Source organism: Cnephaeus nilssonii (genome assembly GCF_951640355.1).
Source record: "Cnephaeus nilssonii genome assembly, chromosome: 5".
NCBI lineage: Eukaryota > Metazoa > Chordata > Mammalia > Chiroptera > Vespertilionidae > Cnephaeus > Cnephaeus nilssonii.
In genome coordinates this window covers 25,232,775-25,349,281 of record NC_137076.1, presented here as the reverse complement: position 1 = coordinate 25,349,281, position 116,507 = coordinate 25,232,775, and the positions used below count along the sequence as shown (strand labels likewise).

Below are 116,507 nucleotides of genomic sequence, written 5' to 3'. Positions count from 1 at the left end.
CAACATAAACTGATGAACAAAAACAGATCCAGAGACAGAATGTCAAACCTAAGGGAAGGTTAAGGGGGAGAGATCAACCAAAGGACTTGTATGCATGCATATAAGCCTAACCAATGGACACAGACAACAGGGGGGTAAGGGCATGAATGGGAGGGTTGAGGGGGGGTAATGGGGGAATAAGGACACATGTAATACCTTAATAAAGAAATTTTAAATTATTTTTTATTGATTTCAGAGAGGGAGGGAGAGAGAGATAGAAACATCAATGATGAGAGCGAATCATTGATTAGCTGCCTCCTGCACACCCCCTACTGGGTATTGAGCCCCAAACTCAGGCATGTGCCCTGACCGGGAATTGGTTCATAGGTCGATGTTTAACCACTAAGCCATGCTGGCCAGGCCAACCCTATTTAAATTCACCTTCCAACTCCTTCTCTCCCTGCTCTCTATTCTTCAGCATTCTTCACCACCTAAGACATGATATGCATTAATAATTTTTTTGTTTGTCACTCTTGGCCATGGATAATATATATATACTAGGGGCCCAGTGCATGAATTCATGCACCTTGAAAGGAACTGTGGGCCACAAGACTGTGGTAAGGCCGAAACCGGTTTGGCTCAATGGATAGAGCGTTGGTCTGCGGACTGGAGGGTCCCGGGTTCGGTTCCGGTCAAGGGCATGTACATTGGCTGTGGGCACATCCCTGGTGGGGGGTGTGCAGGAGGCAGCTGGTCGATGATTCTCTCTCATCGATGTTTCTAGCTCTCTATCCCTCTCCCTTCCTCTCTGTAAAAAAAATCAATAAAATATATTTAAAAAAAAAAAAAGACTGTGGTAAGCACAGGGGCGGGTCTCAGCCCATCCTCTGCACCCCTGCCCAGCCCCTCCTGCCACGGCCCCCAGTCCCCTGTCTGTCAGCAGCCCTGCTCCTGCTGCTGCCACTCCCAGGCGCTGATGGCGCTGGCCCCACTTGCACTCGCTGATGGCGCGGAGCGATTGGGGCCGGCACCAGCAGTGGGCACAAGCGGGCTGGCGCCATCAGCAGGTGCAAGTGGCAGCTGCTGCCCTGATTGCCCCTCAGGAGCAGGGGGAGGGGGAGAAACCCTCTGGGGTGACCGGGCCAGCAGCTGCCTCTTGCACCCACTGATGGCACTGAGTGATCAAAACCGACAGTGGCGCAAGCTGCAGCTCCGGCACCGGCTGCGGGTGCAAATGCTGGGCGGGACTGTGGCACAGGAGCAAAGAATTTTTAGTAACTACCAAAGGCTCTCCCTGATGACAGCAACCGGCACCCTGCCTTGGTCTGGAGCCCGACTCACCTGCTCCACCATCCTGCCATGGCCTACACCCACCATGTTCTGCACACGCCCCCTGGTGGTCAGCGCATATAGCGACCGGTTGTTCAGTTGTTCCTGTTGTTCCTTCGTTCGGTCTATTTGCATATTAGCCTTTTATTATATAGGATAATTTTTATTTCTGAACCATGACTTCCTGGTTCATAGGTTGATGCTCAACCATTGAGCAATACCAGCTGGGTCAGAGCATGAATTTCTGCTTGTTCACGGCTACGCTGCCAGCAGTGAGGACAGTGTCTGACACAGAGTGAGTGCTCCATAATATTTATTGCATATATATTCATGCATATATTTTGGGCATTTACTGTGTGCCAAGCCGTACTTACTTCATAATGACCCCTCTGCCCCTCCTTTCTTTCTTAAACCTCATCCAAGGATATTTTTCCATTGATTTTTAGAGGGAGTGGAAGGGAGGGGGAAAGACAGAGAGAATCAGCCGAAACTGGTTTGGCTCAGTGGATAGAGCGTCGGCCTGCGGACTCAAGGGTCCTGGGTTCGATTCCGGTCAAGGGCATGTACCTTGGTTGCGGGCACATCCCCAGTGGGGGGTGTGCAGGAGGCAGCTGATCGATGTTTCTCTCTCATCGATGTTTCTGGCTCTCTATCCCTCTCTCTTCCTCTCTGTAAAAAATCAATAAAATATATTTTAAAAAAAACAAAAAACAAGACAGAATCATCAATGAGAGAGACACATCAATTGGTCGCTTCCCACATGTTCCCCAACCAGGGCTAAGGATGGAGCCTGCAATCAAGGTACATGACCTTGACTGGAATTGAAACCGAGACCCTTCAGTCTGCAGAGCAACACTCTATCCACTGAGCAAAACTGGCCAGGCCTCTGTCCCCATTTAAAGATTAAGAAACAAACTCAAGTGGCAATCACCAGACTAAAGTGCCCTGACTTCTGAGTGTCAGACCCTGAATCCTCCCTCTCAGGTTGTCCTGGCTGTATCCTTTGCACCCCTTCTCTGTTCTACAATCCCTAATACTGCCTTCTCCTACAGAAAAAAGAAGTTGTATAAGAGGGTGACTTCACAGGGCTCACACAGGACTGGATTTCAATTCCTGTTCCTTGATTATTGGCCATGTGACCATGAGCAAGCCAGTAAATGACTCTGCCTCATTTTCTTTATTCATAAAATGGGGATGAAAATAATACCCACCTCATCGTACTGAGGTCAAATGATGCAATGATAGGGTAGAGCTTACCAGACACCTGCACATACTGGCACCTGCTCCATTAGTGTTGGTTGTTAATCATCATCGTATTATTATTATTATTTGTATGAACTAAAACTAACTTTTGAAAATTAGGAGAATGAGACCAAAAAAGCATTAGGAAGACAGGCTTTCAAGAAGATAGGAGTGGCCCTGGCTAGTGTGGCTCAGTTGGTTGGGCTTTGTCCCATGCACAAAAGATTGTCCGTTTGATGGGTCTCGGGCTCCATCCCTGGTAGGGGATGTGCAGGAGGGAGCTATCTCACATCAATGTTTCTCTCATTCCCTCTACCTCTCTCTCTAAAAATCAAGTTTAAAATATATTTTTTAAAAAGGTGGGAATGAAGAATAGATGTAAAACTTCACTGGGAACCCAAACCTCACTGGGAATAAGAGAAATGCACATTAAGAATTACATGGAGCCCTGGCTGGTTTGGCTCAGTGGATAGAGTGTCGGCCTACGGGCTGAAGGGTCCCGGGTTTGATTCCAGCCAAGGGCACATGCCCAGGTTATGGGCTCGATCCCCAGTGGAGAGCATGCAGGGGGCAGCCAATCAATGATTCTCTCTCATCATTGATGTTTCTATCTCTTCCTCTTCTTTCCTCTCTGAAATTAATAAAAAATATATTAAAAGAAAAAAAGAACAAGGAGACTATGTTCTGACAGGATGGTCTCCAAATTATAGACCAACAGCAAGGTGCAACCTAACAGTGTAATCAGCAAGCCTTTTGTGTAAAAAAGAGATAAGTATTTAGCTTCCTATTTGCTTCAATTTGCATGAAGAAATTCTGAAAAGACAGGAATGTAATAAAACATGTTACTAGGAAAGGCTGAGATGGAAAGTGGGTAGGTGTGGGATGAGGTGGGAGGGAGTTTGTTTGCCTTTTACACTTTCTGAATTTTTAATACATTTGAAACTTTGAAATATTACACATGAAGAAAAGTGCCTAAAACATAAAAGTGAAGTTCAATGAATACTCTAGTAGTTACAACCTCCAAAGACTCTTTTGTATTTTTGTGGAAGAGATATGTGTGTGTGTATATATACAGAAAACACTGAATTAATAATGTGCTCACCTCTTGCTCAGTTGGGTGGGCATTGTCCCGTCAGAGAACATGCCCTGGTTGAGGGATCATCCCTGGTAGGGGGTGTGCAAGAGGCAACCCATGGGTATTTCACTCTTATATTGATGTTTCTCTTCCTGTCTCCTTCTCCCTTCCTCTCTCCCTAAAAATTAATTATTTATATGCTCAGCAGCTTGGCCAGGTTGAATTCTGCTGCCAAATCACCTAAGCTGAGTAATGAAAGATTTTGGAAAATGGCACCAACATCTGAAAAGATGTTCAAGCCCTAGCTGGTTTGTCTCAGTGGTTAGAGCATCTGTCTGCAGACTAAAAGGTCCCAGGTTCGATTCCAGTCAAGGGCACATGCCCAGGTTGTGGGCTCGGTAACCCAGTAGAAGGCAGCCGATCAATGATTCTTTCTCATCATTGATGTTTCTATCTCTCGCCCTCTCCCTTCCTCTCTGAAATGAATAAAAATATATTTAAAAATAAATAAATAAAAATGAAAATGAAAAGATGTTCAGTCTCAGTAGGAATCATGGAAATGCAAATTAAAACCCCAATGAGCCCTAGCTGGTTTGGCTCAATGGATAGAACATTGGCCTGCGGACTGAAGGGTCTCAGGTTAGGTTCCGTCCAAGGGCACATGCCTAGGTTGCAGGCTTGATTCCCAGGAAGGGGTGTGCAGGAGGCAGCCAATCAATGATTCTCATCATTGATGTTTATTTCTCTCTCCCTCTCCCTCTCTAAAATCAATAAAATATATTTAAAAAAAATAAAACCCCAATGAGATCCCATTTCACACAAACCTGATTGTCAAAATTTGAGTTTCTGGCTCTGGCCTGGTAGCTAAGTTGGTTAGAGCATCATCCCCTTTACGCCAAGGTTGCTGGTTTAACCCCCAGTCTGGGCACATAAGAATCAACCATCTATATCATAAAAGGCCTGTGGTCCTGATGCCCTAATGGCGGAACGATCAAAAACTGGTCAACTGGAGGCTATGTGCGTGGGGAGGCGTGCGCGGGCGGTTGGGGACTTGACTCTGGGTCCCGCGTCCCCGCCAGGCTCAGCGAGAGTCAGTCTGGGTCCAGCCACCATGGCGGGTCTGGGTCTTGTGTGATATCGCACGCTGGGTCTCTGGTGAATGGATAAAGAAGAGGAACAGCAAATTCATGTTTCTCTCTCAAGGAAATCAATAATTTTTTTAAGTTCTGAAAATACAAGAGTCTGAAAGGACCAACGTGACACGAGGGAGCTCCTACACTGCTTGTGTGGGTGTCAGTTGGTGTAATTGCTTGAAAATAATTGGTCCTGCCTGTAAAGTTGACTCTCCAAGCATTCTAGGGTCCTGAAATTCCGTTCCTAGAATTTTTGCAGCAGTATACAAGGAGATGTGTACACAAATGCTCACAGCAACACTGTTAATAATGATAAAAACAAACTAACTAAAAACAAACAAACAAACAAAAAAACTGAAAAGTCCACAAGTCTATTGACTGGAGAATGAATAAATACACTTTAGTATATTTATACCAATACATATGGTACATTGATTCACAGAAGAAATTAATGAATCACAACTACATAAAACATGAATGTATCTTTAAAAACACAAATGTACAGAACATAAAGCTATGTGTGGTATAATACAATTTTATTAGTGTAATAAGTGTTGGGGACAACCAGAAGTTTCTCCGATACCTCCTTTTTGCTACTGAATTTTTAAAAAAACTATTATAGCCCTGGCCGGTTTGGTTCAATGGATAGAGTGTCAGCCTGTGGATTGAAGGGTCCTGGGTTCGATTCCAGTCAAGGGCATGTACCTTGGTTGCGGGCACATCCCCAGTGGGGGGGGGGGGGTGCAGGAGGCAGCTGATCGATGTTTCTCTCTCATTAATGTTTCTGATTATCTCTCTCCCTTCCTCTCTATAAAAAAAATCAATAAAATATATTTTTAAAAAACTATTATGAAACTTATATTGGAGTAAGTCATAAGGTTTTGAAATGTTTGAACAAATCCACAAATTCGTGCACTGGGTCTCTGGTATATACATATTTAACCATGTGGTAATATATTACCTATCTTAAAACTTTAAATAGGGCGCTGTGCGCGGGCTGCTAGCTGCTTGCTCTGTGGCAGAGGCTGCTCATCTCAGGCACCATGGATGGCTACAACAGCGGGGAGCATGCCGTTCCCTTCACCCTCGAATACCGAGTCGTCTTCAAAAATGAAGACAGACAATATAGCTCTCCATTTCATGATATTCTAATTTATGAAATTAGAATAAGGATGTGTTCCACAGGGTAGTTGAAGTACCTCGCTGGTCTAACACAAAAATGGAGATTGCTACAAAAGACCCTTTAAGCCCTAACCGGTTTGGCTCGGTAGATGGAGCGTCGGCCTGCGGACTGAAGGGTCCCAGGTTCGATTCCAGTCAAGGGCATGTACCTTGGTTGTGGGCACATCCCCAGTAGGGAGTGTGCGGGAGACAGCTGATCGATGTTTCTCTCTCATCGATGTTTCTAACTCTCTCTCCCTCTCCCTTCCTCTCTGTAAAAAATCAATAAACTATATTTTAAAAAATGCAAAGCACTCTTCATTAAAAAAAAAAGACCCTTTAAACCCAATTAAACAAAGGAAAACTGTTATTTTGCAACTCTGTTCCCTTGTAAAGGATATACCTGGAACTATGGTGCCATCCTGCAGACTCAGGAAGACCCAGGACACAAGGACAAACACACTGGCTGTAATGGTAACCATGACCCAATTGACGCCTGTGAAACTGGAAGCAAGGTATGTGCAAGAGGTGAAGTGATGGGGGTGAAAGATCTGAGCATATTGGCTGTGATTGATGAAAGGGAAACTGACTGGAGAGTGATTGCCATTAATGTGGATGATCCTGATGCAGCAAATTATAATGATGTTAATGATATCAAGGGGCTGAAACCTGGCTACCCGGAAGCTACCGTGGACTGGTTCAGAAGGTACAAGATTCCGGATGGAAAACCAGAGGACCAGTTTTCTTTCAATGCAGAATCTAAAGATAAGAACTTCGCAACTGATATTGTTAAAAGCACTCATGGCCATTGGAGAGAATAAGTGACAAAGAAAATGAAATGAAAAAGGAATTCGCTGCATGAATACCAGTGTCTGAGAGCCATGGTGAATGCTTTAAGCTTTACCTCCTCCATGTGGCCGTGTGACTGCCTGCAGAACACCAAACAGATGTGGATAAGTGGTTCCATAACCAGAAAACTAAGGAAATTTCTTTGGAATACAAGCTGATATTGCTGATACACAAAAGTAGTGGTTTTCAAAACTTTAACTTTTATAGAACTAATCTAATTAACAAAGCAAATTTTGCTGTGACCAATCCAATATATTTACTGTGATATCCATATAAAAGCATCTTCAGCCCTGGCCATTTGAGCATTGGCCGGAGCACCGAAGGGTCTCGGGTTTATTCCCAGTCAAGGGCACACACCTGGGCTGCAGGTTTGATCCCAGGCCCTGGTCCAGCCTGTGCAGGAGGCAACCAATCGATGTGTCTCTCTTACATCGATGTTTCTCTCTCTCTCTCACCCCTTATTCCCTCCCTCCAACTCTCTCTAAAAAATCAATGGAAAAAATATCCTTGGGTGAGGATTAACAACAACAAAGCATTTTCTTTCTTTCTTTTTTTAAAAAAATATATTATTGATTTTTTACGGAGAGGAAGGGAGAGGAATAGAGAGTTAGAAACATCGATCAGCTACCTCCCGCACACCCCCTACTGGGGACGTGCCCACAACCAAGGTACATGCCCTTCACCAGAATCGAACCCGGATCCTTCAGTCCACAGGCCGATGCTCTATCCACTGAGCCAAACCAGTTAGGGCCAAAGCATTTTTCTTATCTCAACTAAGATAACTTTTAACACATGCTTAAATATCAAGGCAGTTATTGGAATTGGGAAGTCATTTGTGAAGAAATGTGTAAGATATTGGATGTATATGTTTACTATGTGTTAGTAAATAAAATTATTTTGCTGCCCAGCGGTGTGGCTCAGTGGTAAGTGTCGACCTATGAACCCAGAGGTCAGGGCACATGCCTGGGTTGCAGGCTTGATCCCCAGTGTGGAGTGTGCAGGAGGCAGCCAATCAATGATTCTCTCTCATCATTGATGTTTCTCTCTCTCTCTCTCTCTCTCTCTCTCTCTCCCTCTCCCTACCTCTCTGAAATCAATAAAAATCTATTTTAAAAAATATTTTGCTGAAAAAAACTTTAAATAAATCTATTTATTTAAAGTTGAATAATAAGTAAAGCTTATTAAACTCCTGTGTGTGTGTTTTTGTTTTTTTTTAATTTTGACTTTTAGGGAGAGAAGGAGAGGGATAGCAAGAAACATCAATGAGAAAGAGGAAAATCATCAATCTGCTGCCTTCTGCAGTTCCTTACTGGGGATTGAGCCCAGAACACGGGCCTGTGCCCTGACCAGGAATTGAACCAGAGATCTCTTGCTTCCTGGGTCAACACCCAACCACTGATCTACACTGGCTAGGCTAAACTCCTGTTTTCAAATTTTTCTTTGTTTTTGTTAGTGTAGATGTTTTTATTTATATATATATATATATATATATATATATATATATATATATACACACACACACACACACACACACACACACACACATATATATGTATGTTTTACTGTAGTAAGATATATAAAATGTAAATGTCATCTTCTAATCTTTTTTCATATTACTGAGAGATTTCTCTCCCCTCCATTTTTATTGAAATACTAGTGGCCTGGGGCATGGATTTGTGCACATTGAAAGGAAATTAACTAAAAGGTGGCTGGTGGGGCGGGACTGGGTGAGATGGGCCGGACAAGCCCTGGAGCCAACCTCTCAGCGGTCCATCCCTGGCTAGCCGCACCTGGAGCAGCACTGTGGCTCAAAGGTCATCTGCAGAGTGAGTGGGGCCCTTCTGGCAGGTGGGGTCCCTCAGCTTTGCCTATGGTGATTGGGCCGAAACAGGCTCTCTGACATTCCCCGAGGGGTCCTGGATTGTGAGAGGGTAGTTCTCAGGTGATGACTCCCAGAATCGGGCTTCCTCCTCTCTTGTTCTGGGTACGTCACCCGAGAACCACAGCTGCGAAGTCACTGCAGCTCGGCAGTTCCTGCATTGAGTGTCTGCCCCCTGGTGGTCATTGCACATCATAGCTACCGGTTGTATGGTTGGTTGGACAGTCGCTTAGGCTTTTATATATATAGACTAGAGGCCTGGTGCACAAAATTCGTGCACTCGGGGGGGTGTTCCCTTAGCCCGGCCTGTGCCCTCTCGCAGTCTGGGAGCCCTCAGGGGATGTCCGAATGATGGCTTAGGCCCGCTCAATCAGATATTCTTAGCACTTCTGTGAAGGTGGAAGAGGCTCCCACCACCACTGTGCTCATCAGCCGTAAAGTCGTAAGCCCGGCTTCTGACTGAGTGGCGCTCCCCCTGTGGGAGTGCACTGATCACCAGGGGGCAGCTCCTGCATTGAGTGTTTGACTCCTGGTGGTCAGTGCACATCACAGCAACCAGTTGTTCTGCCCTTTCGGTCGATTTGCATATTAGCCTTTTATCATATAGGATAATTGACAGGTAACATTGTATTAGTTTTAGGTATACAACATAATGATTTGATATGTGCATACACTGCAAATGTATTTTGCATTTTCAATGGGAAATAACATAAAAAAGTATTAATAGGCACCCTGGCTGGGTGGCTCAGTTGTCCCATGCACCAGAGGTTTTCGGATTGGATTCCTGGTCATGGTATATACCTAAGTTGTGGGTTCAATTCCAGATGGAGGCAAGCACGGGAAGCAACTGATAGATATTTCTCTTCTCTCTCATCTCTCTCCCCCTCTTCTTCTCTCTAAAATTCAATATACATATCCTCAGGTGACAATTAAAATAAATAAAGTCTCTGGAAATAGTCCTAAGGCCATATAGCCAATAAGGAAACATCTATTCAAGAAAATTTGGTCAGAACAGTGAGTATCGGTGGTATTTGATATCGTCTACCTCCCTTCTACCAGTTCAGTGAGATGGAAAATCCACTCCAGACTGGTGCAATAGGGTTTGCTCTCCCCAGCAATCGGAGGGCTGTCTTCTCAGGAGGGGCAGCAAGCCAGCATTTCTCATCATGCGCTCAGCTATGTATCAGGCTAAATTGCAGGTAAGTGCAGCACTTCAAAGAGAGAAGAACAGAATTTTCCAAAATTATGGAAAGACTCCAGTAATCAGATACAAGAATTTTAGGGAATCCAAGACAGGATAAATTAAAAGAAATCCACAATTAGACATAGCCTGTGAAATTGCAAACTGGCAAAAAATAAAAAAATAAATGACTTTTTAAAGACACTAGAAAAACAAAACAGATAACAAGAAATAGCACTCAGATTGAGATTTTACTTTTTAAAAATATATTTTTATTGATTTCAGAGAAGAAGGGAGAGATAGAAACATCAATGATGAGAGAAAATAATTGATTGGCTGTCTCCTGCACGCTCCCTACTGGAGATCGAACCCAGGACCCTTCAGGCCACAGGCTGAAGTTCTATCCACTGAGCCAAACCAGCTCGGGTGAGATTTTACTTCATATATTGATTTCAGAGAGGAAGGGAGAGGGAGAGAGGGATAGAAACATGAATGATGAGAGAGAATCACTAATCGGCTGCCTCCTGCACGCCCCACACTGGGGATCGAGCCTGCAACCTGTGCATGTGCCCTGACTGGGAATCGAACCATGACCTCCAGGTTCATAGGTCAACGCTCAACCACTGAGCCACGCCAGCCGAGCAGATTTTACTTATTACTAGTGACCATGGAAGCCACAAATGTTATATGTTCAGTGTGCCAAGAGAAAATAATTATCAACCTAGCATTGTATACCCAAAGAAACTATCTGTCAAGAGCTAGGGCAGCTCTGGCTGGGTAGCTCAGTCGGTTAGAGCATTGTCCAATATGCCTGGGTTGCTGGTGGATCCCCAGTTGGTGCACATACATAAAGCAACCAATGAATGCATAAATAAGTGGAACAACAAATAGATGTCTCTCTCTTCCTCTAAAACCAATAAAGGAGGGAAAAAAAGAACTTAAGTCAATAGTTGAGAATATCCCTACAAGGAAAATAGCATAAGCAAATGGATTTACAAGTAAGGTCAATAAAACATTCAAGAAATAGATACTTCCAATGTTGCACAATTTCTTCCTCAATATATTAAGAGTGGGAAAACTCCTTAATTTATTTGATGAAGTTAGCATAATTTGAACACCAGACTTGGGCAAGACAGTACATAAGCAAGGAAAATCATAGACCAATATAATTTATAACTGAGATGCAAAAATTATAAATAAAACATTAATTAAAATATTAATAAAATGCCACAATCTAAAAAGTACCATGAACAAGCTGGGTTTATATCAGGAACAGAAATAAAATTTATTAATAAATTAGAAAAGAACCCTAGCTGGTTGGGCTCAGTGGATAGAGTGTCAGCCTGCAGACTGAAGGGTCCCAGGTTCGATTCTGGTTAAGGGCACATGCCCGGGTTGTGGGCTCAGTCCCCAGTGGTGGTTGTGCAGGAGGCAGCCAATCAATGATTCTCTCTCATCATTGATGTTTCTATCTCTCTCCCTCTCCCTGCCTCTCTGAAATCAATACAAATATATTTTAAAAAAAGAAAAGAAAACTTATGTCATTGGGCATTTTAAATTAAATGAGACAAATTATATCGTTATCTCCATAGATACAGAAAAGTGTATGATAAACATTTATTTATAATAAAAAAATCTGTGAGTGAATTAGGAATTGAAAGGGGCTTTCTTTACTTAATATGCTACATTTTCAAAAACCATACAGCAGACAACTTACATAATGGTGAATTGTTAAATCATTTGTTTGAAAATGCCTTCAGGTATACAGCATAAGGAGTCAAGGACAGAGCTGAAACAGTGAGGAGATGACTGCAATTATCCTGGTGGTGTTTGGACCAGGGTGAGAGCTATCTATGGAGGAGGGGAATGTGAAGCAGTTGATGCTAGCTAGATTTTGAAAACAAGGCAGCCAGGATTTGCTGATAAATCAGATGTAGGGAGTGAGAGACAGTGAGAGCTCAAGGATCATCCTGAAGTTTATATCGGAACTCCTGGAAGGTTTGATCTGCTATTACTTGAGAAGGGGAAGGTGGAAGGGGATAGGCAAGCTTGGATTGGGTGACAATCAAGAGCCCTGCTTTGCTGAAACCGGTTTGGCTCAGTGGATAGAGCGTCAGCCTGCGGACTGAAAGGTCCCGGGTTCGATTCCTGTCAAGGGCATGTACCTTGGTTTTGGGCACATCCCCAGTGGGGGGTGTACAGGAGGTAGCTAGCTGATCGATGTTTCTAGCTCTCTATCCCTCTCCCTTCCTCTCTGTAAAAATCAATAAAATATATATTTTTAAAAAGAGCCCTGCTTTGTTTATTTGTTTATCTATTTATTAATTACTAGGGCCCGATGCATGAAATTCGTGCAAGAGTAGGCCTTCCTTCCCCTGGCTTCCCTCCGGCACCTGGGACCCGGGCTTCCCTCAGGCTGCCAGCACTCAGGACCGGGACCCTCCACCCTCCTCCCGCAGCCAGCTGGTTGGTGGCCTGGGCCTCCTTCTGTGGGGCGATCACGGGTCAATGGCCGGGGCCTCCAACCAATTGCCTGGCTGGCCTGGCATTAGTGGGTGTCATAGTGTGGTCCTGGATGGTCGTTCCGCTGTTCGGTCATTGGGTCGATTTGCATATTGCACTTTTATTATATAGGATTATTTTTAGGAGCCCTGCTTTGGACAGGTAGAGTTTGGATGCCTATAGACACCCAATGGAGATGTCAAGGAGGCATCTGTTAGGAGATGCGAATTCAGGTGATAGGAATAAAAATTGGGGCATTGTCAGTCAATGAGTAGAGATTTTAAAAAGCATATGAGTTACAGGACATGTAACATAGAGTGCTGGCGGTGAAGGGTTCTTAAATTTGGGGAGTTAGGAACAACAGACTGAAAATATGGAAAATCAGAAGAGTGTTGCAGACAATGGCAAAAGCAAAGTGGGCCTCCTGGGTGGGTGTTACCCAGATGTGGCCTCAGGGAGGACTCTTCACCACCTGAGGAACTAGCATCATTAGCCCAAGGCTGCTAGAGGATTGCATTCTTGCTCAGATCAGACTAGTTAGGCCAGTGATCTTGTAAGAGGGATTCTGGTGTAATTGCGCCCTCTGCTGGCCAGGACAGATATCAGCCCCATTTCCAACAACAATAATGGTCATTATTATATACAGTATTTTATTTTTTAAAATATATTTTTATTGTGTTTTTTTTTTCAGAGAGAGAGGAAGGGAAAGGAAGATAGAAATAGAAACATCGATATGTTGTCTCCTGTACGTTCCCCCGCCCTCCACTGGGGATCGAGGTCCAAACCTGGGCATGTGCCCTGATGGGGAGTCGAACCACTGACTTCTTGGTGCATGGGTTGACGCTCAACCACTGAGCACACCAGCTAGGCTACAGTATTTTATATTGCTACTAGAGGCCGGTGCACAAAATCATGCACAGGTGGGGTCCCTCAGGGTGGCCTGTGGAGATTGGGCCCCAGCTCATGCCTCCAGCCTCGCAGCCCCACCTGGCACCTGCCAGTGGCCTGGTGCCGCCCACTCACCTGCTCCACCATCCTGCTGTGGTCCAGCTCTCATCGGGGCCCATGGGGCAGCAGCGCCTCCACTGCCACCTGCTGCCAGCGAGCCCGGATGCCCGCCATGTTCTGCCCAGCCCCCTGGTGGTCAGCGCACGTCATAGTGAGTGGTCGAACTCCTGGTGGAACAATTTGTATATTAGCCTTTTATTATATAGAATTATTATTAGAACACAGCCAGTGCTTAATAAATCCGTGACCCAGCCTCTTTTATCCCTGTGCAGCATGGAGGCTGGCACTAATGGGGATGTATATGCAGGTGTACATCGAATGAATGAATGAATGAATGAATGATGCGGCCAGATTCTGTATCTCAGGCTCCCCTTCTGTAAATCTGGGATTCCTTCTTTCATTGAAGGAAATAAGGTTGATTTTATTGATTGAGAGAGAGAAACGTGGATGCTCTATTGCCTCCCCCGGGGATTGAACCCGCAACCTGGGTATGTGCCCTGACCGAGAATGGAACCCGCAACCTTTTGGTGGAAGGGAGGACGCTCCGACCAACTGACCAACCGGCCAGGGCACAGGACAGCAAAGCGCTGCTGTGGGAGCGAACCCCAGGCCCGGAGAGGCCCAGTGGGCAGGGTGTCCGTTGCCATGGTCCCCGTGACGCTCTCCCAGGGCTTCCGCGAACCGTACGCCTCACGTGACGCTACCCAATATGGCGCGGCCCAGGGTGTTTCACTGTCCACGTGGTTCTGGCAGGCAAGATGGCGGCGGCGTCCAACCCGACTTCCTTGGAGGCAGCTCCGCGGATCTTGCGACTGGTGGCCGAGTGCAGCCGCTCCAGGGCCCGGGCAGGCGAGCTGCGGCTGCCGCACGGGCCGGTGGCCACTCCGGTGTTCATGCCAGTGGGCACGCAGGCCACCATGAAGGGCATCACTGCGGAGCAGCTGGACGCGCTGGGCTGCCGCATCTGCCTGGGCAACACCTACCACCTGGGTCTGAGGCCGGTGGGTGGGCTGTGCCAGTACGGGGTGGCGGCGGAGCTTGGGGAGCCCTGGGGTACCCCCTAGGTACGGGTATGCCTCTAAAAGTGAACCGACAAACGCCTATTAAGCGCCCCCGGAGGCCCAGGCCTGGTGCTGTGATTGAGGGAGCGGCGGGGACCCAGTTTGGCCATCCCTGTCCGCCCTCCAATGAGCTCCCAGCGTGGCGCGCACCCCTCACAGGACTCTTCGCCCCCTCACCCCTCAACCCAGGGCCCGGAGCTGATCCAGAAAGCCCAAGGTCTGCACGGCTTCATGAACTGGCCCCACAATCTGCTGACGGTGAGGTGGGATCGGGGAGGGGCTGCGAGGACGCTCCTTGGAGGTGGATCGCGCCTAACACCTCTCGGGACTGCCCCGCGTTGGCTTTCCCCCAGGACAGCGGCGGCTTCCAGATGGTGTCCCTGGTGTCCCTGTCCGAGGTGACGGAGGAGGGCGTCCGCTTCCGCTCCCCCTACGACGGCGACGAGACCCTTCTGAGCCCGGAGAGGTCCGTGGAGATCCAGAACGCGCTGGGTGAGCAGATCGCGGGGAGCGGCCCCTTCCCTGCCTTTCCAGGGTAGAGGCGAGGCGGGCCGGTCCCTATAGGTTGTGTGCCTTTAGGCAAGTCACTCCCCTTCCTTGAGCTGCAGTTGGGCCAACGCAAATGCAGATAGTTCACAAGATTCGTGATGGAATGTCGGTAAATCTCTGCACGGTGCCTGGCCTGTTGTTTCTTTTATTGCTCTTATTGCTGTTATTACTCTTAAACTGTAAATTAATTGGGCAAAGATATGTTGAAATTATGGGGGCAACAACAGAGGGTTGGGGAGGCTTTAGGCCCCTACCATCTACATCCCCCATTCCTTGATGAGGACAATGAGCATTTTCTCCATCGTGTAAAGTGCTATGGAAACACGGGTTCAAACCTTCCCATCTTCCAACCAAATGGCACTTTCAAGTCCCTCCACGTATATACAGGTCCTTTAGCTCCTACACATAGTCATAGGGCTGGGTGTCACCTCATCCGTGGAACTTAGTCTACAGGGAGACAGGTATTAGTGAGAATGTCATAATTAGGGGGAAAAAACTGCAGGTAGAATGTGTTGTATGAAAAAACAAAACCACAGAAAACACATCTTTCCCCTCAAATCCTTCCCTGAGGAAATGTTTTTTATTGATTTTTAGAGAGGAAGGTAGAGAGAGAGAAACATCTATTAGAAAGAAACATCGAGGGGTTACCCCTCTGAAGTGCCCCCACTGGGGATCAAACCCCCAACCTTTTGGTGTATAGGAGGACACTCCAACCAACTGAGCCACCTGGCCAGGGCTCTGTTTTACTTTTTAAAATTTTGGGGTACTTTGAACATTTGGAACCATGTGTATTATTTTTTTCAAATGAGTTATTTAAAATTTTCTTAAAGGCACATATCTATCTATCTATCTATATATATATATAAAAGCCCAAGCGACTGTCGCAACAGAAACAACCGAATGGATGACCTAACAGGCTGCGTGGGGTGACCAGGCTGGCAGGGGGGTTAGTGAGGGCTGACCAAATGACTGAGCAGCAGGGTGCGTGGAGCGACCAGGCCGGCAGGGGGGGCAGTTGGGGGCGACCAGGCCGGTAGGGGGGGCAGTTGGGGGCGACCAGGCCGGCGGGGGGGGGGGGGTACAGTTGGGGGCAACCAGGCCGGCGGGGGGGGGGCAGTTAGGGGTGACCAGGCCAGCGGGGGGGACAGTTGGGGGTGACCAGGCCAGCAGAGGGGGCAGCTAGGGGTGATCAGACAGGCAGGCAGGTGAGCAGTTAGGAGCCAGTGGTCCTGGACATCCCCCGAGGGGTCCCGGATTGGAGAGGGTGCAGACTGGGCTGAGGGGACCACTTCCCCATGCACAAATTTCATGCCCTGGGCCTCTAGTCTCTGTATATAAAAGCCTAAGCTCGACTGTCGGACCGGTAGCTATGACACACCCTGACCATCATGGGGCAGATGCTCAATGCAGGAGCTGCCGAGTGACAGTAACTTTGCAGAGTGCCCTCTCGCACTTCGGGACTTCTCGGGGGATGTAGGACTGCTGGTTCTGGCCTGATCCCTGCAGGCCAGGCCGAGGGACCCCACTCTGCAGACATCCTCGAGCCCAGGTGCAGCCGGCAGGGAGGCACCGGGGGAGGTTGGCTCCAGGGTGTGTCCTGCCTGTCTTGTCCAGTCCCGCCCCACCAGTCACCTTCTAATTAATTTCCTTTCAGTGTGCACGAATCTGTGCACCAGGCCTCTATTGTAAATATAAATTTGGGACTGTGACCATGGAGGCCAAGTTCATGGCCTCAGTCTCAAGGAGGGCTGCCCTAGGCCTAAAACCTATGGATGAGAAGCAATAAACTAGATGTCCAAAGGATGCAACCAGTGCAAAGGACCCGAGGCAGGACTAAGATTGGCATGTTGGAAGAGTGTAAGGAGATGTGTCTCACTGGAGCATGGAAGGGGAGAGTGGGAGGTGAGGACAGAGAGGTGACTTGAGCAGGTCCTGCAGGGCCTCCTGAGTTTTGATTTGTTCTTTAAAGAAAAAAAAAATTGAACAAGAATACATTTTATATAAATTTCCATATAAAAATATGTAGAGAAAACAGTGCTCTTCCCACGCCTGTCCTCTATCCATCTCCTTTACTCCCACAGGCGACCACTGTTTCTAGTTTCTTGAATATTCTTCCCGAGTTTATGTAGATACAAGCAAGTTCAAATCTGTTCTAATTTTTTCTCATTATGAGAGCATGCTATTTACGGTACATTCTTTCTGTACCTTCCAATAAAACTTTTTTAGCCTGGCCAGTGTAGCTCAGTGGTTGAGCATCGACCCATGAACCAGGAGATTATGGTTTGATTATCAGTGAGGGCACATGCCTGGGTTTTGTGCTTGATCCCCAGTAGTGGGTGTGCTGGAGGCAGCCAGTCAATGATTCTCTCTCATCATTTTTTTTTTAAAAATATATTTTATTGATTTTTCACAGAGAGAAAGGGGAAGGGATAGAGAGCTAGAAACATCGATGAGAGAGATACATCGACCAGCTGCCTCCTGCACACCCCCCACCGGGGATGTGCCTGCAACCAATGCACATGCCCTTGACCGGAATCGAACCTGGGACCCCTCAGTCTGCAGACCGACGCTCTATCCACTGAGCCAAACCGGTTTCAGCTCTCTCTCATCATTGATGTTTCCGTCTCTTTCTCTCTCCCTCTCCCTTTCTCTCTTTGAAATCCAAAAAAAAAACCAAACAAAAATATACAGCCCTAGCTGGTTTGGCTCAATGGATAGAGCATCAGCCTGTGGACTGAAGGGTCCCAGGTTTGATTCTGGTCAAGGGTATGTATCTTGGTTGCAGGCTCCTCCCAGCCCAGGCCCTGATCCCGGCTCGTGCAGGAGGCAACCAATCTATGTGGTTCTATCACATCAGTGTTTCTCTCTGTCTTTCCCTCTTTCTTCCACTCTTCCTAAAAATCAATGGAAAAATATCCTTGGGCAAGGATTAACAAAAGAGCAAAAAGAAAACATTAACATTTAAAAAAAATGTATTTTATTTTAAAATTTTAATATTGATTTGAGAGAGAGAGAGAAACATTAATTTGTTGTTCCACTTATTTATGCATTCATTGGTTGAATTGGTTGATTCTTGTGTGTGCCCTAACCAGGATGAAACCTGCAACCCAGGTGTATCTGGGCAATGCTCTATCCAACTCAGCTGCCCGGCTAGGGCTCTTGCATTTAAAAAGAAATTATGCAAACTTTTAAGTATATGCCAAATCAGATACAACACCATCTACCTGTCACCCAGTTTCAACAATCATCACATCATGGCCATTATGTTAAATATTTCATAAAATTCTGCTGTAAAGCCTCCTGAGCTTGGAGGTTTTTTTGTTTGTTTGTTTGTTTTTGTGGGTTTTGACAATGAATTAAATTTAACATGTTGATAGGGCTATTCAGATTTTGTGTTTTGTCTTGGATTAGATTTGGTAAGTTGGATTTTTCAAGGAATTTGGCCATTTCTTGAACTTTATTTCAACTTTCCTGGCATAAAGTTAATCATAATCTTTTATCCTCTTTTAAAAAAAATATTTTTATTGATTTCAAGAGAGGAAGGGAGAGGGAGAGAGAGATAGAAACATCAATGATGAGAGAGAATCGTTGATCGGCTGCCTCCTGCAGGCCCCCTACTGGGGATCGAGCCCAAAACCTGGGCATGTGCCCTTGACCAGAATCGAACCCAGGACCCTTCAGTCCGCTATTCACTGAGCCAAACCGGCTAGGGCAAGAAACTGGTTTCTTTGCCTGTTAGTGTTACCCTGACCACTTCCCTGTGGTATTGAGTAACAGTTTTTTTCTGTCACCTACATTTTCTGTAGGTTGGTTCTTGGATCTAGAGGTTTGAACCAGATTCAAATTGTTCCTTTTAGCAAGACAGCTTCACCATGTGTATTTCTGTTAGGGGGTGCCTGATGTCTTCCCTGCTCTCCCATGAACCATCCATGCTTCTTGCTTGGGTCTATTACATCATTAGGAGTTGCAAAATGGTGATGTTCTAATTCTGTCATTCATTCTAATTTACTATCCAGATTACTTGTGTAAAGAGAACTATCTCTAATCTACTCCTGGGAGACCAAATAGTTTAGTTCATGTAGGAAACTTGGGATTCATTCTTTTTCCTTATTTACCAGTTTTCATCGGTTGATTTCTTTTTTTTTAAAATATATTTTATTGATTTTATTACAGAGAGGAAGAGAGAGGGATAGAGAGTTAGAAACATCGATGATAGAGAAACATCGATCAGCTGCCTCTTGCACACCCCCTACTGGGGATGTGTCCGCAACCAAGGTACATGCCCTTGACTGGAATCGAACCTGGGACCGTTCAGTCCGTAGGCCGACGCTCTATCCACTGAGCCAAACCGGTTTCGGCTGATTTCTTAACATTCTCTAGTAGGGGCAAACCAATGTTTAGATTTTTAGAATCACCATGAACTCATGGGTTTAAATGTATTTGATGTGTCTTAATCCATTGCAATTAGATCAATCCTTATTGATTGTCAAGTTGCCCATCTTTGCTAGTGTAGTATACTGTGCTTTTTACTATAATAATACCTGAGACTTGAGCATTTCTAACATATAATATAGAAATTGAGAGTCCCTAATCTGAAATTCTTGGGGCCAAGAAATTTTCACACTTTAGAAAGATAAGAAGCCCCATGTATTTTATTTACTGATTGATTTTTTAGAGAGAGGAAGGGAGAGAGAGAGAAAAATATCGATTTGTTGTTCTACTCATTGATGCATTCATTGGTTGATTCTTGTATGTGCCCTGACTGGGGATGGAACCTGAAACCTTGGCGTAAGGGGATGATACTCTAACCAACGGAGCTACCAGGCCGGGGCCAGCAAGCCCCATTTATTGCACACACAGCATCTCAGTGGTGTGTGGGGCAGTACCCTGTGGAGTTACACTTCAATTATTTTTTTAATTAAAACAAATGACTACTATTTCTTTTCATACAAGGAATTTTATCTATTGTGCAAAGGCAGGGTTATCTGGCTCCCCAGATGGTTCTATGCTCCATTAAAACTCTATTTCTAACTCTAGTTCTTAGAGATCACGGGATTCAAAGGCCTGTGATCATGGGCACTGGTAAGGACTACAAAATATTTGGCTGCAGTTAAATCCCTGGTGTTTGAGGTATGTGGGAGCTGTGGATGCTTGCTTCTCAGTCCTGTCACAGCCCTTGAAGTAGCTGGTTTAGGAGAATAAGGCTGCTGTCCCTGCAAGGCAGGGGCAGGGGTGGGAGACAATTCCCTTTCTACCCGATCACTGCCGTCTTGGCCTGATCCTGCTTATTCCCATTTGGGATCTGCAGCATTCTCGGTAGTCTCTGTTCTGACCTTGGTACTGAGGGGCCAGTACTTGAAACAACTTTTGGATCAAGCCTTTCTCTGTGAGCGAGAGAAAGGCATGACTTGTTCGTTGGTGTTTCCCAGCATCCCGCCGTCGATGAGCTGCTCAGTGTAGCCCCTCATCTCATCCACATGCGCCCATGATGCCTGATGCGTTAGTGTCACATTAGTCCTGTAAGCAAGTTCCACAATAGGTGGATGCAGCCTGGGGCCAACGCCCAGGCGGTGCAGTATGCGGCCATGGGAGATGGTTGCAGTGAACATACAGCTGCCTGTTCCTTGCTTCGCCCAGTCTCCATGAGGCTGGAACTCCCATCTTAACCATTTTTAAGTGTCCGGTTCTATGGCATTAAGTACCTTCACATTGTTGTGCAAACATCCATACCATCCAACTCCAGAATTCTTTTCATCTTGCAAAACCGAGACTCTGTCCCTCTTAAACAGTAACTCCACATTCTTCTCTCTCCCTGCCTCTGGCACTACTCTGAGAATTTGACTACTCTAGGGATCGCACATAAGTGAGCACATAGAGTATTTGTCTTTTTGTGACCGGCTTATTTCATTAGCATAATATCCTCAAGGTTCATCCATGCTGTAGGATGTGTTGGAATCTCCTTTCCAAGGCTTTATAATATTCCATTGTATGCCTGTATCACCTTTTGTTTATCTGTTCATCTATTGATGGACACTTGGGTTGCTTTCACCTTTTAGCTCTTGTGAATAATACTGTGAATATGGCTGCCCAAATATCTCTTCAAGACCCTGCTTTTAATTCTTGGGAGCATATATCCAGAAGTGGAATTATTAGACCATAGGGTATACACTTCACTTTTATTGATTAACACTTTATATGAATCCTTATGCTACACTGGATTTTTGAAAGGATTATAACCATCTTGGGTTTTGCTGCCAAATGAGTGCATCATAAACGTAAGAAAAAGCCTTTGATTTTGAGAGTGTCTGGATTTGTGAATGGTGGGGAAGGTATGTGGGAGCTGTGGATACTTGCCCTTTGTTAAGGACTGGGACCATGGTTTATTAACCAGCTCCCTGCTGATGGACACTTGGGTTCCCATCTTGCTGTTGTTGCCACACATCACTTTGTAGGCACAATGTTTTGTTCTTGAAGGGTAAATTTGCAGAAGTGGGATTTTATTCTGTATTCCAGGGAAGGGGTTAACTGAGGAGGGCTGGGATTAGCTGGGGGAGGCAAGAACAGATAAGGCATTTTGGAAGCTCCCTCTAGCTGCTGTATAAACAGGTTGGGGTATTAAGTGGGAGTCAGCAACACCCAAGGAAGGACTTTTGGTGTCCAGTTTACCTCCAACAGGTTGGGGCTTTCCTAGTGACAGTATTCCATTTTCCAACCCGCCCCCCAGGCTCAGACATCATCATGCAGCTAGATGACGTGGTCAGCAGCACTGTGACGGGGCCACGTGTGGAGGAGGCCATGTACAGGTGTGTGTGTGAGCACGGATACATTAGGGGAGGGGTTCTGATCCTCCAGCCGTGGTCTCCCTGTCCTTCACCAGGCCCAAATGGCTGATTGATCCTGTTGCAGATCAATCCGCTGGCTAGACCGGTGCATTGCAGCCCATCGGAGGCAAGACAAGCAGAATCTCTTTGCTATCATCCAGGGTGGGCTGGACGCGGATCTCCGGGCTGCCTGCCTCGAAGGTAGAGCCATGTTCAGTGGGACCGGGTTTGACACATCGCCGGGGGCCCCACACGGGCCTGGCATGCTCAGGCAGTGGTTGTTAATGGGTGAGAGGGTTCTCCAGGCGGAAGGAACTGCTTAAGCAAAGGCTCAGAAGCAGAATGGAGTAGAGTATTTGTAGAATAATAGCAATTCCAATAGCCATCAATTTTTGGGTGTTCACCTTCCACTATGCCAAGTGCTGGTCATGGATTGACCCACTGAGGTTTTTTTGTTGTTAATCACCTGAGGATGTTTTTTCCATTAAGTGAGGGAATGGGGGAGAGAGAGCGATTGATGTGAGACACATCGATTGGTTTGTCTCCTGCATGCCCTGGACCAGGGCTGGGATCAAACCTACAACCTTGGTACGTGCCCTTGACCGGGAATGGTACCTGCGACCCTTTGGTGTGGGGGCCGGTGCTCTAACCACTTAGCAACACTGACTGGCCAGGGTGACCCATTGAGTTTTTTTTTTTTCCATTGAGTTTTTTTTTTTAATTATATTTTTATTGATTTCAGAGAGCAAGGAAGAGGAAGAGAGAGATAGAAACATAAATTATGATGAGAGAATCATTGATCAGTTGCCTCCAGCACACCCCCTACCGGTGATCAAGCCTGCAACCTGGGCATGTGCCCTGATAGGGAATCGCACTGTGACCTCCTGGTTTATAGGTCGAGGCTGGGCAACCCATTGAGTTTTCATAACCATCCTATAAGTTGGGAACTATCAGTTCCTGAGGTTGCAGAAGGGAAAACTAAGGCAGAGAGCTCTTAAGTCACTTACTCAAAGCTAGACAGTTTGGATATTACGGAGCTGGGATTTGGACCAGGCCTTGATCTCTAGGACCTACAGTATTCATTAATTGATATACTGAGATGCTAGGAAGTCATGGAGGGATGTTGAGTGGGAGAGTGACAGGAACCAATGGGGAACCAAGGAAAACGGGTAGGCAGGAAGCAGAGGCCCATGAGGAAGCTGGAGTAGTTGCCTAGGGAAAGGGTGACTGCGGCCTAAAGCCGAGGCTGTGGCCAAAGAGATGAAGGGGAAGAAGAAATGGGGGCAGAGAGGATGAGGGGGAGGAGAAAGAAGAGGAGGAGCAGCATTCCCTTTTGCCTGGTTGCCCCTCACCTTACCCTGTACCCCCAGAGATGACCAAGAGGGACGTGCCTGGCTTTGCCATCGGGGGACTGAGCGGGGGTGAGAGCAAGGACCAGTTCTGGAAGATGGTGGCACTGAGCACTTCAAGGCTGCCTAAGGACAAGCCCCGATACCTGATGGGGGTTGGGTATGTCCAAAAGCAGGGAAACAGCTGTACCTGTGGGATAGCGGATTTCTGGCGACCCTGAAACCCCTCGTCCCCCGGTGTGTGTTAGGGGAAAGGACACAGCCCTGCCTGGGAGGGGACTAAGGACACGGCCCCCTTAGTGGGGACTGCTGTGAAGGTCCCAGGCTAGGAGGCGTCTGAGGGTCCGGAAGCGGGTCTGGTTGTATGACCAGGGCTTGAGAGATTCTCTGCTCCCCTCCACCCCCCATGGCCCCACCCCCAGCTATGCCACTGATCTGGTGGTCTGCGTGGCTCTTGGATGCGACATGTTCGACTGCGTTTTCCCCACGAGGACAGCGGTGAGGCCTTGGGCAGTGGGTAGTCGGGGTGGGCCTGTTGATGGGCCAGGGTTGGGGTGGGGCCGGAAAAGGTGAAGACCTGGTGGTTGACCTGCCTTCCCCACCCCTTTCCTCCCTCAGCGCTTTGGCTCTGCCCTGGTGCCTACGGGGAACCTGCAGCTGAAGAAGAAGCAGTTCCAGAAGGACTTCCGCCCCATAGACCCTAAGTGTGCCTGTCCCACTTGCCAGAAGTAGGGAAGGATGGGGCTGGAGGCTGGGGGAAGGAGTGGAGGGGTGCAGGACCCTACACTGCTCAGCCTTGACTTCCTGTCCCCAGGCACAGCCGTGCCTTCCTGCATGCACTGCTTCACAGCGACAACACTGCAGCCCTGCACCACCTCACTGTTCACAACATCGCCTACCAGGTGGGCCCATGGTCTGGGTGGACAAGCCGGGGTGGGAGTGGGGTCTCCTGGGTGCAGGTGGCTGACACTGACACTTCCACCCCACAGCTGCAGCTGATGGGCGCCCTGCGTGCCAGCATCATGGAGAAACGCTTTCCTGAGTTTGTGCGGGACTTCATGGACACCATGTATGGGGACCCCACCCTCTATCCCACCTGGGCCACTGAAGCCCTGGCCTCTGTGGGAATCTCATTGAGTTGACCCATCTTAGGGGAGGGTGGGAAGGGGATGGGAGATATTGAAGGGTTGGATTTTTTATTATAATTTAGAGTGTGTCTGTTCTTTCTTGGGGCAGTGGCCTGTCTTGGTCCCCTTCTTTGTCTGAGTGTCCCTGCGGTCAATGTCCCTCATCACACGTTGATTGTAATAACTAGTAACCATAGCAGCAGCTGGTATCTGGAAACCACCTCTCAGCCCAGCATGTAGGAAGTACCCCAGAGGGGGAGCTGCATTCCTTTTCCTGTGGCCCAGGCCTCCTAACCCCTTGGGGGTCAGCAGTCCTGTCCTCCCCCTTTTTATAGGTCAGTAAACAGGCCCACAGAGAGGATGTAGCTTACCCAAGGTCACTACCGAGGAAGTAGTAGCCTGGCTCCAGAGCTCATGCCCTTAGCCTTGACTCTTCAAACATGTGGCATAATCTTGCTGTCAGTAAACACAATGATAATGATAATAGGTGTGATCTAACAGGTGCTTACACTGTGCCTGGACCTGTTCTAAATGGTTGTAATGTGCATTTAATTCTTACTGCTTTATGATGCATGAATAGCGACTCCCCATTTTACAGATGAGGAAACTGAGTTTCAGGGAAATGAAGTCCCTTGGTCACCCAGCAAATAAACAGGCCCAGGATTTAACCCTGATATGGCCAATTACAGAGCTGGTGTTCTTAGAAGATAAGGGATTTTAAATTGACAAAGTAATACATGTGTAGGACCACCATTCAAATAGCATAAAAATTCAACTTGTATCAGTTTGTATATTTTTTCAGAAACTTTCCATGTGTACATATTTTTCATGAATGTCGGTGTCCTTTACATGCAGTTTTGTACCTTGCTTTTTTTCTCAGTATATTTCAAATTGTTTACATGTCAATACATGATACTTCCTTATCTCTTTTACAGCTGCCACATAGTATTTATTTAGCTCCAGGGAAACACCCTAACTGGGTTAACTGGGTGTTTCCAGGTTTCTGCTACTCTGGTCAAGGCAGAAACCTGTTCCTGACTCCTTACTGGGTGGCTTCAGCATTCTTTGGACTCCTGCAGTTTCTCTCTGGCCCATCTATGCCCAGAGGAATCAAATTACTTCTTTTCTTAAGGTGTCTTTTTATGGGCAAGGATCAGTTGAGTTTCATTAGGTACTCAAAAAGATCATGATATGCTAAATTTGAAGAGTCTTGTAGTTAGCCTCATCAAGACAGGACGTGAAGGGAAGGTATTCTTAGGAGAGGGCACAGCATTTGCAAAGGCATGGTGGTGTGACTTTATATAGGAATATGGGTGGGAAACAATGCCGCTTCCTAGGAATCCTTAACATCACCGGACTCTCACCTTCAAAGCAAATTGGAACCCCGCGCAGAGAGCTGGTTTGCAAGCCCGGTACCGAGATGCATTCTGGGACCTGTAGTTTTCGTTAGAGTCCAGAAACTCGTGATGATCACCACTGGAAGACTCAATAGACAAAAAATAATTACGAGCAAGAACGGGAGATTGATTGACAGATACAGTTCTCAATCAGAGTCAAGATTCGGAGATTATGGTATTTATATGAACCAATGGGAAATTTTTAGGGAGCTAGGTAGCGTCAAATGACAAACCAGTGTCTTAAAAAATCGATCTCTAACATCATTGGCTAGCGTTGTTGATTGGAGGGTCTCTCTGCCAATAAAACTGGCGATTTTCCTGCTATCCGGGAACTCCCCTTAGTAGGCGGAGCCAACAAGTCTTTTCCGAAACACCACCTACCGGTTTTGACGTGTCGCTACCCGCTGGTATTGGCCCAAGCCTAACAGCGACAGTTCTTAACGTCCAATGAGCCCGCGAGGAGGTCCCCAGGGGGAAGGGTCCCTCCGCCTTAAGTCCGTGCCTCATTTTCATTGACTGGTTTACATGAGTGGCAGCGCAGTTGGCCAATCAGGGGTGGCGCGAGGGCTTTGGGACCGGGCGGGAGGTCGCTCGGGTCGGGTGTCGCCTGAGAACCGGATGAAGTGGCGACCGTGAGGCCGAGCCGGGAGCGGGCGTCGCGCCGAGGCCCGGGCGGGCGGGGAGCAACGGCCGCGGACGCCGCGGGACCGCATCGTTGAGGGACGGGGGCAGCCGGGGAGCGCTGGGCGCTCGGGCCGGGGCCGCCGGCGCCATGGGCAATCGCGGGATGGAAGAGCTGATCCCGCTGGTCAACAAGCTGCAGGACGCCTTCAGCTCCATCGGTCAGAGTTGCCACCTGGACTTGCCTCAGATCGCTGTGGTGGGCGGCCAGAGCGCGGGCAAGAGCTCGGTGCTCGAGAACTTCGTGGGCCGGTGAGCGAACGCGGTGGCGACGGCCGGCGGGCGGTGGCCCAGGGCGCGGAGGGCGGACGGGGAATGGCGCGCCCTGCGCCTCCAGCGTAACTGCGGCGCTTGCGTGCCCGTGACGGGGTCAGGGGCAGGGAGGCGGGCCCTGTGGGGCACTGTGAGCTTAGGGCTCCTTGAAGGGGCTGGGGAGCCGGCACCGGCCCAAGGGGAGTCTTACAGGCTGGGAGGCGTGGGCCGGGATGTGCGGTGGATCCCTGTTGACTCTCTGGTCCCCAGGTTTAGTGGGTGAATTCTGCCATCTGGTTGCTAGTGGGGCTGGAGGAGGTCTCCCATCTCTGTCCGAAACGTGCCACCGAGATTATCTGCTGGGCCGACCCCTGTCGTCTGCCTGGCTGTTCATTTATCTGGAGCAGTCACTGCCGTCTGGTTGGCTGATTCTAACCTGGATAGGCCTCCCTGCTACCACCATTTGGCTGTCCATCTGTCCACTTCTGCAGGGCAGCTCCCTGCTGTCTAGCTAGCTGTCCAGGGTCACCTGTGCGATCTGGCCGCACATCCGTGCTCCTCACAGACTAACAGCCATCCCGCAGTTGGGTTACCCCAGCTGACCTCTGTGTCTGACTGGTTGTTTGGACCCTAGGGAACCCTGTTGTCTGGCTCTCGGACTGACTCTTCAGCTTGGTCCCTGGAAAACACTAGCTCCTCTCTTCCAAGTTCATCTTTTTGTCTGTCCTCCTAGTCTGCCTAAGTGCCCTAACAGCCCCCGAGTGTCTGGTTCAACCTCTGTGGCAGGGGGTGATGGGAGCATAGGAAGAGAAGGGTGTTGAAGTATGAGACTTGAACTACTCTCTTCTCAGTTGGAAGTAGGACCCCAGGGGGAACTTTCTACAGGATTCTTTCCTGGACCATGTCAGGATTTCCAGGGCCCTGGAAGACAGGGACCAGCCCCCAAGCTAACGCCTGCCAATTGTAGGCTCTCTTGGAGCCTGGGAAGGGACTTTTTTTTTCTTTTTCTTTTCCTTTTTGTCACTAATCCTCATCAGAGGATATTTTTTCCATTGATTTTTAGAGAGAGTGGAAGGGAAGGAAGGAGGGAGAGGGAGAGAGAAAGAGAGAGACATCGATGTGAGAGAAACACATTGATTGGTTGCCTCCTGAACCCTCCCCTACTGGGCCGAGGATTGAACCCACTAGGCAGGTACATGCATACCCTTGACCGGGAATCGAACCTGTGACCCTTTGGTGCACTGGCCGATGCTCCCACCATTGAGCCATACTGGCCAGGACAAAAGGTACTTCTCTGATCAGGCCCTCATGGCAAGAGCTGAGATAAGGTCTTCCTTGGGTAGCCCTGAGAAGCATCAGTTTGCCCATCTGTCTAGTGGGCAAATTCTACTTTCTGGGCTGTTTCAGGGATTCAGGAAGCTAATGAATGAGAATCGGTCCTGAGGTCATTAAGGCGGTTGAATCTCCCCTCTCTTTCTTCTGTAGCCTCTTGCTTTTCTGCCTCCCAGATGGGTGGCCACATTTCCATTCCAGGAAGGACTCCATTTGTGACTGTGGTTGCCAAATGATATCATAGTTGTTATTGCTGTTATTACTGTTATCAGTGTTAGGAAGTAATGTTCATTCATTCAGCAGGTGCCAGGTTGACTTCTTTCTTGATTCAGCATCTTGATTCCCATGATGAGCAAGTAGAGTGGAGGTTCTCTTATCCCCACTTAAGAGATGAGCAGGGAGGCTCAGAAAGGACTTTCTGTTTGCTCAAGGCCACCAAGCTGGCGGGAACCCAGGTGGGTGCCCGACTGCCCCTGCCTTCCCAGAAGCTTGGGGTTTTGCTCCCAGAATTTCCTCCTCCTCCTTCTTTTTTCTAATGTTTTTATTGATTGTTTTTTTTCTTTAGAGAGAGAGGAATGGGGAGGGATAGAGAGATAGAAACATCAATGATGAGAGAGAATCATTGATTGGCTGCTTCCTGCACGCCCCACACTGGAGATCGAGCCTGCAACCCAGGCATGTGCCCTGACTGGAATCAAACCATGACCTCTTGGTTCATAGGTCCATGCTCAACCACTGAGCCAGGCAGTTGGGTGAGGATATTTTTTTCCATTGATTTTTTTTTTTTTTTTTTTTTTTTTTTTTTTAGAGAGAGTGGAAAGGAGGGAGGGGGGAGAGAGAAATATGAACGTGAGAGAGACACATTGATTGGTCGTTTCCCCCACACGCCCTGACTAGGGCTGGTGATTGAACCCGTAACCCCGGCAAGGGGCCCATGGCTGGGAATCAAACCCTCGACCCTTTGATGAATGAGCCAGTGCTCCAACCACTGAGCATACTGGCCATGGCCAGGATTTCCTTTTTGCCTCTGGCGCTTTGCTCTCTGTCCACTGTGGCGGAAAGGTGTTGGTTTTGGGTCAGCTAGGCTTGGGCTATGGGCCCCTCTGCATGGCCATCTCCCTGATTGCCCAGGCTTCCGGTGGGTATCTACAGAGCTCGATCCATTTCATTTACCTTTGCCTTTGAACAGGTTTTTGACCTCTTCAAGCCTCGGTTTCCCCTACTAGACATGGGGTGATTGTCCCTCAAGACTATTGCAAGGATATAGTGACTTAGTGTGTTGAAAGTGCTTACTTAGGGCAGTGCCTGGCACACAATAAGTCTATATGGCCATTATTTATTGATCTAGCTCCTCTCATATAGGCAGCAAACATTAAACAGAATTAAAGTGCTCTCTCAGATTTCACACTGGACTTCATTTAAGCCTTACGAGGGTGGAACTGCTGTGATCTCATTTTACAGAGTGGGAAACAGGCTCTTGTTTGAGGTTGTTCAGTGAGGAATCAGGGGCTCTGGGTTGGTGGAGTCTCTTTTTCCTCTCCACCTTTCTTCTGTCCCTCTGCCCCTTGCCTTTCTCTGCCGCCCACCCTGGCATATGGTGATTGCCAACTACTACTGAGCTGGCTCCTGTGGCAACCTCCTCCCGAAGCCTGCAATGTGATATCCCATGTTAAGAGCATTAATTCAGGGCCTGAGAACCAAAGTTGTAAAAAGCCTTTCTTTGGTTAAGGGGTGCTCTAACAGAACTAATTTGTTTTTATTTCTGGAATGTGGAGAAGGCCCCTCAGCTACAAAGCCCTGTTCTAAAAGGATAGCAGTCGGGCCTTATTTTGAATTCTATTCCCTACTTCTTTTTGTGAATTTGGTCAAAGTATTTTTTCCCTTGTACCGAGGACTTGTACAGTGAATATCCCTGTTGGTTTCACGGAACAAACAAGAGAGTGTCGAGGGCATGTGCCTGGGGGTCAGCACAAGCTGCTCTGTTTCATTGTCTCCTCCTTGTGGGTTTTCTAAGAATGTGGTCCAAGTGGGAATGACCCAGTTAACTTAGCCCTGTACCAGGGGTTGCTCATTGGTGGCCTTGAGGCCCAAGATCTGCTTGCTGGAACTTTTGTTTCATTTGCCTAGTGTTTAAAATGTTTTGTTTTTAATTAGCTGTCAATATCTAAGATATTTAGAGATTAAGGCTCCACCATGCTTGGCTATACCCATGTACCCATGGCTGCTGCTGTTGTAATCATCATTTTCTGATCTCCCAGTTCCATCTCACTTGGTGCCAACTGCCTGGATCTCAGAATCAGCAGCCACTAGAGCTGCCACCATCCCCACCACTCCCTAATGTTGCCCAGGCCCATTTCACATTTGCCTTCTGTCTCTGTAAACCTTTGAGTTTAAGACCCCTGGCTTGCCCTGGCTGATTTGGCTCTGTCGATAGAGCATCAGCCTGTGAACTGAAGGGTCCCGGGTTTGATTCTGGTCAAGGACACCTTGGTTGCAAGCTCAATCCCAGGCCCTGGTCAGGGCTTGTGTGGGAGGCAGCCAATTGATGTGTCCATCTCACATCTCTCCTTTTCTCCCTCTCCCTTCCACTCTCTCTAAAAATCAGTGGAAAAATATCCTCGGGTGAGGATTAAAAACAACAACAAAAAGACCTCTGGCTCTGCACCAGTAGATAGACCTGTGGCCCTAAGGAGAGGGAGGGTATTGGGAAATTTTTCCTTCGGAAAAGAGCAGGAGGAGGCCACCGTTGAAGCCTCCAACCCCTGAGGCATGGGCTTGATTCTGTGAGCCTTTCCTCACTGAGCCTCTGTTTACTCCACAGGCGTCCAGGTTGGGTGTGTTTCACTTCTTAGGGCAGATAAGGTCACCTTGTGCCCCTCAATGAGAGTGGAGTGATGATTAAATGAGATTGTTTAGATGCAGCTGTCACCAACCTTTCAGACTTCACGGACCACTGGTTGGCGACCTCTGCTCCAAAGGTTTCCTTAAACCTGCAGTCGCCAGCCTTTCGGACCTCACGGACCACCAGTTGGCGACTGGTGGTTTAGAGTGCTTGGGAGCATCTAGCAGAGAAAAAGTGCTTAAAATGCTTTGCATTTTTCATTCCTTCATTGAAACATGTTTGGTCCCTGTTCTAGGCCCTGGGCAAGATACCAAAACCATTGTCTTGCGGGTGTGTGTGTGGGTTGGCTTTCCAGCAGGGGGCAGATAAAGAAGAAACTCGGTAGAAGGTGGTAATTTATGGGAAAAAGAGCAGGAATAAGGAGAGTGAATGGGGGAGGGGGAAGTTTATGGTTTTAAATGGGGGGGGGGGTCAAGGAAGGGGGCATTTGATCAAAGACTTAAGGAGCTGAAGGAGGAGCCTCCAGTGGAGGTCTGCTGGAAGAGCATCCCAGGCTGTGGGAACGGCTAGTGCAAAGGCACTGAGGTAGGACTGTGCTCTTATAAGGGAGGAGATGGAGTTAGGGAGGTATCTCAGTCTTGGAGGGTGTAGGCCTTGCAGAGGGGCTAAGGAGGGCTCTGAGTGGAGGAAAGCTGCTGCTGGTGCCCTTACTGTCTTCTTGGACCTGGTCTTGGGCAAGCTGAGGCTTTCACCTTTGATTTGTTAACGTAAAAAACCATTGAAACCTGTAAAGAATTTTTGTGAGTTTATTTGAGCCAAACTGTCGACATATGTTGGGAAGCAGAACCTCAATGAATTGAGATAATGCTCCGGAGAATGGCGGGTTACATTTATACATTGCAATCAAAGGAAAGGGACGTAGGTGGGTTACATGAAATCCATTGGTGATAGACTAGAGAGGCGGGAGAAAGCAAAGTGGGGAAACCCGTGGGATTGGAACACATACTTAGGTGGGTGCCGGAACTATTAACATGATAATGAAGGAATTTGTGGTATCTGTCCTGGTGCCCAGCACATTTGGTTGTGCCTCAAGGGGTCCAGGAAAAGGGAAGTTACAAGTTACCCAGACATTTCAACGGTATGTTATCATAGATGCAAAAAGACAGATAGGCTCAGTGAAGGTAAAGGTCAACCTTGTCAGGGAAGATACCTGCCTAGGATATAACTACCCACCATAACTGCTTTTAATTTCAGACCATCCTTTGTGGTTACTTTAGGTCTCTGAGTTTGCAAGACCGCCATTGAGGCCTTCCCTGAGCTTGTCAGGTCAGCATGTGGCCCCTTTTGTTCACAGATTTTTAGCTTTACTTTGATTTTCTCAGTGAGCAGATCCCTCGAATGCATGTAAGGGCCTGGTGCCATTTTTCTTTTAACGAGAAACAGCTGCCCATGGGACTCTACCATCTCCAACTGCATTTCCATTTGGTCTTTGGTGCTGGGTTCCTTCAGGGACACATGGCTGCTGCCTGGCACACAGTGGGTGTCTGACAAATGCAGGATGACTGTTGGCTCATGTCCCTGCCAGACATGGGCATGGGGTCTGCCCCTTGGGCTGGTTTGTTCCTTAATGGATCTTAAGTGGGTGAAGCCACTTGGCAATGATGGCTGCTCTTCTATTTCCCTTCCTTCCTTCCTTCCTTCCTTCCTTCCTTCCTTCCTTCCTTCCTTCCTTCCTTCCTTCCTCCCTCCCTCCCTCCCTCCCACCCTTCCTTCCTTCCTTCCTTCCTTCCTTCCTTCCTTCCTTCCTTCCTTCCTTCCTTCCTTCCTTCTTCCCTCCCTCCCTTCCTTCCTTCCTTCCTTTCTTTTTTAAGTAAATTTAAATTTATTATTATTTTTAAAATTTATTTTTATTGATTTCAGAGAGGAAGGGAGAGGGAGAATAGAAACATCAATGATAAAGAGAATGATTGATTGGCTGCCTCCTGCATGCCCCCTACTGGGGATCGAGCCCACAACCTGGGCTTGTGCCCTTGATGGAAATCCAACCCAGGACCCTTCAGTCCACAGGCTGATGCTCTATCCACTGAGCCAAACTGGCTGGGGCTTCTTTACTAATTTTAGAGAGGAAGAGGGGAAGGGAGAGAAATACCAATTTGAAAAACATTGATCAGTTGCCTCCTGCACGTGTCTTGACCAGGAATGGAACCTGTCAACTTTTGGTGTACGGGACATTGCTCCAACCAACTGAGCTCCACTGCCAGGTCTTCATTATCCTTTCTTTTGGGCAAAACTGATGCCTTTGCCTGTGTGGCCTATAGTACACGGGCCACTCATAATGGAAGAGGTTACAGGTGCCTATGGGAATGTGGCCATCCCCTTCTCTGGGCCTCAGTTTTCTCCTCTGGATAATGGGGATTGCAATGGTCTTTTTCTCCTGGGAGTGTGTTAAGGATCAAATGAAGTAATCCTTGTGAAACATTAGACCTATGCATTTTCCATAGCCCTGGGGTAGGAGTCTGATGATCGGTTGTTAATTTCTTTTTCCTTAAAGAAAAGGAATTCATAATTATTTTATTAATATAAGTAACACTGCATTTTAGCACAAACACTAATTGAGTGCCTGGCAGTGCAAGCCAGAACCAGCTGGGGAACCACATGCCTGCCTGTTCCCCAGGTTGTGAAATGCTAGCAGGATCCTGTTCCTGGTTTGTTTCAATGTGGGAACGGTGGCTGCGAACAAATATTTGGTCGTGAAAACAATTTCTGCTCATTTCATTTATGGTGGTGGGAAATTGGGAGCAAAAATGCCTAACAAGCCCTAAGTGGTTTGGCTCAGTGGATGGAGCATCGGCCTGTGTACTCAAGGGTCTTGGGTACGATTCTGATCAGGGCCACATGCCCTGGTTGCGGGCTCAGTCCCCAGTGCGGTGCGTGCAGGAGGCAGCCAATCAATGATTCTCTCATCACCCTTCCTTTCTGATGTTTCTCTCTCTCCTCTCCCTTTCTGAAATAAATAAAAATATATTAAAAAATAAAATAAAAGCTTAACAGCCCTGGTCGGTTTTTCTAAATGGTTAGAGCACTGGCCAGAGGACCGAAGGATCTCGGGTTCGATTCCTGGTCAAGGGCACGTACCTGGGTTGCAGGTTCAATCCCCTGCCCCAGTCAGGGCTCCTGTGGGAGGCAACCAATTAATGTTTCTCTTTCTCTCTCCTCCCTCCCGCCTTCCCTCCTTCTTCTTTTCCTTCCTTCTACTCTCTCTAAAAATCAATGGAAAAGATATCCTCTGGTGAGGATTACCAAAATAAATAAATAAATGCCTCACAGTAGGGAATTTGCTAGACGATGTGTCCAGACATCCTACTGAAATAGCTACTCCAGTGATCTAGAAGAGGATTTAATGACCCAGAAAGTCATGTAAGACCTGCTAAGTCCCAAACCGAATGGATGATATGAATCTTATCTTGTTCAAAATAGTTTTATTTGTATAGCCTGGAAAAATGTGTGTTCCCCCAAACCTCACATGTGGGTTGTCTCTCCACATGATTGGTTTTTGCTCCTTTTGTGATTTATAACCAGAAACATAAATTTCCCCAAAGCTCAGAATTATTTGTCTAGGGATAATGGCCCTCGTTAGGTTCACAGATTGAAATTCCCTGCTAATAAGCCAGGTCAATTCTGGGTGAGGGAAGAGGACTGACTTATGGAAAGTTCTAGAGTGGAGTTTTCTTTTTTTCCTTTTAGAGATTTCAAAGACAGAGCGGGAAGTAGGGGCTGGTCTTGTAATGGAATCCGGTGCCTCTCCTGGTGTTTGCATTTGGCTCAGAATCACATCTGCCAAGTTTTGGCCCTATTTGAATGAAAATGCCAAAATTATAGGCCCCTGTACTGCAGAAAAAAGTGGGAACATCAGCTAACCCTTAATTTACTGGGGTTGCTAAGCACATGCTGTAATTAAGCCCTTATTGTGTTAAAGCTTTGGAAAAATGCAAACCAATAATGAGATATTTATAGGTTCCTAGCTACAATCTGAGTAAAAGAAAATAGTTGCTCTACCTGTGAAGCAGAATGGCACTGAAGAGGAAAGACTCCTGCCTCTGGGTGCATTTGGGTTTCTGTTAGTGTTGGCAATGAGGCCCCTGCTGGGTACTGAGATGTTTCCTCCTTGGAGTCTCTTCTGGCTTGAACAGGATGCTGGGTGCCCTTTTGGTTTCACCTGCTGTTGGGTGTTTATGACATTAACAGTAAGAGCTGATGTTTGTGTAGAATCACCCTGTGCCATGTCTAAAATCTGACCACAAGGTCCCAGAGTCCTGGGAAACAGGTGCTGCTCTTAGCATCCCTGCTTTAGAGGTGGGGAAACCGAGACCAGACCAGACCGGGGGAACTGGTTTGAAGTTACACAGGAGGAGCACAGGAGCCAAGGCCTGAGCTGGGCCTTACTCACCCAGAGACAGACACCCAGGCACGGTGGGGATGGGAAGATGTGGCCATGGCTTTCGTGAGTGGGGTAAACAGTGGACCATGGCACTTGTGTCCAAGGATGGGGTTGAGGTCGCAGATTGGGCGACTTCTGGCTTTTAGAATAATTTGATTAACTGTGCATACCTTAAATAGCACCTACCTTGAGCCAGGTGCTGGGGATCCAGCAGGGACTGAGATGGACAGAGATCAGGTGAATGGTTACATGAGCAAGAACATTCTGAAGTTCAAGAAATGCTGTGAAAATAGAGGAGCAGGTGAGAGAGTGGCTGGGCAGGGGGCTGCTTCAGAAGAGGAGGTCCTGCAATGGTATCAGTCCCTCAGAAACCCCAGAGAAGAGCATCCCAGGCAGAGGGAACAGTAGGAACAGAGGGCCCTGTGCACCTGGCCTGCCGGGTGCCTGCTGCACATGTGGAAAAGGCCTGAGATGGAAGCAAGAATCAGCAGTCACGTGAGGGTCAGGAAACTGCTCATCAGAGGCTGATTTTTCATAAATTTTAATTACGCAAGTAGAACACTGGTAACAGTGTTATAAAAAGGGAAACCATGATACATGAGGAAGAACACATGGCCCACCCTGTCCCTTCCTCCCAGCTCTACGTGCCAGTTTAGGGTATACCCTGCCAGGCACCTCTTATGTATTTATGTACATATGTATGTGCTGGTATCTGTAGAAAGGGCTGTTTTTCAGTATGTCTTCTTTCCAGAACTGGGACCAACCCAAGTTTGGCAACTTGTTTTCCATCCACTCAACACATCCTAGAGGTCTTTATGTGTTGTTTGTAACTACTACTTGGAGCTTCATGATTGTCCCAGAGGGGTGAGGAATGGAGGCAGGGGGCTAGCAAAGTCACTGTGGCTGTCCGGATGAGTGATGACAGCACCCTCTGTGTGCCACGATTCACACTTGAGGTCAGTGCTTGATCCCCATTTACTGACCAGGAAACTGAGTAACAGAGGTTTGCCCAACGATGCTGGGGTTTCAGGTGGTCACATTTGAACCCAGAGCCTTGGCCAGCCTGGTAGGCCTACGCCACAGTTCTGCTGCCTACATGTGGAATAGCACCCTCACCGATAGCACCCCTGGCTTCGTCAAATCTTCCAATTTCCTTTTCCCCTTGGTCTGGCTTCATGGGCGCTAGTTTTCACTCTTCCAGCACTCTGTCTTCGTGTCTCGGCATGGCCTCAGAAGTTTCTGGAACAAGGCAAGGTGTCAAGGAGTAATACAAACCCCGTGGAATCCTTGTGGTGCCCACTGAAGTGCCCAATGCTATGCTTCACTTGCTCGATTTGCCTCCTTCATTGGTGACCAGGGTGTGGCTCTGATCTTCCACACTAAATGGGCTTTCCATGTCTTTGAGGCACTTGCTAATGGCCAGGCACTGAGTACTGTCTGTACGTCATCTTGGGTCAGCCCCATTTTCCTGATGAGACAGTTGAGGGGCAGAAAGGGGCAGGCAGGTAGGGGCCTCTGAGCCCTCATACTTACCCACTTGTCCACTCACCAGTATGTCCCTGGTGGAGGAAGGCACCTCCATACCAAGTGACAGAGGATATGTTCGCATGGAGATGTCATGGTGAGTGAGGCTCAAGAGGGCCTTACCCTCTCGGTGGCACATTCCAGTGCGAAGTGAGAGGAGGCATGTGGAAGATGGAGGCTCTGCTATGGATCCTTGGGGTGGGAATGGTCAGGGAGTGCTTCTTGAAAGAGGCATTAGGTCTTTCTGCTGAGGCGAGGAGGACAGGCAAGAGCTAGCTAGAAGCAGACAGATGACTGCTGAACTCGTTGTACCTTTGTACCCATCTTACCTGGCTGTGGGCCCCAGCTCATGGCTCATGCCGTTATCCACAGGGCACTTTCTTTTCTTTTTCACAGCTGTGTAGTACTTCACAATACAAAGACACCTTTATTTATGAGCTCTTGGTAATGGATATCAAAGCTATTTCCAGTCATTCAGTCCCAGGATTTGCACCGGACAGGGTATACCTGTGTAGAATGTGGAGGAGGAGGGCATTGGGAGGTTGATGGCCAGCACTGGGTATGTGGCCATCACTACCTGGGTGTGATGTCTAGGACACCAAGTAACTGCTTCACTGGGGTTCAATGAGCAGATTTGGAACTGGTCAGCATGTCCTCACCACGCTTCATCCCTTCTCACCTCTTTACACTCTGGACCAGTGCAGTCACCTCTGCCCTGGTCCCCCAGCTCCTATCCTCACTCCCCACAGCATCCACCCGTCTCCTGTGAACACCTGAGTCAGAACACATTCCTCCCCAGCTGTAAGATGATGCCCCCTCCCCACGCCCTGCACAGCTACCAGTCAGATGCCCCTCCACTCTTATTTCTGTCTGGGTGCCAGGTAGTCCAGGCAGGAGAGGACACCACCCTTCCCGGGCACTCCAGCACTCTCAAAACAGGACAGGAAGTTTGAAGTCAGCCCCTACTTCCCCCCTGCGGGCTCAAGTGCCCACGTGGACCAAGATCCAAGGCAAAGAAGCCTCGGGAGTTGTCACTCTCAGCCCTGGTAGCCTGTTGGTATCCACCATGGGGAGATGCCATAAAATACCAGATCCCAGTTCTAGACCCCTCCCCAGACCAACTTTAACCCCTGGGGAAGTGCTTACAGCTCTTTTTGAATTTGTCCAGGAGGTCTTCCGGCTTTTACTGGAAGGCCCTAGAACAAAATAAAACAAAACAAAGAACCCTGGGGATATCCCAGGCATATGCTACAGCTTGGAGAACCGCTGCTCTCTTTGTCACGGGAGACCCATGGGGCTGTGGACAAGCAGCCAGCAGAGCTGTCCAGGTCCCCGGTGACACTCTTATGCCCAGACGTAGGAGGAGGCGCCCTGGAGACTCTGCCACATGACATTTTCGCAGAGATAAGAGTGTTTTGGGGCTGGCAGGCTGGCAGGCAAGTGGAGCAGGCAGGAACAGTCCCAGCTGGGGTTACACCCGCCTGCTGGGTGATACACCCTGGCACAGCCAGGCCAGCCCCCTTTTGTGGGTCAGGGACACAGCCCTGTCTGTCCCAGGCCATGGGGCCTTTGTCTTCGGTGCTGATGGGCAGGGTCCTTCTTGAGGGTCATAGCTTCTTCGCCCAGGAGGCCCCCAGCTGGCCCTGCAGCTGTAGAGCTAGGGCTTTGAGAAATTTTTACCTGGCAATGGAATGCCCGGGATCTAGAAATCAAGACAGGGGCCTGTAACCGGAGGCCAGGAGCCACCCACTCGGCTGGAGGGAGCCTTCCTGTGGTTTGGGTTGGCATGGCTTATCTTGCCACACGGAGTTCCCCTCGTCTGGGCGGAAGCCCTTTTGACGGAAGCTTGGCTTCTTCAGCGTCTGCCCTGGTGGCATCTCCTGTTGCACTATCTGGCACAGGTTGCTGGGGAGCTCAGGGTGGCTGCTTTCTGAGGTGGGGAGGCCCTACCTGGAATATACTTCCAGCACTAAGTGAGAAACAACTCCTAGCTTGATTTTTCAACTCTCTTTTTTAATTAAAAGAATTATTCGACTGTTTATTCATTGTGAAATAAAATTCACTCCTTTAGGATGTGTACAGAGTAAGGCAGAGTTTCCCATCACCATTTGCATGGGAACCACCTCCATCAGTGTATGGCTCTTGTCAGGTCCTTTTTCTAGATTCCTGTGTGTAACTGTCCCCTGTCCCCCTCCCCCCAGTGCCACCATGAGTTCATCTCTGACAGTCCCAAGTCTTGCCAGAATGTGACCACCTCATGCCATGTCCCTGCTATTTAGTGCCTTGAGGAGTTCTTACCCTTGTTTTAATAAATTTTTTATTTGGGAATAAGTCTAGATTTATGAAAAATAAGTAAGCTTTACATTTATAAAAAGTTCCAAAGATACATAGAGCTCCCATATACCCTACATCCATCTATCCCTAATGTTAACATTTTACCTTAATATGGTACATTTCTCACAACTAAGAAGTTAACTTTAGTATATTATCATCATTGACGAATGCCAGGCGTTATTCAGATTTTCCCAGTTTCCCTCACTATGTCCCTTTTCTGTCCCAGGGACCCATCTAGGATCTCAGTTTGCATTTCATTGTCACATCTCCTGAGTCTCGGCTGGTCTGTGACAGCACCAGTCTTTTCGTGTTTTTCACAACCTTGGTATTTTATAGAATATCCTTCAATTTGGGTTTCTCTTATGTTTTCTCATGATTATACTAGGGCTTTGGTTTTGGGGGAGGAAGACCACAGAGGTAAGGTGCCCTGCTCTCTGCATCCTGTCATGGGTCCTTGATAACAATGAAGCTTAACACAAGCGATGTTGACCTTGATCTCTTGGTTAAGGTAGTGTCTGCCAGCTTTCTTCACTGTAGAGTAGTACTCTTTTTTATACACTATTCTGAAGCATTGAGGGTTCGAATAGGTAATATGTCCAACACAGCCTCAAGTTCAAAACTGTCATAAGGATGGAGAGAGGCCTTCCTGTCCTCCTCCTCCTAGCATAGCTAACCACCCTTTCCAGTCTCCTGTGTGTCCTCCCAGTTTCTCAGTGCAAATAGAAGCAAATATGAATGTGTTTTTATTCTCCCCCATACACGGCTTTACACCCTGTTCTGAACAGTGAGATTGTTACTTAACAGTGTTTCTTGGTGATTTTAGTGTATTAGCACATGGAGTGCATGCTCATTTGTTTTATTTTTTCTTCTCCCTCGAGGTATAATTTGACCCTAGTAAACCTCCACCCATTTTTAGTGTAGAGCTCTAAGAGTTTTGACAAATGCAAAGAGTTGTGTAACCACCGCAATAAACACATAGAACACTTCGGTCACCCCCCAAAACTCCCCTGGGCCCTTTTGTAGTCACCCCTCCCTACCCCTCATATCTGACTCCTACTGATGGGTTCTCTACTCTGGTTTTGCCTTTTCTGGAATGTCATATAAAAGGGCTTGTGCAGCCCTTTGAATCTGGCTTGTTTCCCTTTGCATGATACATTTGAGAGCCATCTAGGTTGTGTGCATCAGTAGTTGGATCCTTTTTTTAAAAAAATATATTTTTATTGATTTCAGAGAGGAAGGGAGAGGGATAGAGAGTTAGAAACATCGATGAGAAACATCGATCAGCTGCCTCCTGCACACCTACTGGGGATGTGCCCGCAACCAAAGTACATGCCCTTGACCGGAATCAAACCCAGGTCCTTTCAGTCCGCAGGCCGACGCTCTATCCCTTGAGCCAAACCAGTTAGGGCTTGAGTTAATTTTTGTATAACTTATGAGGTATAGATTGAGGTTTATAATTTGTTTGGCATATGAATGTCCAATTGTTTCCGTACTATTTATTGAAAAAAACCATCCTTTCTCCCTTGAGTTGCCTTTGTCAGAAATCAGTTGGTCATGTTCATGGGGGTCCATTCCGTGCATCTGCCCTTTGGGTAAAACCACATTTCTTTATTACTGTAGCTTTATAGTAAGTCTTGAATCAGGCTGGGAGATTCTTCTTTGTTTATCTTTTCCAAAATTGTTTTGGCCAGTCAAGTTCCTTTGCCTTTACATATACATTTTATAATCAGCTTGTTGATTTCTTAAAAAATGACCTTTGTATATCTGTACATGGAAAGCTTCGCTATTTTTATAATTGTATTATTCCATCCAACATCACCACTCTCTTGTATCTTCTAGCCTAACCTCCCCAAATAGTCATTTAAAAAATATTTTTATTGATTTTAGAAAGGAAGGGAGAGGGAGAGAGAGAGAGAAACATCAATAATGAAAGAGAATCATTGATCAGCTGCCTCCTGCACGCCCCACACTGGGATCGAGCCTGCAACCCGGGTATATGCCCTGACTGGGAATTGAACCGTGACTTCCTGGTTCATAGGTCGATGGCCAACCACCAAGACACGCTGGCTGGGCTAGAGATGTTTTTAAAAAAAATATATATATATATATTATTAATTTTAGAGAAGAAGGAAGAGGGAGAGAGATATAGAAGCACCAATGATGAGAGAGAATCATTGATTAGCTGCCTCTTGCACGCCCCCTACTGGGGACTGAGCCCGAAACCCAGGCATGTGCCCTTGGCCGGAATCGAACCTGGGACCCTTCAGTCCGCAGGTTGATGCTCTATCCATTGAGCCAAACCAGCTAGGGCTAGAGATGGGTTTTATTGTAGAGATGGATTGATAGACCTGTTCCCTTGTTGGTCTATGGATTGCTCTTTTGCTTTTGGATTATTTGTCTTTATATTGTTGATTTGTAAAAGTTATTTAAATCTGGTATCAAGACTAGTCCTTTATGAGATGAATGATGTGCAAATACAATCATGTGTTGCATAATGACATTGTGGTCATCCTATGTATAGGACGGTGTCCCATAAGATTATAATGGACCTGAAAAATTCCTGTCCTCTAGTGACATCATAGCTGTTGTAACATTATAGTGCAACACATTGTTCACGTGTTTGTGGTGATGCTGGTGTAAACAATCCGATTGCGTTGCCAGTCCTTTAAAAATATAACACAAAATACTATGTAGAATACATTATACTTGATAATAATAATAAACAACTATGTTACAGGTTATGTATTTACTATACTATACTTTTTATCATTATTTTAAAATGTACTCTTTCTACTTATTAAAATAATTTTTGCTATAAAACAGTATGCCATTGTACACCCACAGCAGCCTCATACATCTCATTTTTACTGCTTCTCTTGATTGCATCATTTCTTTGCACTTGATTTAATCATGTATTGTTTTGTACAGTAGGCTATTTAGGTTCGTGGCCTTTGAGAAATAGGCTATATCACATAGCCTAGTTGTGTAGTAAGCTCTACCATCTACGTTTGTGTCTGTATACTCATGATGTTCGCACAACAATGACATTGTTTAATGATGCATTTCTCAGTTATTAAGCAGTGCATGACAGTATTTTCTCCCATTATGTGTGAACATATGGCATCCTTTGAAGCAGAAAAGTTTGACATTTTGATGAAGTCCCATTTACTTTTTTTTTTGTCATTTATGCTTTTGGTGTCATATCCAAGAAACCATTGCCCAATCCGTAAAGGTCATGACGATTTACTCTTATATATTTTTTACATGTTTTATAGTTTTAGCTATTACATTTAGGTCTCTGATCCATTTGAATTCATTTTTATATATAGTGTAAGGTAGGATTCCAGCTTCCTTCTTTTGCATGTGGCTTATCCAGTTGTCCCAGCACTATTTATTGAAAAGACTATTTTTTCCCTCATTGAATGGTCATGGCACTCTTGGTTGAAAATCAGTTGGCAATAGGCCGAAACCGGTTTGGCTCAGTGGATAGAGCATTGGCCTGCGGACTCAAGGGTCCCAGGTTCGATTCCGGTCAAGGGCATGTACCTTGGTTGCGGGCACATCCCCAGTAGGGGGTGTGCAGGAGGCAGCTGATCGATGTTTCTCTCTCATCAATGTTTCTAACTCTCTATCCCTCTCTCTTCCTCTCTGTAAAAAAATCAATAAAATATATGAAAATCAATTGGCAATAAATGCAAGAGTATGTTTCTGGATTCTCAAATCTATTCCCTTGATCTTTATGTCTACCCTAATGCCAGTACCACAGAGTCTTCATTACTGTACCTTTGTAATAAGTTGTGAAATTGGGAAATGTGATTTCTTCAACTTTGTTATTTTTCCCCCCCAAGCTTGTTTTGGCCATTCTTCGTCCCTTGCATTTCCATCTGAATTTTAGGATCAACTTATGAATTACTGCAAAAAAAATGCTTTTTGGGATTTTGATAGGGGCTGCATTGAATCTGTAGAACTATGAATGCAAGCTGTCTTTTCATTTATTTAGGTTTTTTTTTATTTCTTTAGTTTTTAGTATAAACATTTGTACTTTTTTTTTTTTTATTTAAGAAAAATTGTATTTGTTTAAGGGAAGGGATATACAAAGGGAAGGACTGAGCCAAGTGGATATTGAGTTGATGATGGCAGAACCCAGGAGCTGGAGTTTCATCTTTATATGTAGTCACTGGTGGGAAGCTCTTGTCAGTGGGTCTTGGGGCTTAGAATGTGAATGGAAAGCGAATGCCCAATCAGGTGTTTTTAGGACAGTTTTAATTCCTTATGTGGTCTGATTCCTGGTGCCCAGTAAGTTTTCCTGGTCTTTGTTCTCCTGTGGTGGGAAGCTTATAAATAGCCGTTAAGGATTATATTGCCCTATAATCCTAACAGACAGGCAAGCAGATTTAAGGGTACACACCTGAGGTCCAATGCAGATGGCCCAGACTCGGGGCACTATTCTCCCTTCAGGCTTCCATATTCTGGGCTATTCAGATGGTTGGTGCAGCTGCTACTATTGTCAGAGGAAGATGCCAGTGTGGACAGAAAGGGGCCACGTGCTAATGTGACTAGCTCAGGGAAGGTCTGCATGGTGGCCTTGCAAACTCAAGAGACCTCTCCTCTTTTGATTATCTATACTAATAAAAGGATAATATGCTAATTAGACCGGATAGACCTACGTCTTCTGGACATCCTTCTGGACAAAGCCACAGTGGCGGGGGCCGAGGCAGAGTGGTTAGGGGCGATCAGGCCGGCAGGGGAGAGCGCTTAGGGGCGATCAGGTTGGCAGGGGAGGGCGGTTAGGGGTCATCAGGCCAGCAGGCAGAGGGGTTAGGGGCAATCAGGCAGGTAGACAGAGGCAGTTAGGGGTGATCAGGCAGGCAGGCAGGTGAGCGATTAGGAGCCAGCGGTCCCGGATTGAGAGAGGGATGTCTGACTGACAGTTTAGGCCCAATCCCTGCAGTCGGACATCCTCCAAGCGGTTCCAGATTGGAGAGGGTGCAGGCCAGCTGAGGGACCCCCCTAACACCCATGCCCAAATTTCATGCACTGGGCCTCTAGTCTATATATATAAAAACCTAAGCACTGACCACCAGGGGACAGATGCTCAATGCACAGAATTGGGCTCCCTCCTGCCTGGATTGGGCCTGCGGGGATCGGGCTTCCTCCTGTCTGGATTGGGCCTGCGGGCATCGGGCTGAAACCAGCTATCCGACATCCCCTGAGGGGTCTAGGATTGCGAGAGGGTGCAGGCCAGGCCGAGAGACCCCACTGGTGCACGAATTCGTGCACCGGGCCTCTAGTAATGTATGAAAAACAAGGTGCAAAACTGTCATTCTCTGGAGCATTATCTCAGTCCATTGGGATTCTGCTTCCCTGTGTGGTTCGTGTACTAGGCAGTGAGTTGAGCTCTGGATGATGACTCTGATCGAGGGTGTGGGGCTCTGTGTTGTGTTGGAGGGTGGGGAGAGGTCAGCAGGGGACTGCTATGGTTAGAGAAGCTCACTCTTGGTGCTGGCTCTCTCAGCAACTAAGTTTGTACTTTTGTTGAATTTATTCCCAAATATTCTTTTTTATTTATTTTTTAATCCTCACCTGAGGATATTTTTCCATTGATTTTTAGAGAGAGTGGAAGAGAGGGAAAGACAGAGAGAAATATCGATGTGACAGAGACACATATATTGGTTGCCTCCTGCACATGCCCTGACCAGGGCCCAGGCCTGGAAGGAACCTGCCCTTGACTGGAATGGAACCCGGGACCCTTCAGTCCGCAGGCAGGCCGAGGCTCTATCCACTGAGCCTAAGGGCCCAAGTATTTTATTCTTTTTGATGCTGTTGTAAATAGAATTGTTTCCTTATAAATTGTTTCCTTTTTTTCCTAATCTAAAAAGTTTCATTTTTAGATTAACTGCTACTGTACAATAATATAACTGATTTTTGTATATTGATCTTATATTCTGCAACCTTTCTGAACTTACTATCTCTGATAGTTTATTTTTTTAATTTTTTTGGGGGGGTAGGTAGATTCCTAAACATTGTCTATAGACATGATCATGTTATCTGTGAATAGTTTTCCTCTTTCCTTTGTCTTTACCTCTTTTTCTTACCCAATTGCCCGGCTAGAAACCTCCAGTACAGTGTTGAATAGCACTGTGAGTGGACATCCTTATTTTATTCCTGATCCTAGAGGGCAAGCTTTCAGTGTTTCACCTTGAAGTATTGTTAGCTGTGGGTTTGTGTAGATGTTTATTATCAGGTTGAGGATTTCCCTTCTATTCCTAGTTTGTTGAGTGTTTTTTATCATGGAATGGTGTTGGATTTTGTCTAATGCTTTTTCTTCATCTATTGATAATTTTGTGATTTACTCTCTTCATATGATGTATTGTGTTGATTGATTTTTACATTTTTGGACCACTGTTGCATTTCTGGGATAAATCCCACTTGGCTATGGTACATAATTCTTTTTATATGTTACTATATTTGTACTAGTATTTTGTTGAGGATTTTTTGTGTGTGTCTATATTCATAAGAAATATCAGTCTGTAGTTTTCTGGATGATGTCCGTTTTGTCTTTTAGTTGTAGTTTTGAAGTGGTTGTGCGAGGCAGCAAGTTAAGGTGTTTCCTTATGCCACATCTTGGTTTCTCTCTGTAGTTTTCTTAAATATTTGTTAGAATTCACCAAACTTTTTTTTTTAAAGCTTTATTGAGTTATAATTGATATACAGAAAATTACAATCTTTCATTTTCTTTGAGATACATGTTTACATTTAAACATTTCCCTGTGCATGTTGCTTTAGCTGTATCCTATAGGTTTCCCTATGTTGTGTTTTCATTTTCATTCATCTCAAAGTATTTTCTAATTTCCTTGTGATTTTTTTTTTCTCTATCTCATTGGTTATTTAGGAACCTGTTATTTAATTTGCATATAGTAGTGTATTGCCCAAGATTTCCTTCTTTTGTTTTCTTTTTTAATATGTTTTATTGAATTTTTACAGAGAGGAAGGGAGAGAGATAGAGAGTTAGAAACATCGATCAGCTGCCTCTTGCACACCCCCCACTGGGGATGTGCCCGCAACCAAGGTACATGCCCTTGACCGGAATCGAACCTGGGACCTTTCAGTCCGCAGGCTGACGCTCTATCCACCGAGCCAAACCGGTTTCGGCCCTTCTTTTGTTTTCTAACTTCATTCCATTATGGCCAGATAGCATACTTTGTAAGATTTCAGCCCTTTTATATGCCTTCCTAGAGAATGCTCCATGTGCCATTGATAAGAATGTGTAGACAGTCCTTGGGTTATGTCGGACTCGACGTACTTGATGTACGTCCTTTCGTGGTTACGTCACCATCTCCCATTTATAAAAAAAAAAAGTTCTGTCATTTCGACGTATGTACATATGTGCTTTATGTTTTTTATTATTTACTGTATTTACCACAAGTAAAGGTCAGAAATTGTTATCTTTCTTTAAAATTTTTTTTACTGTTTCACTTCATTACTGCTGTGCATGTGCTCCATGTGAGTGACGTAGGTTGCTTATGTAGGTGGGTTCCAACTTACAGCGAAAATCGCGTTATGTCGGTAACCCGAGGATCTACTGTATGCTGTTGCTGTTTAGTGGATTGTTCTATACATGTCTGTTAGCTCTTGTTGATTTATTGTGGTGTTGACATTTTCTGTTTCCTTGTTGATCTTTTGTTCAGTGTTCTATCCATTGTTGAAGATAGGTATTGATGTCTCCCAACTATTATTATTGCTATATTTCCCTTGCCCCATGCTATTTTTACAGCTGTGTAGTGTTCCTCAGTCTGGACCAATCCCACTAAGTCCACTTACTCTTCTATATGAGCTTTTAATTTTCTGGTTTTCTAGTATCCCCCTCCTGATAGAGCCTTTGGGGTCTTCAGGCATGTGTGTCTGCTGTGCCTAGGGCTGGTTCCTGTAAGGGAGATGCTGTGTTGGAGAGGAAGCGGATTTAGAATCATCTTGCCAGGTCTGCCTGGAAAGGCTGTGCCAATGTCCTTCTGGGGTGCTAAGGAGGAGAGTCCCCTGTCACCTTTGTGAACTGTCCTATGGAATAGAATCTTAAATTTGCCAGGCACTGGGTTACTGTGACTCATCCTAATTCGGCTGACAACTTGACGGGGTTGGCACTGTTATTATCCCCATTTTACAGATTGAACAACAAGTTTAGGAAAGTGACAACCCTTGTCCAGGTCACATGGTGAGGCTGTGGCTGAGCTGTTCAGCTTTGGGGCTTCTCAGTACAACGGAAAAGTTACAAATTAATATTTGCTTGGTATAAAAGTTATAAAATAGTCTTAAAAGACAGAAACCCAGATCACATTGGAGGCTATAAAACAAAGTTTTCCATTCTCATTCCACAGACAACCTCCATCCAGGTTTGGTTATCTCCTCCAAGCTTTGTTGTCCCTACTTAGGCCAGAAACATACACAAACATTAAAAAAAAAAAAAAAAGGGCAAAATTGGAGGACACTATCAATTCGGTCCATCTCATTTGGTTTTCAGCACTGTAGCCTGAATTGCTTCCTGGGCCAGTTCCAAGGCCAATTTAGCCAATTTCCTGCTGATAGACATCAAAGTGGTTAATGGGTTTCACTCTGGAAAGCACTGCCACAGGGAGTGGCCATCCTTGCAAACCCTCTTAGGAGAGCAGAGTGGTCCCTAGGGGCAGTCAGAGGAGGTGACATCTGTGTGGAGGGGAAGCCAGGATGTGGAAAGGCTTGAGGAGACATTCCAGGCAGGGAATCAGCATTTTTAAAGGCCCTGAAGCAAGAATAGGTTTGACTTTCTCTTGACCTCTAGGTTTGACTGGAATTAATGAGTAGGTGGAGGTGGGGGCTAAGAGCAGGAAGGTTACAGGGCAATTGCTTAGGGCCTTGGAGGCCATAGGAACGCTTTGGAGCAGAGGAGAGGTGTGATCCTGACTCTTTGTAAGTTTTCCTTTGATTTTATAGGGCAAACATTCTTTTGGGCACCACAATAAGAACTTTTCAAACCCTTCTAATTACCCTCTGAGACATGGCATTATTCCCACTTACCAAATGAGGAAACTAAGGCACAAAGAGGTGACCTGCCCTGCCCATATTGTCCAGAAAGGAGAGGGCAGTGCCTGGATCCCAGCTGGGCTCTGAGAAGCCCAGAACCAGGGCAGCTAGTTGCCATGGGCCACTTCCTGCTTTTGCTCCTGGCCTGGCCGTCAGTTGAGACCATGGAGCAGGTGACAGTAGGGCTGAGTGCCAAGGGCGGGCCTGGCTCTGGAAGCTGCAGAATTCCTGAGCAGGGTGCAACCTGCTGGGAATTTTGTGAAGGGGTGGTGTCTGGAGTGGGATGGTAAAAGCCAATAAGATGTCTTCCCACCCCACTGCCTTCTGAGCCGCATTCTTTTTTTTTTTTTTTTTAATATATTTTATTGATTTTTCACAGAGAGGAAGAGAGAGGGACAGAGAGTTAGAAACTTCGATCAGCTGCCTCCTGCACACCCCCCACTGGGGATGTGCCCGCAACCAAGGCACATGCCCTTGACTGGAATCGAACCTGGGACCCTTGAGTCTGCAGGCCGACGCTCTATCCACTGAGCCAAACCGGTTTCGGCCTGAGCCGCATTCTCATTTGTACAATGGCAGGTTTCGTTTTTCACCCCATAAGCATTGATCATCTGCCTCGTGCCTGGCTCTGTGTTGGGAGCTGGGGAGAGGCCTGAGAACGTGCCAGGCAGAGGACCCTGCCCCCATGAGGCTACCACTCTACTGAGTGGATGGCTGGGAAGGGGCAGATCACAGTCAGGTAAACAAATCAGTAAACTGGAGGTTGCCAGTTATGAGTAGGATTGAGAATTGATCAGGATGGTGTGTGACAGAAGGAAGCTGCTTCATATTAGGGGTGAGGGTAGGGAGGAGACAGTTGGGCTAGGAGTTCCTGCTGGCCCGTTGAATGCTGCAGGGAGAGGGCCCAGGCCCAGGAGCAGACAGTACAAATCTCTTGAGGCAGGAGCTTGCGTGGTGTTTTGGGGGAACATTGAGGAGGCCAGGAGCCAAGCGAGCGAGTAGGAGGCTAGGAGGAGGTGAGGACAGGGAGGTGACTGGGCAGATCATGCAGGGCCTTGTGGACTGTGGGGAGGGAGGTGGAAGCCTGGGAGGGTTCTGAACAGATGGGGCACATGCCACAACTTGGCATCCAAAGGTGTCCTATGGCCACTCTGGAGAAAACAGTGTGTGGGGGTGAGGGTTGGGCAGCCTGAGGGTGCGATTGCACTGTTCCAGGCAAGCACTGATGGGCCAGACCAATGGCCTTGGTTATGGAGAGAATTGGCTGCATTTGAAGGTGGAGCCATCAGGACTTACTGCTGGGTGGGGTGGAGTGAGTTGGGGGTGAGAGGTGAGAGGAGCCCAGGTTTTTGATCTGAGTGAGGAGTGTAACCTTGACCCTTGGAGTGACCACAATGACACAGTGGCACCTGCCTGGAGACACTGAGTGTGGGCTGGGCTCTGGGTGATCAATGGTCACTGTTGGGCTTAGATGAGGCAGGGACCATGGCAGGGTGTGCGCAGGCTGGATGTTGAGGCTCTGGAGACTGAGTGATAAGCTCTACTCTGTTCTAGCAAAACCACAAAGGAAACCCCCTTGGAGATAGGGGTGACGGGTGTCTCCCTCATTGGTATCCCACCTGTGTTCCCATCTTGGCTTTGCTTCTTCCGACTGAGTGGCTTGGGCAAGTCCTAATACTCTGAGCCTTAGTTTATCCATTTGTGAAATGGGTGTATTGACCCTGGCCTCATTCCTTCAGTGTCGCTAGAGGGTTTGCTGAGATGTTGCCCATGGTGGCCAGTGGTCCTTGTGGGGTGGTCATGACTGAGGCCCAGGAGCGTGGGGACCCTGCTGACATTGTGCTAAGGTCTCACGGCCACACTGAGGCTTTGAGTGACTCCAGAAGGGTGTGGTGATAAGGAAGGGATCCCAGCCCAGGGCCCTTGCTGGGTACCTATTACCAGGCTGGTCAGGCAAGGGGTGGCCTGGGCATTCACTGGATCTGGGTTGGGTTGTTGCTGACTCATCCTCTGCTGGCTTATCTGTTTATTTTCCCTTCCCTGGGAAGGCCTGACCACCTGCCAGCCTGGGGTGTTGGCCTCCATTGTTTCCCCATGCAGGAGTTCCCTTGCTCTTGTTGGCTGGAAGTCAGAGGGCTCCTGCTGGGGCCTTGTGCTCTGTTCAGGGGACATTCCCTGAGCCCTCATCACCTTCCAGAGAGAGGTGGCCCATTTTAGAGTTGGTAAGCTAAGGCTCCACAGGGGTGAAGTGACTCATGCCAGGTCACACAGCCAGCCGGGCCCTCTTTGGTGGTTGGGTGGCATCCTCCCATTCCACAGGTAGCTGAGCCAGTGTTCAGAGAGGGTGGAGACCTGTCCAGGGCTTGTGGAGGCAAAGCTGACCTTTGAACCCAGGCTGACTGGCTCCAGAGTCCATGGACTAGACCTTCACTGGAGGCTGTATTGGTGTGTGGAGGATGTACATTTGGGAGGAAGGGGTACATTTTACTGCATCTGTCCATAGGTGAATGAGCATGGCCTGTGGGGAAGGATTTCCTGGCAGAGGGTACAGCCCTGTGCCATACCTGTTTGCTGATACCCAGCTGTCCTCTGAGGTGGGTGGAGTTACACACCCCTCCACCCCCTTACTGACCAGGAAACGAGACCAAGAAGCAGGGAAGCCAGCCCAAGGTCATACAGCCTGGGTGCATGGTGGCCTTGTAGCAGTGGGGAAGAGAGAGGAGGGAGGTGGAACCTTCGAGCCACAGTGAGGGATGTGGTGACCCGTGGAACATGGGTGGGGTCAAGGAGGAGGAAGCAGATGACTGAAGCTTGAAAGTCACCTCCAGATAAATGGACAGTCAGAGCTGTCCCCGCAGAGCTGCTTGGGGGAGGTTTTCTTCCACCACGCCGCCATGAAGGCCCCAAGGCCCCTGCTGCTGTGTGCCAGGAATGCTGTGGGGGGCCTTAGGGCACAACTGGACAGGCCCCTCTTCATCGAGCCCCTTGGAAATTTCTGGGGGCTGCTTTTTGGGGGCTGTCCAGGCCGAGAGTGGGTATTGCTGCTCTCTTTACTCAGCAGTCCAGGAGCTTCTAGAAATGCAATTAGATGAGTCCCAGGGCTCCTGGCTTGTGAGGACCCCCCTGCCTGCCCATCCTCGTCCTTCAGGCTTCTCCCCAACGGGCTCTGCCTCCTTCACCCAGGCTGTGTCCTCCACTCATACTTCCTGCTCACCATGAAGTCCCAGCCACAGAAAGCCACCTTCCCCTGTGTGTGCCCAGAGCTGTCTGGTTTCTCTTGGGCATCATGCTAGCCCTCGTGTGCTCAGGCTCTCATTGTCCAGTCCATGTCTGTGGTGTTACCATTGTGCTCACGGTGCTGACACCATCGCCCCCCTCCCCCAAGACATGTCCAGAGCAGTCACAGAGGACAACACGTACCAACACCAGTGGCAGAAGGCCTAGCCCTGGCTGGGGAGACGCTGGCGGCTTCTGTGTCAGATGTTTGGGCCCAGAGGCCTGATGACCCGGTGGTCAGAGGCTCAGACCCCATGGGTTACAGTCATGCTCACACCACTCCTGATCACTAGGTGCCCTTGCAGAGCTTCCTGTCCTCTGGGCCTAGTTGCAGACTCATCTTTGTGGTTCTCGTCATGGTTAAGTAGGTAAAAGGAGGTAAATCCATGGAAAGTTCTCAGTTCCTGGTATACAGTGAGCACTCGACAACAGTTAACTACATTTTTAAAAAAGTAATTTTTTGGAGTCAGTAATTCATAGGGTTGATAATGCACAATTCAAAGATGTTCCAGAACATGCAATGATTTTTCCCTCCGAGCAGGCCCTAGCCTCCAGGGGCTCCATTTTGTTGTTGTTTTTTCCTTTAGTTGCAGAACGCACACACATTTCTGCATCTTTTGTTTTCCTCAGTATATCCAGATGGAAGTCAGGAGATAAAAAGCTTTTGTGTGTGAGTGTGTGTGTGTGTGTGTGTGTGTGTGTGTGTGTGTGTGTGTAGCTCCACAGTAGTGTGAATGAGCCCTAATTTATTTAATTAGCCCCCCATCCCCACCCCTATAGGCTTTAAAGTTCTTTAGATCTGAGCTATTCTTACTGGGAAACTAACATGATTGTAATGATTTTGTGGGAAAATTTTAATGGGCTATTCTCTCTGTACTTTCGTGAGGTTTATTTTATTTTTTTATTGATTGATTTTGAGAGAGAGAGAGAGAGAGAGAGAGAGAGAGAGAGAAACATCGATTTGTTGTTCCACTTATTTATGCATTCATTGTTTGCTTCTTGTATGTGCCCTGACTGGGGATTGAATCCTCAACCTTGATGTATCAGACAACGCTCTAACCAACTGAGCTCCCTGGCCAGGGCCTCTGTACTTTCCTGAGTCATGAGCATGTCCTCTTGGACTTATATATACGTATGATCTTTTATTGAGATTTAACAGGAGCTCGCCCAATCTTAAGTGTATACTTTGCTTTTTAAAATGAATGCATGCCCACCCAGGTAATCACTGGACAGATCCACGACAGAGGGTGCTGTCGTCATCCCAGAAATTTTCCTCATGCGCCTACCAGTCAGTTACCCCAGAGGGAAACAACTGCTCCGATTTCTGTCAGCAGAGACTAGTTTTGCCTGTTCAACTTCAAGTCTACTATGTGCCTCAGCAGGTGAAACAAGGGCATATGTCAACAGAAGGCATGAGTGAGAATGTTCATAGCAGCTTTATTATGGACCTGAACTTGGAAAGACCCCCCCAAATATCCCATCACCTAGTGAATGGGTGAACAAACTGTGGTCCATTCATGCAATGGAATATGGGTCAGCAGGGAAAAGGAACTGCCTCCTCTGGTACTCTCTAGGGTCCCGACAGGGCTCCCCAACACAAATAGGGCGCCCCCGAGACACTATAGTTCTCACAGTATTGGGGAGCAAGGTGGCACCAGTGGCACTAGGCTGGGAACTCAGGGCCGCTGTTGTCTTGCCTTATGAGGCACACCTGCACACCTGTTCAGCCCCACTTGCCCTATGTCCTGCACAGATTTCAGATAATCCAAATGTTTATCTTGGTACAAACCTTGTTTGAAATTCCCTGAGTCTAGATAAAACCTTTCTCCGTTTTACATGAAACAAGAGTCCTTTGCAGGCTTTAAAAGTCTCAAAATGCCACTTCTACTTCAGTGCCTGCTTGGCCTTCTGCTCTTTGCTTTCCTTCCTTAATGGTCCAGGGTGGCTTCCAGTCTTCGCCCTCTGCATGAATCCACGTTTAATAGTGTGAGTCGGTGCAGGTAGTGCCTGAGTATTTCTGTAGTTAAATACGTGGCATATATATTTTTTATTAAACAGCTGCACTGAGGAATCATTTACATGCTAGGAAAGTCATCCATTGCAAACGCAGTGATTTTTTTGTAAATTTACCGTAAATATTAGCAAACGTCACCACAGTCCAATTTGAGAACATTTTCATCATCCCCGAAAGCTCCCTCCTCTGCATTTTCCACCCCTGGGCAATCACTGATCCACTTCCTGCCTCTATCTACATGTCCTTTTGGGATATGAAACATCATATTTTGTCACCAGCTACTTTCCTTTTAGTCTTTATGTCATACATATGGCATTATATTAATTTAAAACATGTATGTAGGAAATGTACTGATCTCTTTGGGTCTGGGAGAGATGGTTCAAATACTTTTTAAGGAAAGGGCCTTTTGGCATGCTGGGGCTGGAGCAGCCAGCCAGAGGGAAGTGGTTCCATTTGTTCCCATCCTTCTGTCATATGCCTCCCTCCTGCCTCAGGATCCTCCAAGGCCAGAGCATTCCCCAGTGCCCCGCTGGGGTTGGTGTCTTTGCTGAGGTCACCCAAAATGCAAGAGGGGATTGCGCCACCACGTGTGGTCACACTTCCTGTCCTGTAAACTGGCCTCATGAGTAATTTCTGTTCCTTTCTCCTCCCACAGGGACTTCCTTCCCCGAGGTTCAGGAATTGTCACCCGGCGGCCTCTCATTCTGCAGCTCATCTTCTCAAAAACAGGTATGGTGGGATGAGTCAAAGCTTTATCAGGAAGTGAATGGGAGGCGGGGGGGTGTCACTGTGTCCTGCAGGAGCCAGGGGTCTTATGATGGAGTCTCTGATGTTTGGGTTTGAGTTCATGTTTTCCATGTGTGCAGGGAAGTTGAAGCACAGCTCACTGAACACGTACACCCACCCCAGCGTCCTCAGCCATTACCAGGCTGCTGGGTACCATATGTGCTTGCTGTATTGTAGATAACTTGTTTTTGCTGAATGCTTTCAAAATCAGTAGCAGACGTTGTGACACTTAACCCCAAATGCCTCAGTGCCCCATCCCTTGCAATTGGGCCATTTTGCAGTCAGACCACACCAAGAAAAGTAATCAGTCCTGCATGTTATTTAATGTCCAGTCCATACAGGTTGCCAGTTGTCCCCAAATATCCTCCCTGGCTGATTTACAGCTGCTCTGATCAATCCCATGCTACACTCCATTGTTATGTTTCCTGTTTGAATTACAGCAGCATCCCTGCCATTTCTTCTTTAGTCACAACATTGACTTTTGGGAGAGACCCTCAGAAGGAATTCCTTTTTTTCCTTTCTTTTGAATTTCAGTTGCTTGAATTGAATAAAGAATCTTCCACATGTAGATTTTTTTTCTATACTCCCCATGGTGACCTCAAGTTTATTTCTGTTCTTCTTGTGCAAGCCTGACATGACATGGGCATGTCTTGCAGCTTGAAACCCACTCGGGCCTCTCTCGAAAGCATCTCAGTTCAGAAGGTGGACTGGGTGAGGGGAATATCTGGGGTGGGTCCTCTTTTCTCTCTAGAGCCCCTAGGGGTCTCAGTGCAGAGTCTCTATGTTGCTTCCCCACTGACCTGGAGTATCAGCTCTGGCCAGTTCAGCCCTGGCCAGTTCAGCACTGGAAAGGCAACAACAACATCCATTTTACAGACGGAAACTGAGGCCTAGCCAAATTACTTGCCGTCCTAGTGGGCTCCAGATCTGAAATTTGAGGTTAGAGCTCAGACCAGGCTCTCTGCTGTGCCCTAGTCTCACCCTACCCATTTGCCATGGGAGGCCGTGACTCTGATGAGAGGCTGCATTAGATTGGCCCAGCTCCTCTTTCTGAGGGTAAGCCAATGGGCTGCCTCCTCTGGTTTCAGCTGGCCAATCAGCTGTGCCAGGACGGGCAGCTGCAGAGCAGAGTGTTTCAGAGTTCACATGGATTAGTCACAGAGGGCTTGGCCTACTGGGTTTTGCTTCCCATTTTGCAGGTTGTTGAGGTAGAAGGGTGATAATCTGCATTTTAGTGAGTTTCCAGGGTAGTGCTGATGCTTTTGGCCCTGGCCATTCTGGGAAATCCTCTGACCCTGTAGATGGGAGCTGGGAGCTAAGACTGCCCAGGTTCAGATCCTGGCCCTGCAGCTTACTGGCTGTCTGTCCCTGGGGAGGGACTGCTGCTCACAGCCATGTTTCCTGCCTGAACAGTGGAGATAATAATAGCACCTCTTTGTTGTGGCGAAGACCATGTTATTCAGTCTAAGTACATCTTAGAACACCACTGAGTAGTGCTGACCCAACAGCTGCCGTTTTGTGCTTGCTGCCAGCCTGTTTGGGGACAGCTTGCTGGGAGAACAGGTGGGCGGGCTCCCTGCACTGGAAGGTCAGGGCCATGTCATGGCGGAAGGGCTCTCTCATCACCTCCACAGTGGCTGTCATCCAGTGGTGGTTCAATGACCATGTACCATGTACCACAGGCTGGCCCAGGGCTGGGGCACCCCGGTGAGCAGGATCAGGACCTACCACCTGCCCTCCTGGTACTCCCATTAGTGGTGGGGGACAGATGAGGAAGACTTGTGTGGAGGGACAAAGAGTGAGGCACAGGCCTGGCCTTTATCAGATGGGAACAAGTGGTGGGGGGAGGGTGGGGACATCACGGGACTATCATGAACGTTTCCAAAGAATTAATGTGTGAGTTGAGGCTGACAAGTGTGGTAGGTATGTCGGGGAAGGGGGAGCCCTCCTTCCCAGCGGAGAGTATGTGTGAGGATCATGAGATCCCAGTGCCCAGAGTGGCCTATTGGAGGAACTGAAATTCCTTCTGTGGGGAAGGAGAAGCACATGGCGAGCAGTGCCCCAGTGGGAGCACCAAGGGCAGGAACTTGACCCGGATTATCTGCCTAGTGCCTGATGCAGATTAACGTTGAAATCTTCATTCCTGTCGTCCCCACTTCACAGAGGACTGAACTGAGGCCTCTGAGCTGAAACCACTTTCCTGAGGGCACGATGGAGGGTTATCTTGAAAGCCCCATCTTAAATTCACTCTTGGGAAGTGTGGCCGTAGACCAAGGTGTGACTTGACCAGATCCTGTAGCTGCTTGTGGAGAAGAGACCACAGGGACCTGCTCAGGGGCAGGGGATCCAAGAGGAGGTGGGAGCAGGTGCCCTGGGACAGGTAGGGACAGGGTGGCAGCCATGGAGCTGGAGATGTACTTGAATCCTGTTGGGTTGGGGTGTGGGAGAGGAGTCCTGGTGTCCCACATGGGAGTGGCCTTTGCTGTATCCCAGTTCCCATACTCCCCTCCCCCACCTGACCATGGCATTCTAGGTCTCTTAATGACCCAAGTAGATGTGTGGCTACTTTGTGCTGGGCCTGGTTCAGACACCAGCGAGGCACTGTGAGTCCTCTGAGAGTCCTGGTGCTCCCTGAGCCCAACCAGGCTGAGAGGGGAAAGCAACAGAGCATTGGGGATAGTATACTGGGCACGGGTTCTACTTTGGCCCAGAGGCTCAGAGGGAACACTCTAGGAGGGCCAACAATGTGTGTGAAGCTGTGAGATGAGTCTGGGGAGGGTCCAGGAAGCAGGTGGCACGGCCTGTCAGGGGCGGTGAAGGATTCAGGCAGTGGGAGCCTGAATGGCACTCAGGGTGGGGAGAGCAGCTCAGCCCACTGGCTTTGTGGAGGAGGGACAGGCAGGAACAAGAGTATGGGCTGGGTCCTAGCCGGTTTGGCTCAGTGGATAGAGCGTTGGCCTGCGGACTGAAGGGTCCCAGGTTCGATTCTGGTCGGGGGCATATGCTGGGGTTGCAGGCTCAAGGCAGCTGATCAATGATTCTCTCTTATCATTGATGTTTCTCTCTCTCTCCCCCTTCCTCTCTGAAATTAATAAAAAAATATTTTTTAAAAAAAGAGTATGGGCTGGGAGGCCAGGGAGAGGTTAGCCTGGGAAGAAGTGATGGGGCCTGGCCCGAGGTGGTGCCTCGGGTGTGAAGGGCAAGCTAGAGTGACCTCAAGGTAGGGAGGCCACCAAGATACCAAACAGCAGAGGCCCTGGGATTGGGGTAGGCAGGTGGGAGGTGGGATACCCCACTAATATGAGGGAGGAAGCTCAGTGCAGTGTGGGACGAAGTGATGGCTAGGGCTCCTGGGGTTACGGGCCTAGGGACTGTGTTGTTCCTAGAGATTGAACTTTTGTCTGGCTGGATCTCTGGGACACGACTTTAGAGCCAGGCTGCCACCCTGTACTAATGGGGTGAGAGTGCACCCCATGTGGCTGTGGTGTGGCCCTGAGACTGGGCCTCATTCCTCCCCTCTGACTCCTGTGACACCCAGTGGTGCCCAGCTTCTCCTTGTCCAGACTGGTCTCAGTGAGCCATTACTTTTAATCAGCTTAGGTTGAAAATTACCTCAGACTGCAGCTTACCAGGGTTTGGTGGCTCCTGAGTGAACCCTGCTCCTCCTTAGGCTCCACCCCTGGGCCTTGTAAACATTAAGTGCTGGGACTGTTCTTGTGTGGAATGTGGATGACTAGGGCCTCCTGAGCCTCCCTTCCTGTCCTTGACCTTGGCTGGGCACACAGGAACCAGAGAGGGGATGTCAGGACTTGGTTCCTAGCCTCCCTCTCATGGCTTTGAGGTCCTGACGGGGCCCTGTTGGCTTCTGGGACCTTACCTCCTCTTGGTTACCAGCTGCAGCCACAATCTCCTCATTCTCAAGCTCAGCTTATTTGTTTCTGTCTCAGGCTCACTGTGCTCCCTGCCTGAAACACCATGCACCATCCTCCCCTCCTGCTCCCCTAGGGGAGCCTTACCCCACCCCATCCTCCAGTCAGTGCTGCCGTATTTCCTCTGCATCCCATGTTATGTGACATCATCCTGTCCTTTGATTTTCTTAATGGTCTCTCTCTGGCCTTGCTCCAGCACCAGTGGCACAAGAGCAGGGATGCTGATCTGCATTTTCCATTGCTTCCTTCCCACGCCCCCGTGCCCAGCACAGGGCCTGGCACCCAGTAGGTGCTCCATCAGCATTGGCCAGGTGCCTAGGCATGCCCTAAGGCAGGGGTCCTCAAACTTTTTAAACAGGGGGCCAGTTCACTGTCCCTCAGACCATTGGAGGGCCGGACTATAGTTTAAAAAAAACTATGAACAAATTCCTATGCACACTGCACATATCTTATTTTGAAGTGAAAAAACGAAACGGCAAAAACACCTGCATGTGGCCCGCGGGCCGTAGTTTGAGGACGCCTGCTCTAAGGGCTGCTGCTGTGCCCCTTCTCTTCCGTGGGCGGTATTATCAACGACTGCTGTACCTTCTCCCATGAGCCAGGCTCTGTCAGGGCTCTTTCTATAAAGCCTATAGGCTCTGCAGCAGTTGGGTGTGCACCTTGTGTCTCCATGAGGAAACCAAGCTGGGAGCTGGTGAGGGTTTGCCCAGTGATGGCGAACCTATGACACGCGTGTTAGCAGTGACACGCGTAGCCATTTCTGATGACACGCGGCCGCATGCCGAGGATGAAACATTTGCTGCTCCTGAGGATGAAACATTTGCGACTAGAGTCTTGGAGTTAGTTTTTTCCTCAAAGTGACACACTACCCGAGTTATGCTCAGTTTTTTGGCGAAGTTTGACACACCAAGCTCTGGGATGCCAGCCAGGGCTGTCACCTTCTCCAATGTGTGTTCTTCTCCCCTATCACCAAGCAGTTCTCCCAATTTTAGTGGACAATTCTCAGGTATCCTGCAGTTTAGCTCAGTCTGATACTACCTACCTTCAGATCCCACAGGTTAAAGTCTCAGTCCCTCAAGACTGTACCCCTCCCACCCCCCGTAGACACTAATTACAAGTCCAGATTGTCATCTGTGCTTTTGACTGATTGGCTATAGAGCAGAGGTTCCAGACCCCGCTCCTTAAGTTTCTAGAGTGGCTCACAGAACTCAGAGAAACATCTCACTCACTAGATTTTCAGTTTATTAGAAGAATATATAACTCAGGAATAGCCAGATGGAAGAGATGCACAGGGAAGGTATGGGGAAGTGGCTTGGAGCTCCCAGGCACTCTGTCAACACCTCCATGTGTTCACTAACCCAGAAGCTCTCCAAATCTGTTCTTTCAGGTTTTTGTGGGAGCTTCATCATGTAGATGTGAATGATGAAATCATTCCTTATTGGTGGTTGATTCAACCTCTAGCCTGTACCCTTCTAGAGGTCACAGGGTGGGACTGAAAGTTCCAATTCTCTAATCACGAGGTTGGTTCCCTTTGACATAAACTCAGGTGTGGTTGAAAGGGGCTTGTTATGAATAGAGACTATTTTATGGCTCTTACCACTTAGGACTTTCTACGAATTTTAGGAGCTCTGTGCCAGGAATGGAGAGAAGACCAAATATATTTCTTACTATGAATCACAGTATCGAAGCTTCCCAGTGGCAATGTGTCCTAGACTGGGAGATGTTCTCAGCTTGTCTCAAGTCAGAGGGAGCTTGAGGACCAAACGAACTTGGGAGATACCATGTGCTTTGTCCCTTCTTGGTCAGCTAAAGGCTCTGAAAAGTCCCTGGAGATCAGATCCAAGTCCCTGGAAATTGGATCTGTTAGATCCTGTGGTACTCAGGGTCTCCCAAGTATGTTTGAGCCCCATGTCATTCCTCCTGGGCCATGTCAACGGGACCAGCATGCCTGTTGGTGCCTGGTATGGAGAAGCAGACCCCATCTCCTGCTGCCAGAAAGTCAGCCTCGTGGTTCTGCTCTTCGCTGGGTTCAGAATGGACAAGAGATGGGATCTAGGCACGAAAATTATGGCAGAGCCCCTCCGCATAGAGCACTGAGATTCCCAACAACTTTGCAAGTGCCCCTAATCCGGCAACTGAGCTATTTGTGTGTTCCCATGGGCCCAGCACTGTGGATTTCATTGCTTTCTCTAATTGTCCCAGAACTAGGTTTTATGTTGTTTCTTTTCATTGTTCGGAAACTGAGGTCTTGTTAGATGGGTGAGGCTAGGTAGTCCTACCTCCCTATCTTCCTCCTGTCATCTCCCCAAATCATGTGATACCTGACTCACCTTTTCCAGGCCTGAGAAGCAGGTTGTTCTAGCACGATATTTCGCAATTCTTAAGAAATACAAAAAACAAACAAGCAAACAAAAAAGAGGAAGAAAAGTAAGAGAGAGAGAGAGAAAAAAAAAAGAAAAACAAAAAAGAGAAAGAGCCCTGGCTAGTGTCCTCAATGGTTAGAGCATCGGCCCGTGCAGTGAAGGATCTTGGGTTCAATTCCGGGTCAAGGGCACATACCTGGGTTGTGGGTTTGATCCCCAGGCCCTGGTTGGAGCGCGTGCAGGAGGCAACCAATCCATACATCTCTCTCACATCCATGTTGTTTCTCTCTCTCTCCCCCCCAGCCCCCTTTCTTCCCTCCCTTCCATTTTCTCTAAAAGACAATGGAAAAAATATCCTGGGGTGAGGATTAACAAAAAAGAAAGAAACAAACAAAAAGAAATGCCAGCAGTGACCTGCTCTGCCTTTGGGGTAGGGAAGGTGATCTTTTTTAAAAAATATATATTTCTTTATTGATCTCAGAGAGGAAGGGAGAATGAGAGAGAGATAGAAACATCAATGATGAGAGAGAATCACTGATCAGCTGCTTCCTCCACGCCCCCCACTGGAGATTGAGCCTGCCACCCCAGGCATGTGCCCTTGGCCAGAATTGAACCTGGGACTTTTCAGTCCACAGGCTAATGCTCTATCCACTGAGCCAAGCCAGCTAGGGCAGGAATGTGATCTTATGACCTTGCTTTCATGGGCTGATGTCCTCCCAGGCTACAGTACCTAATGCTTTGTAATAGGCTTCTCAGTAAGGTTTTATTAAGCAACTATTCTGTACCAGGCACCGGGGAGAGTATGGCCAAAACCAAGTCCTTCACAGTCCCTCTCTTGAAACTCCAGCTCTAGGAGGGGACATGCAAGCATATGGTGTGCAGTGTGAGGAGTGCTGTGGAGGAGAGGACAAAGGGACAGACGGGTGCTGCTGGCTTCGGGTGGTCAGGTTGGGTCTCCCTGTGTAGGGTGTTTAGAGCTGAGACCTGGAGGAGGCAGGGACCAAGTGCGGGGGGGGGGGGGGGGCAGGGGGGGCGGGGGGCGGGGAAGGGAGGAGTTTGAGTAGAACCTCTTTCTAGAAAAGTACTGCAAGTGCATTCATTGACCCCACAGTTAGGACGAGGCGGGAAGCCCTGTGGTGGACGCTGGTGGCTGGCTCCTCTGGGTTGGCAGTGTGACTGCTGGACAAGGGCCCACTTTATTCCTTTATTCCTGCTGTGCTCCAGGCTCTGGACTGGGTCCCGTGGAGCCCCAAGGCCTGATTACACATGCTGACCCTCCTCCCAGGGAAGCACACTTGGCTAAGAGTGTAGGGGTGTTTGTGTGGCTGTTGAAATACTGTGGCAGGGGCTGGGAACCGGAGGGACAGGCTTTGTTATCTGCGCAGGAGGAAGAGAAGGTTTGAAAACGCAGCAGCTGGGCTGGGGACGGGCGAAACTCTGCAGTGGGGACTGTGGCAGGCAGACTGGGCAGTAGCTCAGCCTTGGCTGCTGGGAACGAGTTGAGAGGGAGCTCTTTAGGAATCGCAGGTGATGAGCTCAACCCTAAATTGAGACCACGGATAGTTAAATCATCTCCAGCATTTGAACACATACAGGGTTGTGGAGGCCTTTGCTAATAACCCTTCTTGTCTATTTCTTTGTTTATATTTTCCTCATGGGGAAACCAAGGTACAGAGAGTAAGCCTGGACAGTAGGCAGGCCCCTCCCTCCCTTGTAGTCTCCTCTAGGTACAGAGCATGCTCAGGACATGGGGAAGCGTCACTTCAGTGAGATGGTACAGGCACAGGCTCTCTGCCTACCCCTACCCTTGCCTGCCTCCATCACATGGACTGGGGTTGGAGTCAGGCAGGCCATCCCTCCCAGTTCCTAGTATGTTGGGCCTCTGTCAGACCTGCTGTGACATGCTTATGCAGTGTCCATCTTCCCCATCAGACCAGGAGCCTGGCTCGGGCCTGGACCTATGTCGCCCCATGTCGTTAAGTGGTGCTTTGGGAAGGAGGGAGAGAGGGGAAGACAACAGATGGCCCTGCCAGACCCTTCCCTGTCTAGACTCCCATATACCCAGCTTGGTGGCTTTGGGGGTACTGGGCCACCCCCAAGAAGCTGAATCAGGAGCCATATTCTAGCAGAGTGATTCGGTCATGCGTAAAATTATTGAGCACCCAGAAGGGGCCCCGAGGACACAGTGCACAACAAGAATCAGTTCCCCGCCCTGTGGGGTGGACCTTCCAGCTGGGAACCAGAGAAAATACACAGGATGAGAAGGTAAATGGTATTGGAGTGCTTGGAGGATGATAAGGATAAGGCACTGAAGGGGGAAAGAGACTGGGGAGGTCTGTCATCTCAGGTGGGGGCCAGGGCAGGCCTCCAGAGAAAGTAACGCCTGAATGAGGAGCGGGAGGGAGCCCTGAGTGTGCCTGCAGACAGAGAGAAGAGCCCTGAGGTAGGAGCAGGCCTGGAGTTGTGAGCAGGGAAGCTAGCATGCCTGGAGAAGGAGTGAGTTGAGGTCAGAAATTGCGGGGGGAGGAAAATTTGTAGGGCCTTGTAGGTCGTGGTAAAGACTGGCTTTTACTCGGATGAGGTGGGAGACATGGAGGGTTCCCAGGAGAGGAAGGCCGAGGTTTGGCTTTAAAAGGGTCAGTGCCAAGGGGAGAAAGCAGGCTTGGTAGAAGCTTTTTAATGTTGGTATGACCCTGGAATCTAGGACACGGTTCCAAAGTGGCAAGGAGCCCAGTAAAGAAGGCAGGTGGTGAGGCCCAGCTGGCTGGCTCAGTTAGTTGGAGCGTCCATCCCTTAAACCAAAAGGTTGCAGGTTTGACTCCCAGTCAGGGCACATGCCTAGGTTGCAGATTAGATCCAGGGTGCGTGTGGGTGAAGGCAGCTGGTGAGAGAACCTTCCTGCTGCCCACTGACATGCTGGGGAAGAAGCGGGGGCTTTCCAGCACAGTCTCCTGCATATCCTTGACCCACACAGACTAGATACTGCCAGCACATGCAGGGCCCTGGCGGACCACAGCTGACAGGTCCTGGTCCCATAAACATGATCCACAGTGACCTGGCTCTGCTGGGGGAAGAGACCCAAGATGCAGGATGGAATGCCTGGTGACATGGAGTCAGGAAAAGCTCCCTAGAAGAAGTGACAGGCAGGTAGACCCTGGAAGAGGAGGAGGTGGGGCCAGGCCTTCTAGGTACTAGGCTTGGCTGGGCAGAGGTTCCATGCCACCAACACTTACAGGGGACCTTTCTCATCCCACATGCCCCTGTATTCATCCTTGAAGGGAGATTGTCTCTAGCAGGTGCTGAGCCCAGGGCCTTGAGCCGGAAAAGAAATGAGGTTTGCTGTGGGGGTTGGAGAACTGTTCCATTTTTGGGTGGCTGCTGCAGGAAGAGCAGCCGAGTGTTTCCTCTTGTCCTTGTGGAGAGCTGGAGCGTGACTGTCCTTGGGAACTGCGTCAGCTGATGGGGGTGAGGTGGGTGATCCTGAATCCTCCAGCTGGTGTCCTCATTGCCCCTGCTCTGAGTGGCCAGTGCCCATGCTGGACAAGGTCCTCAGTGATCTGAGCTGATGGTGTCCCCCTGACCCTAGAGCTTCAGAGAGGAATTGCCCGTAGGTGGCTTCACAATGGCCATGTGACTTGAGAGCCACTCCTGGAGACAGATTATCTGAACTCCAAATCTCAGCTCCACTGCTGAACTTGGGCCAAGTCACTTCACCTCTCTGGGCCTCAGTTTTCTTATCTGTAGTACAGGCATTACAGAGATGACTACCTGCTGAGGTGTTCACTTGTGAGGAGCAGACTATGGCCAACACAAAACAAGGGCTGAATGTTGGTCATAGTTTGTTAGGTTACTATGATGGGAAGGCGAAATGAGTTCCTTGAACTCATTTTTTTTCTCTCTCGTGACCTGTGGGTAGAAATTCTAGACATGCCTTTCTCTCTCTCTCTCTCTCTCTCTCTCTCTCTCTCTCTCTCTCTTTTCTTTTGGTTAATCCTCACCTGAGGATATTTTTCCCATTGATTTTTTTTTTTTTTTTAAGAGAGAGAGAGTGAATGGGAGGGAGGGAGGAAGTGGGGGTGGGGGCGGGAGAGAAAGAGAGAGAAACATTGATGTGAAAGAGACATCAATTGGTTGCTTCCCACATGGGCCCCAACTGGGGCTGGAGATTTAACCTGCAACCCTGGTACGTGCGTGCCCTTAACTGGGAATCGAACCCAAGATCCTTCGGTGCCTGTGCTGACACTCGAACCACTGTGCACCACTGGCCAGGCCTCCATCCTTTCTTTGGAGGCAGCTACTAGTAATGATATGTCTGTGCTGCAGTTTATGTAGCCATGTCTCTTCCTGGTGGACATGAAAGTGCTTTCTAGTTTTTTACTTTGTGCAAGCACTGTAGAACACATTTTTGCATCTCTGTAGTGGTCCAGTTCTTTAGGCTGTTTGCTGTGTGACTTATTTCCCTCTTTTTAGCATCTCTTTTTTTGGCAGGAGCCGTGATCTCTTAGCCTTGTTCCCAACATTTACTATGAAAATTCAAACATAAGGAAAAGTTGAGGGATTATTAGGTAAAAATACCTGTAAACTCAGTGAATTCCTACGTCCTACAATGAATATTTTGTATTCTTTATCCCATACCTGGATTTGGATTTCTCTAGCTTGATGACAGGGCCAGCACTGCCTTGTTAGTTACTTATTTTCCTCCCCTCCGTCTCAGTGTCAATATGGCTTTCAGACACTCTTGGCTCAGAAGGCATGCAGTGGCCTCTTACATCCACTTGAGGCCCTGCCCAGAAAGCATTTCTTCTGAAGGGTTCATGTCTAGGTGGGGGACCCCTTGAATAGCCAGGAGGGGAGGAGGGACATTGAGACAGGCTTTGGTGAGGCAAACAGTAATGCTCTATTCCTCATACCGTGTGGGTGCCTTGGGGAAAGACAAATGGATCCCAGGGACATGTGCCAGCTGGCAAGTGTTGGTGGCATGGAAACACAATGGGACAGCAGATTTGCATCTCTTTTGACTATGACCCACGGTGAGGGAGGTTCTGCATCCTGACCCAGGACTCAGTCTCGTGTATGACACCATAGAGGAAGTTTCATCAACTTCGGATTGCTCAGTGGTTGAGTATCGGCCTATGAACCAGGAGGTCACTGTTCGATTCCTGGTCAGGGCACATACCTGGGTTGTGGGCTCAATCCCTAGTAGGGGGCTTGCAGGAGGCAGCCGATCAATGATTCTCTGTCATCAATGTTTCTATCTTTCTCCCTCTCCCTTCCTCTCTGAAATCATTAAAAAATATATTTTAAAATATATATATAACCCATGATCTGACTGATATGTCATATTTCCTCTTTTAGTCTGTTCATCCAAAAAGAATAAATGTGGTCACATCCATCTGTTGATTTTTTTTTAATTCATAATATGTCACTATGTGTATGTAGTTTTGCAAAATGTTTCATGAAAATGTCCATTCCATGGGGATGAGTTCTTTGCCAGTTTTGCTCCTTGTGTGATCCCTGAGGTCTGGAAGGGGGCTTGGTCTTTTGGAGCTCCCCACCCCCTATTCAATACTTGTCACAAGGATGAATCTGTTGCTCTCTGGATTCCTAAAATGATTGTGATTGATTCTTCACTTTCTCTGCTTGCAAAGCACCTGTTTCACAAGGCCGTCTGCTTCCCACCCACTATAAGACTGCTTCTCTTTCTCATTTTGAATATCTTTCTTCCCTTTGCAGAATATGCTGAATTTTTGCACTGCAAGTCCAAAAAGTTTACAGACTTTGATGAAGTCCGACAGGAGATTGAAGCGGAGACCGACAGGGTCACGGGGACCAACAAAGGCATCTCCCCAGTGCCCATCAACTTGCGGGTCTACTCGCCACATGGTAGGCAGCATGAGCATGTAACTGTCACGGGGGCAGAGGAGAGCTGACTCTCTGCCGGTCACAGGTTGGGTTGGCCTTACTGTCACAAAGAATATGTCCCCTCCCATTTTTCTCACATATACCCAGCCCTCTTGATCTGTATCTTCCCACTTTTGATAGAAAGGTGATACTGAGAAACTGATCTCAGCTCTAAGAAAAACAGCTGCCAGGAAGACTGTCGGGAGTGGTGGGGACTGGGGCAAATTGTAGCTATATGCTCCTTTTACTTCTTTATGTATTTATTTTTAATTGAAAGAAAATTTTAATTAAAGTTGACATTCAGTATTTTATTAGTTTCAGATGTACAGCATAGAGGTTAGACATTTATATAACTTAGGTGATACCCCCCGAAAGTTTAGTATCCACCTGACACCATACATAGTTATGACAATATTATCGATTATATTTCCTATGCTATGCTTTACATCCCCGTGACTATTTTGTAATTGCCATTTTTGTATGCTTCTTTTAAAAGGGCAGATACCACTTGGCTCCCAGGTGATGGTGGCCGCATAGTGACAAGTGAAATCAGCCAGGTGTTTTGGTTTCTCCAGAGGATCCAGAAAGACTTCTCTGTAAAAGTCCTGACTTTAACATTCTGTGCCATAAAGAGAGCAGCCTATGGTTATACACAGCCTCCGGCCCAGAGCACAGATTGCTAATTTCGATAGCATTTGGGAAATATTCCAGCAGACTCTTTAACTCCTCATTATGAGTTCCTTGTGATGAGTTTTAAAGTTTATTTTTGAATAAATTATGCCTATTGGCGGCTCGTATTATAAAATTACAAAAGAAAATACAGTAAATACCCACCCTGGCCCCCAATATTACAAATATATTTCATGTTCTTCAAATGATAATGCATATTTAAGCATTTATGAATATATGCATGTGTGTATTTACTCAAATTATAGCATTATTTAAAAATCATTTATGCCTCTTTTTTGTGTGAATGCATCTCAGAGTGTGTTACTTCTTATTAGAGTATCATCTTTTCTTTTCTTTTTTTTTTTTTTATTTTTTACAGAGAGGAAGGGAGAGGAGAGGGATAGAGAGCTAGAAACATCGATGAGAGAGAATCATCGACCAGCTGTCTCCTGCACACCCCCTACCAGGGATGTGCCCGCAGCCAACGTACATGCCCTTGACCGGAATCGAACCTGGGACCTTTCAGTCCGCAGACCGACGCTCTATCCATTGAGCCAAACCGGTTTCGGCAAGAGTATCATCTTTTTGTTTTTAATGTTTCATTAGTATTGGCTGAATCTTTGGGTTGAAGTTTATTTAGCCGTTTAAAGCAATTTTAGTATGCAAAACAGATGTTCTCATTTAAAACTATATCACCGAAATAGAGTAGATACAGGGTGTCTGTAGGATAAGATCCTAGAAGAGGAGTTACTGAATCAAAAGGTGTGACCCAGTTGAGGCCTGACACCTGGTATTTGGGGAAATGAGCTGAGTGGCTGAAGTGGCTGTGTGTGCCTCCCCTCCCTCAGCTCTGATGACCTTTCCTTCTGGTTTCCCTCCCAGTGTTGAACTTGACCCTCATAGACCTCCCAGGCATCACCAAGGTACCTGTGGGGGACCAACCCCCAGACATCGAGTACCAAATCAAGGACATGATCCTGCAGTTCATCAGCCGGGAGAGCAGCCTCATCCTAGCCGTGACCCCCGCCAACATGGACCTGGCCAACTCAGATGCCCTCAAGCTGGCCAAGGAGGTCGACCCACAAGGTAACCACCAAATCCCACAGCAGCAGCTCCCTCTTTCAGGTTCCCCTGAGCATTGCAACTTGCCCCGCATTCTTGATTTCAGCCAAGTCACTAATGTTCTCTTTGATGGTGGCCAGTGTTTGTTTTTTTAATTGATTTCAGAGAGGAAGGGAGAAGAAGAGAGAAATAGAAATATCAATGATGAGAGAGGATCATTGATAGGTTGCCTCTCACAGGCCCCTCACTGGGGGTCGAGCCTGCAACCCAGGCATATACCCCGACTAAGAATCGAACTGTGACCTCCTGGTTTATAGGTCGACACTCAACCACTGAGCCATGCTGGCCGGGTGGCCAGTGTTTATTGATTGAACATTTGCCACGCACAAGGTTTATTCTTATGGCCAACTACCTGGGATTGGTGCTGTGGCTGTGTTAATTTCACATGAGGGAAACTAGAGCCTGGGTAGGTGACACTGTGGCTTGTCCCAGGTTGTACTGCATAAGGGGGGGAGGGGAGGGGAGGGGAGGGAGGAGGCTGTTGGACCTGTGGTGGCCTGGGGCTTCTTCCTAACAGTGCCCTTCACCTCTGGGCTCTTTTAGGCCTGCGGACCATTGGCGTCATCACCAAGCTTGACCTGATGGACGAGGGCACCGATGCCAGGGATATCCTAGAGAACAAGCTGCTCCCCTTGAGAAGAGGTGTGGCTGTGTGGAGGCTGGGGGCCCTGGCGTGGGGCAGCGGGAGGCCATAGGGCCAGGGGAGGAAGACCTGGAGGGCCACAGGGCCAGGGGAGGGCAGGAAAAATAGGTGGGGTGGAGCTGGAGAGCCGGTGCACCTCTGCTTTTTTAAAACAAAGTTTGTTTTTGTTGTTCTCGTTACTGAAACCTCAGCAGATGCTCCCAGATACATTTTCCCATCACCCTTTTCCCCACTGCCTAGAAGTCACTGCTTTTCTGTACCATTGCAAACCCTTCTAACTTCTTTTTTTCCAAGTGAACTTAGGTATCTTTTTCTTTTCTTTGTATACATTCATTTTTCAATTATGCATTTAACACCTGTTCATTTGGGGAACATGAAAAAACAAATATCCTTGAACAACACGGATTTGAACTGTGCAGATGCAGTATACTGTATATGGATTTTTACACTGACCCGCACAGTTCAAACCCATGTTGTTCAAGGGTCCACTCCCGTTGGGAACCCGAATATGTGGAGAGCTGGCTATAGTTAATATGTGGATTTTCAACTGCACTGGATGTAGGCTCCCCTAGCCCCTGCATTGTTCGAGTCAACTGTATGTAGAAAGAAGAAACTAAAATCATCCACAGCCTAATTCCCCTAGATAGCCACTAGTCAACACTTTGTGGCTATACTTCCAAAATGTTCACAAGAATTTGTAACTTCTATTAATTTTCATGCTTCCTGTTATGAGAATTTTCAAACATTCTTGAAAGTAGAATGGACCCAGCCTCGATGGTTATCAACATACAACTAATTTGAATCTTCCGCATGTTCTTGCCTCCTGTTGTCATTTTCTTCCTGTGAGTTTATAAAGCAAATCCCAGGCATCGTATCATTTTACACATAAACACCTAACACTCTGCTTGAACAGCTCCCCCCTGCACCCCTGCCCCAGCCCCTTTGTTTTTTTCTGTAACATTAATTTTTGTGGAAGAAGTCAGATCACATCCCACACTCGGGATTTGGCCAATGGTAGTTCCCTATAAACTGGTAATTAAATCTAGACAGAAGCCTGATTAGGCTCAGTTTTAGGTTCACCTCTTCTGATAGGAGTAACCTAAGTATTTATTTATTTATTTATTTATTTATTTATTTTGAGAGATTGGAAGGGAGAGGGAGAGAGAAATATGGATGAGAGAGAAGCATCATCAATTGACTGCCTCCTGTACGCCCCCTACTGGGGATCAAGCCTGCAACCCAGGCATGAGCCTTGACCGGGAATCAAATCCGTGACCTCTTGGTTCATGGTTTGATGCTCAACCACTGAGCCACACCAGCCGGTCCTAAGTATTTCTATTTCCAAAAAATGAGTAGCAAACATTTTTTTTTTAATATATTTTATTGATTTTCTATAGAGAGGAAGAGAGAGGGATAGAGAGTCAGAAACATTGATGAGAGGGAAACATCGATCAGCTGCCTCCTGCACACCCTCCACCGGGGATGCGCCTGCAACCAAGGCATATGCCCTTGACCGGAATCGAACCTGGGACCCTTGAGTCCGCAGGCCGACGCTCTATCCACTGAGCCAAACCCACCAGGGCAGCAAACATTTATTAAGTGTCTGATATGTACCAGGCATTGTTCTAAGCTCTTGATATGTAGGAGCCCACTTAATTCTGATAACAACCAACATGGTAGCTCTATTCTCATCCCCACTTTATGGATGAAGAAATTGAGGCATAGTCTAAATCCCTTGCCCCAGCTCACACAGTTAGCAAGTGGTGGAGCAGTTTTTTGTTTCTTTTTGTTGTTGTTAATCCTCACCTGAGGATATTTTTTCCATTTCTTTTCAGAGAGAGTAAGAGGGAGGGAGGGAGGGAGGGGAGAAAGAAAGCGAAACATCGGTGTGTGTCATGAACTGGTTGCCTGCCACTGGGGGTGGGGAGTGAACCCGCAACCCAGGCATGTGCTCTTGACTGGGACTCGAACCTGAGACCCTTCAGTACACAGGCTGACACTCTAACCACTGAGCACACCGGCCAGGGCAGTGGAGCTGATTTTGAATTCCAGCCCTCCAGTGCCATGCTGCTTTGTAACCTGGTTTTCCATTTCACGTAGCAAAATAGCAGAACATTTCCCCACAACAGGCAAATATTCTTCCTTATATGGGAGTGTGTGGGCCGTTTGTTACTCATTCCCCATTTGTTGAACACTTAGGTTGCTTCTGGTTTTTCCCTGTGGCCCGGTGCTGACTATCCATCGAGGGTTTTTTTATTCTTTAAGGCCATTTCTTCCCTAATTATTTTGCTGCCTTTTCCATTCCTTCCCTCTGGCTCTTGCACCTTGCCCGTACCATTTCGATCTTGTGTTTTGCTCCCGGGGTTTCCCTCCTTGATATCTGGGATAGACATTGGGAGGAAACATTCCGACCTTGATTTCCACCTTCCCCCATCACTGCTGAGGCATTGATGAGAGGTGGCCCCAGATCAGGACAGAGCGTGGTCAGGAGCACAAGCTAAAACCCTGTTTCGCTGTGAGGATCAGAGACTGAAGAACAAATCCATGTCAGAGGTTTAGGAAGGAAGGGTCAGTGCTGCAGAGGGAACCAGACCCCATTGTCCCCGTGCTCTCCACCAGCAACTCAACCCCGCACTCCTTTGCACATGTCTGACCACCATCTACACTCCAAGGGACACTAGCTGTGCTCAGCAGTGCTGCCTGGTGGCTGGATGCCGTGCACTCCTCACCTCCCTCCCTCCCCACTCACTGTTTATCTGTCTCCCCTCCTCTGCCTTCCTGTCTGTTTCCAAGAAAGGGACTCTTCCTGTCTCCACTCACTTACACACTTGCTTCCGACTTAAGACCTCAGGCGCTCAGTTTTCTCCTCTTGCTCCGTGGCTTTCAGAATCCCTCCAATTGGATCCTTTATCTTGGCCTATGAAAGACTCAGAACCAGGGCACACTTAGAGGAACCCAAACCTAGGCCAGACTCCTCTCTCTGCCCCCTACTGTATCCTTCTGCTCATGATGATAGGGATGATAGAGACTGTGGGCTTCCCATGGACCTGGGCTCAGATCTGGGTTCTCCTTGTGATCCTTTCTGAGACCTTGGCAAGTGATCTCACTTTGGCCTGTCTTCGTTCCCTCATCTATAAAATGGACATAATGACAGATATGGAGAGGACAAAAAGCAAGTCTCCCTAAGACTCGGCAGGTGCCAATCCCCTTCTCCCCAAGAGAAGCGTTAAAAGACCCCCACTGTCAAGGGAATGGGGATAAATATATACATTTGTCACTTCAGGTCTTTGGTCACCTATCTGCATTCCACTTTTCCAACTTTAATTATATATATTTTTCCCAACTTTAATTATATTAATAGCAATGAATAACTGCCTCTGTTTATTGAGCACCTACCATTTGTTGGCCAATAAGCTAAGTTCTTTTATTTTTTAATAAATATGTTTTTATTGATTTTAGATAGAGGGGAAGAGGGAGGGGGTGAGAGAGAGATTGATGAGAGAAACATCAATTGGCTGCCTCCTGCACACCTCCTACTGGGGATCAAGCCCACAACCAGGCCTGTGCCCTGACTGGTAATTGAACTGGCAACCTTTCAGTGCACAGGATGATGTTCAACCAGCTGAGACACCCCAGCCAGGCCTACTAAGTTCTTTATTTCTCACAATGCCATTCATATACCTGTATTGCTTGGTGCCTTGTGTCCATGCTCAAAGGCTCCTGGATATTCTATCTTTTTAAAAAATGTATTTTTATTGATTTCAAAGAGGAAGTGAGAGGAAGAAAGAGATAGAAACATCAATGGTGAGAGAGAATCATTGATTGGCTGCCTCTTGCACACCCCACATTGGGGATCACGCCTGAAACATGGGCATGTACCTGACTGGGAATCGAACTGAAACCTCCTGGTTCATATGTTGATGCTCAACCACTGAGCCACACCAGCCGGGCTGTTTTGACTCTTTGACCACTATCCCCTTTCCCTTCTCTATTTTGTCCTCTTTATGTTTTTCTTTATCTACTCTTTATTTCTAAATATTGCAAATCTTTTCTTCACACTAGCATTTTTATTCTAAAAAATGGTTTTAAGTACTTCTGTAGTTTCATATTCTATGTGTAAATTAGTGACCCCTCAAGAATTAATTTTGGTAGGTACCCAACTTGACCAACAGCAACCATTGAATAACTCAGCTTTCTCCCCACTGAATTTGAAGAGTTAGCTGTTAGTTTCCACCTGCTACTTGGTATGGTTTAGGGCTTTTTATTGCACTCATCTCTCTGGACATACATGCTCCAATATACCCAACCTTTTCCAATATAATAGCTTTAAAATAGGTTTTAATTTCTGGCAAGATTAGCTGTCTCTGAATTGTCCTCCTTTTTGAGATTTTTTTCTTACCTGTCTTCAAAGCTCAGCTTCTGGATTTCACCTTTATTAAAGCTTGTTTCCACCCACCCCCTTCACACCAAGCTGGATGTACTCTCCTTCTTCCAAACACTTGTGTTGCTTTTCAAAACTTCACTCTGTATTTGCATTCTTCGTGTTTCTAAGTAATGTGTACAGCTTGTAACCCAGTCTGTCAGTGACTCATAGGACAGAATCCAGGTATTCACCTGCACCTTGCTTAGCTCTGTGCCTGCGCTGCAATGGGCACCTGGGCACTTTGGTTCGCCTGGCAGTGGCCCTGCCCTAACCCTCTCTCCCCGCAGGCTACATTGGTGTGGTGAACCGAAGCCAGAAGGACATCGAGGGCAAGAAAGACATTCGTGCGGCACTGGCGGCCGAGAGGAAGTTCTTTCTCTCTCACCCAGCCTACCGGCACATGGCTGATCGCATGGGCACCCCACACCTGCAGAAGACTCTGAATCAGGTGTGTCAGTGGTTTTGTGCAGTTGCACTTGCGCAATCAAGTGTTAGGTAGTAATGAGGGCCAGGAAGAGACTGGGAGGCAGAGACAACAGCTCAGGGGAGCAAAGAGGGAAGGAAGTGTCCAAAGGAAGGGGCCCTCCAAGAAAGGAAATGAGTCTGCCTGGGCAGAGGGCTGGAGGATCAGGAAGGGAAGTAAAACTACCCTGCAAGCTGCTAGGGCCTCCTGAGAGCCAGCAGCCCAGCTGGCCTCCTGAGGGCTTGGCTGCACATCAGATGCTTCCTGGGGCGGTGGTCCCCCTGCCCCTCAACTTCCCCAAGAGTTACATGGAACCGCTCTAATGCTTCAGGATGCTGTCTGAGACTGGAGGGATCTGCAGAGCACGTAGTCCACCTTTAGAAATCTGTAGCTCCCACAGAGGCCCCTGGTCACAGAGGACTTTGGGGTGGCCCAGGCTCATACCGCAGAGTGTGATGCTCCTTTACGCCTTGTGTCTACTTGATGGGCATCTTGTAACTTCTTTTCTATGGCAGGACAGATGGAACAAAACACCACTTTTCAGTTTTGGGGTGTTAGCTGATTCTATGGCTTTTGTTTTGCCCTTCCTCCCAACCAACCTCCCCGCATCTCTTCCTCCCTTCCTTCCCTTCTCCCCTCTCCTGCCCTTCATTTCTCTCTCTCTTTTATCTCTCTGTTCTCCTCCCTCCCTCATAATAGTAAACAAAACAAAACAAAAAGTCCTATAGACCAAATATAGTGAAGGTCCCATTTCCTCCCATCCCATGAGGAGATGGCCAGGGTCATCATTACATGGCCTTCCTTCTAGAGACACGCAGGGCCTAAAGGGCCAGTATGTCTATTTCACCCTCCCCTTTTTCCCTCCCTCCTGCCTCTCTTTACCATTTCTTCCCTTTTTTCTCTCCCCTCTCCCCCCGCTTGAACAGTAAGATATTTACCCACTACTTCATCTGGCTTTTTCTGTAACAACACAACTGCACTGCTGTCTCCTTTTAAAATTTATGAATAATGAACAAATCCACATGATGCGAAAGCAGAACAGTAGAGGGAAAGGGGGGCTTCAGTGAAAGGTCTCCTTCCTGCCTACCTGCCCCATTCTGCCCATTTCTTTCACATTTGTTTCTTGCTGAGTATTCCTTTTCTCAGTTCCTGCAAATAAAAACATGTTCTTACTTTCTCCCTGTCTTTCACAGAAGGGAGCACTTAATGCATATGTTTCGTACCTTTCTTTTGTAGGGTACATCCCCCATGTCTATATATCTGCCCAGTGTCACCCATCCATCCGTCATTCAGTCCATGGTCCTGTGATGGCCTCTTGACCTTTTCACTGAGCAGCACTTGTGGGAGGTTGTTCTGGGTCAGCACACACGCCCTTGCATATAATTGTGTATACTCCATGGTAAACACTCAATCGATCTGTCCTACAAAGGCCCGTGGGCTTTTCTCAGCCTCTCTTTGCTCGGTGCACAAGTGTGACTCTAGCTGATATTTTGTTGCTTTCTCTTGAGGTTGGAGGGTGTGGTGGGCCCAGGCACCATCATACATGGCTCTTTCTCATGCTTGTACTGATCTGTCATTTCTGGCTTCTCTCTTGCAGCAACTGACCAACCACATCCGGGAGTCACTGCCGACCTTGCGCAGCAAGCTACAGAGCCAGTTGCTGTCCCTGGAGAAGGAGGTGGAGGAATACAAGAACTTCCGGCCCGACGACCCCACACGTAAAACCAAAGCCCTGTTGCAGTACGTTTGTCCTCTCCCAACCTAGCTCACTGGGGCCTCCACCCAGCCACAGGGTTCCAGGACTAGGCTGGGCACCAATCCTCATTCATCCATCTGTTCATTCAACAAACATCTCCCAAGGGCCACCTGTGTGCCAGGCCCTGTCCTGAGCACTGAGGTCACCTCAGTGAATGGGGCAGACACTCATTCCTGCCCCATGTGATCAGAAAGGGGAGATGGGGAAGGATGAGACAAAATAAGCAAATAAAATGTATAGTGTGTGAAATGTCAAAAATATTAAAATGGGTAAGGGGCTAGCGAGTACCAGTGTGGGCATAGGGTGCCATTGAAAATAGAGTGGTCGGGCCCGGCTGGCATGGTTCAGTGGTTGAGCATTGATCTATGAACCAGGAGGTCACAGTTCATTTCTCATCAGGGCACATGCCTGGGTTGTGGGCTCGATTCCCAGTGGGGAGCGTGCAGGAGGCAGCCAATCAATGATTCCCTGACATCATTGATGTTTCTATCTCTCCCTCTCCCCTCCTCTCCGAAATCAATAAAAACATATTTTAAAAAAAGAAACTACCGTGGTCAAGAAGGCCTCTCTGAGTCCATGGGAGTCAGGCAAAAACCTGAAGAGGTGAGGGAAGGAGCCACATAGAGCCCTGGATGGGGCCCAGCCAGTGCAAAAGTCTTTTTCTTTTTTAAAATATATTTTATTGATTTTTTACAGAGAGGAAGGGAGAGGGATAGAGTGCTAGAAACACCGATGAGAGAGAAACATCGACCAGCTGCCTCCTGCACACCCCCTACCGGGGATGTGCCCGCAACCAATGTACATGCCATGCCCTTGACCGGAATCGAACCTGGGACCTTTCAGTCCGCAGACCGACGCTCTATCCGCTGAGCCAAACCGGTTTCGGCTAGTGCAAAAGTCTTGAGGCAGGACTGTGTCCAGCATGTTGGAGGTCCATGTGGCTGGAGCAGAGTGAGTGAGGGAGAGTGGGAAGAGGTGAGGGCAGAGTGTGCAGGGCCTTGCTGAACATGGGGAGGACTTTGGCTCTTGCTCTAGGTGCGGTGGGAGCCATGCTTGGTTTTGAGCAGAGAATGGGGATGACCTGACTCAGGTGCTCACAGGCGCCCTCTGGCTGCTGCAGGGAGGACAGACCTGGAGGGGGTTGGGACCAGACCCTGTGTTAGCTGCTTCTGCTTGATATCTTGAATCCTCACCCTGACTGTTGAGTCCAGCTCAGAACTGTAGGAGACTCCCTGCAGCTGTGCAGCTGAGAGGCAGGGGAGTGGGTGTCCCCACCATCCCAGGTTCTTACTTGGGGTTCTTCCTGCCCCTGTATTCTCAGTTTCTGCCCTGCCAGGGACCGTAAGTGCTGCAAAGACTTGGTTAGAGTGAGTTTCAGAAACTCCCTGGCAGCTCATGAGGCAGATGGTGGCATGCACAAGACTCCTCCTACAGGCACACCAGAGGGGCACTGGCCCCATGACCATCTTAGGTCTGACGTCCCCTCCCTCTCAGCCATTGGGCAGTGCATGGTGGTGGGATCGGGATGAGAATGCTTTTATGCTCAGTCAAGCTCAACTGCATTCTGCAAAGCTTTTTTTAAAATATATTTTTATTGACTTCAGAGAGAGAGATAGAAACATCAATGATGAGAGAGAATCATTGATTGGCTGTCCTCTGCACACCCCACATTGAGCCAAACTGGCTAGGGCCGCAAAACTTTCTATAGAGCAAATGCTGATCCTTTGTAGACTTGAAGAGGAGATTTAGTCTAGCATGTGCTGCAGCCTGGGGGTAAGCCTGGGTGTGCTGGGCTTTCCCTGGCTGGTGACCATGCCTCTCTTGAATCTTGTATTCCTTACCCCTAAATGAAGGTATGAAAGGGAAACATCAAACAGTTGCCTCCTGTATATGCCCTAACTGGGGATTGAACCCACAACCTAGGTATGTGTTCTGACTAGGAATTGAACCCGCCACCTTTTGGTGTACAAGATGACACTCCAATCAACTGAGCTACCCAGCCGGGGCAAAAGTGTTTTTTAATTGAGGCATGTACATGTTTTTTTTTAAACATAATGTTATTGGAACTCTTAGTAGACTGCAGTATAGTGTAAAAGTAACAATATGCATGGGAAACAAAAAATTTCATATCACTGGCTTTATTTGCTTTATTGCAGTTATCTGGAACTGAACCTGCAATATCTTCGAGGTCTGTCAATGCTTGAGTTGACCAAGAATTTGGGAGGCAGAGATGAGGAAATGACTAAGGCAGACAGTGTAAGGGACTGGGGGGAGCAATTAGAAATGCCAAGGAAAATCAAGACACTAGTAAATATCTTAGATCTTTACTGCTCACATTGTCACAGCACTAATTAGCAACACTTACATACTTTGTAAGGGCTAGGCTGGGTTCTAAGGGGCCAGTCGTGGTATTAGCACATTTTGTCAACTATGTGACATTTTGACTTCTCTGAATTCAGAAGTTTTAGGTGAATTACCGTGATTTGACAGCATTTTTTATTTTTTTGTGGGAGTATAGACTAGGATTGCATTTTAGGATTAGTGATTTCTTAGGAGTTGATGAAATCTAGAAACTTTTTGAATCCTCACAGTGACCTTGTGTGAAGGTGCTGCTATGATCAACCCACTTTCCAGATGAAGGAACTGAGGCTCAGAGGGACAAAGGCCTCAGCCTATAGTGGTGGAGTGCCGACCCACGTGCTGGGAGGTGGCGGAAGCCACCTGAACTATGTGAAGGAACTGCCATTTCACTCTATGATCCTGTTGGATTAGTCCAAACCTCAGGGCAGAGGTGAGGTTGCTAAGTTGTGACCCCCACACCTCACTCTTGTCATCTGCAAAATGGAGTATTAACTGCACCTCCTTCAGTTCAGTGAATGATCGTAATAGGCATATAGAATGGGCCTGGCATGTAGCAAGTGCTTGCCACCTGCAGCTCCTGAATTTTGTTTTGATATACACATAGATTTTGTTCCTAAAAACTAAAAGGGGGAACTGAACCATGGCTTGACTCAGGACATAACACCAGAGCTTTGTTGAAACCTCTGCTTAATGTTCGTGTTTTCTTTTTCCTCGTAGGATGGTCCAGCAATTTGGGGTGGACTTTGAAAAGCGGATAGAGGGCTCTGGAGACCAAGTGGACACACTGGAGCTCTCCGGGGGCGCCCGAATCAATCGCATCTTCCATGAGCGGTTTCCCTTCGAGCTGGTGAAGGTAGTGCGGCAAGGGCTGGGCCCTCCTGTCCCTGGTCAGGCACCCATCTACTTGGCCTTGAGCCCATCCTCCTTCCAGAGCTTCCCGTCTTGAACTCTGGCCTTCATGCCTGAGCCTGCCCTGGGTAGAGTGTGGCCCGGGGAGGCGTCTCCTATGGGTTTCCTTCCCTGAGCAGGCAGCTTACAACTTTCCAGCAGAGATGTACAAAGTTCTTTTTTTTTCCCCTCTGACAAAAGCCAATACAATGTATTTCCTTTGCAAAATACATAGAAAATAGGGGAAATTCACATGTCCTTAGCAGGTTGAAAAAAGAAAAAGCAGGTTATGGACCCAACATGTGCAGCGTAACACATAGACAATATTTGTAATACCCTTCCATATGAAATTACACCTGTGTGTTTTGATGTGTGTATTTGCATAGACCTGTAAAGATGTTCTTACAGTTCTCGGGCCTGGAATTTGAGATTTTTAAAAAGTTTACTTGAACTTTTTTTAAAAATTTATTTTATGGATTTTAGGAAGAGGAAGGAAGGAAGAGAGAGAAACATTTATCATTGATTGGTTGCCTTCCGCATGCACCCGGACAGGGAATCAAATCGCAATGTGGGTTTGACCAGAAATTGAAACCACCACCTTTTGGTTTATGAGACGACGCTCCAACCACATTGGCCAGGGTGTAAAACATTTGCTTGAACTTTTTTTTTTAAATATATTTTTATTGTTTTCAGAGAGATAAGGAGAGGGAGAAAGAGATAGAAACATCAATGATGAGAGAGAATCATTGATTAGCTGCCTCTTGCACGCCCCCTGTTGGGGATCGAGCCAGCAACCTGGGCATGTGCCCTTGACCAGAATTGAACCTGGGACCCTTCAGTCCTCAGGCCTATGCTCTATCCACTGAGCCAATCCAGCTAGGGTGCTAATTCTTGAACTTTTACTTTTTACTGTGATTACTTATTTTTATGAAAATCAGTGAAGTTTTTGTTTGTTTTTTTCAATTAAAGAGTAAGTTAAAAGCAGGAACACTCCCATAATCCTAACACCCACAGACAACTCCTGTTAGCATCTGGATGTGTGTCCTTTAAGAATTATTTCTATGCAAGTAGAAAGCCTTATGCTCGCGTTGGCAGCACAGACTCTAAAATTGGACTGACACAGAGAAGATTGGCATGGCTCCTGCTCAAGGATGACACGCAAATTCGTGAACCATTCCCTTTAAAAAAAAAAAGAGCCACCCTTGAATACACAAACATAGCACATATATTCATCCATACTTATGTGCACATATATATTTTTAAAAATTTATGTCTTTATATCATGCTTTTTTCATGTGGTGGCCATCTTTCAAAACTAATCATAAACATTTCATGTATCATCAATAACAAAGCTATTTATTATTTTATGTATGTCCCATCATGCATTTAGCAGTCTCCCTTTGTGGACATTTAGTCCCCCCCCCCCCCCCGCCACCCACCCACACACACACACACACACACACACACACACACACACACACACACACATTTTTTAGTGTTATGAATAGTTTTGTAAATGTAGCTAGTTCTTATTATTTTTTTTAATGTATTTTTATTGATTTCAGAGCGGGAGGAAGAGGGAGAGAGAGAAGCATCAATGACGAGAGAGAATCATTGATCAGATATCTCCTGCATGCCCCCTACTAGGGATCGAGCCCAAAACCCGGGAATGTGCCCTGACCAGGAGCTGAACTGTGACCTCTTGGTTCATAGGTCAATGCTCAGCCATTGAGCCACACTGGCTGGAAATGTAGCTAATTCTTTTTTTTTTTTTTTTTTAATATGTATTTATTGATTTCAGAGAGGAAGGGAAAGGGAGAGATAGAAACATCACTGATGGGGGAGAATCATTGATCGGCTGCCTCCTGCATGCCCCCTACTGGGGACCACGCCCGCAACCTGGGCATGTGCCCTTGACAGGAATCGAACCCGGGACCCCTCAGTCCACAGGCCAATGCTCTATCCACTGAGCCAATCCAGCTAGGGCGCTAATTCTTTATTAATTCCTCATGATAAATTTCTAGAGCTTTAAAAATTACCAGGTGACATTATAGGTATATATTTTTTATTTTTAGGTATATCTTTGGAGGTTCTTAATTTGTAGTGCAAGTGGCCCCAAAAAAGTTTTTATATGAATTCATGTTTCCTCTAAGAGAGCAAGAGTGTTAGTTTCACAGCATCCTTGCTGATACTAGGTTTTAATATTTTTAAAATTTTTGACCAATTTAATATTCTGCCATGTGAATACAGATGCACACAGGAAACAACATTCTCCAAATAAACACCTGTTCTGAAGGAGCCCCAGGTACATCTTTGCTAGTGTTTGGTTTCTCTGTTCTCAGATGGAGTTTGATGAGAAAGACTTAAGACGGGAGATCAGCTACGCCATTAAGAACATTCATGGTGTCAGGCAAGTTCCACAGGGAGCGTTGCCATTGTTCCCTTTACCTTTGCGGTGCCATTCTCTAGTCAGTTTGTCCCCCCCAACCTCTGGGGCCCTGATTGTGAGGTCTTAACAGGGTTCCTGGGTGGTTGTCAGTAGCTATAACTCTCCAAGGGCACTTGAGGGTGGATGGGCTCAGTCCTGTGTGAGTAGGTCATGGGTCACAGGACTCTCTGCTGCCCTTGGTTTAAACATTTAGTTAACCCCCCCCCCCTCGCCCCCAGTCAGTTGGCATGAGTCCTAGTTACTGTAGTCATCCAAGAAGGCTCGCTGCATATTTGCCCTCGGGGTGGGGGTGGGGAGCAAGATCTGAGTCATGATTACAGGAATCCAGTGTTTGAACCCATTCTGGATTCCCTGTGAGCCTCCTGGGTCCCCTCTATATTCCAACAAAAGTAGTCATTCCAGTCATCCAGTCTCACATCACCATGGGGTCCTCAGGTTGCCCTGGGGTTTCCAGGTAGTGGACACAGGCATCTGACCCCTAGACTTGCCATGACCTTGGTTCTTTCGTGGGAACCCGGCCCCTACCTGTGAGATTGCTGACCATGCTTTGTTTTTCTCTGACTTATCTCCCCTGCCCCTGGGTTTGAATGGTTTTAGGACCGGGCTCTTCACCCCGGACCTGGCATTCGAGGCCATTGTGAAAAAGCAGGTCGTCAAGCTGAAAGAGCCCTGTCTGAAATGTGTCGACCTGGTTATCCAGGAGCTAATCAATACAGTTAGGCAGTGTACCAGTAAGGTATTGGCCCCTCGGCAGGGGACTCCTGGCCGCGTGGAAACGGGGGTTCAGGGCTTTGGTATCAGGCTCCCAGTGCTGCTTCAGCCGTTGCCCCATGGTGCCTTCCCCCTGCCTACAGATTGCCTTGGTTTCCAAGAATGTGGCATCTTCCCAGAGGCTGGGGCAGGGGCATGTCGGCCTAGGTGCAGCTGGTGGGGGGACGGGGGAGGTATCAGGCCTCCAGAACTGGCCATACTGGTGGGCAGGGCTCCCTGGGACCCTGATACCAAGCCTAGCATGTGTCTGATGGAATTGGGCTGTCGCTTTGCTGCCTTCTGAGAAACAGAGAGGGACCCCGTGTCAGCTGCTGGAGGCATGGCTCCCTGAACCTCCCTGGCTGTCACTCCTCCTTGAGTGACACCCTTGGGCTTCCCTGGAGCCAGTCATGTTTCTGTCCCCCGGGTGCCAAAAAAGGCCCAAACGCTAATGTATAATGAGTGCTCGGGTCCCAAAGTCGGCTCGGCTCCTAACTGCCTCCTCTAGTTCCCTTGCCTTCCCCAGGAGCAGTGCTGTTCCCCCAGGTAGCCAGTCCTCAGATCCACTAGGTCACAAGTGCCTATGTGCTTGGGCCACTGCCTCCCCCCAGCAAGACATGGGCCTGGCTCCCAGGGCAGCATGCTTTGGCCAAGCAGCTGAAGCGCTTCTCGATGGGCAGTTTGTGCTTGCACGTCCACGATGGCCATAGAGCTCTGGGTCTGCCTTCCTAGGCAGAGGATTTCTGCTTGAGCCTTCTGTTCTCAGTCTGGAAAAGCCCACATTTGCTTCTTAAGCTTCTTCGATTGGAAAAGGAAGGGGAAAGAAACCCAGATGGGTTGGAGATTGTCATCCTGGAGCCCGTTGTCACAGATAATGAAAACACAAAGCGTCCCCACACCCATAGCCATCTGCCCGAAGACGCTGACCCTTAGCACTTCCGTAATTAAACCCAGACCAAGTCCACCCCTGGGACCCAGGATGCCTCTTTGATCCGAAGCAGCTTCCGGGGCAAATGCGGGCACAGACTCCTCCATGCATGTCACTAACCAACTGACTCTCGTTTCTCTCTCTCTCTCCCTCTCTCTCTCTCCCTCTCTCTCTCTCTCTCTCTCTCCCCCTCTCTCTCTCCCTCTCCCCCCCCCCCCCCCATCCCGGGTGTGTGGCCTGCACTGTCCCTGGGTGTCTTTCTACTGGTCCCGCCCTTCGCATGACCCAGGACGGGGCTCTTCACCCCTGATATGGCCTTTGAAGCCATTGTGAAAAAACAGATTGTAAAACTCAAAGAGCCAAGTTTGAAGTGTGTTGATCTCGTGGTCTCAGAACTGGCCACGGTCATTAAAAAGTGTGCTGAGAAGGTAATAGAAGGTTTTGTTATTATCACCTACGCATCTGTCCCCCATCTTCTCCCTCTGTTGTTAGTCTTAACCCGTGCATCTGGGAGACTCTGCCTCAGATGGACCCCCTCTCCATAGGCCAGTTGTCACTTAACGACATCTCAATTTGCATTGGCAGACAAAATCGGGCGAGCTGCATCGCACGTGTGTGCCACCTTTGCAGTTTGGGCTACTGAAGGGGCTGGGAGGCCTTTGATGTTGCCAAAAGCATTTACTCAGCAGGCAGTGGGGATGAGAGTCAGTGCCCGTTCCTGAGACCTGAGAGAAAGGGGCTTTCCAAACTGTCAGCAAAGCAGTAAAACATTGCCATGTGCAGATCTTCGTGTTCTTATGTCACGGGACATTTAGTGAGTTTTCATCAGGTGATTTTGACTGTCCAACTCAATTTTCTTCAAAATTGAGCTTAACCCAAACTGCAGAAGGTGGTTCTTCATGTGCTTGGCTGGAGCTCTGGGGGTGTTAGAGGAGTGGGTTCCAGAGATGAGATGATGAGGAACAGTTTTCTACAAGGGGATCCCTCTGAGATAGATGACCCAGATGCCAACCCACCATCTTAGAACACTCGCTACGCGCTCACGAGCTGGGCAAGGGCACTCATCCCAGTGACTGGTGGCTTTAATTATAATCAGTGTCCTGGCTCCCACCTAGTGCTGGGCGGGAGGGGATGGCTGTCACCCACATTCTCTGCCACTTTCCAACTCTAAATTGCATTCTCAAAAAGCATCTTTGCTTGCGCATGGGGACCCTGTCACTCTCTCTGGCCCACCGTCCCCCCACTGTCCCCTTGTCTACCAGCTGGAGCAGCTATGAGACAGGAGTGGAGTGGGGATGCGGTGGGCCCACCTCATGTCACCCACCTCCCCCGTGTTTTCTGTGTGGTTCACATTGCTTCCCATGCCATGAGGACCCAGCCAATTCTGCCACTCTGCTTTCCCCTCAGCTCAGCTCCTACCCCCGGTTGAGAGAGGAAACAGAGCGAATTGTCACCACCTACATCCGAGAACGGGAAGGGAGAACCAAGGACCAGGTATTGGCTTTTGTTTTAATTTTCAGGTATAATTTACTTGCAATAAATCTTGAGTGTACAGTATTTTGAGTTTTGACAAATGCATGCAATAACCCCCACCTCAATCACAATATAGAACGGTTCTATCACCCCTCCAGAACTCTCATCCTTTGCCCTTTTGCCGTCAACCCCTCACTGACCCCCAGGTCCTGGCAATCACTTGGCTGCTTCCTGTTCCTATGGTTTTGCCCTTTTTTCCAGAATGTTCTGTGAATGGTCTCCTGTACTACATAGCTTTTTGATTCTGACTTCCTTCTCTCAGCATAATATATTTGGGATTCATCCCTGTTGTTTGTGGTATATCTGAAGTTTGTTTTTTTATCCTCACCTGGGGATATTTTTTTTTATTGATTTTAGAGAGAGAGGAACGGTGCGGGGAGAGAGAGAAACATTGGTGTGAAAGAAACTTCATTCGGTTGCTTCTCGTACCCCCGCAACCTAGGTATGTGCCTTGACCAGGAATCGAATCTGTAGCCCTTTGGTGTACAGGATAACACTCCAGCCATCTGAGCCACCGCCGGGCTGACGTTAGTTGCTTTTGATCGCTGAATGTGTGGACCACAGCTTGTTTATCTATTTGCCTGCCAGAGGACAGTAGGGTGCTTTTGGTGGTTTAGTTTTCCTGTGGAGACCATCCAAGCACACACAAAGGCAGAGAGTGGGTTCCTCCAAGCAGTCACAGTGAGAGTCTCACCTGTTCCCTGCTATGTGAGCTAAGGGCCTTCATTCCTCCTTCATATGCCCCAACACCTGCTCTTAGTCACTTTCCCTCAGTTGTCTACTGTGGTCTCTTGGCAGCTGTTTGTTTAAGGCAGAACCAAAACAAGCCGACGTGTTGTATTTGGTTGTGATGTCACCTGTATAGAATGGTTCTTCTCCCCTTGACCTTGATGGAGAAAACTGGATCATTTGTCCGTCAGAGGATCCCCCTGTCAACCTGTGCCTGTTTCCTCAGAGCTTCTGTAGCCTAGAAGCTGTATCAAAAGCTTGAGAGATTCCAGTTTGTTTTGTTGTCGTTGCCGTCAAGGATGCTGCTGTCCCTTCCATGCACACCACAGCCCCTGGTTGCCTCCCTGTCGACACTGCTAGGCTTGATGCACTGGCTCCGGGATAGTGGGATTCAGGCTTTATAAAACTAGCAACAGTGGAGCACCCCAGAATTTTCCAACAACCCCATAAGGTCTGACCTACTGCCTGGCCTGTTTTATGCTTGAGGACTTGGAGCCACAGTGAGGTGATAGGAAGGGGCAGGGTACTGTGTAAGGGCCTATCCCTTATCTTTGATGACATCCCCACTGGTGTGTGTGTGTTTCATTTTAATGTCCTCACCTGGCCAGGTTATCTTTGCTGTTTAAATGTAGCACTTATGAAATGCCAGGTGCTAGCTAAAGACTTTACATATTGTGAATGATTTAACTCTGAAGTGGGCCTCTTGTGCTCCTATTCCACAACTTGGTAACATGGGGCCCAGGGTCACACAGCCAGACAGTGGCTGAGCCAAGCCTGCAGCCCAGGTAGTCAGCCCCAGAGGCTATGCCTATGACCATGACTGCCTCTCTCTGGTTGTTTGGCTCAAACTTACTTAGTTGTGAGTCCCTGGCGTCTGGAAGCACCTGTGTTCCCTTCCCCCTACAGATGTACCCCAGGTGTATTTTGGGGGGGAGATGTGCCCCTGTTCTTGTGCCCGGGAAGCAGCGCGGTTCTGCACCCGCACCCTACTCCTTTGTGAAAAGTGCTTTGTCCGCTGCCCCTGCCTGCCATGCTGGGCTCTATACAGATGCTCCTCAGATTACAATGAGTTTATCAGGATGTAACGATGAGGTTACATCCTGATAACCTCATGGTAAGTTGAAAATAAAGTAAGCTGCAAATGCATTTAATTTACCTAACTTTGAACATTATAGCTTGGCCTAACCTACCATAAACATGTTCAGAACACTTAAATGAGCCTACAGTTGGGCAAAATCATCTAATACAGTGAATGCACTGTAGAGTAAGCATGTCAAACTTGTGGCCCGTGGGCCACATGCCTTGTTTATTTGGCCCGTGTTAACCTTTGAGTTTGACATGCTTGCTGTAGAGTATCAGTTGTTGACCCTCATGATCGTTTGGGTGACTGGGAATTAGGTCTTGCTGCCCAGCATCGTAAGAGAGTATTGTGTTACATATCACTAGCCCAGGAAAAGATCAAAATCAAAATCCAAAGTATGGTTTCTGCTGAATGCTTACCACTTTCACACTGTTATAAAGTCAGAAAGTCATGCCGGGGACCATGTGTACTCACAGGGGCTTCTGCTTTCCCTCAGATTCTTCTTCTCATTGACATTGAGCAGTCCTACATCAACACAAACCACGAGGACTTCATTGGATTTGCCAAGTATGTACTGTTGGGTACAGCGGCTGATGGGCTGGCACCAGTCCACCCTCAGTTGGGATTCCCTCTGTGTCAGGGCTCCTGGGGTGAGAGTGTCTGGAAGGTTGCCTGGACCATCCCCATTGTCCCCACTGCATCTCCTATGAGGGCACCAGAGGTTAAAGGAAGAAAGTGCAGTCCTGGGGTCAAATTCACGAGGAAAGGACAAGGCTGGCTAGCCTCCAGGGCTTCCTTGCCTGAGGCCCTTCTCAGAGCCTGTCATAGGCTCCTGTGCAGCTTTCCCAGACTCCATGTGCACTTGGCGCTTTCATAGAGTCTCATGGGTCAGGGCTGCCCTGCATCGCCACAGCTTCCATTTATTTTTTATTTATATTTAATCCTCACCTGAGGATATTTTTCCATTGATTTTTAGAGAGAGTGGAAGAGAGAGGGAAAGACAGAGAGAAAGACCGATGTGAGGGAAACACATTGATTGGTTGCCTCCTGCATAAGCCCGATCAGGGCCCAGGCCGGGAGGAGCCTGCAACTGAGGTACGTGCCCTTGACCAGAATTGAACCTGGGACCCTTCCATCCGCAGGCCCGGCACTCTATCCACTGAGCCAAACTGGTTAGGACTCCATTTATACACTGTAGATTTAAAACCAGAACCTTCCATGGAACCTAGATAAGGGGCTAGACCAAGGAGCTCTGATTTCAGCAAGATGTAGATATAAATGCTGGTGGTCTCAGGCATCTCCCACTGACTCCTTCAGCCCTTTTACCCCTCTCAGTAAGCTTGGGTGTCATATGGATTGTTCTGGTGGCTCACAAAGGTTTTGTTGCCTGAGCCACATAGCATAGCAGACCATTGGTAGCCAACTCCCTTGTATCATTTAGCAAATATTGTCTCTCTGTGCCAGGCCCTATGACACCGCATTGAGCAAGCATAGGCCCAGGTCCCCACCCTCAAAAGAAGGTCCCATGCCAGGGACAGACGTGCACCTGGACAGTTAGGATACAGTGTGGTCAGTGCTGGGGCGGGGACTGTATAGGGCCCATGGGAATTCAGTGGGCGGCCTTCTGGCCTGACCTTGGGGGGTGCAGGGAGGCATCTTTGAGGAGGGGCCTGCTAGAGCCTAATCTTGGGCTAGAGGGCTGCAGCAAGAGGGTCTTTCTGTCGGGGGATTCTCTGTTGTGCTAAGTAATTACCAGGTAACATTTATCAATGCACTCAACACAGTTAATTGAATAGCTGTTCTGTGCTGGGCACATGGTAGGTGAGTAGAATGAGTGAATAAGGGCATGATCATAAACTTCAGGCCCCAGCTGAGTATTCCCTGCTGGGAGTGGGCTGGGGGGGCACAGGCCATGGGCCACCCCTCAGGTGTTTCTCGGAGCCTGGGGAGCAGACCCTCCTGCTCTTATCCCCAGCAGCCAGTTGTATGTAGGCTGAAAACACTGGTCCTCCCTGTTCGGTTTGCTGCTGTTTTTCTCACCTTGATATCTCTGCTTCTCACACTTCATCCACAGTTCCTTCTCACAATTTCTCCTGTTTTTCCTTTGACCACTCCACTCTTTCCTCTGGATTCCTGCGCCTTCCCACCTCCCCCAGCTGTTACTATACTGAGCAGCTGGTGACCTGGTGGGTATTGCCTGCTGTGTGCCTTTTCCCTGGTGTGTGAACAGCTGGGGGCGGGGCCCAGGGTGCCAGGCTCCGCCCAGCCTAGGTATAAACCAGGGCCCCAGTCCTAGGTGGGATATCCCAGGGTCCCACTGAACAACCATGGAGCACTGTTTCAGGGCCTTTGGACTAGGACAGTGAATTAGCCAGACTTGGCACTTGCCCCTTCAGAGACCACAGGCTGGGGACACATTGTCATTGAGCAAATTGTCACAGAGAAAATGAAAGTTGGAAAGGAAGGTGAGGGGTTGTGGGAAAGGGGACCAAGGGATGCGTCCTGGAGAGACCTTCCCAAGGAAGTCCTGACAGCCAGGTGACAGGCAGGGTACGCCAGAGAGCGTTAGAGACGGAAGGCCGAGAAGCCAGGAGCATGGGAGACCAACGCAAAGTGAAGGTGAGAGGCCAGGCCCCATCACCAGGAGGGCCCTGCAGGCTGTGGGGGAGGTCTCTTATTGGGGGCAGGTAAGGGAAAGGTGCAGCCGTGTGGGCTGCCAGGAAAGGCAGGGAGCCAGAAAGCCCATAGGAAGTAGCATATCTGGGGCCTCTCTAGCACCCAGGCCCTGCCATGAGTGACTTAGCTCAGTCCTGTCTTCTTCAGACACTTTTGGTCAAACTTCTTTGCTTGGATGTTCTGGGCTGCTTTCCCATGGCCCTTTCCACACTAAAACCCAAAGCAAACGCCCTGTAATAAGCTCATTGAACATTAGGAAAATTATTGGGTAAAATTCTGCCTCCATTCTTAATATTTTAATTTTTACTGATCAGGGAACAGAAACTTATTCCCTTTTTGCATGTGTACACACACACACACACACACAGACACACACACACACTCAATTTATCCAACAGCCAACTTAAACTTTAATGTAAAACCCCAGAGGCAGTGAGTAAAAGAATGAAATAGGATGGTTTGCCTTCTCATACTGATCTGAAAGTTCCAGCTAAAGCAATACGATAAGATATGACATTAGGACAAACAAGTGAGCTAAGTAGGTGCGAGATACGTGACCTTCATCTGCACTCATCATTTCCTAGCATGCACTAGCCAGGAAACAGGGTAGATTAAGAAAAGCTATCTGGGACTGTAGATAAATAAGGGACCTTGTAGAAACATGCCCTATGGACCTTGACTGTCCTCTGGTTTGGGGCAGGAGCCATCCAAGATGAGTGATGTTTATTGATAAGCAGCTGTCCCACGGTCTGATCTCCCAGGTCTGACAACACCGTGGTCAGAGCTACTTAGGACGTACTGCTAGGGGTAGGGGTAGGAATTGAGAGTGGGAGCAAGCCTCAGGGTTTTGACCCCTAAGCACTCAGATTACTCTGAAGCCATCAAGGCTAACTTTGAGCCACCTGGGAATCCAGCTCCTCATGCCCATTCTTGGAGGCTCCAGTACCCAGTCACTTTGGAAATAGCTGGTGCTCTTAGGAGTGACAGAGATCAGGCCCTAGAAGCCTCAGTTTAACTCCATACATTTCCTCCTTCCATGAACCTGAGCTCTTTCCCTTAGGCAGCCCTTTGTGTGCAGGGCAGTTTCTCTCTGACTCTGCCCTTAACTGGTCACTGGCCCCCTCATGTGGTAAAGAACCCCACCTGGGCCATGAGGGCCTCTTGCTCCCTGTCCCTCGCAGTTTCTCACCTGCATGAGCCTCTCTGTGCTTTGGTTTTAGTGCCCAGCAGAGGAGCACACAGCTGAACAAGAAGAGAGCCATTCCCAACCAGGTAACCACCCTTCTAGGGCCCGCAGCTCTACCCTCGGGGGGAGGGGGGGCGGGAGGGCACTAAGGGACCACTGAGCCTTGCAATGGCACCTGGTGTGTGCATGCCCCACCAGATCCTCACCCTGCAGCCTCTTAAGTCCACTTAATTTTTGATGCTTCGGGAAACTGGTCTGAGAGCCAAAGCTCTGGCAGGGCCAAGGCAGATTTTATACACCTGTGAGTCCCTGTCTGAACATCCAAGGCCATGGTTAGAACTTGACCCTCAGGGCAGCACAATCACCAGTGGTGTCTGTGGCCACATTGGGTTCTCGGCCCCAAGGACTAGGAGCCTGTGGGAGGCTGCATTGTGAAAAGAGTTCTGGGGTGGTTTGACCCCACCCGTGGAAAAACCGTAAGTCACACACAGGGTTTTCTACCTTGATGTTGTACCCCAGCCAGAAGCCATGAAATAAGAGCAGCTTTATATTTACCACTATTCGTTTTTTGGGTTTTTGGGAAAATCATCATCTTTCTGCCCGTGTCTCCTGCTTCTCCACATCACACAGGGATGAGGGTGGGGACTCTGCTGTTTATCTTGCACGATTATCGAGCCCTCTGGAAAAGAAGGGTGTAACCACTGCATGATTTTTTTTGTGCTTGTTGATACGTATGTTGTTGCTTTTTTGTTTCAGGAGATGATAATGAATTAAATATTAACACCATGAATATAATTAATAGCATGTAATTTTTTTTCTTTTGCTGTTTTTTTCTCTGCTCTTCTCTCTTCCCATTTGTGTGCCTTTCCTGCTTTTTCTCTGTCCCCTCATGTCCCTTACGTCTCTTTTTCTCTGCCTGCTCTTCTTTGATTTACCTAACTTTGCATTTTCAAAGGGGGAGATCTTGGTAAGTACCCGCTTAGTGTGGTAGCAAACATTAGAGAATGTCATGGTGGTGGAGACCCCCCACTCCTTAACATTCCCTTCCCCTCAAAATAAAAAAACTACTAACAATCAAGCTAACCTAAACCTCCGTGCCACAGCCTATGTCTGATGTCATGTTGTCCTGGGCATAAGCGGACTTACACAGACTAACCTGACCACTGCCCTGGTGGAAGGCCCCCCTCCAGCCCATTCCTAACATGTGGACCTGGTTTCCTGTAGGTCAGGGATGGCAAATACTTGACTAATACCCCTCCCTCCTTTCCCTCTATCACATCCTTCTCAGAAGATTTTGCTCAAGCTCTGCTGGAACTTGCCACTGCCACCACTTTGTCCCCAGTGCAGACATCACCCTGGGGAAAATTTCCCCTTCCTGTGCTCATGGCAGACATTACTAATTGATCTAGCACTCTTTCCCTTGTGCCTCTCCCCTGTCCTGTGCCCATGGAAGACCCTGCTAACCATTCCTGGCACTCTTTCCTAAGCATGCCACCACTCCCCATTCTATGGCAGATGTGACTAACTGGCTGGAGAATTTATTTCCAGTTCATGACAGGCATGACTAATGGACCAGGGAACTCACTCCTGAATGCTGCCACTATCCTGCCTCCATGGCAGATACACAATGGATTAGGCTCTTATCCTTTGCCCGTGGCAGACATCACTTGTTAATCCTAGCATTCTTGCCCATTGCACCTAGAATTCTTACCACAGCACTTCAGGCAGCTCCTACTTGTTGATGGGTGTGGCCCCCACATAAGTGGTATTTGCCATCCCTGTTGTTATACTTCCTCTCCTTGTGTGGCCCAGCCCAGCAGGTAGCAGGTGCTGCTTAAGTCTGAGGGTTGAGCTCTTTTCAAGGTGCCTGCCTCTGGGCAACTGGCTCAGCCCCAGCTGTCCACCTTGGAGAGCAAGGCCTGGGCCCCCAGCCCTAACAACAGCCTCCTTCTCCGGTATGGTCTCCCACCACCAGCCACTGAGGCACTGGGCCCCACTCCCCTCTAGCATGGATCTTCGACCCCAAGATCTTTCCAGTAGCTGAGCTGATCCTGTGCCAGGGCCTCAATTGTGCCCAGGGCCTAGAATTCTCTCAGAAGATACAGAAAGAGCCAGAGCTTGGGGGTGGAGGGAGCAAGAGGAATGGATTTTCTTTGGCTCCTGTTCCCGTCACCTCCAACCCTTTTGGAACTTGAATGATTTCTTGCCTCTAAACAGTCCAGGGGCCTGCTTCTTTCCACACCCTGAGAGGTTTAGTCATTCTTTTCCTGCTGGATACCGGACCCCTGCCCACAAAGCCCAGCCCTGCCCTGTGCATGGCTGGTCCCCGGGTCTCCCAGCTGTGGTTGCTATCCCTATCTGGGCAACTGGGGCTGGAACCCTTACCTGGGAGGGGGCTGGCCCACCCTGCTGGTGGGCACCAGCTGTGTTGCTTCTTGCCTGCTGCCCATGCTATCCCTGTGGTCCTTTCTTCCACCCTGGCATGCCTATTGCTGTGTACGCTGGAGCCCCACCTGCCTCTCTGTCTCTCCTGCCCATCCTGCTCCCATCCCCCATTGTTTTAAGCCCAGTCCCCCTGGGCACAGATCTGGCTTTTGGATGAGGGGGCCCAGGTACTCCTTTTTCTTTAGGCTCAGCCCCTGTGTCTGCCACCCACAGCTTACATCTTTCCATGGTGGGGTTCTGTTCCTAACCCCAGTTGGATTCACATGAAGGCAGCTCTCTGGATGGCTTGAGAGAGAAGGGACCTCGGGGGCTTCTACAGGTCTGATTAGCAGCCTCCTGCCCTGAGACTCAAATGTACCATTCCTGGCGTGACCCCCATCTCATGCCACATGGCCTGTAGGCAAGTGAGGCCACCAAAGGGTGGTTGGGGCACAGGCTGGGCCCATGAGTGCAGAGGCCTCATGGGAGGATTTATCTGAGGAACACTGACAGCCTGTCTTTCCATCCCCCTCTTCCTCCTTCAATCAATGACTGAATTGAAGGTTAGAAACACCCACTCTGTGGGCCTGGACTAACCCAGGGCAGGCCCTACTGACCCCTGGGGAGCAGAGGAGCAGGCATGAGCAGAGCCCCTAAGCTTGGCAGCTGGATGTGGTGACCAGATAGAGGGGCTGCTTCCCGGGTCCCAAAGCAGGAAGGCCTTGGACCTGAGTCTGGAGACCAGCCTTGCCCTCAGTGTGACCTACTTTCCTGCTTTACCTGGGACTCGAGACTTTTAGTGCTAAACTGGGGTGAGTTGCTCATCCTGCTGCGAGGGAGGATACCATGACCTTGTTGGAGCTGATGGCCTCTGCCCCCTTGCCAACCAGGCAGCCTGTGGCTGGGCAGGTGTTAGAGGTCACTGCCTGCTTCCTGATGGACAAAAGATTCCAAAATGCTGTCTCGTCATCCAAGGGAGGGAGAAGTCTGTGCCCTTGGCCTTAACAAGGGCTTCCAGCTGGCATATCATGCCATCGCCAGCCTGGGCAGGGGCTTCTGCATGGTGCAGGGGTCTCTGAGCGCTCTGTGGCCACCTCCATCTTTATGTTCCGAGGCTCAGAGCCTAAGTCTAGCCCGAAGAGGAGTAGGGGTTGGGGGTTGGTCTCCCTGATGAGATTTGGTTAGCCTGGGGTCAGGTCAGGGTAGGCAGAATGCAGCCCATCCTGATACCCACCCACTAGGAAGGTATATGGGCCCCAGAAGCACCCCCAAGTCCCCATGTAGGGTGCTCCTGCCCCACCCCTATCTGGAGTCCCACCACCAGCTCTTCTCAGCTATTTGTGGCCGCTTGCAGCCTACTCTCTGCAGGTAGGCATAGTCTGTTGCTGCCTTGGCCCCAGGCAGCTCTGCCTGTGCCTCCACATGCTTCCCGCTGCCCTGGGGTCCCCAGTCCAGATTGGTGGGGGGCTCTGGCCCACACATGCCTCCATGGCCCAGGGAACATGAGAGCATTGCCCCCCAGGCTGCCTGTGTATAGCTGTCAGGTGAGTCCCCTGCACCAGCCTGGGTTCTGCCTCTCACTCAAATGACAGCCACTGCCTGATGACCCCCATCCAGGAGGTCTCTCAGCCCAATGTGTCAGACAGAGAAAAGTGGGACGACGGGGCATATTCCCTGCAGGTCCCCTGGGCTCAAACCTATGCGCCCAGGGCTCTGGATGAAGGCATCCCTTCATCCTCATGCCCTGAAAGGGAGCCCCAGGGTGGGAGCTGTCAAAGCAGGTACCTGTGCCCGCTGAGCACCTGCCCTGGTTTGCTCTCAGATGAGCCAACAAAGTAGGCAGCAGAGTCAAGGCTGAGTTGAGCCTCTGCCACTTGGCTCCTAAAAGGAAAAAAGAACTGTTTCATTGTGGGGGTGACTCCTCCAGTCCTCCATTGACCTTCCTGAGGGGATGAGGGGCATCCCTCATGCTCATGTCTCATTAAGATAATTACGATTCATCCACTGTCACATTCTGTGTGGCTGTACACACAAACCTGGATCCCTCCTCTGGGCCCCTTTCAGCAGGCATACCTTTTGCCACTTGTACTAACTCATCCTAACCCCAGGCATGTGAGTGAATCAGTGACTGTCCACCCACGTGCCCCACATGGGTTTCCAGTGGAAAGTGCTTGGGGCAAGATGAAGTTGGGTTAGCTGTTTGTTTATATATATATATATATATATATATATACATATATATATATATATATATATATATAGATTAATTTTAAAGAGGAAGGGAGAGACATTAGTTTGTTCCACTTATTTATGCATTGACTGATTGGTTTTTTAAAATATGTTTTTATTGATTTCAGAGAGAGGAAAGGACGGGGAGAGAGAGAGCTAGAAACATCTATGAGAGAATCATGGATCAGCTTCCTCCTGAATGTCCCCTACTGGGGATCATGCCTTGACTGGAAATCAAGCCATGACCTCCTGGTTCATGGGTCAACACTCAACCACTGAGCCACACCAGCTGGGCTATTTTATTTTTTAAATATCTTTTTTAAAAATTGATTTGAAAGAGAGGGAGAGAGAAATATTGATTTATTGTTCCACTTATTTATGCATTAATTGGTTGATTCTTGTATGTGCCATGGCCAGGGATCGAACCCACAACCATGGCATATCGAGATATTACTCTAGCCAACTGAGCTACCCGAACAGGGCCTCACTGGTAGATACTTTTTAAAAATATATATATATTATTATTGATTTCAGACAGGAAGGGAGAGGGGGAGAGAGAGAGAAACATTAGTGATTAGAGAGAATCATTGATTGGCTGCCTCCTACATGCCCCCTACTGGGGATCAGGCCCGGGCATGTGCCCTTGACTGGAATCAAACCCGGGACCCTTGAGTCCACTGGCCGATGCTCTATCTACTGAGCTGAGCCGGCTAGGGAAGTAGATTCTTGTATGTGTCCTGACTGGGGATCGAACCCACAACCTTGGTGTATTGGGCCAACGCTCTAACCAACTGAGCTACCCAGCCAGGGCGAGTTGGCTGTCTTTGGGTTGGAGGTATCTCTGTCTTGGTCCCTAGCTTCCTGTCTTGCTGGGGGCAAGGGCTCTGGCTGCTGTGCTGGGGGTGGGCTGGGCTGGGCGGTGGGTCCTCCGCTGAGCTGTGCCCTTCTCTCCAGGTGATCCGCAAGGGCTGGCTGACCATCAACAACATCAGCCTCATGAAGGGCGGCTCCAAGGAGTATTGGTTTGTGCTGACGGCCGAATCTCTGTCCTGGTACAAGGATGAGGAGGTGAGTGGCTGGCAGAGCTAGAGCCAAAGGGCAAGAATAGTGGCCCCTCACTTGTCACTTACTCACTTATTCATTCATTTGTTTACTCATTCACTGACTTGTTCATTCAAGAAATGTTTCCTGAGTACCATTGTGCCTCAGAGGTCACCATTAGGATGGTAACAGCCAAGGCTGGAGGGTGTCCTAGGCATCACACATTATATCCCAGCCCCATTGCCCCTGTGGGGTCCAGCCTGATGGAGGAAAGGAAGATTGGGGGAGGGAGCCACTGGTGGGCTGGAAACAGACCCCAGCCTCCAAAGGCATAGCAAGGGGAAGTTCTGGCTCTCAGAGGGAACACAGCCTGGGATCAGAGACTCAGGCTTACAGCCAGGCTGCTAGAGTATTGGGATTCCATGGGATACAACCTATATGGGCTCAACCAAGCCCTTAGCCTCTCTAGGCCTCAGTTTCCTCAACTGTGAACTGGAAAGAATGGTCCCTACCTGTGAGGTGCTGAGCCATAGTATTGTCTTTAGAACATTATACACATTCTTGTCCTGATCAGAAGGACAGAGGGAGGCCTCATGGAATAGCACCAGGAACTGTTGGGAGCACCTCAGGGAGCAGTATTGTATGATGTTTGAGCTGCTGTCTCCGTGAACGGGGGGCGGGAGGGGGGTCGAGAGGGAGGCACTGCTGTTCAGGTCCATCCTCTGTCTGTGCTCTAGCCCATTTTCCCATCCTGAGTGGCCCATTTCTTTACTTATTGTCCTAATGGAACAACATAACTGTGGCTTAGTGGCCTGGGAGTGAAGCCACTCCTATGGGTCCTGTTGCCACTGTCCTGGGCCAAGGGGTCTCCAGCAAGGAGTGCTGTGTCTCTGTCATTTTCCTGGGTTGCCTTCTGAGAGCCCCATAGGCTCTCTCTGTCGGCCAGGGCAGTATTGTGTGTCTGTGACAGGCCCCAAATGAAGGCACTTACCGAAACAGAAGTCTGCTTCTCGTACGTGTCCCTGGTGAAATCGGTGGCCCTGTGCTGCAGGCTGACCAGGACCTAGGCTTCTCTTTTCCTGTTGCTGCCTTAACACATGGCTCCCCTCACTGTCCAAGATGGCTGCCCCCCGCCCATCACCACATGCCCTCCAGCAGCCCCAACAAGGGAATTAAGGGCGTAACGAAGAATGTGCACACATCACACTGCTCACGTGTTCCTGACCAGAATCTAGTTATATGGCCACTGTGTGCCCTGCTTATCTGGGATGGCATAGCCCCCAGCCCAGGTGCCCTCAGAGGAGAAGTTAGCCCTGGAGCCTCCCCTTGGGAATTGGGGGTTGTAGGGGGGACCCCATTCCAAGACAGCCAGGCCTGGGCCAAACTGCATATTTCCACCCAGGTTCAGAGACGAGGCAAGTAGAGCTCTCTTGGGGCTCCTGGGTGGCTCTTATTTATGACGCCCACTGAGGCCACACGTGGGGAGTATCCTCCTCTCAGGAAACCCTCACACTTTGTCAGTGAGGAAGCAGCCTCCAGCTAGTGACTTGCCCCATGTCACAGAGCAGAGAAGGGGCCCCATGGGTGGGTAGAGGGCACAAGCTCCTGACCCGAGAGACACCTCAGCCCCCGCCTGGACCACTGCCCCACAGCCCAGGCCGGATGTGGATTCCTCCAAGGGAGCATGTTTGGGGGTGAAATCATCCCACCCCACACGAATCCAGACACTCACCCTGGAATGTTCTGGAAACCTCAGCAGCTCTCAGTCCCCTGAAGGGAGGGACCCTGTCTGGGTGGCTGTTTTTAAACAAAGGTGGGGGGTTGTTCAGGACCCCATAGCTTCATAGGGTTTGGATGTGGGGGGAGGGTGAGACCAGGCATTCCTCAAGGAACCCTGGTGGCCACATCAGCTCTCTAAAATGGCTGGGTGAGGGGTGGGGTGTCGCTTTAACATTTTTTCCCTCTCCGCCCCCATAGTCTGAAACTCAGCCTGCTCTGTGGTTCGTCAGCTGTCAGGCAAGCTCAGGGCTGGTCCCCGCCTTTGGGCTCGGGGGTCCCAGGGCCTGGTGCCGGCCTTGGGCAGTTATAAAGGGGCTTTTGGGCCCAGCCCCTAGCCTGGTTCACTGCTCGGCACCATTGCAAGTCCAGTTTTCAGAGATTCTCTTCTTGAACTTCATTTACCTCTCACCTAGGGGTTGAAAGCAGGAGCCCCAGACACTCCCTTGGGGCCCCAGACCAGAGGCAGGGGAAGTGTTGGGAGGAGGGTCAAATGCCCGCCGGTGGTAATGAGAACCAGCAGGCCTGTGAAAGGGGCCTTGTGTGTGCCCCAGACACAAAGCGGTTCCGATCGGGAGGGGCAGGAGCGAAATCCTGTGCCTCCGCCCAAGTTAGGATTCCAGCCGGGACCCTCAGAGTCACACATGGTGGCCACCCCCAGCGCCAGGCTCCTTAGAGAAGCCTCAGAGAGGGGCAAGACATTTGCATTTCTTTATTTAAAAAAATAGACAAGAGATGGTTACTGTAAGAGGTGGTTCAGCCAGGGCCCCCCAACCTTATGACCGGCATCGGGGCTCCCTCTGCCTTTCCCTAGAGCCTTTTCTCCCACCCAAACCCTATTTCTGGACTCCAGAACCTTCCATCTGAATCTCCACCCCAGTGGGAAACAGGGTGGTGGGCAATAATACTCACCTCCAGGTCTGCCTCTCTGTGGGGGTGGCAGGAAGTTTGGGGGGGCCCTGTCCCGACGTGCTGCTGGCCCAAGCCCAGCCTAACCAATGTGCAGACTACTGTACACATTCAGAGCCCCCTGAACAGGTAGTCTGAACACTGGGTTGGCGGGGCTGGCTGTCCATCCTGTGGGCCCCCCAGGCAACAACAGGGCCACTACGCTTCGGCACCTCTGAGCAGGCGAGGAAGCCACTGCTCCGCCCGGGACAATCCGCTCTAGCTTTTCTGACGTGGCAAGGCTGGGCTGGCTTGCATCTGGAGAAAGTTGTGGGTTTTCAGGAAATCCTAAGGAGGGGGTGGGTGGGAAGGAGGGTTTGGGTCCGTGGCCTCTGCGTGCGGGAGACGCTTTCCTTGGGGGTCGGGATAGGGGCGGGCGCACACACACACACACACACACACACACACACACACACGGCTCTGTGTGTGTGTGTGTGTGTGTGTGTGTGTGTGTGTGTGTACGTGCGCCGGCAGCATCAGGAAGGCAGCCGCTGTGCTCTGGGTGGAATCACACTATAAACAGTTCCAGATGTGGCGTCTCGCTCGGGGTCCAAAAGGACTGTGACTCAGTTACTTGGCCTGGCTAGCTGACTAGAAGCTTCCTGCCTCATGACACAGCAGGGTGGGGGCAGTGAAGGCCTTTCCACAAACTTCCAGTCAGGGAACTCCTGCCCTGTTCTCTTCTAAAGCCCCCAAAACTGCCTGAGACAACGGGTACACCCTGTCTTCACCACACTCTTTCCCTTGGGCTCCAAGTCTGGAGCCTGAAGTGTGTGTGTGTGTGTGTGTGTCCCATCTTCCTGGGCACTGGGCCCCTCTCCCTGCCTCACTGCAGCTTGGCCTGGAGAAGCGCTATGTCTGCTTCCTCCCTGCCCAGAGCCTAAGTAGGCTGACCCTGGAGCATGAGAGTCACAGACAAAAGAAAACCCTGGTGTCTTGTAAGCACTGGCTCTGGGTTGGCACATGATCCATACTTTCTCACAAAGTATCAATTCTCACCTCAAACAAGGAGGGCAAGACTCCTGTCTGCCTTTGATAGAGGGGAAGTGGCTTGCTCAGGGACACATGGTCAGGGACGGGCAGAGGTCTGAGCTCCTAGTACCCAAGGACAGCCCATGCTTGGCACCAAGCTGGCCACTAGCTCCTGCCTCCCTGTCTGTAGTCTTGAAACTCTGAGCCAGCCCTGGCCCTCCAGGGAGCCCTGGCCCCCTTCCCCTCCGTCACTGGTTGCTCTTGAATTTGGAGGCAGCAGCCATGTTGGGCTTTGTTCTGGGGCCTTCTGGCAGACAGGGACAAGAGAGGTGGAAAGAAGTGAATTGCTGGGTGAGAAGACAGGTCTCCTTCAAAGTCGCCAGGAGGTGAAAGGCCGGGAAAATGGTGAAGAGAGCGTGGTCTGGGGGCACACATCCCCGTGTGGCCCTGGGCAGCCAGCTTCCCTCCCCGAGCATGCTTCCCTGGCAGGGATGGTAGAAGGTTTCATGAGCTGAAGGAGGAGCAGCACTTCAATTGGTCCTTGAGAGTTGCTGTGGGTCATGTGGGCATGGGAGCTGGGGAACCCTGACACCATGCTCTGGTTTCCTGGTGTGAAAACCCAGTTAATGTGTGCCAGTGCGTGCGCACACATGGCTACTGTGAGAACTAACAACGATGCGCTGGCCCTGTAGATGCTTTGCCGACAATGGTGGGAGCATTGGGCTCTAGGGGTGTTCCCCAACAGCACTTCCTAAATGGGGCTGCCCTTAGGAACCAAGTGACACTTCTGTGGCTTTGGAGCTCAGGCATCAACCAGTTCAGTGGGGCCTTGCTTTCCAGCTCCTGGATCATCTGAGATCCCAGCCCTGCCCCTGATTCCCTGCCTGCCCTTCTCAGTGCCTCTGTCTCCTTCCCCTCTGTAAATGGGAGCATAGTGGTAGCTCACTTCCAGGCTCGTTGTGAGGCTGTAGCTGAGTTAACAGTTCATTCCCTCAGCCTGAAGGGGAGAAGTGGATTCTGGGTGGAGTCAGAGCTGGCCAGCTTTGAGCATCCAATGTGTGTCAGCAGTGACCAAATAGACAGGAGTCCCTGCCCTCCAGGAACTGAGGAGTCAGTCCGGTGACAGACGGCAGCCCAAAGCAATAGCAAGATATATAGTTGTGTTGTGAGGGGAAGCATCAAGGGGAAAGAAGTTGGGATCTGAGGGAGGTTGGGGTGGGGTTAGGGCGGGTGTTGCCAAGGTCTCCTCTGCACAAAGACCCAAAGAGGGCAAGGAGGGAGCCACAGACATGGAGTGTTGCTGGCAGAGGTCCCAGATGTGCAAAGGGTCCTGGGTGGGCGCTTGCCCAGGATGTTGAGGGAGTGTCAGGGAGGCCAGCATGGCTGGGGCAGGGTGAACAGGGGGCAGCAGCAGTGGATGAGTCAATCTGAGTGATGTGGCTAAAATGAGAAGCATCACGTGTTGGCAGTGGTCCTTGCAGTAGAGCCCCAGCCCTGGGCATCCTCGGGTCTTCAGTTAAACAGCATAGGCTGACCCTGCCCTCCGCCCTCAGGAGAAAGAGAAGAAATACATGCTGCCTTTGGACAACCTCAAAATCCGTGACGTGGAGAAGGGCTTCATGTCCAACAAGCATGTCTTTGCCATCTTCAACACGGAGCAGAGGTGAGTGCACATGGGGTCCCAGAGTGGAGACCTCCTTCAGTCATTCAGCAGCATCCACTGAGCACTGATGAATATAGTCCCTACCCTGGCATATCACATTCTAGAAAGAAAGTCCGTTGAAAAAAATGCGATGGGTGGTCAGGGAGGACTCTCTGGGCAGAGACAGATGAAATGATGCAGGAGCCTTGGATGGTTCTAAATAGGAATAGGACCTGACTCAGGTGCTCACAGGCGCCCTCTCGTGGCCATGGGAGACAGACATGGGAGTGTGGCGGGAGCCCAGGGCACCTGGACCAAGAGACTGTGCTGGTCCAGGTGGGAGACGATGGGGCTGGACCTGGGTGGCGCTTAGGGACATAGAGGAGGAGCTGGCCAAACTTCTGGTGGATATGGAGAGAAAGGCACACACACCCCTTCATCCAGGAACCACCTGAGCCAGCTGGCAGGTGATTGACATCCTCCCAGCCACCACCACATTGCTTGTCTGCACACCAATTCCAGCTGAGCCCCTGTTTTGTGTAAGAAAAACTCTATCCTTTTTTCTGGACTGCCCTTAAGACCTACTTTGGCCATCAGCTGGCTCCAAAAACCTTTATAGCTCTGTGAGGCTCACCTACCTCCCCTGCCCAAGAATCCCTAGGCGGGGTACATGGGAGAACCTGGGCTCTGCAGGGGGACCTGTTGGGGAGCTTTTCCTAGCTGAGTGACACTGGGCAACTGTCCCACCACCCTGGCCCTGTGTCCCCCTGTGCAGGGGGTGGAAGATATTACCTGATATATTGTTTAGGAGTTTAGAAAACCCAGAATAATAGTAACAGAAACAAGATAGATGTTTCGTTTTTTATATAAATCAAGTTAAGACTTTACCATTCAGAGCAAGTGGGGCAGCTCCACAGGTATCTGGGCGCAGGTCCTCCTTATCCCTCAGCCTTCCTCCTCATTGTCCAAGGCGGCTGCCCAAGCTGCAGCCAGCCTGATGATGACGCGGGCATCAGGGAAGAGTAGGAGGAGCAATCAAGGCGTGCCCCTCACTTCACAATTCCTCCCATAAATCTCTCCAGGCCGCCACTCACTAACCACCAGTTGGCCAGAGCTCCATCACGGGACAATGCCCCACCTCAAACCCAAATCTCACACAGAGACTTTGGGGCAGCTTGGCCGTCTCAGCCATGCCTGCCTTGTGGGACAGGATAGGGTACAGAAGCTGCTACCATCCTGGGGTGTCTGGTTGTGAGTGCCTGGGTCATGTTTGAACCCCAGTCACTCAGACCCTAGAGCTCATTACACCCAATCTGGGCCCATAGTCAAGGTCATTCATGTGCCTCTCTCTCTCCTTCCCATCACAGGAATGTCTATAAGGACCTGCGGCAGATCGAGCTGGCCTGTGAGTCCCAGGAGGAAGTGGACAGCTGGAAGGCCTCGTTCCTCCGAGCTGGTGTCTACCCTGAGAAGGACCAGGTGAGGAGCTCCATGCCCTGCCTGGCCAGCACACTTCTGGCTGAGCTGACCCCTCCTGGGGAGGAAGGGCCTGGGATCTCAATAGGATGAGTCCTCTCCAGGCTGCATTTACCACAACTCTCTGAAAGCACGTAGCCCATACCCTTGAGCAAACAAAGCAGAGAAGTGGAGGAGGATTTTGTCCTCAGGGCCCAGAAGGTTCTCCAACTGAAGCCAAGGATGGGGATGAATAGGGACTAGGACCCCATCTGCTTTGTTCTCTCTTAACATTGGTTTCAATCCCCAAGTAAGAAGATCTAACCCGCTTTGGGCCATGGTCACCTCAAGTCCAGGCAGCTCAATCCAGGGGCAGGCAGGGCCACATGCCGACATGGCCATCAGGGGCCAGCCCTGGAGGGTTGGTTGGTTGTGGGTGGGACAGGGCAAGCAATTTTCAGAGAAGGGGGGCTCCCTATGCTCTCCTTAGACCTCAGTCACCCTTCACCACCTCTCTCCCACCTTGCAGGCAGAAAACGAGGATGGTGGAGTGCAGGAGAACACCTTCTCCATGGACCCACAGCTAGAGCGCCAGGTGGAGACCATTCGCAACCTGGTAGACTCCTACGTGGCCATCATCAACAAGTCCATCCGCGACCTCATGCCAAAGACCATCATGCACCTCATGATCAACAATGTAAGTGTCTGGCCTTGCAGGGCCTCAGTCACAGGGATGGGCCAGTGGTGGCCACAGCCAGATTTGGCCTAAACACTGTATAAAATAAAAAATTTAGTTACTACCTTTTAAATATCAAAATCAGCTCTAACCGGTTTGGCTCAGTGGATAGAGTGTCGGCCTGCGGACTCAAGGGTCCCAGGTTTGATTCCGGTCAAGGGCATGACCTTGGTTGCGGGCACATACCCAGTAGGGTGTGTGCAGGAGGCAGTTGATCGATGTTTCTCTCTCATCGATGTTTCTAACTCTATCCCTCTCCCTTCCTCTCTGTAAAAAATCAATAAAATATATTTAAAATAAATAAATAAATATCAAAATCAGGATTCCCAGCTTCTTCTGGGAAATTGGAAGGTACAGGCCACACAGGGTTCATTACATTTATCAGGTAATTTATGCTAACACGACATGTGTGCACTTTCTCTAAATTAATCTTTTTAGTCTTACAATAACCATAGGAGAGGGACTGCTACCATCCCCATTTTATAGACAGGAAAATGGAGACCCACAGAAGTCAAGAAACCTGCCCCAACACTCAGAAAAGTGGAAGTTGGGATTCAAAGCAGACTGAATCTATCCCCAGTTTTAGCTTCATGTTGGCAGCCTTGGCCTCCTGATGGCTTGCAGCCCAGCCTGTCTTTACTTTCAGCATTACCTGCCTGACCTGGGCTCACAAGGCAATCATTTAGGCTTGTCTTTGATAAAATGCAGCCATACTAATATCTCCCATGACAGGCCTTTGGCTTTGCAGCAGGTACTCAGAAAGCTACATAACCAGGTTTGATTTGTGTTTGTGACCATAAAAATTGAAACTATGACAGGATCTAAAGCAAAAATCCCAAATCCCTTCCCTTTTGTTCCATTCTTCACGGTCTCCTCAGTGATGATCAGTGTGAAGTTTTGTGGGTGCCCTGGTATCTTCTTCACATATTGATGAAATTTATGATATCAATGGTTCTGCAGCCTGAAATTTAAAATGCATATATGGGCCCTAGCTGGTTTGGCTCAGTGGATAGAGCATTGGCCTGCGGACCAAAAGAGTCCCAGCTTCGATTCCAGTCACGGGCACATGCCCAGGTTGCAAGCTCGATCCCCAGTGGGGGCCATGCAGGAGGCAGCAAGTCAATGATTCTCTTTCATCATTAATGTTTCTCTCTCTCTCTCCCTCTCCCTTCTTCTCTGAAATCAATAAAAATATATATATATTTTTAAAAGCATATATGGGCCCAACTAGCGTGGCTCAGTGGTTGAGCATCTAACCTATGAATCAGAAGGTCATGTTCAATACCTGGGTTTAGGGCTTGATCCACAGTGGGGAGCATGCAGGAGACAGCCAGTCAGTGATTCTTTCTCATAGTTGATGTTTCTCTCTCTCCCCCTCCCTTCCTCTCTGAAATCAGTAAAAATTTATTTTTAAAATCTTTACGGTTGAAAGTATTATATATGTTCCCTTTTTCCCCCCATTGACCCCTTCTAGTTCTCCCCCACCTTCACCATCCTATTGTCTGTCTACCCTCCTACCAGTCTCAATGTGCTTTCTTCTTTACTTCTCTAGTTTTAGGACTTCCATTCAGCCAGATTTCAGGCGGTTCTGAATGATGGTTGGTTGTTCTGCATTTTAGTTGTAATTTGGATGTGGTTGTGGGAGGCTGCTAGTACCGGCCAGCGTTTACCTACACCACCATCTTGGTTCTCTCCTTCTTGGTTCCCTTTGAACCTCTCACCTGTTTTAAACATTGTACATGTTCTACGATAAAGACAAAGAAAGCCCTTCCTATTGTGGTGAATGCTTTTGTAGCCAGTCTCAATGGTCAGCTGAGTGCATGGTCAGTTGGTGCGAAGTTCTGACCACTCTGATCCTTGTCCCCAGACGAAGGCCTTCATCCACCACGAACTGCTGGCCTACCTATACTCATCGGCAGACCAGACCAGCCTCATGGAGGAGTCCGCTGAGCAGGCCCAGCGGCGAGACGACATGCTGCGCATGTACCACGCACTGAAGGAAGCGCTCAACATAATAGGGGACATCAGCACCAGCACTGTGTCCACACCCGTGCCTCCACCCGTTGATGACACCTGGCTCCAGAACACCAGCAACCACAGGTCTGTAAGGCCTGGTCACCCGCTTGCTGCAGAGGTGTCTGACTGCAGATTCCTAGCTCCTCTCTGAGCCCACAAGTGGGCAGGGTAAAGGGACCCAATCCGGATGGCATAGCACCCAGGGCTAGTCACAGTGGGAGCCGCTAACCCACCTCAGCCTGAAGGGACTGGGAGAGAGACGGGTTAAAGTCCAGACTATCTCTTGATGCCTTCCATTGCTTCAACCTAAATGGAAGCCAGAGAGGGGAAGAGGCCCGCGTGACACTGGCCAAGGGGGTCAGCCTCCTCAGGCACAGAGCACAGCCAAGAATGGTGGGTGGAACAGGATCTGGAGGGACAGAGAGGCATAACCAGCAAATCTCCCCTCTGACCACCCCTGAGCTGTGGATGAAAATGAGACTCTGGTGTGGGTGGGTAATTCAGAGCATCAGGCAGGGAAACCTAATCAGTAAAAGGTCAGGCAAGTGATGGGAGGAGAAAGGGTAGGTCAAGGAAATCTCATAGGAAGTGTCAGCTCTATCGAGACCTCAGGGAACCACAGTTATTTAGGGAGAGGACACAGCATCCAGCAGGGGGAGCAGCTGGTGCTCCGGCCGTGATAGCCTGTGGAGCACCTGGGGCAGGGACTTGTGGCTTCTGGAAGCATCTGATCTTGATTTACAGGGCAGAGCTAAGCTCTGCTAGGATTTGCAACTATGGAGGGTGGATTGGAGGAAGCACGGATGGGGAGGTCCGAGCAGGGCCACTGAGAGGGAAGTTTGTGGAAGTGAGGTCAGGGAAATAGGAGCCCTTAGCCAAGGACAGGTAGGTTTGGGGTGGCAGGACGGCCATTTCTAGCAGGTTTGGGGGGTGAGCAGAGGATCCCAGTGGACCTGCACTGCCCATTGTCCAGGACCAGGCGTTCAGTCATATCTCCCTGAGTCCTAGGTTGTCCCAGCCCATTACAGAGGAGGCCACTGTGGTCAGCAGCCCCAGCCCACCTCTGGCTTCTGTGGCTACATGGGCATGGCTGGCGTTCCTGCCCACTATTTCCAGCTCACACCCTCTTTCTTCCACAGCCCCACTCCGCAGCGGCGACCTGTGTCCAGCGTGCACCCCCCAGGAAGGCCCCCAGCAGTGAGGGGCCCCACCCCAGGGCCTCCCCTGATGCCTGTGCCGGTGGGGCCAGCAGCCTCCTTCTCAGCGCCTCCCATCCCATCCCGGCCCATACCCCAGAGCGTGTTTGCCAATAATGACCCCTTCTTGGCCCCACCTCAGATCCCGTCTCGGCCCGCTCGGATTCCACCCGGCATCCCCCCTGGAGTGCCCAGGTAAGGCTGGCCCCCTAGTTGCCTACATCTAGAGCCACTGGCCTGAACCCTGCAGGGAGTAGAGGAGTCACTGGCATCTTCATTTGACTGATGGGGAAACTGAGGCCCTTAGAGGCCAAGTCAACTGCCCAAAGTTCCGGAGTCAGGTGACTCCAAGGCTCCAGGCCTGTCTTCTGCCACACAGCTTGGGACCCCCACACGGGGCCTCTTCCCCTGGCCTTTGCTTCTTTACTGAGGACACACATCAGTCATGGCATAACCCTGCCCTGCCTCTCCCCACCTTGCAGGCCAAGCTCTCTTTTCCCCGCTTGTCCTGTGAGGAACATGAGGTTCAGGGCGGGTGGGGGACTTGCCCAGGGTCACACAGCAAGTGAGTGATTGCAGGCTACCAATGCCTAGGCTTGACAGACTCCTGCCTGGCAGCCTTCAGAGCATCTAGCGAAGGGCAGCAACCTGGGGTGGGGGGGGGGTGGGGCCTGGGTCCTCATCGTCACCCTGCTTCCAGCCTCACTGCCATCTCCCCCTCCCTGTCTTTATTCTCTTTGCAGCAGAAGACCCCCGGCTGCGCCCAGCCGGCCCACCATTATCCGCCCAGCCGAGCCATCCCTGCTCGACTAGGCTGCAGGGGCATTTTCTCGAGGGTTCCTTGTGCACCCTCAGTGCAGGAGCTTTGTTGATCTGGGCCCCTCTGCCGCCCTTGGCCCTCTCACCCCCATGCCAGGCCCAGGCTCCCTGAGTCTCCTAACCCTGGCCTGGTCAGGGGCAGGCCTGGCCCCTATCCCCAGCTGGACATAGCACTGAACAAAGGGGCCCTGGATCCTCAGTATGGGAGGAACTTGGGTGTTGCACTTTGGGGAAGGAGGCCTGAGGTAGCAGAGGAGGAAACTGGACCCTGAGCACCATCTTGAATGAGGGATCCTGGCTGGTATGATAGGGACTCACCCAGGGGCTTCTCAGGCCTAGAAAGCCTGAGTAGACCAGGCCTTCTGGAATCTGGGCACCAAAGGTGCCTGTACCCTTAGTCCTTGCTGGGGTGCAAGGAGTGTGTCCACTTCTCAGCAGTGGGAGCTCCTGGTGGCAAGCCAGGAGCCGGTCCAGTGCTGCCCACCTTGCCCACGTTGTACATATTCCTTTCTTGGCCGTATTAACCGCACGGCCCAGCCTTGGCTGCCAGAGGTGCCTTTGCCAGGTCTGGAACCCTCAGCTCCGCTGGCCTCGCTCTCTCCTTCCCTCCTGCCACTCTTCCTCCTCCTGGGTCCCCAAAGTGGCCTGGGTTGAGGGCTGAGTGGGTTGGGAGGCTTTGGGGGCCCCTTGGCTCCTACCCAGGCTTCCTACACGGGGCGGGCCCCAGGTGGCCACTCTCTGAGCAGACCTCGCTCACTGTTCGCTTGGGTTGACCACTGTAAGTGCCTGCACTCTGTATCCTATTAATAAACTAAAATAAAGGGAAGAAGCTTCTGGTGGCTGCTGTGTGGGCCTTTTGTGTTGGCGTTCAGGCTGAGGATGTGGACTGCTTGCCTTCCCCCAAGAAGGCCTCCAATGAGGACCCCACCCTTTCCACCACAGCCTCCCCCACACCTTACTCATGGGGGAGCTGCTCTTGTGGGGAGGATTCATTCCAGAGGAATTCATGCTCTAGAGGGGAGAGCTTTTACTACCCATAACACCTCAGGAGTGGAGGCAAATATTCCCCCACTCCATACCCCCCACTAAAGCCACACTGAGGCCTGGGGCGGGCATCAAGATCCCTGATGGGAGAAGGAATCCTGGCCCTCCACCCCAAACTGTGCCGTGGTCAGGCCCTCTCTTTGCCCTGAAGTCCTGAGCACTTCCCCCCAGGCCCCCTCTTCCCCCTCTTGGGGCCCTAGGCCTTCTGGCCCAGCCGGGGACACAGTTAAACTTTGCTTTCTGATTTTTCTCTTATGCCCAGGCGACCACCTCCATCGGCTCCCGCCAGACCCTTCTTCTGAGCTTCGTGAGAGACCCCTCCCGCCTGCCTGGCTGCCCTCTTGGGGGCAGGTCTGTCCTGGCTGGTGTCCCTGAGCCCCAGTCACCAAGCTCTGATTTTCTGATCATAATTTATTGGCTCCAGTCCCCAGGCCAAACCACCCTTTGTTCAGTGAGGCTCCTGTATGGGCTTCGGCCAGGCTACCCCTCAGCCCTGTCTAGGGCCCCTGCAGGGAGAGCAGGAGGGGCAGAAGGACTTGGCAAGCCCCACTCCTGGAATTCTGTTACCAGACCTCACACCTAGCCCCTGCTGGGCCAAGGGGCCGGCTCCTTCCTGTCAATAAAGCGACTGTCCTGGCAAGAACACTGCAGCTGAGTCTCCTTCCCAGCTCCGGCATGAGCAGTCCGCTCTCAGCAGCAGCAACAGGCCCCAGGTGGAGCGACAAGAAGGGGAAGGAAGGCATGGGGTTCCATGAGCAGCAAGCTTCCTCCCTCCAGGTCCTGGCTCATAGGGCCAGTGGGGAAGGGAAGAAAAAGTTTGCTTCCTGGATCCCATTCTGCACCAGGCAGTAGTGGTGCAACTGGAAGGCTCAGGCTAAGGCACATTTAGGGGACAGGTGGGGCCAGAAAATCCCAGGGTTGCATTCAAATGCTGCAGTGCCCCCATGCACAATTTCCAGGGAAGCAGATGCAGTCACTGAGCTACCCCTTCTGGATGGCCCAGACCTGCAAGCCAGCCAGTATTCTGGCCTGGAAGGGAAGACACAGGGGCCACACCTCAGGCCCAGAATGAACAGCCTCGCTTCCCATAGCAAACTAAGTTGATGAAGGGACCCCCTAAGTCACACACACATGCACCTGCTGCCATTCCTTTTCCCTGTTCTTCAGGGAAGGGCTACGTAGGCACAGGGCGCTTATCCTGGAAGAAGCGCTTGAGTGTGCAGACCTGCAGCACCGCCACTAGCAGCAGCACGGCCACGTTCACAGCCGACCAGAAGTTGACCCGTTCTAGGTTGCCCTCCTGCAGGTTGCGGTCACGTGCTTCAAAGGCTCGCAGCAGTGTCAGCATCTGGATGCTGCGCTCCAGACGTGTCCTCATGGTCTCGATAGACTCCTATGGGGCAAGGGAGGAGCAGGGTCAGGCCTCTGTCCTTTGGGGAGCAGAGACTGATAAAATGGGGAAATGGGGTGAGAGTCTGTTGGTGGAGGAGAGCTGAGAGCAGACTGACCAGGCTGCCTGCTTGAATCTAAACCCTCATTCTGCCATTCACTGGCTGTGAAACTATGAGCAAGTTAATTAACTCTCTAGGCCTCAAGTGCCTCAAAATTGTTGTGAGAACTGAATGCTTACATAAGTGTAAAGAATGTATTTTTTAAAAAATGAATGTATTTACTAGTGGATAACAGCACAGTTTGCTGAAGCCAGCTTCAAATATTGGCTCTGCCAGTTGCTAGCTATGTGGCCTTAGAACAGTTACTTAGCCATCCTGTGCCTCAATAGAAGTGGGGATGATTTGAGCACACTGCCTAATTCATAGGGTGGTTATGGAGATTTAATGAGTTATTTAAGCCCTTAAAATCAGGGTTTACACCTAGAAATGTGCTGCTATTTTTAACCGTGAGCTGCTACTGTTAAGTTGGGGGCGTCACTGGTAGGAAAGGCTGGGCCAGGCCAAGAAGGACCCCAGCTAAGGTTGGAGGGCAGGGGCACACAGCCCAATGCCAGAGATCTGGGAGGATTGACCCCAGCTCAACCTGGGCACACCTTGATGTCCTCCATTTTGACATCCAGCATCTCCTCAGGCTCCACGACCTCTGCCCAGCCTTCGACCTCCTCATCATCCTGCAGGCTGTCAAAGATGAGTTCAAAGAACACGAGCTTCTCGGAGATTGTGCTGAAGGAGTTGTCAAAGCACAGCTTGTAGTCCCCAGCTTCCGTGGGTTCTACCCTGGGCAGATAGGCAGACACAGACATGACCCTGAATGGCCGCCAGCCGGACTTTGAGAAACAGGCAGGGTGGTAACCGGAGGCCAATGGGGAGGGGCAGGGCTGTAACCGAACCCCAGCAGGCAGCAGGACTTAACTCACGTGTGCACCCCATCTGCCTTGCGGGACTCACTGACCAGCAGCACACCCTGAGGGCTCTCCAACGTGAAATCCACATCCAGCCCAGCACCTGCGATCACCTGGGGGGCAGGTAAGAGCAGGTGGAGGGCTAGGAGTAGGCCAAGAACACCTGCCAGAGAAGGCCAGGGCTGGACCACCGAGCAGACCCATACAGACCACTAAGAGCCTACCTGAGCGATGGCACCTACACCTGCAACCAGGTCCTGCCCCGACCAGTCCTTCAGGCCACGCCCATTGCCTTGGCTCTGCCCCCCCCCCCCACCTTGATAAGACAGCTTTGGGATCAGCTCTTTTCTCTGGTAACGCCCCCGCCCCCGTGGGAAGTACTTCATCGGCCAAGTCTGGCCACGCCCCTGACTTGACCAAGCCCCAAATGAGACCACCCCGTTCAGCCTTTAGCCCAAGCCCCCCAAAAATGTAGATCACGCCCTTTTCTCATAGCGCATCCTAGTCACGCCCACCAACCTCTTCAATCCGCCACAACACTTTGGTCACGCCCACGGGGATCTGACTCTGAAGGGCGCTATTCTTCCCGACTGCCCGCCTCCAGGCTGTCGTGCTCTAGCCCCGCCTTCGTCCATTACTCCCACCCCTTCCGCTCCCACGCGCTGTGCCCGTCCCCTTCGTAAGATCCCGCCCCCACGCTCTTACGCACAGGCTCCCGCCCCTTTCCTCTTTAAGGCAAGCCTTGCAGTAGCTGCTTGGCCACGCCCTCTCCCCTTGGCTCCGCTCGCTCTCCGGCCCAGGTCCCTCTACCTGGTACTCGGTCTCGAGGCTTGCGTTGGCCGGCGCGGACTGGTAGAAACATTGCTTTCTCCCCGCAGGCAGCAGGAATGTGAACTCGCCGTCCTGTATCGGTGGGGGCCCGGCCCCTCTCACCCCCACTGATGGCAGTAGGAGCCCCAGGGCCAAGGCTAGGGCCGCGCTGGCCGCCATCATCTGGATCATCCTATGGTCTCCTAACGGGTCGTGGCTCCTTTAAGAGCTAGCCCTGCCCCTTCTGCGACTCAGCGTAGCTCATTGGCAGCCGATTCTGTCTGTTATCCGAAACCCGCGGAGTTGGGAGTGAAGGGCTCCCTGAAGGTGTAGCTGCCCAAATGAATGCCTGGTGTGCCCGAAAACATTCAACCTTATAGGAACTTTTTTTCTAAAAGGCCTCCATTTTTCGTTTCTATTGCTGGTGAACGAAAATGACAAAAATTAAGTAACATACTATTGCGTTCTTCTCAGGCAAACATTAAGACAACTAAGATGGAGGCGGCCGGGTCCTTCTAAGCCTGCCTTGTGGTTTTCCCAGAGTAGGCCACGCGTGGAGACCGTGGGACCATCTTGTCTGGCTAGAACGGGGCCAAAATAGAGGGCGGGCGTGGCCCTGCAAGGGACCCGTAGGGCTGGCATATAAAAAGGCTCGGCTGGGGTGGGGGGCTCGGGGCGCAGAGACTCTCGTATTAACGGGGGTATCATATTATCCCTGGTCTCTGAACAAAGCCTCAGCTTCGAAGCCCGACTCCTCATTCCTTTTGTGCCTTAGAACCGTCACTCTTATCAGTTTCCTCATCTGTAAGTTGCGGGTAATGAGAATTGAGTGAGGTGAAGCCCTGGTCCGTAGTGAGCGAGCGCTCGGTTTTCCTTGCATAGAGTTAATAGTGAGACTTGGCCCCAACGGGCACCCCAAGGGTCTCAGACTTGGGCCAGCGGGTAAGCAGAGTGACTCAGGTGGCCCATTTTAAGAAAAACGCAGCGATGGTGGTTCGAGTCCACAGAGGAGAGGAGGTGAAGAGAGTGAGGGCCTGGGAGCCTGTTTGCCTAGTTCAAACCACGCCCCACCCTTTGCTTGAGGCGGTCACCCTGCTGGTCCTCAATTTCCTCAGCTGTAAAGTGGGGATGGTGCTAGGCCTACCTCATTGGGCTCCTGTGAAGATGCAGTGAGGTAATGCTCGTTTAGTGCTTGGTATATCACAGGTCCACATAAATATCTGTTATATTCTAGGTTTATCATCCAACCATTTAATCTCTTCCTCAGTCTGGCTTAGAGGTTTTGGAGATGACCCCCCTCTGGGAAGCAGACAGATAAGCAAAGAAGTCATTGGAGAAATGGATTCTGCTTGGTGATTCCATCTAAACATTAGAAAAATGGTTTAGACGGAAAATTTGACTTTTATTGATTTTAAAGAGGGAGAGAAAGAGAAATATTGATTTGTTGTTCCACTTATTTATGCATTCATTGGTTGGTTCTTGTATGTGCCCTGACTGGGCATTGAATCCCCCCGCCCCAGCCCCCTCTCCTTGGTATTTGGGGATGATGCTCTAACCAACTGAGCTATCCAGCCAGGGCTGAAATTTTGAATATAAATATAGAGCTGGGAGAGGTTGGCAGATGGTGACAATTACTCTTTAAATACAGCTACTGGCTGTCAGCGCCTTCCTGCACTTGAAGAACTTAGGGAAGTAATACCACTATGTAATGTCCTAGTTTATGAACAGTTGTTTGTTTCACTAGTTTTTCTATCATTCAGACTCTGCTTGAACATTTTGAAGTAATTGTGGAGAATGGATGATTCCTTTTCTTATGCTGAGAGTACCTTTATTAAAGCTGGAGACTGAAACAAAGGAAGGACTTAGAAGCAGCAGCAGGAGAGAGCCCAGGCAGTGTTGTTTTGGCCCTCTAGAAACGTCACAGGGAAGAAGTCAGTCACACGGGGCTGCGGACTCACCGAGAAGTAAAAGTCACTGTGACACAAGTGGGCCAAGGTGGGACGGCTTTCAGCTCACTGAAAAGTCAGAGAAAGGTGGCTTTAGAGACAGGTTCAGTGGGGTTAGCCTAGGATGAGCTGCAGCTGCCCATTGCTCCCCTGGTTGCAAGTCTCATGGGGGCTTTTAGAGTTTAGGAGAAAGAGAGCAAAAGTGCAGGCCCAAGAAAAGGAGGGGTGCAGGTGTGCTCCAAGGAGAGCATGCGGATTCCTTTTTAAATGGATTTTGTAATGAGGTGAAATTCACATTACATAAAATGAATCATTTTACAGGAAATAACTCAGTGACATTTAGTACATCCATTATGTTGTGCAACCTCCACTTGTACCTACTTCCAAAACATCAGCCCAAAGGAAACCCTGTACCCATTAAGCAGTTACTCCTCATTTCCCCATTCACCCCAGCTTCTGGCAATTGTCAATCTGCCTATATGAATTTACAGACTCTGGATTTTTTCATATAAGAGGAATATGTGACCATTTGGCTAATTTCACCTAGCATAATGTTTTCAAGGTTCATCCTCATAGCATATATCAGTATGTAATTCCTCTTATGACTGAATAGTATCACATCATATGGGTTATAACAATTGGTTAACCATCTGCTGAAGGACATTTTAGCTATTATGGATAATGCTGCTGTGAATATATGTTTATATATATTTGTTTCAGTACCTGCTTTCAGTTCTTTGGGTTATACACCTGGGAGTGGAATTGCTGGATCGTATGGTAATTCCACATTTAACTTTTTTGTGGAACTGCCAAACTCTTCCACAATGTCTGCACCATTTTCATTCCCACCAACCATGTATGAGGGTTCCAGTTTCTCCACATCCTCTACACGTTATTTCCTATTTTATTTTTATTATAGCCATCCTAATGGGTGTGAAGATGTATCTCAATGTTGTTTTGATTTACATTTCCCTAGTGATGTTGAGCATCTTTTCATGTGCTTGTTGGCCATTTGTATATCTGGTGAAATGTGTATTCAAGTCTTTGCCCATTTTTAAATTGAGTTTTTTGTCTTTTTGTTGTTGAATTATGAATTTTTTATATATTGTGAGAGAAAATAGAAGAAAAACAAACAAACAATGAAAAACCTCTCTTACTCTACAGATCTATGGCGTTTTAATGCTTCACCAGGATATTTCCAGCTCTGCCTTAGCCCTCACTTCCTGTTTGTGCTGAACCTGGAGATCAGCCAGAAGTGAAAGCTTGTCTTTTCAGGTCTCTTCTGAGCATTTTCCTGCCTTGGGGATGCACAATGCTTCCTAAATTCCCCAGTATATATGGATGCTTTTGAATGCTCTAATTACCCAAAGAAACTTTCACCCCAGCTTTTCCTCACAGCTGTTAGCATGTCTATCATTGTTCTCAGTTGTAATCTTTTGCCCTAGGACCTAGGTGGCTGTGGGTCTTCCTTTGCCTTACACCAGTGATTTGCACCTTTTTCATCTTTTGTTGTTGTTGTTGTTTTATTTTATTTTAAATTCTTTATTGTTGAAAGTATTACATATGTCTCCTTTTTCCCCCCATTGGCCTCTCCTGGCCACTCACAGCCCCCAGCACAAGCCCACATAATCTTTTTCATCTTATGTCACACATAAACTAATTACGAAAGTTCTGTAGCACACCAAAAAATATATTTTTTGCAAATCCAACAAAAAAGTAGGTGTAATTTTTATTCATTCACACAGGTGGCTATTTTTTTTTTTTAGACCTAATTGTCTTTATTAAGTGATTCACAAATCAGGCAGCAGCCCATCTAGTAACCAGAAGAGTACTTCCCAGATGGCTATTCTTGTGTTGGCTGTTGTCATTTTTTTTTTTTTGACACTCTAAGGGAAAAGAGGTCAGTGCCCCTAACTTAATAGTCAGGCATTGCGTATTTTAAAAATTCTTGCAGCACACCGGTTGAAAATCGCTGCCTTACACTGTTTTCTAGGAGTACATTCTGAATTAAACAGACAAGTGTCTGGAGTTAGTCTTCAGGTTAGACATGTCAGAACAGACGAACACAGGACTGTGAGAATGAGGGCGGCTCTGCTGCCTCCGGAACTGGGGACACAGGCTGCTGTCTTCAGGACCTGCCATGCTGGGGAAGGGCAGGCAACACACAAGGCTTTCCTGCCACACTCACATCACCTTCTTCCTGACTGAGCACTGGCTTGGTTGGCATACATCTTGAGCTCTTTTCCAGAGGTTGGATAAAGTTGCTTCTGACTATCTTTGCTCGATTTGTCAATTTTTCTGGAGGGACAGGCTCTTCGAGCTACTGATTCCTCTATTTTCACTGGCATCTGGGGTCTGAATGGGTGATTCTTATTTTCCTTGATTAAACAAAAACAAAAACTTCCTCCTCCCCTATTATTCCACAAGTATTTACTAAGAGTCTGAGGCTGTGAATAAAACAGAAACTGTCAAGAGCATACAATGGAGTCAGGACAGTCTCTTCAATAAATGATGCTGGGAAATTTGGTCAGATACATGCAAAAAAAATGAAACTAGATCACCAACTTACACCATACACAAAAACAAACTCAAAATGGCTAAAGGATTTAAATGTAAGATGGGAAACCATAAAAGTCCTACAAGACTACATAGGCAGCAAAATAGCAGACATATGTCGTAGCAATATCTTTACAGACACAGCTCCTAGAGCAATGGAAACTAAGGAGAAAATAAACAAATAGGACTACATCAAAATAAAAAGCTTCTGCACAGCAAAAGAAACCATCAACAAAACAACAAGAAAGCCCACTGCATGGGAGAACATATTTGCTAATGCTATTGCAGATAAGGTTTAATCTCCAAAATTTACAGAGAACTTATACATCTTAACAAAAGGAAGATAAACGATCCAATCAAAAAATGGGCAAAGGACCTAAATAGACACTTTTCAAAAGACATACAGAAGGCCGAGAGACATATGAAAACATGCTCAAAGTCACTAATCATCCGAGGGATGCAAATCAAAAGGACAACGAGGTACCATCTCACAACTGTCAGAATGCCTATCATCAACAAA

At 48.9% G+C, this 116,507-nt stretch overlaps 3 protein-coding genes and 1 pseudogene across 12 annotated transcripts; 3 read left to right on the top strand and 1 right to left on the bottom strand.

Annotated features, from left to right (window-relative positions):
- The first annotated feature begins 5,801 nt into the window (after window positions 1–5,801).
- On the top strand, window positions 5,802–9,110 carry LOC307100570 (inorganic pyrophosphatase-like; annotated as a pseudogene). Its single transcript has 3 exons — window positions 5,802–6,025; window positions 6,279–6,944; window positions 9,022–9,110. The product of its transcript is annotated as an inorganic pyrophosphatase-like (transcript).
- A 4,952-nt stretch (window positions 9,111–14,062) lies between these two features.
- On the top strand, window positions 14,063–25,316 carry QTRT1 (queuine tRNA-ribosyltransferase catalytic subunit 1). Its single transcript, XM_079770441.1, has 10 exons — window positions 14,063–14,338; window positions 14,588–14,656; window positions 14,752–14,890; window positions 21,672–21,750; window positions 21,854–21,969; window positions 23,139–23,277; window positions 23,540–23,615; window positions 23,736–23,845; window positions 23,932–24,019; window positions 24,107–25,316. The coding sequence occupies exons 1-10, from the start codon at window positions 14,096–14,098 to the stop codon at window positions 24,257–24,259; spliced, it is 1,212 nt and encodes a 403-aa protein (XP_079626567.1). The 5' UTR covers window positions 14,063–14,095; the 3' UTR covers window positions 24,260–25,316.
- A 923-nt stretch (window positions 25,317–26,239) lies between these two features.
- Window positions 26,240–108,775, top strand: DNM2 (dynamin 2). Of its 9 annotated transcripts, none has more exons than XM_079770439.1 (21): window positions 26,240–26,574; window positions 54,044–54,117; window positions 66,200–66,349; window positions 67,919–68,122; window positions 68,702–68,800; window positions 73,512–73,672; window positions 75,285–75,427; window positions 78,522–78,657; window positions 81,035–81,102; window positions 83,109–83,247; window positions 84,227–84,313; window positions 86,659–86,729; window positions 90,059–90,110; window positions 90,980–90,991; window positions 95,632–95,745; window positions 100,968–101,077; window positions 102,424–102,535; window positions 103,041–103,208; window positions 105,115–105,347; window positions 106,403–106,654; window positions 107,206–108,117. In XM_079770439.1, the coding sequence occupies exons 1-21, from the start codon at window positions 26,414–26,416 to the stop codon at window positions 107,270–107,272; spliced, it is 2,613 nt and encodes an 870-aa protein (XP_079626565.1). In that variant the 5' UTR covers window positions 26,240–26,413; the 3' UTR covers window positions 107,273–108,117. The 9 variants fall into 9 exon arrangements, with proteins under 9 accessions (XP_079626565.1, XP_079626558.1, XP_079626564.1 ...); XM_079770432.1 differs by having other exon boundaries at window positions 107,203–108,117; XM_079770436.1 differs by lacking the exons at window positions 83,109–83,247; window positions 107,206–108,117 and adding exons at window positions 81,739–81,877; window positions 108,585–108,775 and having other exon boundaries at window positions 26,241–26,574.
- TMED1 (transmembrane p24 trafficking protein 1) lies at window positions 108,716–112,009 on the bottom strand. Its single transcript, XM_079770440.1, has 4 exons — window positions 111,486–112,009; window positions 110,691–110,788; window positions 110,367–110,550; window positions 108,716–109,715 (listed from the first exon to the last, which is right to left on the bottom strand). Exons 1-4 carry the CDS (start codon window positions 111,675–111,677, stop codon window positions 109,497–109,499), a joined length of 693 nt encoding a protein of 230 aa, XP_079626566.1. The 5' UTR covers window positions 111,678–112,009; the 3' UTR covers window positions 108,716–109,496.
- Window positions 112,010–116,507: the final 4,498 nt, after the last annotated feature.

Excerpts from the sequence above, each read along its gene's own strand:
- QTRT1 (XM_079770441.1), top strand. The coding sequence starts at position 14,096 with ATGGCGGCGGCGTCCAACCCGACTTCCTTGGAGGCAGCTCCGCGGATC. Across the intron at positions 14,657-14,751 it reads GGCCCCACAATCTGCTGACG|GACAGCGGCGGCTTCCAGAT; the intron begins GTGAGGTGGGAT and ends GCTTTCCCCCAG. Across the intron at positions 24,020-24,106 it reads TTCACAACATCGCCTACCAG|CTGCAGCTGATGGGCGCCCT; the intron begins GTGGGCCCATGG and ends TCCACCCCACAG.
- TMED1 (XM_079770440.1), bottom strand. The coding sequence starts at position 111,677 with ATGATCCAGATGATGGCGGCCAGCGCGGCCCTAGCCTTGGCCCTGGGG. Across the intron at positions 110,789-111,485 it reads GCCTCGAGACCGAGTACCAG|GTGATCGCAGGTGCTGGGCT; the intron begins GTAGAGGGACCT and ends CCTGCCCCCCAG. Across the intron at positions 109,716-110,366 it reads TCAAAATGGAGGACATCAAG|GAGTCTATCGAGACCATGAG; the intron begins GTGTGCCCAGGT and ends CTTGCCCCATAG.
- DNM2 (XM_079770432.1), top strand. The coding sequence starts at position 26,414 with ATGGGCAATCGCGGGATGGAAGAGCTGATCCCGCTGGTCAACAAGCTG. Across the intron at positions 78,658-81,034 it reads TTCCCTTCGAGCTGGTGAAG|ATGGAGTTTGATGAGAAAGA; the intron begins GTAGTGCGGCAA and ends CTCTGTTCTCAG. Across the intron at positions 81,103-83,108 it reads AAGAACATTCATGGTGTCAG|GACGGGGCTCTTCACCCCTG; the intron begins GCAAGTTCCACA and ends CGCATGACCCAG.